The sequence below is a fragment of the Strix uralensis genome, chromosome 4 (assembly GCF_047716275.1).
Source record: "Strix uralensis isolate ZFMK-TIS-50842 chromosome 4, bStrUra1, whole genome shotgun sequence".
NCBI lineage: Eukaryota > Metazoa > Chordata > Aves > Strigiformes > Strigidae > Strix > Strix uralensis.
Genome location: NC_133975.1, coordinates 9,663,399 through 9,796,222, shown reverse-complemented (window position 1 = coordinate 9,796,222; position 132,824 = coordinate 9,663,399). Strand labels below are relative to the sequence as shown.

General features: G+C 42.3%; 4 protein-coding genes across 13 annotated transcripts; 2 read left to right on the top strand and 2 right to left on the bottom strand.

Annotated features, from left to right (window-relative positions):
* Positions 1–17,898: 17,898 nt before the first annotated feature.
* NICOL1 (NELL2 interacting cell ontogeny regulator 1) lies at positions 17,899–43,083 on the bottom strand. 2 transcript variants are annotated; one of them, XM_074865599.1, is made up of 4 exons: positions 42,484–43,083; positions 30,849–31,006; positions 24,064–24,152; positions 17,899–20,169 (listed from the first exon to the last, which is right to left on the bottom strand). In XM_074865599.1, exons 2-4 carry the CDS (start codon positions 30,979–30,981, stop codon positions 20,104–20,106), a joined length of 288 nt encoding a protein of 95 aa, XP_074721700.1. In that variant the 5' UTR covers positions 30,982–31,006; positions 42,484–43,083; the 3' UTR covers positions 17,899–20,103. The 2 variants fall into 2 exon arrangements, with proteins under 2 accessions (XP_074721700.1, XP_074721699.1); XM_074865598.1 differs by lacking the exon at positions 42,484–43,083 and adding an exon at positions 31,181–31,302.
* Positions 43,084–43,353: 270 nt separating this feature from the next.
* LOC141942426 (NELL2-interacting cell ontogeny regulator 1-like) lies at positions 43,354–80,407 on the bottom strand. 2 transcript variants are annotated; one of them, XM_074865596.1, is made up of 6 exons: positions 80,282–80,407; positions 72,419–72,595; positions 70,236–70,313; positions 50,686–50,828; positions 48,779–48,867; positions 43,354–43,879 (listed from the first exon to the last, which is right to left on the bottom strand). In XM_074865596.1, exons 3-6 carry the CDS (start codon positions 70,292–70,294, stop codon positions 43,808–43,810), a joined length of 363 nt encoding a protein of 120 aa, XP_074721697.1. In that variant the 5' UTR covers positions 70,295–70,313; positions 72,419–72,595; positions 80,282–80,407; the 3' UTR covers positions 43,354–43,807. The 2 variants fall into 2 exon arrangements, with proteins under 2 accessions (XP_074721697.1, XP_074721698.1); XM_074865597.1 differs by lacking the exons at positions 70,236–70,313; positions 72,419–72,595; positions 80,282–80,407 and adding an exon at positions 52,958–53,085.
* Positions 79,438–105,939, top strand: NELFA (negative elongation factor complex member A). Of its 2 annotated transcripts, none has more exons than XM_074865586.1 (12): positions 79,438–79,856; positions 80,640–80,904; positions 88,339–88,510; positions 89,671–89,832; positions 90,761–90,850; positions 92,679–92,809; positions 92,995–93,064; positions 93,941–94,029; positions 96,375–96,486; positions 98,735–98,991; positions 100,066–100,165; positions 101,678–105,939. In XM_074865586.1, the coding sequence occupies exons 2-12, from the start codon at positions 80,653–80,655 to the stop codon at positions 101,860–101,862; spliced, it is 1,620 nt and encodes a 539-aa protein (XP_074721687.1). In that variant the 5' UTR covers positions 79,438–79,856; positions 80,640–80,652; the 3' UTR covers positions 101,863–105,939. The 2 variants fall into 2 exon arrangements, with proteins under 2 accessions (XP_074721687.1, XP_074721688.1); XM_074865587.1 differs by lacking the exon at positions 79,438–79,856 and adding an exon at positions 80,489–80,525.
* A 76-nt stretch (positions 105,940–106,015) lies between these two features.
* Positions 106,016–131,446, top strand: LOC141942425 (uncharacterized). Of its 7 annotated transcripts, XM_074865590.1 has the most exons (12): positions 106,016–106,424; positions 107,264–107,353; positions 108,197–108,291; positions 114,081–114,141; positions 117,808–118,293; positions 119,581–119,716; positions 122,125–122,213; positions 124,706–124,769; positions 125,793–125,881; positions 127,004–127,116; positions 127,566–127,722; positions 129,925–131,446. In XM_074865590.1, the coding sequence occupies exons 2-12, from the start codon at positions 107,290–107,292 to the stop codon at positions 130,074–130,076; spliced, it is 1,506 nt and encodes a 501-aa protein (XP_074721691.1). In that variant the 5' UTR covers positions 106,016–106,424; positions 107,264–107,289; the 3' UTR covers positions 130,077–131,446. The 7 variants fall into 7 exon arrangements, with proteins under 7 accessions (XP_074721691.1, XP_074721690.1, XP_074721692.1 ...); XM_074865589.1 differs by having other exon boundaries at positions 106,016–107,353; XM_074865594.1 differs by lacking the exons at positions 106,016–106,424; positions 107,264–107,353 and adding an exon at positions 109,529–109,763 and having other exon boundaries at positions 108,208–108,433.
* The last annotated feature ends 1,378 nt before the right edge of the window (positions 131,447–132,824 follow it).

The following is a 132,824-nucleotide window of genomic DNA, read 5'->3' as shown; positions in this document are numbered from 1 at the left end:
ATGATTCTGGTGCCTCATTTATTTTGTAGCTGTCTGTCAGTGCCCTGACAAAGCTCTTGCTGCCACACAGGCATCAGACTCCTGTGCTGGACCTGTGTATTTGGCCTCAGACCTGAGCAAAGCTGCAGCATTTAGCACATCGTTGTGCTCCTACTTGCACTCTCCATAGTGAATGAGTATCCTCTGTCTCTGTTACCTTGGGCCCTGAGGTTACAGCCAGGATCCCGCAAGTGCTTACAAGCTCCCCTGTTGGCATTCTGGTTAAGATATTATGCTTTCAAGGTGGATGGCATGTAAGTAAACACAACACTCAGACTGCTCAAATATCATTTGTTACTATAGGAAAAACAAGGAGCCAAAGAGGCAGAACAGTAATCGCCTAAACATCCTTCCTTGATTCCCTGACAGACTGAATTGCTCCCTGGGCGGGGGTTGGATGACAACCTCCACTGTTCCTTTGTCAGAAAACCCACTAACAGGCCTATGAGCCAACAAGAACTCAGGACCAGGCAACACACTGTTTAGTTACCAACCTGCCTGCACTGACTACATTGCTTGGTCTGACCACTACCATACAAACAGAAGATTGCCAAGGTTCAATGACTACCAAATTCTGGAACTATGTCATGCCCTCTGGACATTATTTTGTCCGAAAAATAGATGTAAGGAGACCGAAGAGTAAGATCAGCTCTACGTTCAAGAGAGATATTGTAATTCAAGCAAGATACACGTACAGCAAGTTCTCAATATCAAACAGAACTTGTAAGTTGTACAGACAGATTTCCCAGATCAGTACCAAGGTGTTTTATTCATGTAACCCAGCTGACAATAATGATTTGCAGTTGCTGCTAAACAGCACAGATAGTATAGAGTTCCAGAATTGTGGGGCAGGAGGTTGCAAAAGCCAGTCCTCTGAGTCTTTTACACTGGCTTGGACAGTGTGTACAGTGCTGAGGAGAACCTGGGGTAAATAGACTTAGTTTTTCACCTCTTCCTGCCCTTACTTGGGCATGTATCTCCAAACATGACCTCCAGGGGCTCCTTATCTTTGCAGATGAGTAGCATGCTTTGCCTCTTACAGGGACTCCTGCCTGCTTCTGTGCTTGTACCCTATCCTAACCAATCACATAGACTCCTAATACTCAGGAGCTTGCTGTAGGCTTGCTTAGCCATATCTCTGCTGCCACACGCCTGTTGGAAAGCATTTCACAGCCTGTTCAGGTCCTGTTCCCAGACTCATCATAAATCTACCCTCCATCCAGAATCCTGAGACATGCTCCAGACCTACAGCCTGGGGTTATATTCCCTTAAATATTCTCAGTACTCCTTCAGACACCAGAGTGAACAGCCACATCTCCAGGAACTCAGACAAAATGTTGCTTGTTGTCATATTAGCAACCTCAGGATTTCAAGCACTCTGGAAAACCCATACCTTTTTTAGGGTCTTCCTGATCCAAAGCTGGTTTGATAAACTGGACATCTCTAACTGCAATATCATTCAAGATTATATATTTCAAGCAAATACCTGTTTTCCATTCAAAAAGGAATGCTAGTGACCCTGAAATCAGACTCTAAAATACTGTGATCTGGGATGTTTTTCAGAGCTCTCATATGTTTACAAGTGAGGATCATTTTACGGCTCTCTTGAACATAAAGGCTTGGCAAATATACATGGAAGTGGGCACTGCTTCTAGGTCATCATATGTGAAATAGCAGGGTGAAGTTTATCAAAATAAATACATATACAGCATTTGTATGCCGCAGATTTCTTTCTTAATGTCTGCTTTTATATTACATTATTATTAAGTAACTGTCTCTGCCAATTTTATCTAATTGCAATCATTTATGTCACTAAGGCAAATTGATTTTCAGGGTTGTTTTGAATACATGCAGGAAGGGGAAAAGGTTTTATACAATTTTGGGGAGTTTCTCCACATCAAAAATACAGTGATATTTTGTCTGCCTTCTTGGCTGAAATTATATGTTACGAACTGTATATTCACTTAAGTTTTAATTTTCAAATGAGCATTTTTTTAAAATTACATGAATTTAGATGTAACCTTGTCCTTACTGATGATCTGGTGTTCCAGACTTGAAAGGATTTTGAATTAATAGAACCAGCTGCTTATATAGTGAAATCTAGAATAGAAGAAAATAAATACACATGAAGATGTTTAGCATCTGATATTCTGAGTTTTCTAAAACTCTGAATTTTCCAAACTCCCACTGAATTCAATGGAAATTTAAAGTGTAAAAAATCAGATCATGAATGTCTAGGGGTGATTTTGTGGCTAATAAATACATTTGCTTGTGGCTGATGATAGAATTAATGTTGTTTGGATGTATTCATGAAGATATGAAAAACTTACTTGAAAAGATGTGTTTCTCTAAGTTTTCTAATGTTTTGACATTCCATTTACATCTTATTCCTAACATGTCTTTACCCTATGAGCACCACAAACAAGTAAATACAGTATAGTTATATTTACATTCCAGATGAATTTTAAAGGCGTACAAGGATGGATTTCATGATGAAGACAGAAAGTTGGGACTAGAATCACTTTTCAGTTCTTCTGTCAACCACCTTTGATGAATCTCCTCACATAAGTACCAGCTCTTCCACCACTGTCCATGTTTTAGGAGGAAAAACAGCAGGTGGCTCTGAAACCCATCACAGCTTAGGGAAATGTTTCAGACTGAATCCCAGCTTCACCAGGGGCAGTCATGGGAAAAGTCTCCAAATCCAGGTGAGTGCCAAGAGACTTAAGATACATCCCTGGCACTGGCACACTGGCTGGTTTAGGAGTCATAGTGAATCCTAGTCTTAGCACTCAGCTCTTCTGTAGTCTTGTACATCTGACTCATCCCACACATCTCTCACCTGGAGCTGGAAGTCACAGTGTACTTCACATTTCATCCCTCAATTCTCTGAGCAAGACAGCATATGATGGCACAGCTGCTCTGCCCTGTTTCTCTGGGATGCTGCAAGTTTTATGCTCAGAGAGCTGCTTAATGTTGGGGATGACAAGGGCCATGTTGGTGCTCAGATAAACAGCGAGAACCATCAGTTGATCAACTTAATCTACCTCCAAGAAGTTACTTTGTCCAAGTAGCACATGGGGGTGGAGTGGGTCACATTTACTGCTTCTCAGGGAAGCAGTGCTGCCCTTCCTTGTCCTGGCTGCGACCTCCTCACCTCTCACATGCATGGGGACAGTCACTCATTCTGGTGACAGTGCAGAGATGGGACAACCCAGTTCACCCTTGCGAGCTGTGGCTGTAGGCTGCTGGTTGCATGGGAAAGCTGCCTGACTGGACACCAACTTGCTTCAAGTAGTTTCACGGCTCCTCTCATCCACTGCACTTCTCCTGGGGGGCTGAGATGCTGGTCTGAGGAACCATGCAGAGAGTGGTATTGAATCAATTTGGATGATAATGAACCACTGAGCATATCTGACACTGTTAGGTAGTGAACAGTTAACACCCTGAGGTAGTACAATTTTACTTGTCTCTCCTAACATCAGCAGATCTGACATGAGCAGGGAGCAAAGCTACTGAATAAGAAAATGCCATCCTGACAGCCCTTTTTCAGGGTAAAATTGCCCTTTATCTCACCCAAACAAAAGTGTGTAATGTTTTTCACAGTCCCAGGATGAGCATAATAGTCGCTGGCAGCAGATCTACTTTCATCATTATCAAGGGCCTTGTGATTATGTGTGTTATTGGTTCCTGTTGAGATTGTTACAGTGAAAACCATTTGTGGAAAATTAAAATGAATAAAAGCTTAAAAACACAGTATCATGTTTCACTGTTGTCTCTTAAGGAGTGAAATTAAACTATCTGAGTAGGGGAGAAGGCTAAGAGCTCATGTAAACAGAAACATTTATTTGCATGGAGTGTTTACATGTAACAAATGTGCTTTATCCTTGATATTTTACACTGAGTCCAGGAGAGCTCAGTCATCATTTAAGCATGGAATGAGCTACAAGCCCTTCTAGCAAAGAAACTTGTGCTGGATTGGAGTGTGTGGACATGAGAAAAGCTTGCCTGTAGAGTGTACTGATCTTTGGCAGGCTTTGGCACAGAATAGAAAAGTACCAACTGAACTGGGAAAAAAAAAATCATAGAAGTGTCATTAGATGGGGATTGTCTGGACCAACTTTCCTGACTTTGGCCTTAAATAGTCAAAGGTAGTATGAGTTCACAGGGTTCCTGCAGGAAAGTCTCAGGACAGAAGTTATCAGTAGATAAAACAAAGCTTCTCTACCGATTTTTAAGTTAAGCAAGCATGGGTAAATTAGAATTTTGTAACATAAACCCAGTTAATATCTAGGAGAGATACCTCCAGCAGGAAACGGCAGAATAATATGTAGAATGGTGCTACATCCGCTTTACTCTACCAGAACTGCCAGCAGTGGCCAAAAGGAAGAAAAAGCAAGGAGAAAAGCAAAAAACAAAAGCATAACCAACAAGTGAGGCTAAAGAGAGATGGCTATACAGAACTGCAGATCACTAGAAGGCAGCATAAATACACACCATTAACATCTACTTTATAGAACAGGCAGGATGGCGCAGGGCTGTGCACGAAATACTGATGGTAACTGTGAGAGCTGCTGTTAAGCCCTTGTATTCTGGTCCTGACTGTGTGCTGAATGCTGCTGCAGGTGTTTAGATAGGGGGCAATTGATCTATACTGGGTTTTGCACTAGGGCTATTTTTGTATTATTAATGAAAAACAAAAGTCTTGACCACCAGCTGAAATCAGGCATCCTCATCCTCCTGCAGACCACTGCATATGATAGGCCAGCTGTTAAGCCAGATTGCTTCCAGTGAAACAGAGCAGGCATTAGAAAAAGGGAATGTGAGTTCCATTCAACTGATTGGGAAGTGGGGCACAAAGACATTACAGGGGTTCCCAAAACTGCTCTGGAAGCTCAGTTGGTTTCTGATGAGCCTTGAAGCTGTATCTGTGAGCCTTACCTTAGTGAAGAACATCATGTGGTATTCCCCAGTGAACTATGATGGTGATTCTAATGCAGAGAGAAACATTTTGTTTCCTAACAATTGCTAGAGAGAGAATTTTTGGGGGCCCTTTTTCTCTCTGTTACTCTTATGCAAGAACTTCAACTCTAATTTTTCCTTGAATAGATTTTGTGAGGCTGCAGGCTGACCCAAAAGCCCTCAGCAAGCAGAAGAAAAATGCTAGTGCCAACAGCTCTGTGATAGCCTGCAGCAGCTCAGCAGTGCACTGAGCAGCCAGAGCATCTGAATGCCAGTTTGGGAGCCCGTTGCTGCTCATCTCCACTGTCTAATTGGCAGAGAACTCTGTAATTGCTACAAGTCAACAACACCAAGAGTTCAACACAGAAATCAAACGGGGGCAAATTAAAGGACTGTATATGGCAGGTACATGCTTCTAGCAAGAGAGCTAAAGGCTATGCACCTCTCAGCAAGTGAACTATAAAGCAAGTTCCTAACACACGCGCATGCAAATGTACCGAGCTCAGTGAAAATACTGATGAACAGGGAGTTCGGCATGTATTTAACTCATGGCATGGAAAGAGAGCTTTAGGTTAGCAAGTGAGAAGCATTTGCCTTCTTGTGTAAAGAATTTATGAGATGAATTTATGAGGCCAGGCATAGCTCCTCACTGCTCAAAAGAAGAAAGCAGGTTTCCAGCTCTGCTGTATTCCCATTTGCAGGGACCAGAAGATTTCTAACCTCATCTAAACCTTGAGAAAAACCTCTCAGTGAAGTGCACAAGGAACATCCAAGATTTATTTTGATTCACGTAAGCCATCTAAATGGCCTTCTGCCTAGGTCCTCACACATTCCCTCTGCTGCTGCATCATCTTGTCTCCCACTTCTCTGCAGACTCACAGAAGAGCAGCCAAAACATGAGAGCAGAGTGATTTCAAAGCAGTAGTGCCAGCCTGCCCTATAAATAATGCATGGAGATCTTTTGTAGTGGTGAATTTTGCTTCTGAATTGTCAACAGTATTATCTTTCCCATTCCTGCCTTCTGCTGCAGCCTTCCTGTAGCCCTCCTAGAATTAAAGTTATGTAAACAGCAGAGTTGAAGTGCAGTTTTTTCTACGGGTTCAGCGACCCACCAAATGGCTTTTACTACTCACTGACTTCACAGATGAGCAGATCTCCTTTTCCAGGGAACAGGCAGCTGTGGAGCTGGTGCTCAAAGAGAGCAGTAGAGAAGAGGCCTTGAATTATCACAGTGTTGCAGTGCTCAGTGAGAAAGGACATTAAATACAGTTTTTGTAAGTAAACAGGACTGCATCCAAGAAAAGCCTGACCTTGAACATCCATTTTTCCACTTCAGGGGGGAAAAAGCCCAAAGGCTTCAAATACTGGCAAGTCAGAAGTAGAAATTCAAAGATCAAATCAGACATTTTCCTATAAGCCAAAATCTAATTACCTCCAATTGCTGACTTAGAGATAACACGCTATACCAGTACAGTGGGGTGTGAATAATTGGCTGAGATACATGTTTGTGCAGTTCTCTTCCTTAAAACAAACACAGAAGTGTAAGATTTGTAAATCTGAGAGCTATTGGCCCATTAATTTGTTTGCTTTGCTCACGGAGACAGAGAGCCTGCTGAAAGTGTCATTCCAGCTAGGAAAAAAAGTGATTACTTCAGGAGTTCAGATGTGGGGCTGAATATTGCACTTCCATGTCTGAAAGGTCCCCAGAGTGAAAGAAATAAACAGCTCATCATAGAATCTGAATTGTGGCTCAGCGCATTTATAATTGTATCAAGCGTGCTAATGGCCCTGAAGCAGAGACTAAGTGCAGGAAAAAGCACCCATGCCTTCTGCAGAAAAACATAAACAGATACTAAAAGCAAAAGGGATAATAGGTTTAAAAATATTGCCCTGCAAATCTCTACCAGCTGAATGATATTTATATAAAGATACTTGCCAAATCCAAAAGCACTCGGAGGGGTGCTTACTGTCACCTCCTCCTATCCACCTCCTAGCTATCCACCAGTTTAGTCTTGCTGGCTGGCTGAGGCTGAGCACAGAGGCATCCAATGCACCCGGCTTCTCAAAAGTCCACAGAGGTCACTGTTGACCAAAGGGATCCAATTTTTGCTCTTCCTACCCCCTTGTTCTGCCTTGAGAGGCTAAGCCTGATTGTTGGCCATCCTTGCCTCAGCAGATCTGAGACACCGAGGTCTGAACTGAGTCCTGCAGTTGTACCCTATGGGTCTGTAAAGCCCCATATTTTTGGATGCTAGTGTCATAAAAGTAGTTCAATTCTCACACAGCAATTCTTCACTGATGTGCATTTTCTGCAATGGTAATAAACAGTAGGGAAGCACTGTAACAACCCAACCTACTAACACAGGTTCCTTCTCTTTCTCAGGTAGCTACAAAGCAACAGCTCAGGGGTAAAAATGCTCTGGATTGCTGAACTCTTCCTTTTCCTTTCTTCTGCTTTTGTAAGGACAGTGTTGGCCATGGAAAGGGCAGGATGGAGAATCCAGAGTACCCTGGTGGTAGCCCCACAGCTCTTGGAGTGGCCCTCTGCTTCCCTGACCTTCCAGTGCTGGGAGCACTGGCAGCATGGGGACAATGCACTGGTGATCTCTGTATCCTTTTCTTTCCCACTTCCTTGCCCCTGGATTTTTATGTGTTCCAGGCTGGCACTGCCCCCTGGGCAGTGGGTATCCCACTTTAGCTGAAGCCTCTAAGATACCACAGTTACATATATAAACAATGTGGTTGATAAATCATGCCTGCTTAATGTCTCGAAGGACTAGACTTCACTAGCCCCATTGCTGCTGTTCTGTTCCCCAGCAACAGCATATGTTCTTAGTAATTTCTAGCATGTTCACTACCTCCTGGTATTTTGTCCCCTGAACTCCCCAACTATCCCAGGAAAAAGGTGGCACCTAGGTTACCTGGATGCAATTGCTTGCAACACATTCCTCCACTGACATTTCTATTCCCTCTCGACTACATAGGACCATTAATGAGTCTGTTACTTGGATCATTAACTATTATTTATGCAGAAACTCAATAGAACATTGTCAGCTTGAAAAATCATGTTCCTAGATGAAAACATAAATTGTTACTAAAGCCGAAAACATTTTCTTTTTCAAGTTCTTGATGCACCTGCCAGTAAGCTGAGCAGACCCATGACACTTCCTTGCTGCACTTCCCTCTGCTCTCCAACTCAGTCCTTACCACCATTAGACTCTTCCTAGGAAGAAACATCAAAACCTAATAAAACCTAATTATTAAAATTGTGGGAAAAAAGTATTTAAGATAAGCTTCCCTTTCTAATGACATAAACCTTCATTATCACATATAGCTGTGCTTTCCTCAGGCATTTTCTAGCAATGGCTCTTTCAGCCACAAAAGAATAAAGCTCCAAAGCACTGTGATTGAAAGTGTGCCAAGATTTATTGACAAGGAAGCACCAAGGCTTTGGAGGACTATGAAACAGAAGCCTATGGAGAAAGAGATACATTATGTATAAGAACATATTCTAGAAAATACCCAAAGGGAAAAACTAGCTAGCCTTGAACAACTGTGACAGGGGCTTCCAGCCTCAGTGCTTACATTTCTGTTGAAATCTGATGAGGAGAACCGATCAAGAAGCTGAAATCAATGAAAGACAACAATTCACAGGTTTCACACAGTGATGAGCCTCTGTAAATCAGTTAGATGGATGGGAAAGGGAAAGACAGGTAAAATATTTCATTGCTTGTTTTCTGTTAGAAGTTAGTAAGAACTGGGTTTTCAAGCTCCCTAAGAGAGAGGCGAATTCTAACTTTATTGTTGTAAAAACTCAATATGGAACTGCATAAAATTAACAGATGCATGGAAACAAAATAATTGTCAGCAAATGTGAAATTTCAGCGTGGTTGTCTACACATATGTGGTAGGCAAAGAGCCAGCAGGTACCGGAAAGACTTGGAGGTCCGGATGTACTCAAGACATTGACAAAACAAATCATTGCAAAACAAAAATAAACCAATCTATAACTGACAATGTAATTTATACATTCACAGCCTTGAACCCTTCTCACATAGTTCAAATTCTTGAGTGATCTTACATGTGCTTTAATTTGGGGCAGTCACATGCTTTGGCTAGAGGCTCCTACTATTTCAGGTATTAGTTCCACTAGGGAGCTTACTCCCTTACAATTATTTTAAAGGCAAGGTGAAGGTATTGATTCACAGTACAGTTTAATCCATCCCAGAAGACCACTCCCAGCACATCCCAAAACAGAGCCTAAAATGGTGATAACCTAGTCATGCTTTTCCAGACAATAAAGAAAATAAATGGTTTAAATTCTAGCAAAGCTACAAATGCCAGCATTTTAACTTGCAATAATATAAACAGCACTTGTTTTCCAAGAAAATGTATCAGCTTAACACAGCTTAAATCCCACTGTGATCTGCTTGGACCCTCTTTTCCTCATCCATGATCTTTTCAGTGCACTTTTAAGGACATCCTAAGGAATGCCCCTTCCATTTATGAAAGCTGCAGGCCAAGACAGCTATTGGTTTGTTCAGCTCCTCACCACAACTTTCCCAGCCTCAGTTTCCAGCACTGCATGCAGAGTTTGACGGGAATCAGCCTGAAGCCCTGCCCCTTCACACTTTCTCAGACAGTCCTGATGGATAAATCTGGGCTGTTGAGTATAGGTAGCATCTGCTTATCTTCTCACTTACTAAAATTCATCTTTAAATGCTTCACCCCCAAATTTCTCCAAGTTAGAGCTCCAATTCTGTTTTTCTAACTATTTTTTGAAAGAATTGTCCCCAAGAAATGGGCTGGAGTCTTTCTGGTTCCTTCAAACTTTCCTAGCCAAAGCATTACTATTTTCAGCAGGGCATGGAGAATAGCTACAGGGGCCTCCCAATACAAATCCCTCCGACTCACAAGTGGGGTTTCCTAAAACAGTCCTGCTGGGGTTCCCAGCTCACTGCACAGGAGGGCTGAGCTACCCTTTATGCTCTTCTGGCTCTTGTCCTGTGGGACACCCTGTGAAAGAGGACCTACTGGAGCTGTTCTCTGGCTTTAGCTGCCCTAACTCTGCAGCTCAGTGACAGTGTAAAATGAAGTGTCCCATGACACTGTCTTTAAGTGGGAAAAAGCTGCTGGAAGCCACATTCAAATCGCCTTTCCTGTTCTTGTTAGTGCCCATATTGTAAAGTCTCAAACAATTGTTCTTGAAATGCTGTTTGCAAAAATAGCATTTGGATAGTTTGCATGCTACATTTCCATCTGGAGCGGGTCTTTTTTTCAGCAGTTCCAAACACATGGATACATAATGGAAAAAACTGTCATGGCTTGAATAATGGTACCATCGAACAGAGAGCAAAACTCACTAAGCGATGAATCCCAAAGAGCACTGAGCCCTCGAGGTCCAATTTTGCAAAGCTGTTAAGCATGAATGTATGTTGTTTTAAGCAAGCTGCTATTGTAACACCTTGCAAGATTTATTGTTTATACTCTGAAGCCACATATTGATTCCTGGGAAGTGCAGAACTGAAACAGTTGTTACAGAAAGTATATCTAGAGATTTAGATCTGGAGTACTGTATCTTGGCTCACTGTTCCATCCAGTTCATCTATGCAATCTCTCTATCTTTGTTCATCAATATCCCATGCTCAGCTATCTTTTCTTGCTTTTCAAGCAAAATTTCTTAAAGCATCTCAAAATTGAATTGATTCTAAGATCACACCTAGGTCCCTTGAGCTCCACAGTCACTTGCTCAGGAAACATTTGAGAAGCCATCTGTGTGTGCAAACCCAGTATCTGCTTTTGCTTTATGAGGCACGACAAAAGGCAATTCAACAAACTGCGTTCAAGGCTACATCAAAATGTAATGAATGACATGATGTGGCAGCAGCCTTTGCCTGATTCACCAGACTAAATTCATCAGTAGCTGAACTCTGAGAAAGTTGGTGGAGTTCTTTGACTACAGGCTGCAGGGGTCCTTGCGGTAACATAAGACTTTTCATGCTCTATCTACTGTAACAACCAAAGGCAATGTATTAAAAATCTCAACTCTCTGGAGTTATCAGCTTTTCAGATTTAATACAATTTCTGCACTATTTCTTGCTGCAATTTCCAGCTGGCGTGACTTAAAGTTTGAAAACTGGCACAAAATTAAGAGAACCAAAATAGATGTATTAATTTAATCTTGTGCTTTTCATAAAAATCCCATGATTTCTCCTGCAGTGCTTGTGATTCTTGACTCCTGGATTTGGCAGTGCAAATATCCTGGCAGATTCTGTGACTAATAGGTTGTAACACTGTGGTTGCCATGTAATTTAATCCCAGTTATGCTACTGAGATAATACAGTAGCAAACTGCATTTTCCTTGCAAAAAAACAATATGCCAGCATTAGGCTGGAATCATCCCAAATTCTGCAATATGGCTGTCTCAAGATGAAGTGGCGGTTTTGAGCAATGGCTGTCAAATACTACAAGGCTGCTGGAAGCCAGCTCAGGCCAGGAGAATGCTCCTTAAGGGCCAAACCCAAGCACCTCAGGCAAAAAGCAACTGGGGGTGTCCATTCCCACAGAATATGAAGGCTGCATATGCTTTCCTCCTATTAACACACTGGTGTTGGCTCACACAGCCAACAGAGATAGGCACAGTTGTTAGTTTCTTTCTTTACTTTAAGGTATGTACAAATCCTTGCCCTTCTTCTTGGGCTTTGCATTTGCTTTAGGAAGGATGGGCCCAAGGGCAGTCCTAGTCCCCAGGCCCAGCCTGCTGAACACTTGGGAAAGTGACATGTCCAGGAAAACGGCTGGTGACAAACATCCGCCATTTTGCCCCCCAGTTCCCAAATGTCCCTTATAGGTCAGTGCTCTAAAGTGAGTGTTTTCATGCCCAGAGGAAGAAATAGAAGCTCTCACCAGTGCCAGCAATCTTATTCTCTGGGGTAGAAGGCCTGGTCCTCAGTGTGGTGACAGCAGGGCTGTCCTCTGCCCTGACACTCTGCCCACTGGTGGCCATTTTGTCCACCCCTCTCACAGGTGCCATTCTAAGGGTGTACAAAATGGCGCCTGGTCTAGGGCACACAAAATGGCGCTGTAAACTCTGGACATCCAAATACAGCATCCTGGAAGGCTGGTTCTCTTCACTGGGTATCCCTTTTCATCTTGTGCTTTAGAAAACTTCTGGGACATGCCACATCTCAGGCATGTTTATGTGTATCAAAGATGTTCAGAATACAGTCAGTATCAAACACAAAACTGAGATTTAGGTTTCTGAGTTTTTCTTAACTGATTCCTGTATACCTTGACATGCTTCTGCGCACTACCGTGGCTGCAGCACACATTGCAGTGTACAGCATTCTGCCATCCATGCTCAGTGCTCAGCCGAGCCATGTTGGTCAGCCTGCAAAACTTCTCCCTGGCAAGGATGGCAAGCATCCATGCCACTGGGTTCCTCAAGTGAGGTGCTGGTGGCTCATCCTCCCAGCCTTTGTGTGCAAGAGCACTTTGTCAGTGGGGCTGTTCTCCACAGAGCCACTCAGTCACTCCGGCAGAAGTGCCTGGGTGCTTTCTCCAGGCTGACAGTGACTGGGAGGAGTATATGGGCATCCAAATGGCCAACTGTTTCCCAGTCTCAGTCAGAAAACCTCACACTTGCTAATTCCAGACTATTAATTTGATGATAAAGTTCTTGGCCTGATGTACCTAAGGTATCTGGTGGCCTTCCATGAATAAACTGCAGATCTAAATGGCAACTAATCTTAAGGAGGCAATACAAAAAACTTGTTCACATGACACGTACAATGAAAGTTTTAAATGGACATGGTATAAATCAGACCTCATGTCAAATGGAAAGCAGCTAAACGCATTTTCCTGAAGTTTACTGAATTTATCTTCCCAGCCTCTATCTACTAGTTTGATTTTTTTTTTCTCAAGTGTTGCATTTTTGCACTTGTTCTTAGAGAGCTGGCCAAGGTCCACTACTCAATAAATCCATTGAGGGCCTTCTTTTACTTCCAGGTCCAGATCCTCTCAACAAATGTTTAAATGAGACTGACTCAAACTCCATCACAATGAAATTGTCTGTTTCTGTTACATAACTAAGTATGGGAAACAGCTAATTATTTGTAATTGAGTAGGTTTTAAATTTTGCAACTTCTTGGGGTTTTTTTGGTTTTGCACAACAATGAAGCATTCTGGAGTCCCTACAATCCATTCTTCAGAATTATTTCGCAAATTAAAAATCACAATTATTCAATGCATTATTTGGCACAGAGTAATTTGCAGGCAATATACAGCAGCTTATTTAGATATAGAAGGTCATGTTATTATGGGTCTTGCGAGTCACATATTAAATCTAGTCTCTGAACAGAAATTTATAACCTTCTCCTTAGTACTCTTTTATGAATCTTCATTGAATAACCTTGGTATTTCCTTGCTGTTGCCCATCTTCTTATTGAAACTTATTCATGTATTTGTTCAGGGAAAGGAAATATAAGAAGCATAGTTCGGGAAGATGCATTAGAAATGTGGACCAGAATTTGAAGTAAAGTTTTTTCACTGATTTCCAAGTAGGAAAATCAGTGTTTTTATAAAATTACTTAAATGTATAATACTCACCTCTTTATTTCCTGTATAAATTATCCAAATGTTAGCTAAGCAGGCAATAGTTAGACACTAATTATTTGTATTATCTTTGACACTAGAAGTCATACAGAGATATGATGTCTACAGATTCCACCTTAAAACAATTGTAAATGGAGGATTTTGTTATTTTCATATATAAATGACATGTTTGCTTTTAATACATCCACAAGTGAAACACAGTGGTCTCTATTCTTCTTATGAAAAGAGTATTCCTCAACTGATGAATCTGGAGGCCAGAGATGGCAAAGGAAAAATGGCCTGTACCCCAAAGCGCCTGCGTCTCAAAGTCGTATCACAGCTCAAGAATTCCTGGTTTCCAAATTCTTCTTCAGGCTTATACTATACTTAACTGCTACTGATGAGCTTTACATACTTTACAGTCTGCTATATATTCAACTCCCACGCACACCTAAGTAGTGAGGTACAGGCACATTTCTTAAGCAATTAAAAAGAAAAGGAATTAAACATCAGAGAAGATAGACTTGTTATAACATCATTATTGTGTCTTTGAAAAAAAATGTACAGATCCATAGTTTTACCTCACCTTTTCCATTTATTTATTTATATGGAATGGAATCTGATATAAAGAGAATCCATCCTCTTGAGATGTATCATTCTGTCCCCATCTATAACATACATACCAATAACAGCAGGTTGGTGTATCAACAGTTAGAAAAACCAGATATATTCAGCAGTCGGTGCTGCAGACACCATCTATCTTTAGTACCTTAATGCTTTTAAGATGATGAAATATCTTCTGCACCACTACAAACATGCTAGGTTTATGTTTGTTATTTCACATGGTCAGTACTTAAACTGTGGATAACATTTAATATTGAAGCCAACTCGTGATCAGCTTGAGAAACATAATTTATAGGATCAAATTTCTTTAGCCCTCAGTCCCCTGTTCTGCATTTCAAGGGATAGGGCACAGGGGCTTTGCTCTCCCCAGGAAAACATCTACAATACAGTAAGGGAACTGTAGGAATTCCAAAACGCAGTTATTTTAGACACACACAGAGTAAACAAAGCACTGTGTTAGTGTGAAACAGGCCTGAGTCACCTCTTGTGGTTTCCAGTTAGTTCATGAAGAATCCCATGTGGGCATATAAGGGTAGAATTTGGGCCACAGTGTTGAGAAAACAGCTCTGATGATTATTTCAGCATGAACAGAAACATATGGAGTTCAAAGAATGCATTCAAACAAGCCAGGCTGAACAAAAGGTCCATCATTTACTGGAGACTTTTCTGGAAAGAGCTATTGCACGAGAAACGTTATGATGGATGTAGTGAACTAAAGCTTTAATAATGGACATTAATGAACATCATCAATGTTAATTCTTTTTTATCTGCTAGGGACAGGGCTGTGTTTACACACAGACAGAGCAAGTGGATACTTGGGGTTCCTCACAGTATAAAGCTCCGTAATGGATGGATGCTCTGTGTTGCAACTGGTCCTTTTCTTTTTGCTTTTCCTCTCCATTATCTTTGAGTTCAATGGCCAACTGGAACTACATGTTTCAGGGATCCAGTTGTCTCCCCTTTGCCACCTAGCTCGGGGATGGAGCAGGTGAGACAGGTTTGAGGCATGTGAGCTCTGGTAAAGTTCACCATGTGCTTCAGTCTCCTCAAGAATGATGAGAATGATGAAGTGGTTTTCTAACAGCCTCCTTGTGTCTCTCATTCCTCCTCTCTGGAGTTCAGGGAAGGAAGTTAACTTCAACTTCTCTTCTAGCCATATACATAGAGAACATAATGTAAGCGCATAAGCTTGTCCACACTGGGTTAGACCAAAGACCCTTCTAGTGTGGGATCCTTCTCAGCAGTTAACAAATTATCATGAGTATATGGGGGAAAATTCTTTCCTTTCTTTGCCCATGTGGAGATGCAGAAACGCTGAGTGCATGTTCTGAACAAGCCCCAAGGCCTGATCAAGGCAGACCCAGAATCAGAAATTGGAATATCACAGTGTCTTTTCAGAAGTTTAACAGACAGACGCACCCTGCTTCATCCATTGCTGTCAGAAATTATTTATTTAAAATGTTTACTGGAGGAAAAATGAGGCTAAATATTTTATACCTATATACATATTATACTTACATATATATATTTGCAATTGATATTAGTCTTCTACCTCTATTTAACTTTTGCTGCCAAGAACACTCTAAGTGAGTGCTGCCTTTCTCCTTGGCTAGTAAGAGCACCTGCAAATTATTTTCCCCTTAATTTTCAAATCCACAAGTACCAGTTTGCAAAAGATGCTTCCCAGCTCTTCTGTATTTTCTTTGGGAACAAGCACAGCCCAAAGCCTCCATGAGGCTTTCCATGTTCTGCACAGCTCCAGCAGAGGAGCACAGGGATTATTCACAACCACCTCCTCCATGTGCATTTCACTGCACAGCTCTCAAAACCAGGTTCCAGAAAGCCTGGAAAATTCACATGCCATGCTTGATGAGAGTGGGGAAATAATCCCTTCCTTCGCATCAGTGCGCACATCGTCTCTGTGCTCCCCATTTCAAATCCTGTTCCTGATACCGCTGTGCTGTCTGTCTGCAGCACTGCCCTCATTCAAAATGATTGCAGCCTCCACTTACCATGCACAGCATATAAATGCTTAGGAGGTTGCAGTTCTGGTTTCTCAGTCAGGAGCACTTCTTTGCCAGGAACTCAGCCAGGCTGCAGAAAGCAGGTATCTCTTTTCTCCTCCACACTTGCTCCCCTTTTCTCTCACTCACTGAGTCCTGGCCAGGGAAGAACATTGTTTTAGGCAAGAAGGTCTCTTTCCTGTCTGCTGAGAGGCAAAGGCAAACTTTGTGCCAGTTCCAAAGAAAAAAACATCCTTTATGCTTCTTTGCCTCGGGAAAGGCACAACAGCCTCAGAGACTTTCTTCTTTTAAGTTATCTTTGAACTAAACTGGAATTCCTGTTAGCCTTCTTCAGCACAGCAAGTGCTTGCTCTCAGCAGGGTGAGATCTGTCTTCTGGTAGCAAACAAGCAGCCAGCATCAGGCCCCTCCACATGTCCCACTACAGGAGGAGGTGTTGTCTCTGGGTACCAGCCTGGGGCAGGTGAAGGAGGGAGCACAGAAACCACATACTCTTAAGGGAACTACCTACACACTAATTTTCTAAGCAATAACTATTGCTTAGAAAATTGGGAATGTATATCGGATGCTCAGATCACCCAGGAGTTACCTGCAGACTAGTTCTGGGTACAAAGAAATAACTGATTTCTAAATCTGAGATTTCCATCTGGAGAGGGTATTCCATGGGGCTTTTCCACACAAAAATATGGACAAGGAACACCAGCCCATACACTAGCCAGATTCAGCTAGCAATAATACTACTTAGCTTTGCTGTTACCTAGCAGAAATCTTCATTATGAACAAGATAAATTGTGTTCCCATTTTTCAGAATGAAATCCAGAGTCACGTCCTCAGAGAGTTGTCCTAAGACTCAGCTCAAAATGACTAAGTTAGAATACACACAGAATTACACCCAAAGAAGACATTAGCTCAGGTATGAGAAGCTCTGGAGATGTGGAGATCATTACCAGGATTTATCCATCACCTTGTCTACACAGATAGAGCAACACGCTGACATGATTATATAGTTTCTCTTACAGAGAGGACTCGGCTGCACATCTTTACAGCCTACCACTTGCACTCCACCTTGTGTACAAATGCCATATGCTCAGGGCTACCTGCAGTAGCACTGCACTGAAAGAAAAGAAGACACAGCTTTATTTCAAGAGGTCATGAGAACTGCTTTGGCTCTGCAGCAAAACAGTGCTGGAAGTGTTGTGTGGGAAAACTGACTTTCTGCTTTAAGGCCTCCTGCAATGAAATCCTTTTCTAAAATATACAGTTTCTTCTAGTAAGTGGAAACTCAAGGTGATTCTGAATTTAAATTAACTTCATGAGCAATAATAAATTAAAACTATCTATTTAGCTCAATTTTTTTCTTCATGATATCCAGCAATTATAAAGAGCTTTATCACAATCACCAAGTACAGAGTATGGAGTCCTTAAAAAAGCTCACAAAAATCATTGCAGTACTTTTAATTTCAAGTAAGAGTGAGTTCGATTTTATACTTCAGCAAATAAGAATACTGTCATAAATTTAGCCCCAATACAAGATTTCTTTATTTTTGTATTCAAAATAGCATTTTTTCTCTGTGGATTTTCCACCTAATTAAAGACCAGATATTTATTAATGCATAAGCACTACCATTTTTCAAATCAGTAACAAAGCACACCGAATATTATAATGCATCTTGCCCTTTTATTGTATTGTATTATAGACAAAGTACATACAGAATAACCACTGCCATCACAACCGTAAAGTTGCAGTGTCACTCTGATCCCTTTGGGAGTCAGAGAACATCCACTTGTCATTCATTCCACCTTTTTATCATAACAAGCTGCATATATCAAAACTCAACTGTGAACAACCATTTTTCTAAATAAAAACAGGCAAAAAACCAGTACTTGCTAACAGGACTTTGCAAGATTCTTTAAGGTACCAGCAGAATAAGCATGCACAATAGCAATACAAAACCATAGACATGCTGCCCCCTGAAAAGGTGAGCTGTGCTGGAAAATTCACAGGTTCAGTGCTGGAACTCCATCTCCTGCAAAAAGCCAACTCAAAATCTGTGCATTACTTTGGTTCAAATCTAAGTGGGAGTAAACTAACCTAAGCTTGGTATTTTGTAAAGAATTTGTGTTAAACCTATTGTTTTATCTGTAAAATAAAATATGATCTATCAGTCAGTTACCAGTGCTACAGTGGATTGTAACGCTACAAGAAGCAATGTGTTGCTGTGTCATGCTGCTTCTCTTTCATACAAACTAGGTCTTGATGACCTATAAAGGGTTATTCTAGAATACTACAAAGGAGAAAGCATATTTCCTACTTGAAATGCAGGTGCAAGGAAGCTTTCTCCTTTCTGAGAATCACATGCCTTTCAAACAACTTTGGCACTGAGTGTTACTGAGCGTGACTGCACACAAAATAATAAGTTGGCAGTGGGTCACAGTTCCCTATTTCCCTGTGCCTAATGTGGTAGATAAAATGGGAGAGAAGTTTGGAAATGTACAGATAGCTACCATCATAACTTACTGAGCAGCCTGACAGCAAAACATCAGCCACTTATTGGAAGACAGACGTATTAATAAGAATTGGTAAAATGACTTTGAAAACCACTGCTGTTGATACTGCTCCCATACTCTTTGTATAAAAGAGTTTGTATAAAAGTTTCTAGCCTGTACATAGATGCTCTAGCTGATATACAAATCTTTATTAATGATACTTTGGGGATGATATTTTAAGCCCTGTGAAAAATCTGTTATTATCCACAAGAACTTTCCACTGGGTCCATTTTCTGCTCTCCTCCCCAAAACAAAGGAAAAAAAGAAAACAATGAGAAAGGATTTGCTATTCTTTTCCAAAGAGTAACAAGACACAATCTTGTCTACTACTAGTACTACACTGCCTAAATTGTTTTGTTCTCTCTTGTCTCACACTGACTGCAGCAGGAATATTAATAGTATCAGCATTGTAACTCACTGCTATGGACTGTAAAGTCCATGCAAGAGATATGGCCCATTTTGGAAGAATTTAAATGTTTCTCAAAATACAGTATGCAGGGGACTCCTGGGCATGCAGGCATTTTGTAGGCTTTCTGCCAAAACTGTCTGTAGAGGCCAGTTTGAGTGGTTCAATCCAGTATGTGATTTGCTTAATGAAAGACACTTCTCCAGAAGATTTTGGCAGATGCAATCAGTTCAATTGCCAGGCAGTATTCATGTGATTACAAATGTTACTGATCACATTAGATACTTAATAAATCTCTCCAAAAAGATCACAGCTACTGTGTGGCTCTGAAGAAATTAAAATTGTGATACAGATTACAGTGTTTGCTGTGCACTGGACTATTGATACAACTGGGAACAAATACCTTCCTTGGACTGCCAAGCAGTCAGTGACAACTATTAATTTCTATATAAAGCTATGACTGCTTGTTTGTAAATGTTTAGCTATGCATCATTGCAAAGTGGCTTCCTTTCCATGTTAGGGATACATTCTACCATAAATATTTTAAAGAATGTGACTCCACTAATTTTCACAGATCTATGGCAATTCACATGTGCTGAGGGACTGGCCTGAAAGTCCAAAGACAATTTTTGACTAGAAATACCAGAAAAGGAAGATGCTATCCTTGCATAAACCCAATGAGCAAGACTTTGGCACTGTTTCTTCTGTTGACATTTCAGCAGATGCAGTATCACATACAGTAATGATAAAACACATCAAAGCAGAAGTGATCTAACTGATCTGTACCTGTTCGGATAAAAATTGTTTTCCTTGCGTTGTGGCACAACTTGCACTCTGTATATTCCTGTAATTTATTGAAGAGCATTTTAAAAATGAATAAACGTCCATTGGCCAAATCCTAGTGCTCATTTTAGTGTATTGCATGAAAACAATCACACAGGCCTCTTTTTTCTGCTCTCAGGAGGAGGGTTTCTGTCTGAAAAAAAAATAAAAGAAGTCAAAGAACTGAATATATCACTTCAAAAGAGTACATAATTGATTAGACCTAATCCCTCCACACAGCTGCAGCCAAGGTGCTTTGCTGAGTGAAAAATCATAGTTATTACTGCTGGTTTTCATCCAGAAAAAGTGATGAAATAAGTATATTCAGAACTGAGATGCATAGAAAGTATTTTTATAGTTTAAATGTTTCAGTTTCACAGTTAACTTCTGGGGAGTATTCTGTCAAAATTACTAAAGTGTCTTTTATAAATACTGAGAAAAATTCCACTTTCAACTGCACTGCTCTTAATTTCTTCACAGAGATTGATGGCTTCCTGTTGATGATGTCTTCAGTACTGTATAATTTAATTGCACCCGATAGCATGCGTTGAGGAGCCAGTTGTGCTCTCAGTTACACTGCTGTTTCTCAGGAATAACTCTGAGTTCAATCCAGCTGTCAGTTTAACCTTGTTGTCTGAAACTCATAATCTTTCAGGGCAGATCTAGACTTGAGTTTGTGGCTCCTATTTTAACCCGAATTAATTTACTGACAGTTGCCTTATTATCAACTCCATTTGGAGCCATGCCCCCAGAACTCCATCAGAAGCTTAAAAAATTATTTTCTATATACATAAATTAAAATTACTTGCTCTTGTTTTTGGAGCACCTTAGTGGAAAAACATTTCCAAGCTTTTTTTCTCTGTATCCAGGAAAAGAAAAATAACTTCAGATCCTCAAAGATATTTAAGTATCATTTATTTAATTGTGAACAAATAACTTAAATCTTTTGTGGGTTCTGGTCTCACTTTTTGAGAAACAAGGGCTGAATTTCTCAAATGGTACAGTCACTTCCAAAGCTGAGTCTCTTGCAAGACTCGAAATAAAATTGTTGGTGCAAGCAACTCACATTAACCAGTGCAATTGTGACTGAAGAGAAAATTCTTCCTGAGCCTATCTGGTGGTTTTTACCCTGTGGTCCCTTAAGCAGTTTGCAGACTGACTTTGAAGAGTTTCTTGAGGGAAAAAAAAAGTTACCAGAAACAAATTCACCATGAATGGATTTCCCATCTGCACTGGAAAAAAACATTAAAGGTTGAAAACCACTTGTTAACAGATTATCTCAAAGCATTGTGAAGCAACAAAGTCTTCAGTCTGATGGTGTTCCTCTGATATGATACCTCCTGACAAATTAGAAACAGCCAAGGGCTAATTAACAAAGACACACAGTTTCCAGAGGAGTAAGTGGGCACTTCTACCTGGGGACCTGCTCCACCAAGCTCTGGCTTGCTTGGACAGCAGCACCTCTGTCCCCCGGCAGTCCCACTCTCTACTAGTCATTTCTTGTTCTCAGACTTCAGGCTTTTGCAGGGAGAGGCTGTTTCAGAACTGCTCTTCCCTCCCCTCCACAGCCCTCTATCCTTTTCAACTCAAACTTTTGACATCCACCCTTGCATTAAAGAGGACTTGTTCTCTTTCCCTGTCTGCTTTCACTTATCGGCTTAGTGCAGTGGCAGGCGTTATTAAACACTGCTCCTTGCTTGTACAGTGAAATCTTGGATGAGTGAAAACTCTCATTGTTGGGAGCCCAGTAGAAATCAGAGAATCATCTTAACATCAAACAGGCTTATTGGATTTCACCGTAATGCCAACAAGCTGTCACTGTTACCACAAACCCTGCCTAGACGTCATCATGACTATTTACAGGCAGGAGGAGCCACTCTGGGATCACTCAATTGTAAACTGAAGGACTTTGAAAGAGAAGCATCAATTACAAAAATTAATTGCGACCCTGTTGTCATTGGCTTAGGAAGTCTCTGATAGGAACAATCCTGCATGGGGCTTGCCCTTGTAACAACAATTTTCAAAACTCAGGAGCTGTTGAATGAAGTTATGTGTGTGTTAAACTTGAGAAATTATAGTTGGTCAGCATGAGCGAAACACCAGCGGTTGAGTAAGGATATGGAGCTGTACTTTTCAGAGAGCAGAGGCCACAGTGTGCCATTTGTAGGGCATTTCACTTTAGTATCTCTGCTTCATTCAGTAATTTGTATTTAACTAAAGCCTCTCTTCCAGAAAGGCTTTTGGAATCTCAATCCAAAGGCTGGAAAAGATGGACAATAATATACCCTTTCTTTACTAATCGTATTCAACTCTTGACAGTTGTCAAAGGGTAGGTGATGTTCCAGATAACTGGTTACATTTGTTTTGGTGATGCACTGTTCCTATGCCCCTTGTTCTGTAATACTGAGAGCTGTCTGAATCAGTGCCTTGGCATCTCAGGCCTGTCCAGGTCCTCACAGAAACAGAAGCTTATCTTGTAGCACTCTGGAACCAGCTTCTCCTTTTATATTCTGCCTTACCTCTTACAAGAAAGCATTGGTCTCTGATGGGTTGTATTCTCCCTCCACTCTCCAAATAGAATAGCCAAAACAGATACGTCTGAATATCTCTGTAAGTGGGATTAAGGAATTGTGCTGCCTCTATTGCATTCAAAAAAGTCTTCCCAGTGCAGCTTAGACAGAAATTTAGTACCTCCTTTAACTTCCCATGGTACGGCCTGGTGACAGTATAAGAACCAACATAGCTGCAATTGCACATGGTCTTGCCATGTCATGTGTAGGTACAAAACATTTCAGTTGAACCTAATCCAAACAGGTGAAACCCTGCTATCCACTACAACAGTGCAGCACAGCTGCTGGAGGTAAAGCCCCTCTATTCACAGTCTGACACTTAACAGTTATTTAGTATTACACTAGTGCATGGGAAACTTTTGCAATGTAACCGTACTGCTCTCAGAGCTCTGCCCTAATCAGTTTGCTATTGATAGCTCAAGAAAGCTGAAGTCACTCCAACCTTATTGTGTAGGGCCCTACATGATTGCCCAAGGTCACAAGAAACCAAAGGCGAAGCAACATAATTGCCCTTTTGTGTTATAGTTTGAGACACATAATTGATTTACATCTCTTTGGTTGACTCTGCTGTGAATGACAATTTGAGTGGAGCGTGACTTTAGAGGAACAAGGAGCCCTTCTCACCTGCCAACAGAGATGGCACTGGCCACAGGCACTGAGCAGGCACCTAAAGAAACTGGGAGATGTGGCTGCAAACTGGTTTCACTCACCACAAGTTGCTTTACTGCCATGTTGCCAGTTAATGGGGCTGTTAGGGAAGGAGAGGTTGGACAAGACATATTTGGGGGGGCTTTATTAGAGGTGAGAGACCTCCTGCCTCTTGCAAACTTCAGACAGCATGGGAACCATTGTGGTAAATCCTATCCCAGCCAGTGTTTGTGCATATTTATGAGCCCACATATGTATGCATTGCTAAAATCAGGCATTTAGCACATCCTTTTTTGGTTCACTGGGACCTCTGCAGCACAAGACCAGCACGTGAAGTTGCAAAATGCCCTGTGTGCTGTGATAGCTACCCGAGAAAATGTGCTTCCCCCTTTTTCACAGAGCATCAATCCATAAGCAAGGAATACGCGTGCTTCCCTTTCCTCTGCCAGCCCTGCCTGTCACCTTCGTGCTCTCCAGTTCACTTTCTGCTCCTGCCCAGCAAATAGTCAGTCCACAGCTCAGAAGTAATGTTGTGAGATAAAGAGTACATCATCTTTCTTGTTTTTATCTTCCTTCATACATCTTCTTTCCTTCTCTATTTGATACAGGGACCGTCTGGGGTAATTCTTTAGCCTGTTATGCAAGAAGTCAGACTAGATTACCTTTAATGAACCTCTCCAGCCTGTGAAAAGTAATCTGTACTTGGTACAATCCTATTTGCTGAAATGGAAGTGAGTCAGCAGAGATGTCGTGTCTGCTGTACACAGACAGGCAGACCTGGCCGCTTGGAGATAAAGGCTAACTAAAAGCATTTCTATAGAAATACATACTCGTGTGTCTAGATTATACGCCGTCTTCTTTAAATCCTGCAACGCCCTCTGCATGAACTCAAACGCATGGCAGTCAACACAGGGACGACCTGAAAAAAGGTACAGAGACATCACTGTCACAGCATGAAACTTAGGGTGTAGCAGTACAGAGGGGGAATACTCAGAGACCATGTAACACCAGGAGAAACCCCATTTTACCAGGCACCCACACCCGCATGTGTACAAAGTTAGGGCTGCCTGTGGACAGGGCTGTATGTATCTTTGTGCAAATGTGTGAGGACCAGCAAAAAACACAAGAGCATTTTGCTGCTTTTTTTCTCAACATAGCCCAGGCTTCATTCTGACGGGTGCTGTGTGCCTTCAGTCCCCAGCCTCTTCCCTGAAAACTGAAATCCTCAACCCTTCTCAGACATGGGTTAATTCTCAGCTGATATGCTGAAAATAGCAGTTTGCAGTGGTTCAGAAATCAGACAGGCAGGTCTGTTTTTACAGGAGCTCTTACAGACTGGCTTGGCAAGGACAGTGCCAGATCTGTATTTGCTTCCTTTCACCTGCTGCTGTATTTTTTCTCTGCCAGGAATGCAAAGCATCCCACTGGTTCTGCAGCTGGTGCCAGTGTGTGTGCACAGAGGGGCAGGGCAGGGAAAAGGCAGAGAAGAGGAGGAGGAAGGGACTTGACAACAACTAAAATGGCTCACTTGTGGACGTGGGCATTTCTGCTCTGCCAGGATTCACCCTGCACTAAGGCCCTTTCATTCAGTCACAGACTTAATGAAGTGTGGGTTTTCAGAAGAAGAAATTGCAGATACTGGAGGAGATTCAGGGGGAATGGGGAGAGAGGACATTTTACACTGATCACAGAGCCCCCATGTTGGTGAGGATGCTGAAATCCTTTCCACAGGCAGCCACTTGTGCTGATCTGACAAAGCAAATCGGGTGCAAAGCTGCCGCTGAGATAGATAGTTGGGGAGCTGCCTGGAGCCAGAGAGCTGCCATGCAGCACGGCAGTACCCCATGCCTGGCACCCTGCTGCCAACATGGACTTCTGACTTGGGCCTGATGGAAGGGAGCAACCAGAGTGCTTCTTGGTCCCCAGCAAGCCTCTTAAGGGCTTTGACCTGTTCAGGAGGTGTTTCTCTCCCACCCATACTCCTCCATCTCCCCTCCATGCAGCTGACATCTCAGGGAGACCCAGGGATCCAGCCAGGGATTTAATTCCAGGGATGTGGGGAGATGCAAAGTCCCCACCTCTGTAAGAACAGCATCACTCACAAAGACTCTCTCTCCAGGCCTGAGAGGAGTGCTGACAGGATGGTTTTGAGCACATTTTAAAGACACTCAACCCCCTCCTGTTTTCAGTATTTACACAATGTAATTGTTTTCACTTCAGATCATGGAAGAGAGCCCTTAGAAATAACCTGCATCCTCAGTCTGCTGTCAGCAACTCCATCATTCACTTGGTGCCGTGGCCTGCTCCCTCCCCTTTCTGTGGTCTTCTCAGAAAGCACCCTGCCCTGCCTCCACCTCGGTGAAGTGCCGCATACCCTGAAGTGCTTGTCACTAAAGTGTTCTCAAAATCAGAACTTAATGGAGAAAAAACAGACTTTGGGTCATAAATGAACGTGTCCTGCTCCCACAGTGTGGAGAAAGCATCTCTGAGGAGAGCCATGAATTCTGTAGTCAGTCACTGCCTTCCATCCGGGAAGTCTTCCCAGGCCCTCATGAAGGCCGTGGCTGTGTGGGATCATTCACTGCTATTTATGGCAGCCAGGCGCTGCTATGTGGACAGGGAGGTACTAGTGAACGGCACAAGCATGCCAAGTGGTTATTTCACTTCTGCCACCCCTGTGAAAGCAGCTTCCCTAGCATCAAAGCAGCTTCTGCAAGAAAATGTTGGTGGCACTGAGGACACCTGCCTGTGCAGCTCTGTGTGTCCTGCATCAGCACATATGAAGCTCCTAACACGGCACTGCTCTTCAAAGCCACAGTGCAGATGCATGTGGTTTCACCACATAATGGGATATTTACTCTCTAACATAGTTTCCTGGGCTGTCCTCCTTGGTGGAGGGTCCTTCTCCAAGCACAGCTGTCTCTCGGTCAGGTTAGCACCCCTGCCTGCTGGGAGCCAGGAGCCCTGCAGTGCTGGCAGTGGGAGAGCTCCCGTGATTCCTCCAACCAGCTCTATCCCAGGATGGGACACATCATTTTGACTTACAGAAGAGGAGAGAGGACTCACTGAAGCAGCACCACTGGCAGATGAGAGGACAGCTGAACCTGGGAAGAGGTGGCAAGCAGCTGGGGAGGTGGCTGTCTATAAACTCTTCCACCCATGCAACTTGAATGCAGTTCCCCATAGGGAATAAATAGGGGCAATATGCCACTACCTGGAAAGCCTATAGCTACAGTTGGATTTTTACCAGCAGATCTGCCCAAGTCCTGGCTCTAGCCAGGCTTTTAATATATTATATTAGCCAGACTCCCTCAGGAGCCAATAGTAGATACTCTAAGGAAGATTTAGGAATAAGTCTCTAGCAGAGTTGTTCTAGCCTACCAAGAGGTTGGAGAATATCCTGAGTCTGGCTGGTGTTTCTACATCTTCTAAGCCCTCCATGGAAATATCTCACATTGATTTGCTATGTTGCTTCCTGAATCCATGTAAATTTTGGCATCTACAGCATCCTGTGGCAATGAGTTCCACAGCTCAGCTATTCACTGAGTGAAAAAAATACCATTCCTGTCTGCTCTGAAATTAACATCTGCTGCTTTTAATTTCCTGCCTCTAATTTTTGCACTGGAAGAGACAGTTATTAAATATTCACCATCTTTGTCCCACTTACGACTTTGCTGCTCTCTATCATTCCCTGCCTTGGTGTCTCCTTTCCAGACTGAAGAGCTGGGCTGGCAAACTGGCCTATCTAGCTGGACTTAATCCCTCTTCATGCTCATAAGATTTTCAGTAGGATGCCCATGGACATTTCCCCAAAGCAATGATGTCTAAGGGTCTGTCTTCACAAAGGTTTCAAACAAATCTAAATATGTGCTGCTGCCAATAGGAGCAAACCCACCCTGCTTTCTGTCCTTGGTTACGTGTTCCCACACCTTTCCTTGCTCACAGCAGGAGTGACCAAGCCACTGCATTTCTCCAGATCAGATCCTGAATGCCCAAGTTCTGAGGCCAGAACAAGAAATAGGGCAAGAACAGGAGGCCAGGTTGTAGGGAGGAGAAGGGCAGAGGCAGCATAGGCTTACATCAGCTTAAAGCAATTGTGAAACCAAACCCTAAGTCACATCATAGCAAAGTACAGCAGAGTGCTATTAGTTCCTTGCTGACAGCTGGGAACAGACTATCATTCATAGGGAGACTTAACAGGTTTGTGGATTAACATAATAAGAATTATCAGGAGTCAGCTATAATTCCTTAAATGGGTCCTGTCAGCACGAAGACTGTATGTGTCTTTGTGTGTTTGGGGAGAAGTGGGGGAGGAGAACTTAAAATATGCTTCTTGGCTTCTTCTTGGTAAAAAACGAACTGAAAGCACTGTGGAAGTCTAATTTACTTTCCCTTGCATGCACATGGCATTTACTCTTTGTATTTCATGCACCTTGGCTAATGAAAACAGACTGACCAGCTTCTGTTCTTCAAATTCCACATTTCAGCTTTCACAGTGGGTGATCCGGGCTATAAATGCAATGGGAGGTTGGGGAAATCAACTTAATTTTTTTTTTTAGTGGATTGCACTGAACTTTAAGGAAAATAATCTGCAAACACTAGTAACACCACTTCATACTTGAACAGTCTTTTGCATATTCAAAGTGCTGTGTAAAGTATAAGGACATGATTAATCACTGCTAATTAGCATTATTCATAAAAAGCTGGGCCTGGCTCTCTGGCTGGCACAAAGTATGCCAAGGGGAGAGCAGGTGATGGTACCCCAAGCCAGATATCAGTGCCACACACAGGGCAGGATCTCTCTGCAGTGCTAAGAACTCTGCCTCATGCTTCTCTCCTGTAACTCCTGCACCTCCCATACTTGCACGAGAACATTGCTGCCCCTCTCTGGCTTGTGGTGCTGCAGGAGGGCCACATTTCTCCCACCAAGTGGGAGACAGAGTCTGGTAGCGCTGTGTGGTCCATGAGGGATTGTTCCTGCAAAAGGCATGTTCCCAGTCCCATGTTGCTCACCTGGGAACAGAGAAAAGCATCGAGCACCACACTGGTCTGCCCTGCAGAAGGGCACTTAGTATGGTCTATGTATATCTTATATCCCTGTCAAGAACATGTACTAGAGCCCCCTTTTTCTCCCTGAGTCATTCAGGATCCCACAACCACCAGTTTACCTGGGCTGACAGTATGGACTTCCAGTGCCAGCAATAGGGAAGGTGTGTGTATATGCTCCAGTAGCACTGCCCCCAGAACAGGTCAGTGCCCAGGAGGATCGACTCCTTGATGAGAAATAGCCAGTGGAGCTGACAGCAAGCAGGAAAAGGTCCAGGAATGTCTGTACTAGATCACATCAAAGGTCTGCCTGGCCCAGTGTCCTGTCTGTCTCCCATGAGCTACATTTCTTGTAGTATATTAAATGTGTCTAGGAGCATTCCCAAGCTTTGAGAGAAGCTGGCATGGGACAGCTTATCTCTGGAAGAGTAAACTCTGTCTCCCAGATAGGCAACTGGCCTCCTGTCATGGACAAATGTGTGCCCAGGACCACTGTATCAGGTTACTAGAACAGTCATGTCCCCATGCTAGGGAACACCCATGGGGCCTGGTTATAGATGTGACTCTCATGGCCAACAGTGGATGCCCATGAAAGAGCATAAGAACAGGGCAGGCATGAAGGGATGTGTCCCCAAAGACAGTCCCAGACCTCAGGAATATGCTGAAGCAGCTCCTGAGCCAGAAGAATTGCTGCTGCATTTAACAGCCCTTTCTAAGATTATTTTTCCTTAAATTTATCCAATCAATTCTGCAATTGCATGCAAACTTTTATCATCCACAGTGTCCTAAGGGAGGAGTTCCACAGGTTAACTACCAGGAAAAGCTCAGATGGGCAAAGGAAAGTACCTGGAGTACTTAGCAGCTATGCAGCACTCCCTCAACAACTGGCTGATTAAGAGCATCCCGAATTCCTTGTGGCTTTAAAACTCTGTCCCTGCAGCAGCACAAAACAATTTACAATTCATGATCAGCTGAGAGTCTTCCTCCTGGCCTGGCCTCAGGCATAAATACAGTTATGCATTCGTAGCAATGCTACCAGCCTCCATTACTCAGGACAGAGCAGCATGTCTCTGCAGAAACACTGGCCACAGAAACACTCTGACCTGCCCTTCATTCCTCACTCTCACCTGCAGGAGTAAGACAAGACAAGGAATCATCCTCAAGGGCTCTTCAGGGGACTCAGTAACCTGGCCAGAGCATATCAAAAAGATAAGTCCATGAGACTGGGGTCAGAGACCCTGGCCAAGTGTTTTATTCTACAGATAAAATGGGAGTTTCCACTATACAAGCAGAACAAGGAACCACTATATACTTTTTCCCAAAAACAATTTGACTTGCCTCTGCTTAACATCGACACATAAAGGGCACATATATTTTATTTTTCAAGCCTGATTTTCTTCTTGAGGAGACAAAACTTGTCACAAAACTTATTAAGATTAATTAACGCCTAGAAAACAGACACACAAAATAGAGATGAGGTCTGTTTTAGAATAGACAAAAATTTAGCACTAATAAAAAAAGAATGGAAAAACAAGGGAATTCAGCATGTAAGTCCTTTAGACACAAATACACATAGGTGTATTTGAAAACTAGCAATGGAATTATAGGAGAATAAAATGCAGTCACTAAATCAGGTCTTGTATTAAATATTTTGGTAGTCATGTAAAAAGATAGCTGTGATACAATGAAAGCATGACTAAGAACTAGAGATTGATTTGTATACAATTACCTACCTTTTTTTTTTCCTCCCAGGGGATATTTTAAGCTTCTAATGACTGGCTACTTCCCACTTGCTGTCACCACAACACAGAACATTGACTCCTTTCCCTAATATTTTTGAACTATTGTCTCATTTTGGAGCTGGGAAAGTTTAACTACAGATTTTCTCTGAATGACAGAGGAAGCTACTATAGAGCTGTGATCCAGATTCAAGAGCTCCCAGCTCCATGGTGTGCTGAAGCCAGTCTGTCATATTTATTTATTTATTTATTTAGGTTTGCAGAATAGCAGCAGGATTTCAGAAATCTATATATGTTTTATGAATACACTGTTTGGGTAAACTTCCCCTGTGTCAATCTGTAGTAGTTACAAGAAAGTTGAACTTGACCTATTGTTCCAACCAAATACTAAACTAAGCAAAATGTAATGCCCTAGCAGAAATAAACACACATTTTCTTCTAACAATATCCAGACTGGCAAAGACGTCATCCGTATTGTGGCAAATCTGGAAACAAAACTCTCGAGAAGCAGATCTAAAAGACCTACAACCAAAGAGCTTTAAAACAAGCTCCAGTGAAAATTATAGTACGCAGTTAGTATTTTTTCCTAAATAGCTATTAATCCTTTGCTTGCTTGCTGTTTTTATAAGCATTGTTGCTTGCTGTTTTTATAAGCATTGGTTTTATGTGCTTTGCTGACATGTTACAAATTCATCATTTCTCCCTCGCTAATCAGGCAATGCAACGTTTCCCTGGAGCTTAAGGTCTGTGTGGCTGCTGTGGGTAAGTGGAGGGAAGCAAGCAGGACGCGGTGCAGCGGGAGGGTATGAGTGCGCTCAGCAGGTACGTACTTTCTGCAGGAATGACACTCCCAGAGTCCTGGCCAGCCCCCACAAGCCTCACGCTTAGCAGGCCAACCACCGAGATGAACGGGATCGCCACACGCATCACACTCCAGACAGATGGCAACGCCATTACTCTCATCAATAATTCAAGCTATCTTCCCTGCCTGAAACAAGGAGAAATAGTGAAAATCAGCAGTTTGCTCCCAGCACACTCCCCACAAAGTGGATGAGACATGATAAGCACAGACCCGCATGCACACGCAAACCCACATGCACACATCACTGCAGCTACATGCCATGGGCTTGCGATGCACCCCAAGGACCAGTTTGCCAAGTACCTGATCTTTCTCTTCGCCTGTGTGCCAGACCCTTGAAGCAGCTGTAGTGAGCAGGCGAGGCTCCAGCAGCCACTCTGAGCATGCGTCCCCTCTGCATCCCCCCTTCCCTGATTAGGGTCATTGCCATGGAGATTTGCTATAGCAACACTGAAAAATTGGAGCTGCCAAGTGCAGAAGAAGATTTAAAGGGACCACAATGTGGTGGATGGTCACTGCTGTACTCCTGCTCTGCCTCTGCTCCTCGAAGACCATGTCCTCTCCTTGGCAAACACTGGCTGCTGCCACCCACATAAGAGGGTGTTAGGCAATTTTTGCATTTGTTGCTTTTATTCCCAAAGGGACTCTGCTGAAATACACAGCTCCCATCCCTTGCTTTAGCTGTAACTCACTTAAAGTGAGATTTTATTCCGGAAGGTTTCAGATGAGATGAAAATTCAGAAGTTTGCTTGGAAAAATAACAATAATAAAGGGCCTGTTGATGGGACCCTGTGCTCTGAGGAAGACTCCATATGGGCTTCCTTTAACTACACTGAAGCCTTGGGGACAACAGCAACATTGGCACATGAACCAACCATGTTATGTGTCCTGACAAAGCTCAAGCATGAGCCCTCCTGGATAGGGGATCTCTGTAAGTACCGGGCTGAAATCAAGCATTCAGAAATTGGAGGCGATACCTTCTTGAAAAGAGAGAGAAATGCTTTCAATACCTGTTTGCCCCAGAGCGTGTTTAAAGACTCATCTTTCAAATGTTCAGTTCATGGCTTTGTCCTCCTCTCACCAGGGAGCAGGCTCCAGCCTTCCTGGTCTGTACAGAATAACTAACCTGCCAGGCTGTGGAGGTATCAGCTTTCCCAGACTAAAACACAATTTATTCCTGGCTTTCTTCAGCCCTAGGGACCGTCACCAGCAAAGTACTCTGCTTCTGTATTACTTGTTCCTGTGGCTTCCTCAGAATTACTTCTTACATTCCTAATTTCAATGCTTATGCTTTCGGGCCAGGTTAGTTTAAAAGACATCTCAAAGGACTCCATGTTCTTGACCACTTTCTGGCAAAGTGTAATTGCCTTGTGTATGCAAAAGAGACCTTTGCAGAGGCACAGCCCAGAGCTGTGGAAGCAATTCCTACAAGAATGACACATTAAGCAAACTCTTAGCCCAAAGTGCAACTGAAACTCAACTTCCCTGGTGTGGAAGGTCCAAATGAAGGTCTCAGTCAATGGGGTCTTCATAAGGTGAGTCAGGGCACATGTGTGCACTAAAATGGCACTTTATGAGAAGCTGAGACTCCTAATCCAAGCTCTGAAGTTGGGGATGCCTGAAGTGAGGTGGTGTGAGATGGCCCGGTTTAACATTGTCTCTTCACAAGACTCAGATGCCTGTTAAAGGAGCAACTCCGTAAGAGCCAGGATATGATGGAACAACATTCTACAGTTTGACTATACACTCATCTAGAGCTGGTCACATAGTCTAGCCCTGATCTGCAGTTTTAAATAACACCAAATGGAAATTCTGGCATAAAATCCAAACCTTACACTTCTATTCACCCTGGCATATGTGTTTCTTGCGCATACCCTCATTATGGTCCCATGGCCATATCATACTTTTCGTACATGATCTTCAAGAAAAGGAGAGAAAGGAATTGCCTGCAGATGCAATAACCTTTGATAAGGTGGAAAGCACCATTTGTTCTACTATTTTTTTCAAAGTATCAATATAGTCTTTTCTAAAATTGTAACTATTTTGTAAAATCTTTTTCATAATTGCTTGGTCTTTTCAGGTGGTAGGTAGAACAAGCAGTACAACCCACAGTGAGGGTTGACACCTCAGGGAGGAAGGGCAACCACGGAGGTAAGCAGAAGTGTTACCCATCTTAAAAAAATGGAGAAAGTATAAAAGGGGATCAGAGCAGAAAACTTGGAATAAAGAGAAGCTGAAGGTCCTGAAATATGTCATTCCCAGGATGACAAGATTCCAAGGATGCCTACACATGGTTGGGTGATGCTTTGTTATTAGGATCTATATATCACAGCAAAGTTTTGCATAGTTGTATAACCATCCCATAAAACTTCCCTGTGAGAGGATGGACTGTCTTTCTCTTGGTTTCTGACTGCTCAGCCACCCACTATCCAAACTTAACACTATGATAGCATCACAGAAGGAGGGCTTGCTGATTTGGACTACTGCCATCCAGACAGTAGAACACAATTGAACCTGCTCTCACTTGTGACAGTGGGGCAGGATCTGAAGTAGGGCACTCTCTAGCCACCATCTAATGGGGTGGAAGGTGTTATTTCTGTGCTGCAGCACGCTACTAAACTTAAAATAATGTCCTTTTTTTTAATTGCTTGGCATCAATGTAAAACAATCAGACATTGCACTTGCAGGTTCAGGCCAGCTTTTGTGTCAAATGCCATGGTCTTTAAGCAGCATGAAAATGGTTCCTAACTCCTCTTGCTAACAGAACCATGTGGTCCAAGATGCAGTTCTCAATTGACAGGGAACAGGAGTCAGGCTGCATGGAAAAGTTCCAGAAATCTGTGTTGTTCTATCACCTCCAGCAAAGCTCAAGAAGACAGAAGCATGAAAGCACTTGCATGACTTGCTTTGCTATTACATTCACTATTGCCTACCACTATGACTAAATTTACCTTGAAGAATGAGAAAATTCCAAGGGATTCATAGGAGTCCATTTGCTGTCTGAAGAATGTCATAGTGAATCCCAGAGTGCTGTCAGAAATATTTATACTTTGTTTTCGTTTTCTACAGAGAATCCATACCTAATTATCATTTGCTAACAAGAGAAGAGTTTCCTCCAAAATAATCAGAAACATCCAGACATTTATTGGAAAGATGAGTAGTGAGGATATACATTTGGTAGCTCCCTCATCTTATTGCTGCCTAAGTGTTACAGGTATTGAAAGTTACATCTTTGCAGTGGAGGAAGAAAATATATATACCTAGTTAAAATCACTAACATTAAAGGCCTGAGTTAAATATGTGTGCATAAAAGGAAGGTGCAGGCAAAGGGTCTAATTTTAGAACTCCATTATTATAGTTGTGGGTACACATGGCAAATAGGGTTGTTAATCCCAGTCTAATATGAAGTGCTAAATCATTGCCGGCTAACATGGCTATAAGCCGTGTGTTGAACTCAATCAGAAGAAGAAAGCACAGAGACAGAAGAATCTGTGTCTGGTTGCTATTACTTGAATAATAGAGTGGCAAGAGAATACAGGCATAACCCCAGAAAGGCCAAGAAGCAAAACCAGATGCAAATAGTGAGAAACGTGAAGAATAGCAAGAAACATGTCTTTAAATACATAGGGAGTAAGGAAGACAAAAACCAAGTAAAGAGTTGGTTCTCTGTTCAGCAGAAGGGGAAAGTTAATCAAGTTGATGCCTAGAAAGTGATACAGGATCAACATCTATTTAATCAACCAAGCAAAATAAGGTGAACTAGTGAGCAGGAGGCTAACACAACTAATAGCAGTGAACATGTTTTAGGTAAGAACATTTAGCAGAAATTTGCTTTGGTTACATATGCTTGTAGGTTTGTGCCAGGTCACTTTTCTGGGTTTCAATCTGCCTAGAGCTCTCTTTTAACTCAGGGCTATCACTAGATCTACCTCAGCATATTTAAAGAAGAAACTAAAGCAACCACCATCAGCAATTACTGCTGAGAGCTCAGGGAAAATGTGTGTTATGCCAGCCATGGAAAAGGGTAAATGCAGTGACTGTCTTTAAAAGGGGGAAGAGAAACTGGAAAATGACACACAAACCAGTTTACTGTCAAACCCTGAGAATGTTTTAGAAGCAATAATCCCACCACAGTTTGTAAGCATTCAGAAGACAAGAACTGGAGTTGCAAATAAGAGGTATTTGTCAAGAATCAAGTCAAACCAGCTTAGTTTCCTTCTGTGACATGGTAACAGGCCTTGCAGGTAGGGAAAGACAAATTTATCAACTTCAGGAAGATTTCTGATGCTGTGTCACACAGCATTGTCAGAAGCAAACTAAGAAAACTGCTCTGAGACCAGCAAAACTGGCTGGGTCACTGCTGAGAGTCTGCAATGGGTCACTGTTGCCATGGAAAGATATATCACGTCGGGTCTGCAGAGACTCACTTAGTTCAAGGGTTATTCTCCATTTCATTAGTCAGCTGGATAACAAATAAGCAAAGCGGCTATTCAAGATTTAACATCGGCCTGGAGGTTATAAGCAATGCTGGGGGAGAGGACTAGAATTCTAAATCATACAGACAAGTTGGAAAAAAAGGTCTAAAAACAAAATAAAATTTTATAAGGATGAGAACAAGGTGCTACACTTCATCAAGAATAATCAACAGCTCATATTTAGAATGGGGAACAGCAGGTTAAGTGGCACTTTACAGTGGAGCTAGGGAGTCACGAGCTGAAATCAGTCTACAATATTCTGTCTTTGCCAAAAAAAAATGCAATTATCCTGGTATATACCAACAAAAGTGCAAGAGCTTAGACTGCCTTCAGCAGAACTCTGAGCTGTAGTACTGCATCTGGTTTGGTCACTGCAATAATAGGAACTAGCAGAGACACCAACAGCAGCAGAAACAACCAGAGGTTCAAATTGCATCAAGGAGGCACCACCAAAGACCTTGGAAAACTTCTTAATAATAGGGATGGCACTGGGATGGATTGCCTGTGAAAGACAGGGTATATTTAAGCCTGTAGGTATAGACATCGTTTGGGAATGGTATAGTGATATCTGACCCTTCATAAAGACAAGGGATGGACTGGGTGATTTCTTATGAATACTTTTCCCTTCCTGTTTTTTTTGTGATTCTATGATTATGAGAATCATTTTGCTTCCCAGGCAGTTACTTCCCAGATCTCTGTGTTGTAATTACAGCATAAACACAGACACCCCTGGGAGAAATGCATTGCCCTTGTACAGCATCTGCAGTTCAGACTAACTATTTCTCCTTCCTCAGTTATCAGGGCAAAGGCAATGTTTCTCCGGTCTAAGCAAGTTTGATGGCTAGAGAATATTCCCATTTTGGGATGGGTCACTGATAAAGGAATTTGGAGACACTTGGCTGCAGGGCAGCTGCCAGGGCCCACAGCTTCTTAATCCTCCTTTAAATAATTATATCATAGTCTTGCAGATGAATTGAGAGGTTAGAGGCTGGTGCACTGTAGATGTTTCAGCCCATAAACAGAATAAATTTTATTGCCTTTTTTTCTGGCAGCCATCTCAGGTCCTGAGAAGGACTGAAAAGAAAGAACCCTATACTTAGCTTGTCCCTCATGACATGAGATAATGATTCACCTTTGCTTGATGGATGAGTATCTTTTTTAAACAGTAGGTCAGAGGTTTGGTGGGGAAAAAGTCTCCCTCATGGAATGACAAAGAGCATCATTGCTTGACAAGTTTTCCATCTTAGAGCTTCCTGGAAAACCCTCCAAAAATCCAACCACAAGCTGAACTTTGGTCAGCCTATGAGGCTTATGAGGCACTGCAGCTGTCCCAGTGAAGTCCACATGACACTGCAAATCAGGGATGTGGCTGCAAATAGGGAGTGTGATAGAAACTTAGCACCAAGATTCTTTAATGCAGGAACTAGTCAACTCTAAGAAGCCTCTTTCACCACAGTGTAAGATGTGGGAAAGTACCCAGGCTTGATCAGTTCTCCAAAAATCAACTGAAGCCAAGTGTGACAAGCATGTTTAAACACCTTCTAAATCATAGAATGCTTTCTGCCACACAGGAGGGGCTGCTGTCAAGCTATTGTGAAATGAAGGTCAGTTCAGACTTTTGGTTCCAAGAAAATGTAAGAACCACTGGCAAAATACCAGTTTTCCTAGTCTATATTTGAGGTTTGAATTGGATGGCTGGAAATCCAGCAACTGATTACTGTGCTGGACATGGGGTAGATTTACAGCCTAGGCAAGGATTGTGTACTGTTTGTGTACTCTCAGTCTGAATGACACTGACAGTAAAGCTGAGCTGTTTACCTTGCTACTGCCAGTCTTATCCCTGTCTAGGAAGATATAAGCATGTCATTTTTTACTTGCTAGAGAACAGTGTGTAAAAATCCCTTCTGAATTCATGTGTTCTGAGAGCAGTTGATGTTCAGGAAGAACCTGATGGTTGTTTTTTGAAGTGCTGGGATTTGGGCACATTATTCTGTGGCTACCAAAACCAGAGTAACAAAAGACACAGGCAGTTCTCTGCACAGCCTGTACATGCATACAGAAAAGGGAGGTGGGGAGAACTCATTTTATTTTAGAAAAGCTATTGACTTCTAGGACATGGTTCAACCTTCCATGGGTAAAATACAGTTTGATTTTACATTGTATTTAAGACAAACAATACTTTAAATGTGCAATATACCAGCTGTCAAAAGGCATTTAAACGCTGCTCAGTTCCCACTTCAATGCAAGACTGAATTGTGCATTAGTTATATTCAGTGCTGTTGGCTGAAACCAGATACTTTTCACAAGCTGGATGCTTTATTACAGTGTATATATAGTCCAGGATGAATGCAAGAGCTGCTTAGGCAAGAAACTGTATGTGTCTAATTTACTGCATGGATGAAGTTCTGCTTTTTAAATGGGGAAGAGAAATAACCCACAATGCCCAGAGCTTTGAAAGTAAACTTACAGCACTAAAGATGACCTCCAATGAAAGCCTTTACTATAAGCATTCACAAATGCTGGCAACTTTGATTTTGGTCCCAAAGTCTGTGTCTCTCCCCAGCCCCTATATTAAACTGAAAAGTTTCAGAGTGAAACCATGGTCATCTTTTTAGACTGTGGTCAAGAGCTGAATAGATATAACCTCACTAAACCTGGTATCACTGGGAACTTTAAAGTCCGTTGGGATTTATGCAAAGGAAAAGGCTAAGTTTCACCAGACTCAGGTGCAGAAACCACAAAAAATGACAGATTTTGTCAGTATTGTTTGTCTAAACGAACATTGCTCAAAAGTTAGTCCAGATTTGACATTAATATGTACTTTGCGTTAGCGGATCTTTCCATTAATTGGGACTAGACACAATTCTGTTGTGCAGAAAAGCCCCTTAGATAAATATCCCTATGGATATCAAAATGTCATGCAATAAATGTTCTTTGCACTTAAAGCTAAATAGCAGCTGCGTTTTGTGTCTATTTCCTCTAACAATTGACACAAGACCCTAACTGCTGTAATGCAACAACTGATACTTAGAGTAGAAAAATCCCAGTGATGCAATTCCTTCATTTCTCTGTCAGTGGTGGCTTTGCACAGCCAAATCTTTTATGGAGTTTAGGAATAAAATAAATGAATAGGGTAAAAATAAAGTTCTAAACATAAAAAAAAAAAAAAAAAAGAAAAAAGAAAATAGCCTCAATGCTTAGAAAACATCTAACAATTACATGTAGTTCAGGGCTGGGGCTGCCCTTAAGTGCAGCTATTAATGTGCGCACACAGAATATTCAGATCCTCCCACCCCAAAACAAGAACTTGAACAGTGGCCTCCCTTGAAACCTGTGTCCTGCTTACCCTGTGGAACAGTCTAACTTGCATCACCAGTCAGCAGTCTTTCCAGCTGATTTGGGCTCTCAAAGGAGAGTGAAGCTATATAAAGAATAATGAGAGAGTTGCCAGTCCTGTTCCATTTTCAGACTGTTGACAAAGAGAACAAGCTATAGTTTTGTCACTTAAATGACCAGAAAAGTATAGTATCATTTACTTTGATTTAAACAGCAAAAGGCACTCAAGGCTAATGAAGACAAGCGGATATGTTAGTAGGTTTTCAGCAGGTGCATGGTTCAGGGCAGAAATCAAATGATGACAGCCTTGACTACCAGGAAAGAAAAGTGTAGGCAGACCAATGTAAGACATAGAATATGAGCAGATATTTGCATTTCCTTTCTTGTGGCACCTGTGGCTGGAACTCTTATGTTTTAAGTCACTTTTTAAAATTCAGGAGATTAGAGGCCTTGAAAATACCATCTCTGCCACTCCCCATCTCTACAAAGTTACAGTTGGAACAGCAAGCTGGAATCAGAAGGTTAAGGAATATCCACATGGAGATTAAAACTGCAGACCTATGCATAAAAACAAATACTATGCTTGAAACTAGAGCAACAGGACAGCACATTTTACATTGTGATTTTTATTTAATAAGTTCACAACACCTGAAGGTGTGATGGCCACCTTCCAGTGCTATTGACATGACAACTTCTTTGCCCCAGACAGCTTTCAGTGCAGTCACAAAGCGAGAGACAACTACATAACGTAGTACAGGGAATAGAACAGGACAAGGTGTACAGCAAGAAGGATGCATGCATGTTCTGATGGCTCTATTAAATATATATGAAAAAACAGTTTGGATTTAACAGGGACCTTTGGATTTTGAGAAGAAAAAATGCACTTATTGTAGGAGGCACAGTGGCAGTTTTAAGTATGATGGGAAGAGAAAGTCTGTTTGTACTAATGCTTTCCATTTTTCATGTTTAAAATTTCAGGCTTTCAGAGGGCTGAGAAAATACTGTATGTGTAGATGAAGAGGGATAAGAGGCAGAACAGTGGCAGAGCCATCAAAGACATAGGACCGTAAGTCTGAAAAAGATTTCCCAGCTCAGCAGCATGACCACAGCAACATACGATCACTTTCAGACATTTTTCATGTGCACAGGTATTTGCTACTCATGAGTGCATTGCTGCAAGATTTCTTTATGGCACAGGAGAGATGCTCTGCATATCCAATGGTCAGCACAAAGGATAGCTAGGACAGCGGCTTGAGCAAAAAGCCAAGACAGAAGCAGAGGAATGGCCACAGGGCAAGGAGTGAAAGCTAGACAGGCCTGGGCTTGTACAATATGTAGGAGACCCTAATATCCAAGTAATTATATAGCTCCTTCCTGGCAGCAGGCAAATGTTTTGCAGTACCATTTCCTTCCCTTCAGAAGGAGCTTTACCCCTCCCTTTGGAGTAGTCTTTGCAATGTACTGGGCTGCAGAAGCAGGGCCAATGGCCTGCTTAATGGTGCCCTGTCCTCAGGCAATGGCGAAACCCAGAACTTTAAGACTTTCCAATAGTGTTTGTTTCTAAGGGATAAAAAGGAGTGGCTCTCTGGAGCACAGGGAGGTTTGCTTTATGAATTTGAGAAGAGGCTCATTTCTACACATAAGAACAACTGCACCAGATCACACCAAAGATCATTCTGAGGCCAGTATCTCATCCTTGCCACTGAACAGTAAGAAATGTGTAGGGAAAATATAAAACCAGGTCAACTACAATGTCTTTCTGCAACACTGTTAACTTGCAACAACTTGTGGTTTAGGGACTTTGGCATTTTTATATTTAACAGTTTGCAACAGGATTTTCAGCCATGAGTCTGGACACCTGCTTTTTAAACCTATGTAAATTTTTAGCATCAGAAACATCCTGCAGTGAGGAATGCCACAACTGAAACATGCAGCAGGTCAAGAGCTGTCATCCTCCTATTTGCTCTGACTCTGCCTCCAGCTGGTTTCGTTCAGTGCACCCCACTTCTTGCTTGTGAAGGGACAGCAAACAGTCACTCTCTGGTCATTCATGCTTTTATAAACTTCTATCATTTCCTTCTTCAGTCATCTCTTGTCCAGACTGAAGACTCCTAGTCTGTACATTGCTTCGGATTACCCTAGCTGCTTTTGTCAGCAGTTTATCTGGTTCTGCTGTATTCTTTTGCTCTATAAAAATCGTCTTGACTCTTGCCACTGTGTCATATTAAACCTGAGTTTACATATTCAAATCCTTCACAAGTTTCTGTTCGCTTGTCCAGAACAGATATTCTCGTTGCCGAGTGCAATTCCCAGACCTCCCTGCAATCCTTTTTAGAACTGGTATCATGTTTCCTGTCTTCTGCTCTCCTGCTATTTTGAAGGTGTTGAACAAGAGGTAATACAGAACAGTCATTCAACTAAAGGGAAATAGGGAAGGTGGGCTTTAAAGGAGCATACAGCAATTTCCACTAGGAAATTTCTAGTTCTAATGGATCTTCTGCAGACTGAAAGGAATCTTTAATTTTTCAGATTCTGAGGAAAAGAACAGAAAGTTATTTCCCTTTCCCTATCTATTCCCCTCCTGGCTGCTTTCTCTTGGGGCAACAGCTATTATGTCCTGTGTTTCGCTACCCCAGTTTTGATCATGTGAATCAGAAGGTAGAGGGTAGCAAAATGACTGAAGGAAAATATTTCCACATGGTCAGACTTCTTTTGTTCAAGCTGATGCCTGTGCAGGCACCAAGGGAAAAGTTCATCAAGATCTACAGGTGTTTCCAGTTGTGCCAGAACATTTTATTACTCAACACCTGGCAAAACCAGTGGCTGACCATGGCTGGGTTCCTGTCCACACCTATAACAAACTGGTGAGATTACAACATCCTGGTGGCAGTCCATAGATAACTCAGTTTTGGGAGCAGAGTTTCCAGCACCTGAACTCTTCTGGATTTCCTCCAAGTTCTCAATGGGAATGTTGGCTTCCCAGGTGAAAAGAGGCACTTCCTCACAATGTCTCCCCTGGACAGGGAATGGGATACCAGTGTTGCTCAGCACCATGTTCGCCCACTCCATGGTAATTTGGAGTGCCAGTCATTGCTCCTGCAGTGCTGATAGTTGGATCTAAAGGGACTGCTGACCTGAGAATTATCAGCCCCACTGCCCACACTTGCAGTGACTACATACAGAGTCATCAGGATGAGGGGCCAGGGGTTCACCGACAAACCCCTGGGCCTAGAGAGAGGGCAGTGCCAGACCAGAAGGGGGAATGGAGATTGCACTGGAGAGGAGAGCCGAGGCAGGTCCAGAGCAAAGCAGAGGAACAAAGCCAAGCTAGAACTATATGGGATGACCCATGTGCAGCCAAAGAGATGAAGCTCTGAGAAGCCATTTTGCTACAGTCAGGATCAGCTGAAGCTCTCCAAAGGAGGCTTTGCTCCAGGAAATCCAGAAAATGCTCTGCCATGCATGAGTAAGGACTACTGCCCCTTCCCACTCTGGGAGTGGAGCTGAGGTGAGGCTTGCAGTTGCTCTTATTTTGCCAAGCAGCCAGATATGAGCAGTGCCAGTGCTCCTATGCTGTGTGAACAGGTTTAGTGAAAAACACACAGCACAAGTGCTCCTTGAGGGAATTTGGAAAAATAACATCAGAATCCCCTCTGCAGGTCCTGGTACCACGCAGAAGGGCATGCTGCACTTCTTAGTGTGCAGGAATTGGTTTTCCAATCCCTGGACAGGTTTGGGAAGCCGCTGAGGCTGTCTATCATGTTCTCCTACTCCCCCAGATGTTTGTTATCATACCTGCAGCTGCACTGGCAGAGCAGTAGTTGTGTTTTCTCTCTTATCCACTTCCAGAAAAGTCCCACCAGTTTAGTTAGAGAAGTAAGGCCACAGGCAGGCACTTTCTTCCAAATTCAGCAGAGGAGATTTTGGTCTTCAGATGTCCACCTCCTATCCACTCCCCAAGCCATGTTAGCACCCCACAGTCCCACTGTTGAAGTGGTTTGAGACAGCTCTAAATCGCGTCAAACAAACAGAGCGTCCACTCAAACTGCTCCGCCTAATACAGACATGTGAGTGGACACAGTATCTTAGAATAAAGAATAAAGAGTTGAGGATAAAAACCATCTCAGCTTTCAGGTACACAAGTCTTTCTTCATGGCTGAAACAGAAAGAGCAGCTTTCAGAGTTCAGAGTTCAGTGCATCACAGAAAGGACTAAGTATGCGTGACCTAACCACTGTGTTTCACCTGAAGTAAAATAAGGAAAACTCTCATGAAAAAATCTCTTGGCACTGCATGGAGCTTTCCTCCAATGTCATGCTGAGCAGTTCCTGGTGGTAGCATTTGGTACAGCTGGAACTGGCAAGGCTGCCTAGTCATACCCTTATTCTCCTTTTTCTACTCTATCCATTTAACCTGCTAAGACAAAGCTATTCAGAGGTACAGTGGGCTAAGAATGGAGTGTCCAGGGAAGGAGGGGAAGAAACTAAAGGTTTTAATTAAAGAAGACAATACTCTCACGCAGGATACCAGAAAACTCAGCACTAAGATATAAACTGTTTTGGTCCAAGTACAGCACACATATAACTTCTCGTGACATATACCTCATTATAGCTGACAGAACTACAACACGCCTGAATGTGGTCACAGTGCAGACAACAAACAGAAAGGACTTCCATCATCTTTAATACACAGGCAAAGCCTACAGAGACCACAATTCCCTGTCTTAATATAACTGGGTAAGTTGCCACAGAGATATGTTCATATTGGAGACAAAAAAAAGCTGCAACTGTCTCTAGAGCACTGCTGGCCATATTTATCTTGTGGGTTACACTTGGCCAACTCTGATTTAAAAATCAAAGCAGGTAAATTTTTTCTCCACTCTAATACTAAGTAACAGATTTACTGAATTGAGCCCTTACTGGCAACCCAGTGGATGTGAAAATAGGGTATCTTTAAAAAAACTGAACAGAACAGACAAATACATAAGACACAGCCCCCGCAATTTCCTCCATACATTGGGGCATACATGCTTGCAACATGAACTCCATAAAGCTGTATTTTATACAGCTGCATTTTAAAAACCGCTGAACAGGTGACACTCCTTAGGTGGCCTCCAGGATTCAGTTCAGCAGATTTGCAGTTACACAGTCGCACAGATTTCTCTTTTCCACCTGAAGAAGCAGAGTTTCTGTCTATAAGAGGGGGAAACAAAAGCAACATTGAAAAACAAGTGTCAGCACTGTAAAACTAACTAGGTCCCAATGAAAAGTCCACTTCACTTTTGTTGCAAGATTTGGAATTGGTTGTATGAGATGAGGCTTGAGATAAAAATCAGAGTTATTGCTTACTGCTCTGCAATAAATTAGCCTTTGCGTGATTAATTGGCATTCCAACATGGCAATATTTCCTGTGACACAGAGAAATTCAGTCTGGTACACACTCATGTTTTTCACATTAGTACATTCAGTGTGTGTGTGTGGTGCTGTTATTTTTGTTTAAAGTTATTTATCTTTCTTACAGTCTTACTTCAACTGCACAAACTGGAGCATAAGCTTTCAAATTCATGAGAGGCTTAAAAACACCCCATAAACCTGTCAGAAATTTTCTTTTTACTTAACAACAAACTAAAAAAATTAAATTTGGAGTATTATAGCCTGGACTCACTGTTGAAAGTTATACAGAGAAAGCAAGGCATAATTTAATAGAATATCTCAAGTTGAAAGACACCCATAAGGATCATCAAGTCCAACTCCCTGCTCCTCGCAGGACTACCTAAAACTAAACCATGTGACTAAGAGCATTGTCCAGGCACTCCTTGAACTCTGACAGGCTTGGTGCCATGACCACTTCCCCGGGAAGCCTGTTCCAGTGACTGACCACCCTCTCAGTGATGAAATCTACTTCTGTTTTTTTCTCCTGCCTCACTGTTGCTATTGTTAATATGCTGTTGGAGCCTAAAATAGACATAGGTGCTGAGTTGGTATAGACATCACAGTTCAAACATGTGATGAGATTGCTGGCTTCTTTAATGAAAGGAATCCCAAACTGGTGGAAGCAGAAGTCCCCCAGGAGATCATTGCTGCCCACAGAGATTTTCTGGAGCAATGAGGGCAGATTGGGAAGTTCTCAGAGCTGGAGCTGGGTATGATCAGAAAGGCCTGCACCCTCTCAGCGAGAGGGTGAGAAGGGGCTGAGGACCAGGGAAGGGACAGCAGGACTGCATAAGGGAAATCTGGGAATCCTTCCTCTCTAGCACACACACTCTTTGGTTTTCCTGGCTGTCTGGAGCACTTGTGGCTTCAGTAGATGCATGATGGAGCACAGAGCTGTTTGACATCAACATCATATCTTCATCTCAGTTTGTCTATCATGAGCTGAAGCTGTATCTCAGAATCAGTCTACATGGGCTTCCTGGACTTCCTCCTTACTGTCATGAGACACACTAGCTGGGGAAGTCCACTCACCAAATTAATCCCCACTGGTGTGACCAGCTACACCAAAAAAAAGGCAATATGAAGACTACCAGCTCTAAATGTCAGTGAAATCCATCCTTAATCTGGCTGTTTTGTGATTGCTGTATGAGATGGAACTGCCATGTGATTAAAGGCTGTGTTTTAAAAGCTGTGTTATCCATTGACCCACATCAGCTAAAGGCACTTAGACCAGAGCTGGGCTGAAACACCCTGCTTACCACCTGCCTTCATAGTACAGGACAACCTATCTATTGGTCAGATTTTTTTCCCAGATGATAAATCACTAGACACAGCCCTGTATCAAATCAGGTTTTGCTTTTGATTGTTTTGGCTACCCTGCAAAACTGGAAAGATGTGATCAGACTTTGCTAATCACCTAAAAGACACTCAGTCACCATCTCCTTGACATCATCTGCAATGGCTTGAATAAGGGAGGTTGACAGCATGCCAGCAGCTTTGGAGCTAAGCCCCAATCTTACCATCTTACATATCTTTAATAACATTTTCAAGCCTGTGCTTTCACTTTCATGGGCACATCTAACTTAATGTGCTTTCCTGTGCTTTCACTTTCATGGGCACATCTAACTTAATGTGCTTTGAACTTTCCAAATAACCATTGACAGTTTAGAAAGGAATAAAGAACAGAATGAACGGTGCTATATACAGCTTTGCTGACTGCTTTGTAAACATGATCACAAAACCATTTGAACAGAGATTTATTATTATCCGCCGGTGGGTTAAAGCATATTTAAAAAAAACGAACAAACCCAAACCAAAAAAACAAACAGGGCAGGGTACAGATTCTGAACCTACAAAAAAGCTGATAAGTTCCAGTTAAAAATGCAATTTCTGAGCTCTTTAATGTTGTAATGCAATGTCCACTGGTTAACTGAAAAAATGGGCTGGAATTTTGAAAATAAGTATCTATAGTGTGGACTTACAGTGAACTGTGTAGCCCACAGACTGGATTTGTTTTACAGGATTTGTTTTATGGCCTGCTCCCTGCTGGCCTCTGTCTTGAGCAGCTTTTACATGCAGTAGGGAGCTGGCTGTGAACTGGCTGAATGGTTTTGATGATAGCAGCTCCCTCCCAGTAGTACAAGAACCCTCTCCCCAGTTCATGATCAGAGCTACACCTGCCACATACTGCACTTTGGCTGAGTGAATCACAGATACCCCCAGAAAGATTGCCCAGAGTTGGTTACTGCTGTTAAAACAACTAATCCAGCCTGCAGCCTGCTCCAAGGGGCCAGCAGCGACAAAAGGGTGGAAAACAGTATGCAGGAGGGCAAACAGATCTGGTACATGCATGGGTAGTAGCCAGCCTCTCAGAGGTGGTCTGTGACCCTTCTCTTACTGCATGAGTAAAATGCAGCCAGCTTGTCAATCAGTAAGTGATCAACACATCACTGTAGGTTACAAACATGTCTAGTCTTGTAAATGGAAGGAGATACAGCCTATGGCCCCCATAAAAGATTATGTGACCTACACTAGAGTCAGTTTGCTTTGTGAGACACTATGCAGATCAACACGGGGCTAAATTAAGTGTGAAAACTCTTGAGTTGTGCAATAAAACTATATGGTTTCCCCTGTACAGAACTGCAGGTGAGATTTTCGGGAAGAATTAAATGTGAATTTTCTCTATAAGCTTTTGTGAATCCCTCCCCCTCCAACACACTTCAGAGCTGCTTAGTCATAATCTAAATATCTTGACTGCAAACAAAAGAGTTTTTCACGGAAATTGTGTCTCCAGTGGGAATATTAACAAAGGGAATTGTATTTTTGGGGACAGAAACATTTGCCCTACTAAGCAACAAAACAGACTAAAATAGTCAAATGTAAAATATATAAGTGCATGAAAGTAATTGTCTTAAAACTCCCAGTTTGCTTCAAATTGGGCCACAGTTGAACAATAAAACTAAGAATTGAAACAGTGTAGAAGGCAGTTCCAAGAAGTCCTCAACTATTAAATATTTCCATGTCTTTTGAAGATGTAGGCAGAATTTCTAGCTTAATGACTGGAATAGGTCTGTCCTAGTCCAGAGGCACTGAAGGATCTCAACATGGATTCAATTATTTAGATTTTAAAGTGATAAGGAAGCAATAGGCTTGTTTTGGTGAGAATATATCATGGAGCCACATTTTCAGGCTTGCTGTCAAATCTATAACTGTAAAAGTCAATAATAGGACATTCCTCTCAACCAAACCTTTTTTGTGTCCTCATTTCCTCTCCTTGGTTGTCTTTTATTTTTATTCTGTAAAAAGTATTAAAATATAGTTGATATCTTTGAGGCTCTTATTGCTACTCCTGCTTTGGATATCTGTGTTTTATAAAGCTTCTCTCTTGGTCTGCAAGCTGCAGGTGTCATAAAGGTCACTGCCATCACCAGACAACCAGAGAAGATTTTAGTAGTTGAGATATTTTTGAATCAAGATTTAAAAATTCTGGTGAAAAGTTCAAAGGTTTGTAAAAGAAGGAAAAGGTGGGCTAGAACCACTTTACAGCACAATCTGAACATCTTGTTTGGGCTGTATACAGTGCTCAGCAGAGGTATTAATTAATGAGATTTCTTCATGAAAAAGCCCAAAATACATGTGACCTGTAATTATTGAACAGATTTTGTTTAACTGTAAATGTGCTACATACCAATCTGGTTCTGCTGGAATGTTTGTTTGGGTTTTTGTAGTATGTCACAATTCAAGGCATCTTCATTCCTGCACCTGCATTTTCACCTAAACATCATGGACCCTGCTTGAAGTTACCTCAAACCATTCTTCAAAGATGCCAGTTCACAGGCAACTGTGAACAACCTTGAGCATAGATTAGAAGAGCAAAAAAGTTTGAGTGCCTTCTGTTGAAAAATCTGTGCAAGAGTGTAGATATAGCACGTCAGCTAAAGGGTACACAGGAGGTGGGGAAAAAGCTACTCTCCTGAGGCACCACTATCTGACAGCAGCTGGGATACAGCTAGTCACAGATTGCAGGTTGCAGTAGCAAGAGACAGATTCAACGATCCTCACAGAAGGAAGATACCAACCTTGGCAAATTCTTCACACTGACTACAAGCCAAAAAGTTTCGTTCCCTATGCTGTTCTACTTTGTGGCATTCTTCATCATTATGGAATCAGAGCAATGTAAAAAGTATCAATGAGATGATGTTTCCTCCCTTAGCCTCTCCCCAGGGGTAAAAGCATGTGCAGGGGAGTATTTTATTTTAGTAGGCTTTTTGTTTGAGCTGGCTCTCTCCTTTTGGGTAATAAATATAAATGATGCTGTCACCTTACTCCCCCTAACATAAAAACAAAGGTGCGCTCAGCGTTTGGAATGAGAATAGCAATGCTAATGGCTGTAACTGGGCAAGAGAAGGATAGAGGGCTGAGGACTGTCACTTTACTCTTTCCTAAACTTCCTAGTGTCCCTGATACCCCAAGGCAGAAGAATTCCACAGATTATTGCATAGAGGGGTGGAATGTAATTACCCAGCCTTGACTTAGAAGATAGGACAGTACAGTTGGCAGTGTCTTGTGCAAAATCCATCCATCTTATCTACTTTTATCCCCAGCATTTTCTTCCGTGTTAAAAAAAAAAAAAAAAAAAAAGAAACAATGTTTCCTCACCCGTGTGTCTAGATTATATGCTGTCTTCTTTAAATCCTGCAGAGCCCTCTGCATGAACTCAAATGCATGGCAGTCAACACAGGGACGACCTAGGAGAGCATTTAGTAGAGCATTTAGTAGAGAATCGTGACTATATGGCATGAAGTGTTAAGTAGAAGGAATGAACAGGGATTTTGAGTATGAGGAAGAGCTACAGAAAAGAGTCCACAGAGTAAGTACTGATGTACGTACTCTTGAACAAGGCAGGCTATTTTAAGCAGTCCATCATGATGGTCCACCCAGTCTCTCAATGACAAAATAATTACTTCAACAAATCTGCATTAAAAATTTTCTTGCTCTTTTATTGCTGTTCCCCTCACCCTTCTCTTGTCAGAGTTCATAGTGTGGAAACACTAAACCCATAACTGGAGTCTTTCATTTTGCTCCACCAACCGGAGCACATTTTCAACCTCATCTTCAGATTTTTCAGATTTTTCAGAAATTACCTCTGAAATCATGAACCTGTACCCTGGAAAATCTTGTCTCCTTATCTCACAAACTTGAGCTCTAAATAGAAAGCTAATGGAATAAAATTTACTACAATATCACAAAGACAGATCACTTAGCCACTAACTTTGATCATGATACAGCTTTGTCCAAAGCTAGTGAAGCAAGCAGCAGATAAACACAATGTCCTGTCATTAGTGGGCATTGCTGATAAGCAGAACTGCCGTATTCTGGACTAATTGCAGCATTTAAGATAGTATTCCCCCATCTAGATATCCAGACTGAAGGTCACAAGGCTTGCTTTGCCTTGATCGTCATTTAACACAAAGCTGTGCCCTAACAGATAGCAGTACTGAGACAGAACAAATATAGACATGATGAAATGTCTTTGAATCATCAGGCTCTACATATGCTCTTATTTGCTTCTCAGTGCCTGTGCCTCTCTGACAACTTCATAGGAAATATTGCGCAAGTGAGAAATTCTGAGCACAGGTTTAGTTTGCTCTTTGAGGTCTGGTAAGGAAGAAAGGATGAAACCTAGAGTGATGTTGGAAAATCCTGCAGTGTCTGTCAGCCTATTTTGCAAACACTTGATATTTCACTGATTACTACATGCCTCTGATAAGCTGGAGTATGATCTTCCAGCTCATGATCTGTGTGCTAACCAGCAGACAGGAATCCTGCCTGCTGGAGAGGAGTCTGCCAAACTCTTTAACTGGCTAAGAAAAAAAAAGATATAAAAAATAAACATTGAGCAGTATTAAAGATCTCCTCTCTCATTGTTGTACTACCACCCAACCTTAGTGTTATTATATTTGCACCAGACAAAAGGAGAGGACAGCACATTCCACATCAACAACTTGCTGCAAGGTCCTGTCATTATGTTTATGACATGAAATAAACTCAACACAGATCAGCAAAGGAGAATTAGGTGGTTGAAGGCTGCAAGACTAGGGGTTGACAAAGTGTGCTTTCTTGGCATCTTCACTGTGAAATTTTTAATAAAAACTACTGACTCTAATACAGTAGACATTATCAAGAATGAAAGATGTAATGAACAGTCAATGTCAGTTGAAAAAAGCAAGTCTCAGTAATGTCTCTGAAAAGCAAACAGGGTGATTCCTGGCATAGAAGGGGCTAACAGAATGAAAGGGCTGTACAGAAGAAAAGGTGCAAAACAGTTGCAGATTTCAGGTACAAGTAAGACAGCAACAGGCAGGAGACAAGGGTAAGAGAGTGGAGAGCCTTGGATGCAGGAGAAAAACAGCACTGGTATGCTACCAAGTTGTGGTTTTAAAACAACATAAGCAAGACATGTCCAAAATAGTTTGAATTATTTGGACAAGCTTCAGTGATGTGAAGTCCTGCAACATTAAAAGTACAGTACAAGCTGTATGAGGGGACTGTAGGGTGGTACGTACTTTCAGCTGGTATGGCTGTTCCCGCTTCTTGATCAGATCTAACAGGCTCTGCAAGAAGCAGTGCAACCACAAAAACTAAAGGAACTGTAAGGACAGCTCTTCTCAGAAGGCAGGGTGCCAGCATCTTGGGAACTGGTGCTTCTCTGTTTATCAAGAGACATAAACAAGTTAGTGATGAACATTACAGGTACAAGGGTTTTTTTACAAAGAACTTAATGTTCCTGATGGCTAAAGCATTGGCAGTCTTCCACTGAAAGAAAAAAAATAAATCAGAAGATCTAGAGCATGGACAAAAGTTCTCTGTACTTTTCCAGCAGCGCACATAAAACCCAACTGGGAGAGAATGTCCCTAGACATGAAGGAGAAGATCAGAAGCCTCTAGACAGTTTTTGGTTTCATTTGCAAGCCAGGATACCAGCAACTTTGCCTGCTCTGTGACTCCAATCCTTTTTCTAACTACACAGTCCCAGACTAGCACATGAATCTGATAGCTGGTTCACTGTTAGACTCTGAGATCAAAACTGCAGGGATTATAGAGCTGGCTGAAATAGACCTGAACCTAGAAATGAGGTTTTTACCCTCTAGCTTGCTTTACTGATGCACCCCTTTCCACAAGTATAATAACTAAAGGTAAACATTATCATCAACTACACATCACACTGATCATAAAAACTTACTCCGTTACAAAAGTAGCTGAAGGAAAAGACTTTTGTTAAATCTCTACAAGTTCATAGGTAAATACATCAAAACTCTTTGATCTTCTGCTTCCCCTCCTAATTTGGGCTTCAGACCTTCATTTGCAACCATCCTTCTGTTCCTCATAGGAAGATAGGTACAGCCTGGTCCAGCAACAACTCCCCTTACACAGAGGTAAATTTTTTTATAAGTACACAGGTTTCAAATGAAGTATTTTCCTGATCCAACAGGTAAACTGTCCAGATCAAGAGGGAACACGGGAAACTTGGACCAGCTCAAGCTGCAACTGTCTATTAGAGATTTCAATCCAAGTCTCAAGAATCCTGGCAAACCCTTAGGGTGGTCCTTTGTTCAGCCAAGTTTACCTTCCATTCCTGTATGTTCAAATGGAAGAAGGAAAGAAAGAATCAAATAAGGTTAAGTTGTTGCAACACAATAAAATCCACTTGAAAAACCTCTTTAGCTAAACCCGGGAAAGTAGGACAATGTTCTGTCTCTTCCTGATTTTTAAGTTGGTGCATACTAAGTAAAAGATATTGCATAAGAACATCAAATATGCATGTACTGAATGCAAGAGTACAACACTCCCCAAAACAGCTTGTATTTCAGAGGGCATTAGAGGGAGGCAAGAAAGGCAAGGTTTTTCCCCATCTTGCCACAAACACAGAACAAAACAAGCTTGCTCTTCAATATATGCAATCCACCGTTTCAGACACAGCTAATCTGAGGCTGCAAATTCTGCATGAACACTTGCAGCACGTGCAAATCAGCAATTCATCCAGGAAAGGAGCAGCATTATACACATCCCCTTTCTGTGCACCTCACCTGAACATGAGAGTAGGGGATGGTTCAGAAGCAAGAGACATAAATGTACGCGTAGAGTCACAGATATATTTGGGCCCACACCAACAAAAAAGGTCTGGTAATGTAATTCCTATAACCTTAGAACTGGGTTTCCTATCTGTTCCGCTATTTAGAAGTGATCTGATGTGATCCTTTTTCTTATTTTTACAATCCTTAAAATAAAGGGATTAAAATCATAATAAGCAGCTTGGATTTTCTGTTTTAATTAATGGTGATCTGCAATCAAAGCAAGTACAATCAAAGACACCAGGCTTTGCAACAGGATGCAGCAGAGTGTCTCCAAGTAACAGTAAATTAGGATGATACCAGCCTCCTTTGAAAGTACCTAATGCAGAAGCCTCCTGGTCAGTAGGAGCAGAGGCTATTCTCATAGTTGACTATGAGTGCTACGAAGGTTCCACAAAACAGAGCAGATAAGCTGTTAAACTTTTTCAGGATACCTTACACATCACCCACCTCAGCATCAGCTCAGCTTCATATGTGAGCCCTGCTGCAAAACAATTGCTCCCTGAGTGCAGCAATCACCTTAGATCATATCTAACTACTGCCTCTTAGTTATTCTGTGGGAATTTGCTATATGCAAGGAATAATCATGACGGGCTTCAAGGGTGGTCTCTCTCTGCAGTGCAACTGGGAACGGAGACAGATCTGTGCATGGACTTCTGTGAAAGAGAAAAGTCACCCCCTCTAACAAAGGAAAAAAAATCAGTACCTGATCTCTCTCTCGTCTTTGTGATGGTCTCTTTGAAATGGCCGCTGCAAACTGCTAACAGAACAAGTGCAGCATTTCTGAGCATGTGCACTGTGTCTTTTTAACCTTCTCTGAAAGAGGTTATTACTATGGGGAGATTTCTGCCATGGCAACAATGCAGAGCACTGCAGCACACAGCACAGATTTAAAGAGGAACAGGCTGTGTCTCGAAGGTCTGGGGAAGGATGATTCTGCTTTGACATGTGAGTTCCAGCAGCGATTTACCTGCTCCAGGTAAGGTTTTTAAAGCCAGGCCATTTGATTCATCTCTCTGGAAGTCTGCCGAATGGTTTTCCCGAAGTCTGCTCAGCTGGATGCGGTACCTGATTGAAGCAATTTGCTTCCCTAGTGCCTGACAATGACCATGACAAATTACATCTGCTCTACGCGAAACCAGGAAAAAACATGGGATCACACTCAGGAACTGCAGGACACATCACAGGTGAGACTTCGGTGAAGGCCAGGAATTGCTCAGCCCACAGTCTGTCATTTGAATGGTTCTGTGTTACAGGGATCATAGCCACTCATGCCTGCTTTCCTGGGTGTTCCTGTGATCCCAATCTCAGGGCCACTTGAGTGGGACTTGAGTCCAAACTCAGAGTAAAGTTCACCCCCCTTGTCCAGCCTGCAGCTCTGCTCCCCTCTGTTTCAATGCCCCATGAGCTATAGTACAGAAGAACACTGATGGCGCTTGTGCTGAATGCAATACAGTAATGGAGCGCAGATGATAAAAGTGCTTTTCTCAAAGCAAAGCTAAGTTCAGGCGTCGCATCTGCCCCCCAAAACACACTTCCCATCACAAATTAGACATGAGCAATTCTTGTTCCAGAGAGAATGAGCACAGCTGAGGGCAGGCACAGCACTGAGAACCATGCACAGAACTTCAAAGGGATTGTGCTCTGTGTTTGCTTTAGCCAGTTCCATAGGGACTCAATCTTAAATGTTTTCATGGTGAAAGTTGGGGGCATTCAGTGTCCAGAAAGGTCAGGCACACAACCTTTTTTTTTTTTTTTTTCATGAGCAGAAAATCCTCCTCAGAATTATGACTAACTGGATAACATTTCTTTTCAACATGCTTTATAACTTGTCTCTCCTGTACAGCCCCAGGGGAATGCTTTGCTCCCATTAATTCAGCTTTTTAAGCAAGATACTAAAATTTCGGGTTTTTCAGTGTGTAACTGTGCTGCTATATGAAGTTACAGCATTCATGAGCAGCCAAGAGGGGATTATTTATAGTACTGTCATCCTTATACATCACAAAAACAGAAAGGGGAAAGTAATTTTTAGAGACTGTTCTTTTGGGCAAACAAGATTTAACGTTCTTGCAGAGGTAAGCATATGGGATTTGGTCTGATTAAGTATCTGCCTATATACAAATTACAAATGCAGAACTGTATTCATGATCATTCTCAGCCATCTAATCTCAAATCTTGGCATCTCTTCCTGATAAACAATATAGATATTCACATATACACACTCACATGCACACACACACGCACACGCCTTTTCTTAACCTGTGTTCTTGATCATTCCCAGTAAATCTTACCCTGTTCTCCCAAATCCTGTCCTTTCTGTAGAACAGTAACACCAAGCAGCCAGCACTGGTAGCTTGGGTGTTATCACTGATTCATTCTTCTAGACCTATGCAATGGGCTTCTGACTCCATTAAATACAATTTTAAAGCTCTATTTCTACCATTCTCAGGTGCCAAATTCCTTGCTCGAAGCATCTCATATCAGCAACTGTGACCTCTCTTCTTTAGCCTTGTCCTAAATCTACTTGTCCTGAAAAGAACAACTTCTTTGTTAGCATTTTAACCACATTTCCTCTTTATTCACTTCTCCCCACTCTATACTGTGTTAAGCACAAGCTTTTCTCTTCATTGAAGCTAATATTTTCTCAACTGGAAAATATCAGTTCACCAAGGAGATTTTCCACAGAGGATGCTTTGAAAAAAATTATTTTGACAATTTTCAAATTGATAATTTCTGGCTTTCTGCTTCAAAATTATTTCCTTTTAAACCTAAGCTTAACAGAGTAAAAATACATTTCATGCTTAGTTCATGGAATTGCAGAGTGGGAGCAGCACTCTTATGTTAAGGGCATTGGGGCATGTCCCCATCAGAACATTACAACCCCAATAAAATCCTTCCTTCTCTTATTTCTCTCATGCACAAAGCATGAGTGCTACAGATGCTAGCCCAAGGGCACCCCAAAACTTAAAGTACAGACCAGAACTTGGACTATATACACAGTACCTGCACAATAGCCCTCAGTGGCGATTTCACTGGTGTGCCCAAAGTCGCAGTGGTAGTCATATGGCACCTTGGGCTGAACGTGAAAAGTGACATTTGGGTGACAGCTGGAACACCCTGACTCTCCAGCTGCCCCAGGAGATCATTCATGAGGTAAGCAGAGAGAATGTATACTTTCTTTTTATAATGAAGTCGAACACAATGGATTTTTTTCTGAGATCCCCACCAGCTAAAAAGCATCAATGCACTGTTTCTGAGATTTCAATTTTTCATCTTGATAGCACGTATTTTGATACTATAAATATTTCTGTGGGATTGGGAGAAAAGCTCAAGCCTTTACCTCTAAGCCCCTTCACTGCTTGGTCTCTCCTTGGCTCTTAAATCTAATACTCTGTCACAGCAGAAAATTTTCTTCCTTCACTAAAGATAACAGATTCTGTCACTTCTCCTGCAGACACTTTTATGCCTTCTCACAGCCTGCCCTCTAAATCATGGTAAAAATCTCCCCACAAGGTACCATCTTGTCTTCCATCAAATCCTCTTTTAAGCTTTACCTCTGCCACGAATCCTACAAAGCACTGCTGCCTGGCAGAGCCTGGGGAGGAAGCTGGCTGTGACTGCTGATGGTATGTAAATGTACTTGTTATACCAATATCTCACTGCCTCACACCTCTCCCTGAGTCCCCCCCTTGTCATCCCGCCACAATCCCGGGCTGCAATAGCTCAAGGGCAGGGGCTGTGTTTGCACTTGTTGGCGCAGCACCACAAGGCTGGAGTGCTGATTGAGGCCTTCAGGCAGATGTGATGAATAATAATGTCAAACCACCTAAAGCTGATCGCATTGTCCCACACTCTGATATATGAGTTATTCATAGAGCAAGCCTCTTATTCTTTTCCCTCCAATTTAAAGCTCTTGGGAAGTGTCAGAGTGACCAGATTCAGAAATGAAGCCTTCCTTTGTTGCCTGAACAACTCTCATGTATCTTGGTAGCAGCAAATAACTGCAATTGTTCCTCCTTCTGTTTTCCCCACCAGTAATTTTAGGAATAGTTTCCTTGTAAGTAACTCCGATTCCTGCAGTCCCTATCTGTCAGAGTATGTCTCATCTGAAATCATTCTAGGCCCTAAAAGTCTTGAGTTTCATTGCAACACTAAGGCTGGGCTCATGTCCAAGTCTGACTTTTCCACACAGCTCTTAAGGGAGACCTGCACTGTCAGGAGTACTTACTGCTTTTTAGATGAGATGCTAAACTGAGGTCAAATCTTTCAGCATCTCTCTGGGAGTTGAGAAGCATTTAAAAATCCCATGGCAACATTCAGGAAGGGTTAGCATTAGCTGAGCTATCCTTGGCTTGCACTGTCCCTATCCACCCTCCTGTACACACATCTTTGGGGAAATAAGCCATGCTCCAAGCTGAGCTTGAGCTATTTCTAGATACATTATAGTTGCAACTTCAACTAGTTTGCTAAGTCCACAGGGATGTCTTCAGTACTTTGCAGCAACTACACAAATATGCATGCGTATGAATGGGCTTTGGGCTGGAGGGGAACAAACTGCTATCTTTCCAGGCTTCCCATTCTAGAACCAGACTTCAGAGTCCAGGGACCTCTTCTAACATGGGTGGCCTAGAAAAGAGAAGATCTCTTAGCTGTGAAGTAGTGCACCATTAGCCAGTTTCCTTGCAAAGGCTGCCTTGAAAACTAACAGCTGAGGAAACTAAAGGAAATGAGACTCCTAAAATTGAAAGCTTATCTTTTTTCCCCCAAAGATATTTATTATCCAAAGTTTGCATAAGGACTCTCAGACTTCAGAATCTGGAAGAGCCATAGTCAGGGGGCTCCAGATCCATTCCATGCTCTAGGAATCAACTGCTTTGCAGTCAGTTACCTGAGACTGATCCAGGATGACTTTTATGACAGCAATAGTTGGATCTCATTGGTAATAATTTTGACATTAATAGCTCTATGATTTAATAGCTTAAAGACGGATGTATCTTCATGCATCCATGTTTGAAAACAGTATCTTTCACCTGAGTCCGTGTTTACAAGATATTTGCAAGCTGACAGATGTGGCTTCTCCTTTTTACAATTTTTTTCTCCTTTCTACAGTGACAGTGCTACAAATTGCAAGCTGGTTTGTGCAGTACTATCCTGATGTTGCACTAGCTGTGACTGCACAATTTCCAGCTAAGAGCTTACCCATGTCTGCCTTCAAAATGCCCTGTGAATGAATTCCTCATCTGCGATCCAGGGATGTTCTTAGACACTAGCTAGTAACAAATGAGCAATTAATGTTCCTTAAGTATCATTACAGTGGTCACAATCTTGGCTGAGATGCTAGAAAACAGACCAGAACCCCTTCTGCTAAAAACATGGCTAGTTACAGCATAAGCAACTGAGTCAAGAATCAGTGATTATATCTGGGACAGACTCCCATCTTCAGGAGGTCTACAACTTGATCTAGGCAGGGATCAAGTTCTAACACACACTCATTAATAGATTACACTCCCCAAGTCCTCAAGCTCACCTGGTTATCATTCTAGAAGGGAGACACAGTGACCACCAGGGCAGAATGGGTTATTTGTTCCTTGGAGAACTTTCTCTAACTTGGCAAAAAAAATGTAGGTCTCCAACCCTCAAACCAACAGACTGCATTCTTCTTCTGAACAAAAAAGCATGAAGAATCCTACGTTGGTCTTCTCATTTACTAAGTTACAGTTAGCAGCAGCTACTAATGTCAACCTGTTTTAGCATCCTCAGTGCCAAACGTGCTGTCCAAATGCACTGCAGGGCACTTCCCACATTGGAGGTGATTGCCTTCATATGCTCTGACATCAGACATGGTTTCTAAGCAATGCATTCTTTCATTTCTATCATCCTAGGAAGTGTCTTTGCTTTATTCCACACTTGTCTTCCTGGTTATGCTATTGGCTTTTGCTGCACACTGTTGTAAATCACATGAATGTATGCAGAAAGACAGCATCTGGGCTCTAGCTAGTACTAGGTCCCCATCCAGTTTTAGGCAGCCAAATCCATGGCAGCTCTGCTTTAAGACTGTTCATTTGCTGTCTACTGTTAGAATACACAAGGCAGTAAGTATCTCATGCCCCAGCAATATCAAACTTGTCTTACAAAACACAACAGCAGTTCAGCAGCTCTGAGACTATGCAGAATGCACTTTAAGAGAGCTGAGAACAAATCAATCTTGTTGAGCGCATTTGTCTGCACAAGTAGCTTCAGAAGAAATATGGTGAATCCAGAGTCTGATCAGAATCAGAAAATGCTGCAAAATCTTCCTCTCAGTAAAAGCCTTTCAATAACCAGCAACTTCCCATGAGGCTGAAATACTGAAATGCTCTACCAAAATGCTTCTTTTTCTCCTGAACTCTTTCTAATCTTCACATCTACTCCCTTAAAAAGCAACAAAAATGCCTAGCATGGGCAAAAATGTGTATTCTAAGGGGATGAGGATGTAGAAGGGCAACAAATATGCCATAATCATAGGTGTATTAAAAAACTCTAAAACAAATGAATATATATTAAGGTCATGCTGGAACGCTCTTTGAGAGATGTCCCTGACCATGGCAGGGGGCTGGACTAGATGATCTTTAAAGGTCCCTTCCAACCCAAACCATCCCATGATTCTATGTTTAATAGATGGCAGAAAATCTTAGAAAACTGAAAAGCCAGGGAAAGAAATATTTTTCTCTTATGGACAAAAATTAAGAAGCTGCCCATCCATACAAAGAAAACTCTTTGTACTCCCAGCCCTCTCCACGGAAGGGCAAAGATTCATCTATAACTCATTTACTGACGCGAGAAGGAGGTAATAATAAATTTAATTTTGTCAGGTAGGCTGAAGGACATGTGAGGAGCAGCCTCACACACAGGTCAGATTGAAGTGAGATTTCTTTTTATGCAGAAAAAAGCAAGCACGGTCATGCAGGATGGAGACAAAAGGGGGGAGCTGAAGTTAACATAGCCACAAAGCAAAAGTGATATGAGGTAAGAAAGTAGGTTGAGTAGGGGAGAGAAAAAAAAAAGGGCTAGTTTAGCTGGAACAGCGGAGAAAAGATCCATTTTCTTAAACCTTTCAAGTCCTCAGAGGAGATTGGTATAATTGTGATGGACAAGAAAGCTTTACATTTGGAGGTGAACAACAAATAATTTTTTTCTAGACCCTCTCAAAAATGTCAATAGTAATATACAGCACTCTAAGAAACAGATATCCTGACTTTGAAGGTCTAGAACTGATGAATAAACTACAAAGTGTTGCTCAAGGGATGTAGACATCAGGGTGACACATGATAAGGAATGGGATGTCACCATGTAACTTTGTTGTATGGGTTACTCTCTAGATATGCCCCATTACCATGACTTATGTTGATTACTGTTTTTAGAAATTTAAACCTCAGCAAATCAAGAAAAACTGGATTTTCACTGTTATGCTGGAACCCAGAACTATCAGAAAGCCATAAACATGTCAGTCTAATAAGTGAATCTGCCTGCCAAACCAGCTGAACACTTCTTCCAAAACTCAGCACTGCCTGAGCAGGAGTTGGACAGGTACTTACACAATTTTAATAGCTTGAAACAGTGTTTATGTTTAAAAGCAGGAAGAGGTTATTTACAGTGCAGCCAAATTTTCAAGGTGAGGAGGAAGAGAAATCACAGAAGATATTTTACTGGGTGCTTAGAGATGCAAACAGGACAGTATGGCAGTTGAGAGAAAAGGAAAGAGGTGTCTGTCAGCTAAGCTCTTCCTTACTTTGCTTCTGCTCCTTTCATATATTCCTCTTGTCTCTTATACAACTTCTGCTGTAATTATTCATTATCTCTATCTCTGCCTCTTAGTTCTTTGTCCCCCATTTGACATTCTTTGTTCTCTCAGCCCCTGATATTCTCCTGCAACCTGATGCTCAGCTGCAGTGTGTGAACACTGACTCCTGGTTTGGGCCCTCAGCTGACTGAGTACACATTAGTGACCCTCCAAAGAAACAGTTGCTTGTGCACCTCTCCACTGCCTTATCCCTCTGACAAAATGCTATTGTTCTCTAGAAAGAAGAATGGAGCAAACACATTGGCTTCTCATCCCCCTGTAGTTGATAGTCTGGCATACTATGCCAGAACAGATCATAGAGTGCTTTGTAAAGGGCAACGTGGAGTGTCACTGAATGACTACACCCTTGTCCCATCTGCCAGAATTAGCATCAGCTCAGCTGGCTTTCTGCTCCTAACACGGCTAGCTCCAAGCAGTGCAGACTGTAAACAAAAATGTAGAGGAATGTAAAACAATGAGAGACTCCTGCTTTTAAAAGTCATGTAACCACCCTGAGAACTTCAAATATGCATGGAAGTCTCTCAAAATATTGTGGAAATAGTCAGTGGCATAGGTTCCCTGAGATCAGCCAATAAATCAATATGGGTACTGGGATTTGGCTGAATCACTGCATATCAGCTATTTGGGGACAGTAAGACACAAACATATATTTTTTAAAAAGGAATGTTATAGGCAGGAGGGGGTTGGGAGAAAAATCTGCCCAATCCATTCCCCCCAAAATAACAGCTGGCTCCAAGTTGAACCCTCAGCTATTAGCAGGAGGCCCTAAGGTGCTAAAAAGGCCCTCACTAGAGGTTCTCCACCTTTTCCACACTGAGGCACATTTTGCCTTTTCTAGGACTTTCTACTTAGTTTTAGGGATATGGGAAAGATGAGGCAGTAACCACCTGGTTATTCCTCTTCATTCCTTCTGGATGAGGAGTCTGCAACAGGAGGACTGGCCTGTCCCCAGGAATGTGGGCAGCCCACTGCACCATCCTGCATTATTTTAAGTGCTATGTTTGAATCTGTAATAATGCACAAACTACTTCTCATCTCCACGTCTCAAAGAAGGAAAGAAAAGAACAAGGCAGAGCTCTCAGTTGCATAAATAGTTTTCTCTTGCCAAGGAATCTTCTCTGGGCAAGCATCCTGCATTTTTATCCCAGAGAGCAGCATCCTTTCCTCAGAGAGCAGGTATTTTTAACTTAGTTTCCCACTACATTCTGGAAACTGCATCAGGAGGGAGAAAAAAAAGATTATGTGAGGGTTAAAAGATCCAATTTTTCAAAGCATAAATTCCTGCAATGTCTATGCTAATGATGCACTTGTGATATGTTAATTTTGCTAACATGAGCAGCCACCTCTCAAGAGTTCCTGTCTAATCTAATATGACCATGAATCACTATGGGGCAATGGGTTCTCATCTAGGGCATGTGGTTGTCATATGGGGAGATATTTTAATAAGCCATTTGAAATAAATATTTTTCAGGATTTAAAAAAAAAACATTCTAGTGGATTTATGTCAACTTTGCAATATAGTTGAGGCAAAGAAAGGTTTTCAAGTAATGTTAGATGACGCATCCTTTTGACAAAGCGGTATCAGGGCTCTACAGTGTTTGAAAAAGCATACACTATACATGGCAGATAAATGTGGCTACAGCGTACGGGGCTGTTAAAGCTGAATTACAACTTTTATTGTGATCCTCACTTAACCTCTCCGATTGCTAATTTTTTTCATACACTGTCCTGGAACAGAAGTTAATTTAGGGAAATCACTTTAAACAGAATTGATGCACTGGTGTGAAAACAAAACAAGCCTACCATTCCTCTTTGGTTCCAGTGGAGCCTGAAGCACTCCCACTTGGCTCAGCTGTTTTTGTATTTAAACTTGAATGGGTTTGAGTCAAAAACAAAGAACATCTGTTCAACAATTTTAAAGCTAGCAGTATTTAACATTTTTCCCTTGATGTGCACAATTTGATTCACTGCCCTGTTATACTGATGTTACTGGAGGGGCTTCACACATGATTTAGAAGACAGATCGGCAATGCAGGACACCCAAGATGACAAGTGGGCAGACAGCATGCTGTTGGGCTGGTGCAGGGCCAGGAGGCACAGCTTCTTCACAGAGGCATTTGTGAGAGGCAGTAGCTGTCAGCTCCTGGTTCAAATTGAGTTCTGAGCTTAGCAAGAGCTGTTGCCTTTCAAAGAGGCAAAGTACCTCCCATTAACCAACCAGCTGCAGGACCTCGTTTCCTTGAAAGGCAGATTGCCTGGTTCCAGCCAGGTTTCTGCAGGAATACATACCCTCCTTCTGCAGAGACAAAAATGAAGCACTTTGAGACCAGCACTGTAGCCCTCTTTATCCTGAACTTCAGGAATGCCTCTCCTCATTATTATCATTTAGACCTCCAAAGCTGCTTTTCTGCTTCAGGCATCCATAAAAAAAAAATAAATAAAAGCCTAATATTCTGAAATTTTAAAACTCTGAAAGAGAGGAAAATATTTGCAGTTTTACTATCAATTATTTTATTAGTGGAACTGTTTCTACTTACTCAACTATTTTATTTATTGGAGGAAGTGTCAGATGTATTTTTTTTTAAAGGCTGTAATTAAGCACAGTCAGGTGCCATTAGATTATTCCAAAAGCCTGCTGCTTCCCATTAACTAATAGCAACTACCAAAACAAGGTGGGTTTTTATGGACTAGGCCTAGCTCTAAGTGTAAAAGTATCTTGGAGGGCAAAGGCACACACTATAGTTAGAGATCCCATCTTCATGCTATAGAATGCTGTACATGGCAATTAGTTCCTTCCAAGCTGGAGTTGAAAATTGCCTCTTTCCAAATACCAAAATTAACAGAGGATTACACTGTCACATTTCACATAAAAATGGGCTTTGAAGATTGATTATGCCATGAGTCACCTTTTATCCTGAGATCAGCCATTTAAATCTGATGCAGGTTGCACTTTTTTTGCTAGTACTTTTTAACTAGGTGGAAAAGAGACTGGATATTGTGGTGAGGGATGTTTCTGAATCAGTGAATTCTGGATTTTCTATCTTCTAACCAGTGTTAAATTGTAAATGTCATTGGAGAAAAAGAGGGTATAACAGTAGCAGAAATGGTAACTCTCCAGAATAAAGAAAATACAGTCTTAAGACCCCATCTTCATCTGAGACAGACAAATGTTAAAAAATACCTTTGTTGCACCAGCAAAAAAAAGCCATAAGAAAATGTTTGGGCGCTGTTCATGTCACACCATACTATGTTGGCATTTCCATTTGACACGCAGACTTGTCAGTTTTGAGCGTAGCTGTGAACTACAGATGCTTTTAAAATAAGGGATAGAGGAAAATAGATTCCCATTCAAAATAGAACCTGTGCTGAATGTCTATTCCAGGTCTAAAAAGGTCTGAGATTTACTAGTCATACAGACAATTTTCCAGCTGCACTAACACTGAGGAAGGGAGAAAACATGCTGAGGTGCTCTCTGCCCTTTATCTTTCAAGCTGGTTTGAAATCTCTGAATAGAAATATTTCCTCTGTTTCTAGAGACCAGCTGTTCAATGAGAGGTGGGAAATGGAGGGAGCAACAGACAAGCAGCTTTGAAATCTGCTCATATTGGCATGGTTGGATTCTATTAACTCATCCCTTGGCTGACAGCGTGTAAAATATAAGACAATTCACAGAGGATTTTCCCACCTGTGCATTTGTAAGTACACAGAAGAAAATTATAGTCCCTTTTTGCTATCTCTGCAGTGATAGACATTAAAGCAAGTGTAACTGGTGAGGGGCATCCTTCATTCTGAGTAATGGATTTGCAGCGGCTGGGGCCCACCATGTGTGCCACTTTTTGTTGGTTATCATCTCCTTCAGAAGCCATTGTTGACACTGGGGAAAGGTGACTGAACTGAGGACAGATTAAATAGGAAGGCAAGTTGCAGGCACTGACAGGTCAGGAGCAGCCACTCACACAATGGAGAGCGACAGAAATACTGCACCTGGTGCTGTGCTGCTGAGGAGCATCTTGGTACAACCACCACATCAAAATCCTGAAGACTCATAATTTTCAAATTTTCATATAAGCATTCTTGTTCCTCTTCTACTCTTATGAAGGAGAATGTGATATTTGGAGAGCTTTTTTAGTTAAGTGTGTGATGTTTCTGTGTCAGAGACAGCAGACCAAAAACTTGCTCTTCCATTTGGAGGGATGAGTAATAATTTAAGATGATCCTTAAGTCTGTGAGCCAATCCCCAAAAATGCATCTACACTAGCAGTTATGACTGAAACTGCGACTGAGACATGCTCTCAGACACCTAAGCAACCTTCCCTGCATCTGTATCTTGCTTGTCAGCACCAGCTTCCATGCCATTCTCCCTAATCCTCCATCCAGTCCTGTCTACAAATTGTCTTTCCCCATTAAGTCTGACCTAGAGCTATGGACAGCAAAGACAGGAGGTATAGTGCCATGTGGGATTGCTGCTCAACCTTACCCATACTTGCAAGATGCAGCACTCAGATGAACTAAGTATACTCATATAATTTCAGAAAAGCTTCTGGACTTAGACTGGATGGCTGCTGAGGCTTGTACTTAGTGCATTTCTTTATAAGCATCTACCAAGTTGGGGCTTGAAAGTGATCCTAAAGTTTTCTGTAATTATCAGACATAGTCTTATCCTTTCGGTGCATCTATTCTCCAGATGGCAAATGGGGCTAACTGAAGTTCTCAGCTCTCTCAAGTTGAAAGGCTTTATTTACCCTTGTGGTAAAAAGCTTCATAGTGCCTCAGGAACAGTACTGTTAACCCCTGCCAACATCCCAGAGCAGTGTCATTTCCAGTTCCCAGGACAGGCCACGGAGCAGCTGGGAAATCATGACTGAGATCCTGAGTTTGAGTATGAGAAGCCAGTGCAGAGAGCAGGAATCAGTTTGATATGCGTGTGGGTGTTTTGAGTTGTTAAGGACACACGCTGCAGTGTTCTGTAGCACTCGTGTTTCCTGAGGACTTGTGTCATCATGCCAAGTATACAGTACTCCTGCAGATCTGAGAGCAGGTTATGTTTCAGAATGCTTTCCTCTGCCTCCAGATCTCTTTACCAGCCAAAATGGGAAACGGGTGTCTCTGGGCATCTTTCCAGAAGCCTCTGAAATGATGCAGTCATGCAGCAAAACTCAACTGGTACATTCATTTCCCTTTCACCTCGGTATTTGCACTGCATAAAGTATTTGCCCTACCTTTGCTTCTCCTTTGGATGTCCACTGGCTTTTTGTCTATTTACCAAAGCAGGAAGTACCTAAGTACGAACAAAACTGAGTAAAAGTCTGACAGATCAATAACGTCTGCCAGATACTATTGGCTCAGGCTTCTTAACAACCATTACTGTTAATAAAAGTGTTAAGCTCTATAGATAGGTGTCCCTTCTGAAGTTACACCACTGAGCTGAAATTTAACCCTTCTTCACATTTCCAAAAGTCAATCAGGCTGTCATTGAAACAACAGAATAAAATCACCAGTCCTTGATCTATTCCTGTTTCTATTTAAAGGTGATGAACAGTTGATTTCACATAAGAACTCATCAGTGTTCCTTAGTCAGCATGATTGTTCTGGACTTCCTGGCATTCCCACAAACTGAGCAAGTAAGGTTATTTAGGAGTTTAGAGCTAGGATGGGTGGAAAGGGAAAGTAGACAATATGCTGCCACCTTTTGGTTATAGAAATGAGAACAGGTATTATCTGGACAGCACTATCTAGGGGAAATTAAAAGACATCCATGCTTGTTTTCTGTAATAAAACAACATGAAAGTCCATATAGTGTGAGATGCATCCCTTCATGTTCTAAACTGTTTCTATGAGCTTAGCTTACACATTTCACATTTGTTCAGTCTTGTTTGGACTAATTAATAATTATCAATCAATAATTAATAATCTATCTCATTTAAAACACATAGGGTTGAGTTCACTCACCTAAAACTAATGCTTTGCATCACTAATCTGATCTGAGCAACATAGCTGCAGAAATAGAAGGTATGAGATCTCATGAATTAGTAGCTTGTAAAAGTAAGTTACTGCATGTCATAACTCCCATTTGGTTATTTGCATGGACACACATAGTTAAGGCAGCCTGACATTTTCATCACCAGGTTCATTACCAGTATGATCAGTATGTTACAACTTTTAACCTTACCTGTTCAAGACAGATTTTCTGTGCTGGCTTGACTGCTGAGGACCTGAATGGTATTTTGTTTGCCTGTTTATTGAAATGTTGGTTCAGCTGTGTATGAGAATAAAAGATGGAAGAATGCCCATCTTAATAAAAGAAATGCAAGATTGTTCTGTTAAAAAGTTTGTGCACCTTCTAGTTTGATGCAGAACCTCAAAATTTAACAGAGAAGCTATCTGTATCAGGAATGTGCTTCTCACTGCTCCTATGAGTCACTGCACAAATTTGGGCCAAGTGATAAGCCTTTGAAAATCTCAGTTCAAATATGTTCTTCAAAGACTTAAGGGAGCTTGTGAGTTCAAGTCCATGAGTGTTGTTACTCTCAGCTTCCATGTGCCAGAGGCTCTTTACATTTACTGTGCATACAGATTCACTGAGCGTGCCCCATCGTGGGGCACAAAAATCCATCACTTGATTTTGTGTTTCTCAATGCTGACACTGAATTCTCAATCTCTTCTCCTGGCATATGGATAACGTAAAGGGGAATCCTGTCTGCCTGTGCTGCAGAAGAGACAGGAATTCTCCAACCACCATCCAGGCAGTGTTGTTAGGCCTGCAATGCCCTATACCAGTGACACATTGGTCCTTGAGATCTGAAGCCCTTGATAGTCTGCAAGGTCTAGCTCTGGAAGTACTTGACCAGGTGGAACACCAGGACGATATGCCCTAAGGGTGTCTGGCTGTGAGATCACCTTACAGAACACTGCCCATGCAACCTGTGCAGACTGCACTCTGGTGCACCTCCCACCTGGAGTAGCCCCAGTCACTCAGCCATGAGCAAAGCTGTGCAGCAGACCTGAACTAGGTCCTTACACCACATCATGCCGTTGTTACACTTCACACATGGGTGCTTATGCAAAATGTCCCTGTCTCAGGAAAGACTTGCAGACTTTTAATATACTAATGGTGCCACCCTACACTGCTGCACCACACTCCAAAACCTGGGAGTTAGAGCACACCCTTGTACCTTGAGGAGTTCTAGGCTCTCCTGCCATTTGAAAGAGTATCCAGAGGACCACAGACATGAGAAAAACACTAGGAATTATCTTGTTTATGCACTGATCTCTCACTGACAGTCCCATCAGAGGCACTCAACAGCTTCACAGACACTGTCATAAAAAGATCAAGAAGCAGAAGGAGACCTACAAGAAGGCTGTTGGTAGGAATTTTGAAGCAAAATAACCCCCACTTATGTGTTATCACTTCTTTGGGGGGTTTAGCTCCATCATCCATCAGGAAAAGGAAGGGAGGGGTTGATTTTATCTAGCTCTTTTTAAGGAGGGAAGTGGTGCACTGATTTGTGGTGCAGTGCCATGCTTAACCTCTCAGGGTGCCAGGCATCCTGTTATCTTTCACAGGTCAGGATCATGTCATTTGCAGTCTGGGTCAGTGGTGGGAAGCAGCCAGACACATCCTTCCAGAGGTAAATGAGACTTCCTTTTCCTACCAGTGAATTCCCCTAAGCCTCTTGGCAGCCAGAATTCCTTCTTCCCATCTCAGCACTCATCTTCCACACAGCTCATAAACTGTTTTTCACCCATCTTCCAAGGGTGGGATTTTTATCCATTCATCTACAAGCTCAGCACCAGCACAGACACGCCATTGGCCAAAGCAGTCACTAAAGCCACATCAGGTTAGAGAGGCAGGGAAATACCTAAACCATCAGGCCTCGTAGAAATACTCGCAGGGATGGGCTTTTTTTTTTTTTTCTTTTCTCCCCTCTCCCTCTGCAACTTTTCCATCATTTTTAGGGAAGCATATCTAGCTTGTTGGTATAGAGCTGTAAATAGCTACTCAGTGCACAGAATGGACCAGAGTATGGAGATGAGTCAGGATTGTGTAATGAATCAGATCTTGTCCAGAGGATCCTGGCTCTTTTGTTGCAGAAAGTGAACACAATGACTGCAGGAAGAAAAAAAAGTGGTTGCTGGCTAAGGTGTTTGTATGCTGCTCAGGAGGACTGGATTCTATTTTTGTCTTTCACACATACTACTAAATTAGCCACTTAAAAACTCATTTTTCATAGGTGGCCATGAACTGGGTGCAGGGTTTTCCTGAAAGCCAAAATTCTAAGCTTGTGCTTTTATGGCTAAAACTGTAGCTGCAATGTAATGTAATTAGGTGTAATGCTATCTTCTCCTTACTTTATGAAGATGTTATCAAAATACATTGAACACTGTTTGTGAAACTCTCAGCTCCTACACCATTGAACAGCACTGAAAAGTCTGTAACAGAGCAGGATTTGAACAGTAAGTAGTAAGGCATGGAGTCCCACATCAAGCATCAAAGAGAGAACAAAATATTGAATAGTTGCTCATTAAATGACTACCATCCTTTCCATGTGCTGAATGGGCTCATGTCATTAATGACTTTGCAATCAAATGCAAGGGGAGGCAAATCAAAGTTCTGCAAACAATATAAATTCTGGCTTCTATTCATTCTTCTTCATTTTCTGACTTCAGAATGCTTGAATTTGCAGCCTTTAAAGGTTTTATATGATTTTTGTGTGGAATTTAAAGATACATTATGTAAAACAAAGCATTAAGGACGCCCTGTAGATTAAAAGTGCATTAAGACTGACATTTTTGAGACTTTAACCCTGATTATTGTGGATTAGTTTAAACCTATACATTTATCAGAGCAAGCTTTATCATAATATTAGAATTGCAAAAAGGTCCACAGAGTTTTGAACTAGTTGAACCAAGCAAACAGTAATGAGGCAGTGCAACTCTGTGTATAAACAGAGTTAAGATAATAATACGAGAGACATTTAAAGAGATAGGGAAAGTGCAAATTAATATAGAGTATTTTCATATTTTAGCTAATTATTCCCTTTGAAACACTACACTGATGAAATTATGCCTGTAGCTAACATGTTTGAGCATGTGTCCCGTGCTTCGGTGCATAAAGTTGGCTCTGGGTCTGTGGCACTGCAATAGGTTGTCTTAAAGCTCCTTCTCTTGTATTCATCAGGATATGTTGTTTGAGCTGTTAATAACAGATCCTGCCTCTTAAATTCAAGCTGTAGGAGGTATAACACAATCCCAATACATCAGCCAAGAAGATAGGACCCCACTTGTAAATCAGCTATTAGAACGCTAAGGATTTTCATGTTTATGGCTTTACACAGAAGACCTCTCTCTAGGGCCATGTTCATCTGTCCTCATACCTCACATAGCTGCCAGAAATATGTTTTCTAAAGACCTTTATCTGAATTTGCTCAAAGATGCAACAATCCTGTCATTTCTGCACATGTGACTGAATTGCCCTCCTCTGAGCTTCCTCCCTGGATTCCTGCAAGCTCTTCTGAAAAGCTGGTTCTGGAATCAATTTTGTAAAGGTTTGTATGTGAATCATCAGGACTTTTAGCATTTCATCTGTGAACATTTTAACAGTGAAAAGGCAAATAGCGAATGACAGTAAAACAAAAAAACCTTAAATCCACCATTGTTTTCATGTTCATCACCACCCCATGCTTGGCTTGGGATCAGCTTTCCCTTTGCTTGCTCATTCCCTGTTCTGCTTTTTCCTGCCATGTTGTCAAATGTGCAAAGAACTGATTTATCCCTGCCCCACCAACATCAGCATTTTACCACGTTATGCCCCCAATTACTGTGGAAAGGTTCTGTGTAGCCTGCAAGTTAGGACTGTGATATTTCTATTTCAGTTTCAAGGCTTGCATTATAAGGGCTAGGATTAAACAGAGAGCTTTACAACATATCTGGCAGCTTTGCATTTGGCAGTTTGCAAAGAAGCTGGGTACCTATTTCAATGGTGTAGTTACTTTCCTTGTTCTGTATCACTTGATACGTAATTAAGATACAATTGCACTACCGGGCTTTCCGCGTGCCAGTGTACAATCTGTTCCATTTAGTCACAGTAAATTACACACTCATCATTGTCCTGTGAAACAGCATAGTACCAGTGAGTCAATTATACCTGACGGTCAGATGGCTCTGTGTCCAGTGTCTTCCTATTATGCCTGATTGTCTTGCCATTAAACTCAATGCTGGTTACCTAGTGAGTTAAAAAAAAGTAGGATTTGAAGAGATTTGAAGAATAATGTGAAAATTGCTATCACTATTTTTTTCCAAAACATTTAGTGAAATAATAAATATTTTTTGCAATTATTGTTTTTTTTTAATTTCCTCCTTGTTTTTCTCTTCCCTCTTCTGCTCTTCTCACTCCCTTCCTCCATCAGTTTGAAAACCTAAGTCCATAATGTCACCTTTGAAAAGGGCTTTGAGAGCTGTAGATAAAAAAACTCTTCTATGTAAGTGTCAATACAATACATTTCAAAACATCTTTCTTCAAGGTAATTTACATCACCTAACAGTAAAAAAGGGATTAACTGATTAATCTGGATTTAAACATCCCCCTGAACAACTGAAAATTGGGGAAGAGTGCAACATTATTTTTAACTCCAGCTTTCTCCTCCTTGGTTTAGCTCAGTTAAATTTTGGAAGAGGAAAAATGTGAAATAAAAATCACTAATCAGATGCTGGAGAACTGAGCTAAAGACCTGCCCCATCTAGTTTTCTTACCTGGCTCTAAGCATATAATTTCATCTATCCTAGTCCTTAGCTGTCTCTTTGTTAAACAGGATAACACGTGTACAAATCTCACAAAATTCTGAGAAAACTTTTTATCAGGGAATGAGTCAGTAAAGTCCAATGGCAATTAGAACCATACCAACAGATATAAATAGTACATGTAAAACAAATTCATGCCTTCTGAAGCTCTCTGTAAATGTGTCCATTAGGACATCAACTCAGTTACTAGAATACAACAAAAGTCTTGCTAAAGTTACAATAATAATTTTTTAAAAAGCAAGAAAATTCTCATCACATCAGAGTGAAACAAATAATACTAATCCAAAATCCATGGAAAAGTAAAATTGTTTTAAAGGTTAATTTACTGGGTCTGCAATGGACATGCAATATCAGTTTGTACTGAGAGTAGCAACATCTCAATAATTCATAAACAATCACATGCTAAGTACTGTAAATTTGTCTGCAAAAACTGCAATCTTGTAAGTTATTATTGCAGTTCTGGAGGAAATCCAGCCATGCTGAAAAAATCTGTGCTGAAAAAAAGTTTCTAAGGAGACATAATATGTTTTATTAGACAAATATAAGGACCATAAGCCTCAAAGCTTGTTTATTTTTCCAGTTACGTTTGATAAAATATATTTTCCTACAAGCCTAACCTTTCTTATAGGTTACAGAAGCATTACTTTAAAAGTAAAGCATAGCAAAGAAACACTTTACTGTGGCTGATAAATATTAACAAACAAATGGACATATGAAATGACATAATAAAACATGTCCATTTGGAACACTTCCTTTGCCAGTAAAGCCTAAGATAACTTATAACTGAAAAAGATTAGAAGATTTATAATAATTTTCACTGTTCTCTACACAGCTCTAGAACTGTGTAAAGCTATTAATTTTTCCCTGCTTATTTGGATTTTTCTCATAGCAATGAAAAGAACAAAAATTAAAAACTTTGAAGAGTCATTGTAAAAACATAAAAATGGGTGGAGAAAGTTCACTGGCATGAAAAAACTTTAAAAGCTTTTAGTTCATTTTATCTTTAAATGACTATAGTTCAAGTTCACAGTGTTCCTTAAACTATGAGAGATGTTTTGACTGCAGCCAGACTCGTCAGTTATGCATATCTTGTCATGCTCTTTGGAGGTCTCCGTATTTTTTTTTCCACTATAATCTGTGGTTTTCAAAAAGACTCCAGTTCTAAAAGCAGTATCTGAACTAACGCTAGAGATCTTAATTGCCAGACACTAACTGACATTTACCGTTTATTCAGACAAGCTGGAAACTGTGTACACATTTGAAATTTACTGTGGGTAAATTTGTATAATTTTATGATTAATGATTTGCATCAAATTATATGTGTGTGTGTGTGTGTGAATTCTCTGGCTTTATATGATCTACTATTAGAACTCCTTTGGAAAAAGTATTACTCAAATAATGCCCATTAGCCCAAGCATGTCCTACTGAAACGCTATCCTGAAGCCATCGTTCTGCAATAGCTAAGTGGTTCCACTGATAAAAAACATTGATTTTGCTGGCTACCCGGATTGTCCTTTCTATCGCACTTACCGATTGCCTCTACAGCCTGAACTACTGGTATTCCAGCTTCTGACACATTCCCGTACCAGCAGACCTGTGTCTGTACAGCCAAGCCTGAAGCGTCAGTGTAGTCTGGTACTTAGCTCCTGATTTCATTGTCCTCAGAAAAGCAGTACATGCCGTCCCACTGGAATTCTGCCCAGCAAGCTGCACAAATACAGAAGCAAATATCAACAAATTAAGGAAACAATCAGAACATAAGCAAATACTGCTATAAGGAATCTCTCTTTTAGTTATGAAAGTAAGAAATACATCAGCGGTAACTCTGGAAAGCTCACTGGGTCAGGAGCTACCATTAAAAGCAGGAAATTTCATCTGTGGGAGTTATCAACTTCTAAATTCAAGTACTTCTATTTTGTGTTGCCACCAATGTGATACTGACCAGGATCCAGAGCAAGCAAAGATGGGCTATGAAATCCAGGTTTTCCATTGACTCATAAATATGGAAGGAGTTTCAGACCCAGATAGCTAAATCTCCTAAATCACACCTAGAACATCCAGCTGTATCACACATGGAGTCTCTCAAAGAGTGGAATAAGGTACATACTATACAATACAATTTTATGGTGAGACTTACATACCGTAATTCCTGTCTGGATATTTTAGTGTGTCCTTTCTATGCCTCCTGGGCTTTTAAATCTTCCCCAAGTGTTCAGTTTGGGATCTATGCCAAAAAATTTACAAATTTTCAGTTCTCTTCTACTTTAATTTATACAGTGACACAAAAATGGTCTTTTTTGAGAAAGCACTGGCTAGGCCACCAGTCTGTCAGATGGTTTAAAAACTGGCTGGACCACCAGGCTCAACTGGTTGACATGTAGCTAGTGAAGAACAGTGTTCAGCATCTTGATCAGAGGCCCAGATGATGACACAGAATGCACATCAAGCAAATTTATGAACACCAAATTAAGGAGTGTTGGACATGAGGACTGGCAGAACCTAATCCAGAGAGATCTTGATAAATTTGAGGATAAGGTCAACAGATACCTCAAGCTCAACAGAGAATAACCCCAAGCATCAGGACAGGCGGTAAACTGGCTGAGCATCAGCCCAGGAAAAGGACCAGGGGATCATGGTGATGTCTGGCTGAGCATGAGCCCATTTAAGCCAACAGTGCACTCACCCTGCAAATAAAGCAAACTGCACCCTGGACTCCATCGAGAGAAGTGTGGCAGGGAAGGTATTATCCCACACTCATTAAAACAGAGAAATTAGGAGAAAAATTTTCACAGAGCCTGACAAATTCTGCTTTAACTAAATGTTTATCCAGTATGCATAGAAAGAAAAAGACCACCTTTTCATAAAAATGGGCATAATCTAGCTGGGAAATTAGAAAGTAGCAATCCTTGCCAGAGCAGTGGGTTCCTGGCATAGTTTTCTGCCTTCAGTAGCAAGGTAAACCAATCAAGATAGTTGTAAAATGGAGGTAGCTTACAAAAAGAACGATGTAATAATGTTGCACGTGACAGCAAGTGGTGATGTAGGAGGTCTCATCCAGTCCCACATTCCTGAATGCTGCATATAAAGGGTGATAAAAACTGAAAGAAGATAAAGAATAGTTTCTGAAACATAATAAAGAGAGAGAGAAAGAGGAGAGAAACGTGTGTGTTGGCAAAGTCCCTGGAGGTAACGAAGAGGGAAGCAATCTTCCTTGAAACCTTGGTGACTTTCTTGTCATAGATGACAACATTGTCTCAAGACAGCCTGATGCCACTGCCTTTAATACCCCTCATTTTGCAGCACAGTTTCATTGAGATGGCTGCTAGAAGCATTACTGCTCCTAGCAAAACAGCAATACAATATTTTATACGGAGTATGCCACAGGTCATCATGTAACAGACAATCCTGAACGATTCCCTTGAATCCCTTATCTAAAAAGCAAGGTCTTTTTACCATTTAGTCATATCATCATAGCAGAGATGATTTGAGGCACCACGCATGCACAAATATATGACTTCGAAAGAACAAGTTTATTTGTGTGTAGCACTTTGCATTTTAGGTCCTAGTGGTTTTTTAAAACCCTTAATGGTTTTTAATTTTGCACATTGTTATGCTGATTAATGATATTTGTACTGCTCACAGCAATTGTGTTCTTGTTCATTAAAAATTGAGAAGGTAATTGAGCTCTGCATTCATAGTTTTACGTTTTAAGTAAGTATTTAAATGCCTCCTTTTGTTACAATAATACATTAAAAAAATTAGTAAAATCAAGAGCTGAAGAAAGGCAGTGTAAGAGGTGGCAAAGGCAAGTGTTGCTATGTCAGTGGAAGCAGCAGCAATGGCTGTAGGCAGAGATGTCCAAAAAAAGCTAAAGGAATACACTTCAGTCAGGCCCACAGCCCTGACAACAAACACCCTTTTCATGACCTCTGAGGTCAAACATGGGAAGCAAATAAAACTCTAGTGAAATTTGGAAGTCCTATTAATCACCCCATATGCCCCACTAGCTAGGAGGGCAGCACCTTCTTCAAAGCAGTGCCTACTCATGAAGCCAGGGCAACCCTAAGGATGACGCACTACCACTAACCTGATTAGCTGCTGCTGAGTGACACATGGAGATGGGGGAAAGTAGAAAAGGAGCTTCCAAACAGATGGCCGCTTCCACAAGGATGGGACCTGTCACATAGGTATGCCACTCCAGAGGGACTTCAAGGAAATTGTTTCATCACTGCTGATAACCTTCAGTTTTCAGGCCCCATTAGCCACTGCTAGATGTCAGAGCCCAAGAGTGGCAGTGTATCAAATGAAACTGCTCTAGACCAAGATAGAAAGGAAAGGGCTGTTTTCAGTTCTACCTCTCACTCTTCATGGGATTTATCATCTTAGGTCTGAAGTCACTACACTATTTCGAAGTTTATTGGGGGGAAAAAATAATCACAGAATCGTGTCGCTGAAGTTGTAAGAGGGTATGATGGCAATGTAAGCATAGTCCTGCACACAGATAGCCAGATGGAGCACCACTGCAATAATTACTGCCCATCATGCCATGCCAGTTCACAAGAGGAGATACATCCAGGGCACTTCTCATAACTTTTATCTTTACTTCTGCCAGAATAGAGTTATATCAGTTTCAAGAAACTTTGCTTGCCAGGGAAGGTAGCAGGCTGTCACAGCTGACACAGAGGTTACTACGAGCAAGCTTCCCATTTGACTTGAGGAAGTTAGATAATCTGGGTTTTTTGGAGTAAATTCTCAGACTCTTTCCTTCAGATCCCATCGCTACAGCAAAGTTTTAAGATGGGTCAAATGAACTCCCACACAAAATGAAAATGCATAAACTCATAATAAGCAGCATTTTATTAACTGAATCAGTATAAAAATGTATTGACAAGTATTAAAACTGACAGTAAATACCATTTTATAAAATCAATTACTGTTTAATGATAATTTAATTGTGTATGTAAAGGTAGTGAAATGGATTTTCCTTAAAATTACATGCACCTTAGACCCACTGACAAACCTCTGTTGCCAGTTAACACAGAGAATATTAGCCTGTTACTACTACCAGTTACTCCATTAGTGCCCCTGACAGCTCTAAAGATTTAACCTCGCAGACAATTTATGTGTCTACCTGATAACACAGGATTAAATTTGTTGCTTCGAAAACCTAGGAAACCACACTTTTTAAAAACATACTGAAATATTGAATGTACTAAAAAGTTGTAGTGTTTAGAACTCCAGTTACAAACATGAAAGTAAAATTAAAACTTCAGTAAATCTCAGTTATTCAACCTTAATGGAAATGTTGGGGGGGCAGGAGGGTATATTATATGGTAATACACAATCTACTGCTTTGTCTACCTTCTTGGGCTGGTCCCTGTCATCATGGCATGAATCACAGCCTAAAGCCTTGTTGGCTCAGAAACTGCCATACTTGCCATTGCAGGATGAGATGCCAGTGGGAATTTAGTGCCACTGCTAATGCTAATGTTGTGTTTATTGCACATGCCTCAGTGCTTCCTAAAAACACAGTAAAAGCAGCTTCTTGTTCACTGAGAGCTCAATGCCAACCCAGTCTGAAATCTCTGCCTGTCAGTGCAGACTCCCTGACCAGCTGACATGCAGTGCTGCTTTCCTCTGAACCAGGGAAACTCCAGGCTCTACCCCTGTAACGTCTTTCTGAGTATATACAATTATTCTGAGTCTGACAGGTAACACAGCACTCTGCCTTCAGTAGTGCAGGACTAATTCACCCCAGCATATATATATATTTCAACAGGTAATGAGACAAACTGCAGGTTGGGAAATTCCTGGAGCATGGGTTTTGGTGTGCGATAAAGCTGTATCTCTCTTAAAACAATTCTAAAGCGGATTCAAAAAGATGAATCCTTGCCAGTGTCTGGCTTTTATTTGAATACTGCCACAACCAGGCAAGTGAATCTAGGGTGCCTTCCCCTAGTGTATCTTGTAGAATACTCCAACTCTTCTCAACAATTTGGTATTCAAATCACCAACTTTGAAAAAGGGACTTTCAACTTAGAGGAGAAAACTTTTGCAGACAGTTAACTGTGTAATGCAACATCATGTGGGATATAAAGCATTTCAGAGAAATCAAGTACACCCTTTCTAGCTCCAGGAATCCCTGAGGAATGAGCACTTTTATATTTGCCATATTACTCTGAAAATCACTACTCAAGCTAAACAAAATTTAGGTAAAAAAATAAATTTAAAACGAGAAAGTTAACGTATCAGTAACTAGACAAGACAAAAGCATGCTCTTAGAGCTAGCTGGCACTTTGTCTTAATCTCCACAGGGTCTGGATGCCCATTCAGTTAACAGCTGATAGGGACAAATTTGCAGGTGATAGGACTGGAGCCAAACTGACTATACAAAACCTTATATTCCAGTTACATATCGCAGAATAGGCTCCCTTTTCAAGCCACACTTCAGATAAGAACATAGAAGTGATTACAGTACCTCGGATTAGAAGGCCACGCAGCTCAGTGCTTTAACACTTGACAGCGTCTAAAAATAGATGCCTTGAGGAAAGCATAGGAACAAAGAATAATACTCCCTTAGCTTCCACCAGTGTGCACTTTAGCATTGCCTGAGAAAGCCTAATCCCACACAAAGTTTAACCAGAACAAAGTTACCCTTTCAAAAAATGTTCAGTCCATGTGAACTGGTAGAGCAAGGCTGTACACTGCACCCTTTGCACTATGGAGTTGTAGAGCATTTATCAGGTCTGATGCTTAAAAACCATTTGTGCCATATCATGGAACCAGCTTAACTCTCTGCGTTAGCTACTGCTTGAAGACAACCAGCTGCACAACACATTGCATGTTCGCTGATTTACTTCCTCCAACTGACCTTTAAAAGGAGTTGGTTACTTTTCTCCTCACATTTGAAGATGAGAACACTGCTAGCTTTCCTTGCTTAACTAGATTTTTTGGTAGTGTTTTGTAATCTCATGGATTATACATTTTCAAAAGTAGCTGACAGTAGAAAGCAGAGTTAGGGTGAAATATTAAGCTATGCATCACCAACAAGTTTGGGAAATTTTGTCACAACTGTGCCACTTTGCATTTTTTTATTTTCAGAATGCTTTCTCATAGCAGAGTCCATACTCTTAAGGAAAATCAGACCTAAATCTATCAGGGGAAACTTAAGGTACAGGAACACATGCTCTCTACCCCAGGCAATCCAAAGCTTGCTCTCTTGCCATGAAACAAATCGTTCCAGTGAACTTGATTGGATCTTGCACTACAGTGTCGTGGTTTAACCCCAGACAGCAACTAAGCACCATGCAGCTGCTCACTCACTCTTCCCCCCTCCCAGTGGGATGGGGAGAAGGATCAAAAAAACCCCCAAAAACCTAACTGGTTGAGATAAGAATGGTTTAATAACTAAAATAAAATATAATAACAACAACAATAATAAGCATTTAATAATAATAATTGTAATGAAAATGAATAAAAAAAGAGAGAAATGAAACCCAGGACAAGTGACGCACAATGTAATTGCTCACCACTCGCTGACCAACACCCCAGCAGTGATCCACCCCCCAGCCAACCCCCCCCAATATCCCTTTGGCTAGTTCGGGTCAGCTGTCCTGGCTGTGCTCCCTCCAAGCTTCTTGCATACCTGCTTGCTAGCAGAGCATGGGAAACTGAAAAAACCTGAACTTAGGATAAGCACTACTGAGCAACAACTAAAACATCAGTGTGTTATCAACACCATTCTTGCATTAAATTCAAAACACAGCACTGTACCAGCTACTAGGAAGATTAACTTTATCCCAACTGAAACCAGGACATACAGTTAAGCATCTACCTAAGTCTTAACAATATTGATGTTAATTATATGTCTAAACTAATACCATTCCTTTACAGCTGTTTTTTAAACCTGTTACTTTAATCCATTTCCTATTCTGTTTTCAATTTAATCATTTATCACAGTCTCTTATTTACATTTTTTTTTCTGTACAAACTAACAGATAGTTACTTGTGGATAAATAATTCTCCCACAGCTATGTACTGAACTAGCATACTGAGATAGAGATCAACTGAAATTCTGGACAGAACAATTTATGTGCTAGATAAACTGTCTCAACTCTGCTTTTGCTGTTCTAAAATGTCAGCTGACTGTATACACAAGTTTTCTCTTAAATCACATTAGAGTATACATTGATAGTACGAACAAAATGCATGTGCATCTGTACACACATTTTAAATGAATAGCTGTGGAAAAAAAAATCCCAATGTACTAATATATAATTTATTCACATAGAAACTCTTTCCTCTAAAACATTTCCACACTGATAAAAGCCAGTGTTTCATAGAGCCTAACAGCTGCAGACACTCACCATTTTGGGTATTAGTAAAAGTTGGGAACAAGAATAAAATGTAACGCTCCACAATACCATATTAAGAAAATATAAAGCACTTCAGCAAGAATCACTCTGCTCTCTTAGAGAAATCAAGTTGTAAACAACCTCCTTTAAAGGAAGAATGCTGTAAAAAAAAAATTTAATTAAAAACCTTGAGAGAAGGTGAATTTGCTATGCACTCCTGCAACTCCTGTACTTTAATTTCGATTAGAAAGCCACTAAAATGAACCGTTTATGCCGCACTTTAAAAACTCTTGAGTCTTCTGGGATTTAGACAATTGATTAATTTTTCATATTTAAATAACAATGAGCTGAATCACAAGGGAATATGAATGTATGCATACCAACCCCCAATTTCTGAGCGCCTACCGCTAGTGTTACAGACACTGATGTAGCCTCCCACACCTCTTGAAGCACCCAGCACAAAAATCTCCAGGGAATATTATGAAAAACACACTCGTGTCAAATCGTAGCACCACCGGGGGGGTTCACCACCTAGCACCGCGTCGGCAAGCTGCCCTAGCTGGTTTGGGCGAGAAGAAAACCAAGGGCTGACAGGACCTGAGGAAACTGCGGAGGTGGGTGCACTTTAAGGCGATATTAACTCTAACAAGCTCCCCACGATGGTAGGTGGGGAAAATGGACTGCCTCTACAACGCAGGCCGACCAGAGAGAGCGCAAAAGGGCTGCTGCCAGGGGTCTGGTGTGCCCAAGCGGGCGCCGCTGAGGGGGCGGGTTACCCGCCCCTTCGCGGATACGGGGGCTTAAGGGAAGGAGACGTGGTGCTCTGCCAAACGCTGTATCTGGAGGCCCGGCGGCCGGCCCAGCTCCCGGGAAGGAAGGGCGGGCGGGCAGTGGGGGCCTCAGCCATTCTCCCGCCTTCAGCGGCAGCGGCTCAACGCGCCGAACCAGTGAGGCGGCTCCCGGGCAGCGAGGGGAGGCGGGAGCCGCCGGCTGGGGGAAGGCCAGCGTTCTCCGAGGGGAGGGGCGGGCTCCGGCCTACCTCCGAGCTGTGCCGCTCGGCACCCCACTTCTGGTTGCGGCCCTTTTCTGCCTGGGAGAGTCCCGGAGAAGTTAGGGCGAACTGTGAGGAACAAACGAGACGGGGGTGACAGAGAAGCGTCTCTGCAGTGAGGCGGCGCCATCTTGCAATACGGAAAAAAAACTGTGGCGAGCGCCATTTTGCATCTGAACGAGAGAGGGGAAGAGCCTCCCTATTTTTCGCCGCTTGGGCGCCGCCATTTTAGGTTACGGCAGAATCTCCGCCTATTCCTAGTGCATCCGCATAGGGCGCCGCCATTTTGGCTTACGAACAAGACGGCGACCCGCAGGGGTCCTCACCCCTCCCTTCCTCCCTTTAGGTGTCTTCATAAAATGCCCGTGGAGAATCCTCTCTTTTTTCGCCCCGCTCCCAAGATGGCGTCGATGCGGGAGAGCGACACTGGCCTGTGGCTGCATAACAAACTGGGCTCCACGGACGAGCTGTGGGCGCCGCCGAGCATTGCCTCGCTGCTCACGGCTTCGGTGATCGACAACATCCGCCTCTGTTTCCACGGCCTCTCCTCGGCCGTCAAGCTCAAGCTGCTCCTGGGGATGCTGCACCTGCCCCGCCGGGCGGTGGATGAGGTGAGAGTTGGGTAGGAGCTTGCGCGGGAAGCTCAACCGAAGCGGGGAGCGTGTGTGTGAGGAGGAGAGGTCGGTCGGAGATGGCGTGAGGGGAGAAGGGAGGGCAGCGCCAGTACCACCTCCCCCCCCTTCACAGGGAGCCTGTGGTGAGGGCAGACCCCGGGCCGCGGCGCGGTGCCGCCTCAGGCGGCCTCGCGCTGCCCCTTCCCGCGCGGCGGGCGGTTGGAGCGGGCAGCTGCCCGCGGCAGCCCTGAGGGGGGGAAGCCGAGCAGCGGCAGCTCCTCAAGGGCAGGTGCCCGCCCGCACTCGGCGGCGGGGGGTGGCGTGTATGGGAAGGCTGGTCCCCACAGACCTCCCCGCTTCTTTCTCGTAGTCTGTCTTGGGCGGGGAGGGGGAGGAAGAAGGTCTCGGCTAGCAGAGCGGTCCGTTGAGGCCCAGCTCGGAGGACTCGGTCCTTGTTGTGAGGAAAAGCGCCCAGATTCTCTGTGATAAGGAGTGGAGTGGAAGCTTTGCTGCTGCTCCTCCTCCTGCTCTTCGTGGAGTCTTTGGTTGACACTGGTCTTTTGAAAGCAGTTTTGACGTGAAACCCATCTTACACCTCCACATGGACTTGTAGGGCTGTGTTTTGATACAGTTTGGGTGCCTCTGGGGAGGAGGGCTTTTCTGAGGCAGTGGTTCTAGGATTAGGACAGAGAGCCAGGATCATTTAGGAACAGTCGTGTGTGTTAGGCTTCCGTCACTCTCCTTCCTTAGTACTGACAGCTGTGTAGGTGTCCCAAGTCAAACATCTCAGCTTTAGGAAGGACAGCAGCAAGTGCTGAAACTTTGGGAGGGGAAGATCTGGGGTCTGCACTCAACAGTGTTTTTCCCCACCTTTTTGCAGTCAGGTCGTGCTTGAGGAAAATTGCCATGCCTATTTTTGCTTCTCTTTACCTTTCTGGGAACAGCTGGTTCTTTCCTTTACTGTTCTACCCCAGCTAATAAGCTGGCTGGGTCGAGTCTGAGCTGGCTCTGCAAGCTTATTCACTTGGCCCTGGACCATACCTCATCTGTAGCTGGCTTATTCTTACCAGTAGGCAGCTACTGATGTTTGGGGCAATAGTTGGAGAATAATTGGGAAACATTTAAGTTTCTTCAGCCAGGTTTGAGGAATTCCTTTCCTACTTCCACCATGTATGGTATTGGTTCCTGGTAACAATCATGGAGGTGGTGCGTAGTTAATCCTCACTTTCTTGTGAAGAGTATCGTCAGCAGTGCTTGCACCAATCTCTTTCTTGGCTAGGATGCAGCTGCTGCTTAGGCTTAATAGACATATATACTAGGCAGGGCGTGGGGAGACAGTATGTAACTTGGTTTGTTGGGTGCTCAGCTCTTGTATACTTCTAAGCTGACAATGCACAAGGATCACGTTTAAGCAGTAGTTTAGTGTGTGATGGTGTCTGTCTTGCCACATGCATCTGTATGATCGTTCACTATTACACATAATTGGTGTCACTTTAAAAAAAGTAAGATCTTGTTCAGCGTGTTTAATTTTTAAACTATTATATTCATGTTTAGTGCCTGTCCGTTGCACAAGTGGTCTTCATTGTGTGTGACAAATGCAGTTGTTTTGGACAAACAAATAACCAAGGCCAGATGGGGAGCTGTGCATAAGCTCACATGAACTCTTGAGTATGCAGAATTCTTCTGAAGTAGTGTGAAAATCCAGGTAGCCTGGAAGAAATGAGTATTGCAATGTTTAGGAAAAGCTAACACATTAGTGGTGGTTTTAGATTGAAAAGAGCTCGAAAAAGCTTAGGGATCTTCATAAATAACACTCACGCCAGCTCTTTGAGGGAGCAGAATTCAAGCCAGCTGAAGTAATTTGTTGAAATGCTGCAAGAGTGTGCACTGGGCGGGTAAAAACTTTTTTTACTGATTCTGAGGAAATTGGTAGCCAGCAACTTTACTTGATCTGTGCTTTTGTTAGTCATGGAGATAAAGTGTGTGTAAAAAAGAGCAAGTCAGTTGCTGTGCCTTTTAGTGTATTGTTAAACTGATCGGTTGTGTTCCAAATATAAAGACCTTGTTACTGCTGTAACAAAAAATATTGTGGGGCTTTTAACTTCTTTGGCAGAGTTTGTGAATTCAATCATAATCTTCCATTGTAAATAGCACACTTGATAGAGATCTAGGGATCAAGCATATTTTCAGTCCTTTGCACAGTACCTGTAACATCATAATTATTTCAGGGACATGTGATTAATTTTTTTTAACTGAGAGGAAGGGCTTAAAATTGTTAAAAATTAAAAACTCATAAGGCAGAAACTCTTAGCATTGCTAGTTGGTCTGCTATTATCACTATAGACTTCCTTCTATAAGTGATAAAAATAGCTGGTGTAACCAAACTCTTGACAGAAAGGGATGTTGTCTTATCAGATGCTCATAATTTGTGGTGAATTTGCTAAAATAGGTTGTATTTGTGAAGGTTTGTTACATAACTTGCTGTCAAGATTTTTGATATTTTAACTGGCATCGGGTATCTTATACCCAGAACACATATATATGTATGTTTGTGTTCAGTATACGTGCTGTGCTGTGTACTTCTCTGCAGTATTCACTGCTCAGTGTACTGTGGAGCGCTGAGCATGGTGTCTTTTTGCTAGCAGAAATACACCAGTACAGGATACCTGTAGCTGCCTGGAAGTGAAATTTGTCATTTGGAAATCACTCCTGTATTTGAAAATAATTGAACTTAACTGTGAAAGTACTTCATTAGTCTCTTTGGAAAGTCATATGTGTGTTGACCGTGCCATGTGCTAGTGTGGATCGATCGTGTGTGAGAAGCAGTGAGCTGGCATTTGGAAACTTAATAGTATTGGAAAATACATTGCATCAGCTTTGTAAAGCTTTGGGGATCTCTATAGTGGATGCAGGATGTGCTACTGGTTTGTTATATAATGTGTTAAATGTTATTCCCTGCTCAGATCAGATAACAGATTGGATTTAGCTATTTTCTCTTCAAAATCTTATTTTTTTCCTGCTTTCTATATTGTAGCATTTTCACTGAGGCACAGAATAACATGGAAACCATTTGGGAGCAGGCATCTAAGTAAAAAGTTATGTGGGAATCAAGGAAAGTGGTGGTATTTGGTTTAGAAGGGGTTTAATTAGCTGCTGGTCCTTTCTAAATCTCTCTGAAAGCTTAAGTCTAGACAAGTAACTCTTGAATGAGCTCTCTTGAAAACTGAGTCCTTAAGTGTGTTGGTTTTTTTCTTTCTCAAATGTAATATCCTTCAATTTTCATAATGTTTTCATTCAACACTCCAAATATTGTATAGATATAAGTAACTTAATACTCATAATGCTCCTGTGGGATAGGTAATAAACCTAATTTTTTATCATGCTGTGAACCTCATTACTGCTTGTTTGTTCCCGCTGACTAATAAGAATAATTGGCTCCCATTTTCATTTTAAGTTAATTGTGTTTTGTAGGCAGTTATCAAAAATATCCTTTCCCGCTGTAATTCTCTAGGCAGACCTTGCTAACTCTTGAATCTCCCTGCCCCCCAGCTTTTCATCTGCTAAATTTTTTCTAGATAATCGCACTTATTTGAAATGATGCCTAAAGCTCATTGTAGTGCTGACCAGAGTTTCAATTGTGAATTTGGCAGAACAGTTACTTCTGTTTATTTTGTATATTATATTCTTGTTAACCTGATTCACAATGGCAAGTGCAAGTTTTCTTTTTGTGCCAATGTTTAATTTATTTCTTCGGGGTTAGACTGTGATGCTACAGCCAAGTCTGGAATGAGGACTGTGCTGCTGTGCTCTCTGAATTATCTTGAGAGGGAGACGCAGCCTATCCTGGCAGTGGTCTGCCCTTTTATTACAGCAGCTGCAAGAGAGCAGAAGTTAATACTGTTTCTTCTTGCTTACTTGCATGAATAGAGGACTCCTGATCCATGTAAGTGGGAATTGTGGAGTACTAGTGCAAAGGAGTAAGAGGGCATATGGCACTTGCCTTTTCCTCTGGGTTCAGAACAGGCAGGCTGCTCTGCATCCTTCTGTCCTGCATTTAGTGTTCCTATTTTTTCTGTGATGTAATATGGTATACTTTAATCTGACTCTTGGCCATTTCTGCTCTTTTTCATGATTAAAATACAAAACACATGCGGTAGTGATATTTGATCCATCCTAGTTTTGAATCATGTAAATATTAATACTGTACTTTCAATCCAGTGCTTTTAGCTTAATGAAAATGCTCTATAATAATACAGGTACCTATTAAATATCACCTTGTCTATGGCCCCCAAAAGATTAAAACTTGATTGGGTTTATTAGCCAACTGTTGATGCAATTGTCTGAAGGTATAGTCATATATATTTAGGCATAATATAAAGCAAATGAATGGGAATCTTTTGTGAGAAGTCATCTTGGAGCTATCATTTCGTGTGTTTCTAGTAACGTTTCCGTTTTTTACACCTTCCCACGATGCTGTTTGTGTATTCTTCCTGCACAGCCGTTATTAATCTCCCTTTGTCTCTGTTCCCAGACTTTTTCCATCCTGCCTGATCCTTTCTTGTTAGACTTTTCTAGTCGTACCCCATGCTTTTTTTTTTGTGCCAGCAGGCTGAGAAAAATACTTTAGATCCTTAAGTTTTATATGAGAGAAATGCCAGAACATGTTGCATCAGATCTTGACATTCATGCTCCAACCAGCATCTTGTTAAGCTGATGGAACTCTTACTGACCTGGTGTTGCAATCTTCTACAATTAAGAGTTTGGGATTATGGCTCTGGTCTGTAAAGTAACAGAAAAACTGTACATAGGATTTTATCTTATTTTGAGTTGCATTTCATGCATTCTCAAACCACAAATGAAAACTTTTTTCAGCTGCCAGTTCAAAAGTGAACAGGGAACGTATATTTAAATTGCTATTTGAAGACAAACATGAGTCAAAACTCAAATCCAGGCTTGTTAAATGCAAACCGGTATTCAGGCAAGGTCTCTGTTTAGCTCACAGTACATGTTAGCATGCTTCGCTTCCCTGTGTGTGATAGTGACTCTTCTTTCATCGTGCTCTTTCTGCCATGAGGCATTGTGATAATGCTATTTGCCCAGTACTAGGCAAACAAGTTGTTTTGTGGGCTTCTTTCTTGTAGGAACCAAAGTCGTGTGAAGTGGTGGGTCGTGGAATAAGTAGCCTTGGACTTTAGCTGCCCTGAGAGCAGCGTGGGTGTAATGTGCCCAGAAAAGAGCTCGGTAGGAGCATGCATAGTATAGACATGTAGCTGTGTGAATTTTTGGTACCAATAGCAGTTCTGTGGAGCAGATATGAAGGGTAAATTGGGAGGATACAGGAGGCATCTTTGCTCCCAACTATTGCCTGAGTTTGCTTTGATGGAGGCAATTACTTCCTATGCACTTACCTGCATTAGTGATATCCAGTTTAAAAGCTTGTAAAAGCTATAAATAAACCATAGCTTTATCAGCTCTCATGGCATGTTTTAAATTTTCAGGTATTTTGCATAAATCAGTACTGTAATTCCTATAGGATAGGAGAATAAAAGACTTTGTTCCAATAGTATTCATGCTCATCCTCATCCATTGTAGTGGAAGTGACTTCTGATGAGTTTAGGGTTAGAATAGAGAGATTGACAAATCTGTGTGGAGTCGAGGTGGGTTTTTATGTTTACTGAGAAAGAAATGAGCAATGGAGGACAACAAAGACTAGAACCTTAGAAATTGATTCTCTCCATTGGTGAACGTTGGTTAAATTTGACAACATGTTTAAACTGTGTGATGTGTGATCATGGTTGTATGGGCAGTCTAATTCAAAGCACATCAGTAGTGCTGCTGAAGTTGGTAACTGACTGTCGTGGTGTCTCCTTTCTGCTCCACTCTTCATGGTTCTAGTGTTTGTGTGACTGTAGTCAGCCACACCAAGGGGCTGATCAAGCTTAAAGCTATAGAGAGATGCTAGTTTTTGGTCAGATGAACTGGTCTGGTTCATTTCACAGGTAAAATGTTATGAGTGCTAAAACATGCAAGGGGTAAAGGACAAACTGCCCCTATAGTGCACACGTAAACCTTTCTAAAGTGAGAGGGCAATAACACTGGGTGAAAGGAATTGAGAAATGTCAATGTTTGCCTCTGAGCTTTTAAAGTGCTTGGGGGAAAAAATGGAGAGCAGAAATTTAACTTATTTCTTAGAGTTGCATGAGTTCTATTAAACTTTTTCATATAAGAAAAGGCTGGTTCTAAATAAAGGGGAAGAAATACAGCATAAAGGTGAAGATGAATCTCTTGCTTGCCTCCCTGTGTTCAGAAACATGTAGACTGTAACTAAGCTATATATGCCACAGTGGGCTGTAAAAAATCACAATTCAAGTATTTCCTTATACTTGCTTGTAAATTCTTCAATGTTAATGCCATACATATAGAGTATGTCTAAATATGTAATTTTACTGTTATGTTTTGTGGCTTGATAGACGCACAGTACATCTCGAACATCTTAGTTCTGTGAAGCTAATGTTTTAATGCTTACGTGAAAGTTTACTTAGGAAAAAAAGTGTTCAGTCTTTATTTGGGGAGGTTTAAGCTTACCTGTGAATGAAGTACACCAACTCTTTAAGAGATTCATTGTGTAACCCCTGACTGTAGTCGCCTTGATTTTTATTTCATTTCATAGTGCCAACAGACATGTTGATCAGTAATTAAAAAAAAAATACTGTGACAATGACATTTTTATAATCTTAAGCATTATTTCCCCTTTTTAAAGATAGGTTCTTAAAGAAAAATAACTTTTTTCTTACTCTAGAAACTGGTAGATGGAAAATCTTGTTACTTGCGGCATATTAGAGGGCTTGGTCTACTTCTGTAATATGTTGGTTTTGTCAAACAGTACAGTTTTGATTAGCGTGAAACACATTATTTTGGCTTAAGCTTAAGTAAAATTTTGAGGACTTACTATGTTCATATGATGCAGATATGGTCGGTCTGCTTAATTATTCTGTAGCCTAGAAAGGGACACATCTTAATTTAGATGCCTGTTCTAAATAACTTGTTGTATTCTAGTTGCATATGCTTATCACTGAATATAAGTTGTGGGTACACTGGGAGTGTAAGTGTGGAACGTAAGGACACAGTAATGTAAGAATCTGGCCTGTTGCTTTTAGTAAAAATGTTCAGTGCTAAACAAAGCTTTGAGCTGCCAAAAGCTCAAAACAAACTTGGGTTAGATTGACCGAAAGTGATATAAAAAAATTACCTTGGTTCATTCTTTATTTAGTTCTGGAGTTAATGTATAACTGTGCTGAAGCAGTTTCCCTCTTCCCTTCCCCAGTAGTAAAACATTGTGCATGCTAGTGTCTTTTTAAAATAAAAAAATCCAACGATAACCTGTTTAAAACTGTTTCCAATTGGCTGATTTTCTTTTTCTTTTTTTGTTAGATGAAAGGGGCACTGACTGAAATTATCCAGCTCGCTACCTTGGATTCAGACCCCTGGGTCTTAATGGTAGCTGATATTTTAAAATCCTTTCCAGATACTGGCTCCCTTAACCTTGATCTTGAAGAACAGAATCCCAATGTTCAAGATATTTTAGGAGAGCTTAGAGAAAAAGGTAAGCCTTTTCTGTTGGTGAAAATTACAGAAATGTGATGCCTTTTTTTCAGAAATAACCTGTCATTTCACAGGCAGTCTTGCTATCTTAACAGTATTGGTATCAGGACAAGCAGTATGTCTTGTCTCCTAACTGCCACAGTTCATGACCTGGCATGTTACTGGATTGAGAACTGTGATATTTAAGGAATGGTAACTTCTTAAATTATCTTTTCACACATCATCAGAACTTGCATGTCAGGTTACCCAGAGTGTTTGTGAAGGGCAACACACAAGTTAATGTGGATTCATTAGGATTGTAGACAGGCCGTATGTGATAGGTAATAACTAACTTACTGCAGCTTGGTAAATTGAGGTTTTTCATATATTGCTCTGTCTCATATGTTTTGGTACCAAAGAAGACAGTAAGGCTCTGTTTCTGCAGTGGAAGCACCACCACTGTGTTGGGCAGGTGGGGTGCGTCTCCGCTGGAAGGCCTCCTCTAGGCAACAAACGACAGGGGCTGTGGGGGAGACTGGTCACAAGAAGAGTTGTGCTGCTGCTGTCTGAGTAGCTACGGATTGCCTAGCAGCTGAAAATATTGGCTCAGGCACTTGCACAGTTGCTGCTTCAAACAGTGTAGTAAATGGTGATGCAAAGCTACTGCTACTTCAGTGGGTTTATTTAGCACACTGCCTAGAAAAAGCCCTGCGGCATCAACGGACAGACATGGTCTCTTGGAGTTAGGATTGCAGCAGACCAATAATCAAATTACTTGGAGGTGGAAAGGTGGAAGCATTTTATTTTCTTACTATAAACAAATGGTCTGTTCACACTTTTTGTTTGGACTTTTGTTTACTAGTTTTCTTTCTATGCGAAATTTTTAAGGAATCTGAGAATTCAGTCATTTTTATCTTTCACTCTGACAATAGTAGCATATTTAAGATTCCTATAATTTGACTGGGTATAATTAACATGGAAGCTCTTACGAAGCTAATGTAAAAAACAAACATCCTAATGACTGGTTATATACTGTGTAATCATTAGAACTGAATTACTCTTGGTGTTTAAATAAGTAATCTAAAATTTAAAAACACCTGTACAGTCTAATTGTGAAATGTTTTGTAATTAACTATCGAAGAGGTGCTAATACCATGTGTACTGTGTTAACTCTTTATGCAGTAAGTGAATGTGAAACTTCAGCTATGTTGCCGTTGGAATGCCAATATTTAAACAAAAATGCCTTGACAACACTAGCTGGGCCACTTACCCCCCCAGTGAAACATTTCCAGCTGAAAAGGAAACCTAAAAGTGCCACACTCAGAGCTGAACTCTTGCAGAAGTGTAAGTAGTATTACACCTAGTTGATAAGCTTGAGTAATGAATTAAATGGTGAAGGGAAAATTTATATTCAGTCTTATTCTCCAGTATGGGGATATACATTAAATTTTTCTGTTATAAGAGCTTTGCTGGCTGTTATTCTTTGACAGACCAATATGTGTGGAAGAGCAGGTGCAAGTCATTCTGGCCATGATTACATTAAAATGCTAATCTTGATTTAAATGCTGTTCAGATTTCAAGGCATACAACAAGCTGTAGCTTTTTAAAGCATAGATATATTCTCTCATGGGGTATATTTAACAGTCAATTTTGAAGACTTGTGAGGGACAGTTTTGGTTAAAGCTCCTGAAACAAAACTGAAATGAGAACCTAGTTGTATTTTACCATATGTTTTTGCAAGAGGGAGCAAGAACTGCTAATTAATGCTTTCTTTTGCTCAGTATGGCTATCTATATAGGGTGTGAAAACCAAGAGGGTTTTTGCTAACAAAAGGCAACATGTATATATATATGTGTTGGTAGCCGCTTAACTAAGTGATTATAAAATAGTTTACTGTACCTGCTGTTCTGTTGCAGCAGATTGCTTCTTTCTTGTGTGTGACTTGAGTAGTTGGTCTTGTTAAATACAAGATTTGTAACTTTTTGTGATGTTATGTAGAACTTTCTTTAATTACTTCAATCTCTATAGAGTAAATTGTCTACTCTGATAATTTCTTTTCGCTTAGACCAGTTGCATAATCGTACTGATTTTGCATTTTCTTCAAATACCGTGTTTACCTCACATAAACCTGGGTTTTAATTAAAATATAAATCTTCCTTTGTTGCTATTCCCATCTTTTTATGTATTAGTTAATAACACTTTATATAAGAAGCAATATATTGTATTTTTTCAGCACAAATTCTTTAATAACTGAAGCCCTTTTTCTTTGTAGCAACAGAAACTGCACAACAGCTCAAGAAGACTGCAGGAGTGCCTTTCCATGCCAAAGGCAGGGGACTGGTCAAAAAGATAGATACAACAAGTATGGCTGACTTTCATCACTTCCCAGAAAGGAAATCTGATAAAATAGCCTTGATGAAGAATAAAATTACCGTCTAGTTTTCACAAAAACTTAATTACTTTTGAAGCAAAGTATTTCTCCCTTTCTGCCTCCCTCTGTCCTGATATTTAAATGTTTCTCACATGTCTTGTCAGAAAGAACAAGAGTGTGGGGTTTTTCTTAAATGGCAAACATATCTGCCATGCTTCTAAAATGTAACAGCTAGATCATGCCTATAGACTTTGGTAAGAATTTAATTTACATCACTCCAGGAATAACTCCTGACTAAGCCATGTTGCTCCAGAAGGGAGCAGAGTAGATCACAGTAATCTGCTGTGCTCTTTGAAATACTATGAAGTAGACTGAAAGTATCTTGTATTTGTGGAGAAAGAAAAGGGGACAGTGTGCTTTCTGCAGCCAAAGCTGTACAGTGGCTTCTATTTAGTGGACATGACACAGATGTTATAATCATTCTTCAACTTTGCATTAATAGATTTCAGCTGTTGCTGAAGTTCCTGAACTGCTTGAATTTTTCAAATAAGTTTTTGACTAGGAGCAAGAGGAGGGTTCAAAATTAGTTGCGTACTTTAAATCACTGCACAGGTATAACTTTTTTCTGACCACCAATATGATGCTGAGCTGTAAAACTTGAGTGATTTCTTGGTGTGGTGGCTCGAAGCTGTGAAGTACTTTGTCGATGTTATCTAAGATGTGGTTTTGAACACCAAAGTTTGGCCGTGTGTTCATGCAGTAAATGCAAAAATTGTTGTTGTAATTTGAACTAAAAATTGTCCCAGTATTGAAATTGACCATTAGTTCTTGTAATTCTTTTTAGCTGTTGAACTAATAAACCTATTTTTTTAGACTTTGCCTTTAGAGCCAGGTGGTCTCTAGAAATGAGTTATGGGATCAATTTACTCTGCTGAAACTTACACTGGTCAGAGGATTGTCCTCTGGTGAAAAGGTTTTCAGTACAACGTATAGAGGGATACGGTGTATCTAACCTCAAACTAAAATTCTGTGTTTATCATCAAATTGTAGGGTATGATGAGATTGTCAGCAGGCTCAAAGACCTAATAGATATCTATACGTATCCCAAATTTTCTATCAGTTGGTGAAAGGATGCTGTTTTCAGCGCTTACATTAAGCGTGAGGTAGAAGGGTAACAGTATAAAGTTTGGGGAAAACAGCTTCTTATAGGTGTAGCAGTTTCTGCTGAATATTGAGATGGCAGGTTTTCTGTTTGCAGTATAGACCCAAATTGGGTTGTCCTTCTTGTGCAAACAGCAGCTCCAGAATTTCAGACCCCTGTGTGAAACAGTAATTTACCTTTCCAGTAGATTGCAAGCCCTTAGCCCTGGAGAAGCATGGCTAAGGATCTTTGATTAAATACATTTTTACCAAGTAACTAGATCTTAAAGTTCAAAGAGTGACTCTGGCAATAATTGGATTCAGAACATTCATTCCCAATACCTTTTTATGTGTTCAGAGTTTATTTATTATAAGTAAGGAAAGCATCAATGTATGCAGGAAAAGTATATTTTAATAACAGTGCACCTGTTTGACTAATTCACATAGAATGGGGTTGCAAGCATTAGCCTAGAGATTGGCTCTTGCCCCTTGTTTGAAGGGTAAAACCTAATCTGACCTTTGAGAGACGTGTGGTGTATTATAGATAGTTCCACACTATAAACATTTGAAGGGGAGGGTGTGTGTGTTAAGAAGGAGAGAAGCCAATGAACTCTTTATTATTGTTTTTCATGACTAATTAAACCTATTACAATTGTTGCCTTTTTTGATCTTCCCTAAGCACCACTCAAAGGAATACCAAAACAAGCTCCATTCCGGAGTACTTCAGCACCTAGTGTATTTAGTCCTTCTGGAAACAGAACTCCCATTCCTCCTTCAAGAACACCTTTGCGCAAAGAAAGAGGAGTAAAGGTAGGTGCACTCTTTCTTAGTCTCTTGCTTTCCTGCTCAGTTCTCCTCCCTGATCTACAGTGAATTTCTGATGCTGTTTCGAATCAAGTTTCAATATATTAAAGAAAAAATTAAATACAATATTTAGAGATAAACTACATAAATTTAGCAATAGTTACTAAGTTTTATATTGCCTTTCTTTTTAGCTTCTAGATATTTCTGAGCTGGATATGGTAGGTGCTGGCCGTGAAGCAAAGAGAAGAAGAAAGACATTAGGTTGGTATAACATGCTACTTATGAAGGCTGTTAATATACCTGCAAATAGGACACAGATTTGTAGTACCATTTGTTCTTCATTTGTTGAAACTATCTTCAGCTAAACTTTAAAAAAGGGGAGGAAGAACCCCCCCAAAAAACAACCAACCAAAAAAATGCGTTAAAGGAGGATTTTATTTTTTGTCCAACCACGTTCCCCCCCACCATGCTTGTAATCATATTGCCGTGTGCCAACTTGACTCAGTTGCATGAAAGGGTTGAACTAGTTATACTTTGGGCAGCACATAGGTCTGTGAGTGGCTTCAGTACTAGAATTGTTCTGAGATATTTTGGTATGCTTATTTCTACTGGCTGTGTAGCCAAGTAAATTAATTGAAAGTAATGTTGAAAAAACAGCACTGCAAAATTCTGGCTGAGAGGTCTTAACAAGTGAATAATATCTGTTATACTGCTTTTAAGTGACAGAGCAGTGCTCTACTTAACCATATCAGGAAGGTACACTAGGCAGCATATTTGTCCCAAAACAAACTTTTTGTATTTGTCACCAAAAATGTGAGTACTGTCTCAGAACAAAATCATAATTGCAGTTAAATTTTTGCTTGGGTTTTGATGCTTTCTAATATCTTAAAGTTAGCCAGTTCTGCCTAATTACACAGATGCTGTATCTTGATGGATATACATTGTGGTTCAGTTCATAATTGGGTTGATTATAAAATTGTGTATGAAGATTACTGTATCTACCAACCTTTCAGCATATACCTCTTTAAGCATATTTTAGCAGACTTTGAAGAATTCATTTTTATGTCTTTGTTTAAAAAAGTATAATTCAGTATTTCAGAAAACTTCCTTGAACTGACTTCTATTTTTATGCAATAGATACAGAAGTTGTAGAAAAGCAAGCCAAAGAAGAAACAGTAGTAGAAAATGCTACCCCAGACTATGCTGCTGGCCTTGTGTCTACACAGGTAAAACTAAACTAAACCAAACCAAACAGAAACCAAACAGAAAAAAAGATGAGAAAGGCATGATGCAAGTTATTCTAAAATGCTTAAACACTGTAATAATATTTTACTAACTTGTTGAAACGTGCCTCTTAGTCATCTGGACTAGATGATCTTCAAGGTCCTTTCCAACCTAGATGAATGTGAAAATCTTTATATAATTATTTCAAAATTCCATTGTATTTTCACCAAACTAGATAAAAAATTCAAAGCAGGATGAAGGTGAAGTTTTTGATTGTTTTCATGTTGCTATTCTAAGTTTGTGATGGGGCATCACATTTCTGTAACCAAGGATTGTAGTCTTCTGTCAGAGATGAAGGGAATAGGAGGACCCCTCTGACTGTGGAGAGGTAGAATCATTTTCAGGAGTTCCTACAGGTTTCACTCAGTGCCTGTGCATCCTTTGTGACCCTAGTGGAACAATGTCCACAGAAGTCTGTGAGGAGCACTTGTCATTGGCCTATGCCCAGGAGGGAGATATAAGCAGCCAAGTAAGAAAGAAGTCTTTGCAGCTCCTCTGTCTTCTGGCTTGAGAAAAGAACCTACTCACCAGTATCTTCCTGTGGTTCTTTTCTCCATTTTTAGCTTGTAATCTTTGAGAATTGATGCTTAATCCAGAAGGCATCTTTTTCTGAGGTCTCCAAACCTGTCTGTAACTAGGCTTAGCCAGTCCCATTACTTCTGAAAGGGAAGGATAAACTGAAATTGATCTGTCCAAATTACCTACGGCTTATAAATTTGTGCTTCTTAAAACCCATAAAGTTCAGAGGTGGCCATTCCTCTTCACAGTCTTTTTCTTTTTTCCTAATCCAAACGTTGTTTAGGATCTACTGAAAAAGCTAACCTGTTGTTAGAGGTAGTTCAATCGAAGGGTGAGAGGTGGAGGGAGGAGTTCTGTGTAGGATTTTTTCTTACTCTTTCAGATATGGTGCGTTGGAAAAACTGTGATGCAGCTTTATGCTTTCTCAGTCATGACCTAACTCTTACAAGAACGTTAGGTCCTCCCCCTGTTCTGAGTTAGAAACTGTCTGTTCTATTCCAGCAAGCCTTGGCCTGGAATTAATTTGTAGAACTGCGTTCTTTAGATACTAATAGATAATTTGAGGCAGCTGCACCCAGTGTTTGCAAGCATCTTGGGATGATAGAAATCCATCTCAAATCTTAAGTGTCTTTTCGTTCCAAATTTAAAGTGGTCATGATTACCTCTGCCTCTTTAAATCCATGTGTTGACGTGCAGTGCTTGCCTTCAGAGAGCTCTCTATTTAAAAATAAAGACCTGTGGTTTGGTTGGTGAGCCAGGCGTTTCTTCCTCTAGGGCCTAATGGTAAGCACATGCAGCATTGGTCTCATGGTTATAGGGGTAGCAATCAATAGCACACATGCCAAAAACAACATATAGGCAGATACTGGTAGGCCTGTGTCAGGAGTGAAGTTTATAGCAGTCTGCAGAAAGACAGGCAAAGAGTGTCTTTTTGGCAAGCTCTACATTTTACAGAATATCCATCTTTTGTCTAGTAAGGCTACCTTGAATGATTTGTCTGCTAGACTTACTCCCCCAAAACTTCGTTCTTCTGTCAACCCCTTATGTTTGTAAGGCAGGATTGGACTGAAGTGAGGATCTTCATAGATACCATGCTGTTGTCTTTGTGCTGTGTGTGCAGTATCATTTATAGTTAAGTGCAAAATGTGGTATTTTCTTTGGCTTGATCCTAGATGACATCCATCATGTTGGTGTTTGCATGTTTCAGTGGAAAGATGGTTTTACCTGTGCTTTTACTGCTGCCTTCTGCTTATGTCCCAGAGGCCTTTACATTCTCCTGAGTGATATTTTAGTTGGCATTTTGCTCATGGATGAACACAGGTTTCTGCTTGCTAGTAGTGAAGAGTATGTTTGCTCAGGCAGAAGATCACATTTCTATAGTGTCATTCTTCTGAGAGTACCATCTGCACAAATTTCATCATCTGGTCTCCACACTACCAGCTGAGGAATGGGACAAAAGAACAGCATCCTGACTCTCTTTGCAGAAGTACAGTCTCCACAGTAGTATTTTTTTCCTGGCTCAGACTGTGCCTTCAGAAGCAACTTTGATCTGAATTAGGGGAAATAACAGCTGCTTTTTCTCTCCTAGGGTAATTCTGATGTCTCAAGTTAGGGTTGAAATGGCAAACTTGCCCTAACAGAGGAGTCCATAATTAACTTCCCAAAAGGAATATCATAGCAGAACTAATGTTGAAATTGTATTTAAAGTGCAGAAACAGCGCATGCATACATGGAGTATGGTTATAACACTTCCTTTTCTGTTTTACAGAAACTTGGCTCATTGAACAATGAGCCTGCACTACCTTCTACGAGTTACTTACCTGCTACCCCCAGCGTGGTGCCGTCCTCCTCATATATCCCAAGCTCTGAAACACAGCCAGGTAAAAGACACTTTTTTTGCTTCTGGGGCCTAATACCTCCAACTCTATACAGTTTTACTGTCCAGCTCTTCTTTTATTTACAAACCTACTATCCCTCAACTCTAGTGAAACTTAACCTTAGCAGCATAAAAATCCATTGCAGGAACCCAGCCTTTGGGTTTGGGGTAACCAGACGTGTCATTTAACCTAAATAAAGAAAATGCTTGTTGAAGTCTTAAAATGACTCCTAAGTAAGTCAAGCAAGCAAAGCAATTTGCTGGTTGGGTTTTTTTTTCTTACTGGCTAATAGAAAATCTAGCACTTTCTAAATCCCTAAAGAGACACCAGTAATACACAAGCGTATATACTCCATACACGCATCCATATGCATGTATGTAGAAAACAGTTGCTTTCTAGAGGCAGGTACATATTAGCTTTCACCCAGGCTGGGATCAAGCCATCCATTTTCCTTTTACCTTTTTTATAACAGTCTGATAGATAATAGCTGGGCTCCTGCATGTTTTGAAAAGTGCTACATTATTTTCAATTCTAGAAAATCGCCTACAGTAAAAAATAGTGTTCGTACAAATCCTTTATTTCTACACCTTTTATTTTAACACACTTGGTTTTACTTTTCCTTCCCTGCTGCATGTAAAGTCTTAAAGGAATGCACCAGTTTGCGCTAACAGATGTGCATGGCTGGGATTCATTACCAGACCTTACAGTTAACAGAACCAACATTTCACTTTAAGGCATTATTCTTCCTCTTGCTTGTTGTGATTTGGTAATGTTTGTCTTCGTGAGCTGTGGCATGTTGGTCACTATAGAAAAATGCATATGCAAAACCTGATCACTTGGCCCTGAAACAGTTCAGAATCTCTCTGAAGGTCCATGCAAATCTTTCTCTGGCAGAAAATTGGCATCTCCAGAAGGAATGCAGCCAAGAGCACATCAGTGTTGTCAGCAGCTAGTATTATTTTCCAGAGCCTTGGCATTGTATTCAACAGCAGGACAAGCCTAGTTTGAAATTCTCTATTGTCTTTGTTCTCTGTTTTTTCTAACTTATTTCTTCCTTTTGGAGGATGGGGTATCTAGCTTTTCTTATAGACAAGGAATATAAAACTATTTCCTTGATATAAGGTGCACACGGAAGATCCACAGATTTGGTCTCATATACTCTGAGGTTGCATAATTGATAGATGGTACTTTATGCAAGTCAGTTATTCTGACATGAGAGGAAACCAGTAATAAAACTTAAGAGATTTGTACAAAATTAAGGGCTAATTATTACAAATGTTTGTCCTCTCAAGTGTTCACTGTCCTGTTCCACATCTTACTAGATAATAGTCGTATTGTTAACCAGTGCTGTGTCTGTGTCTAGATGAAGAGTGGTAGGCATCTCGTTCTCTAAAATCCAATTTGAAAGGCATCAGTGTAGCTCTGGTCTGTATCTGCCTTTTAGTCTGTTGTGAACAACATGAATAGGTTAGCTTAAACCTCCTGAGATTCGTGAAAGGTGCTTAAGCAGCTGTGCCTGTGTCTAAGAGCTGGCTGGAGTTATGTTCTGGGTAATTACTGTTTGCTGGACAGGTAGTAACTTAGGAAATCACAGTAACTTGACTGTATGAATCACCTCCACCTGCAGCCAGGTTCGGAATAGTAACTTCCTTAAGTGCAGGTAAATGGATCAACTTTGAGAAGCAACACTGCGAGGTTTTAACCGTCTTAGCAGTTAGTCTTCACAAATCATTCATTATTTAAACACTACATTTGATTCTGTCATCTGTTAGAGTATTTGTGTATTTTCAATATTTGTTACTGGCTGAGACTTAATTGTCATTTCCTTTGGAAGCTGTTGCTACATTAGGTAAAAACTGATGAAATATTTTTATGGTTTTGGCTTCTACGTAACAGTACAGCAATAATCTCGGTAGGGTCAGAGTACAGTTGTTACAGCAATATAAGCTAAAAAGTAAGTAAAGCAGTTTCAGTATAATAAATCTGATAGCATCAAATTTTATGTTTAATGGATAAATACAGTGTAATCAATATTGGACAGCTAGTCACTCAGTTGTCTAATTATCGCTAAAGATAATTGAGTGGAAAGAGCATTAGCTCTTCAATTTTTCATATAGATATTAGATGGCATGTTGAATTATGGTGTTAAAATGGAATAATCAGAATTTTTAGTTTCTTTAAAGGCTATTGGTGATGCTAATCCCTGTTTGTGGATTATAATGTTTTTAATTAACCTGATTGTTTTTTGCAGCTGGCTCTGCACGAGAGGCCTTGCAGACTAACAGACAGACTGAAGAGCCTGCCGCTCCAAATGCTACTACAACTCTTCCTGCGCAATTCAAACAAAGAACACCCATGTACAATAGTAACTCTAATCCACCTGCAGCTACACCTACCTCACCCCTAACACCTACCACACCTCCTGCCATTTCCCCTGCAGCACAAGCACCACAAGTGGCCCCCCAAACTCAGCAACAGCCACCACCGAAAAAAAGCCTCTCTCTTACAGTAAGTAAAACCAGGTTCTTTTTGACTGCTGCTTTGGATGTCAATTGGAAAATGCAAATTTTTATTATTGATCTCATTTAGTATGTTGGCAGTTCCTGGCCTTTGGATCATGGAGTGGTTGGGGCTGCTTTTTTATAACCAAAGATAATGAAAATATTTTGTGGCTTTGTTACCATTTCTGTCTTAATGTTAATCACAACATTTTTAGTTGTGCGCTGTTAAGGTCACGGTAAGATGTGTTTATTTACTGCTATTTGTTACGTAGAACAATGCTGTATTACTCATTATAAAGAATTTTGGAAGAAAGGTATATTTCCAGCAGAGCTGTTGCCTAGCCAATTGCATATAATGTAAGCTGCTAAAAAGCATTCTGTTATTGCCATGGTAGGAGAAAAGATATCCATAGATTATTCTAAGATGAAGGCCTTTATTTCTTGATGCCCTCAGTCCCTCATTATGCAGCTTTTAAAGCCTGAGAGTGAGGAGGAAACTAAACTCAACAGCAATTATAATTTTTTTTGTCCTGAAACTTCTTATTGCTGGTATGTTAGTATTTATTATGTGCATGCTTGAAATTAAGCAGGTAACTAATTGAAGATGCAACTGATTTGAAGACTTTGATAAACGCATCTGTAAGCCTGGCTTGCAAGATCTGAACTTTAGGAAGCTGGGTGACTTTCTTTGCAGTACCTCTATTTGCTTATTAGAGAAAAAAACCCAATTCCTCTGAAATTATTGCAAGCCTGGGTTTGTTGGACTATAGAGGAAGTATTGGGTTTTTCCTTTTTTTCTTAATGTCATAACACAGAATTGATAATGTAAACATTAAGTCTTAGCACATGTTTCCATAACTATTTAAAGGTGGGTTTTTTCCAGTTTCAGAATTCAGTTGTCCCTGCTGCGTTAGGTATAAGCATTAAAGAGGGAAAGCCTTGAAGTTAAGGCTTTTTTTTTTTTAATTTTTGTAGGTCTACGAACTTCCTGTACTCTTTTACGCTTGTCTGTGCATATTAATACGGTATCTGTTGGCAGTGTTTTCTCCACTGGAATTCATACTTGTTGTATCTGTTGCAGAGGGAGCAAATGTATGCTGCACAGGAAATGTTCAAGACTGCAAACAAAGTTACAAGGCCAGAAAAGGCTCTTATACTTGGATTCATGGCAGGATCCAGAGGCATGTATTGAGGCTAACTTAGCTTGTTTTTGAATACCTAAATCTGAAATATGGCCTAGCATTTCTAAATGTGCATATGTGAGTGCAAGACTCTTGCTTTAGCTTTGCTCTGTGAGTACTGGACTGTGCATTACTTTGGACTGTATATAGTTTTATGGATTGTAGTTCTGACTACCTGGAAATGGGTCTTTAGGATCTATTTCCAGTAAGTCAAACAGTGTGTCAGAGCAGTTGCTAAACACTACATACATAACTGAACACATGTAATATCATGGCTTAGGGGTTGAAGAGAAATGAGGCAGTCGGTCAGAACAGTGACCAGTCTGGTTGGGTCCTAGTAGTCTGTCTAGAAGACCAGTGAATGTAAGTTCTTTCGTGGCAAGTTGAGGTACAAGTTGGGCAGTACAGAGCCTCCTTGCTGATTCCTTAACGTTAGAAATGTAGCAACTGTTTTCTTGGAGACTTTGGGTAACCACAAGTGCTGTGAATCCCAGGGAGATAAGCTGTCTCATAGCTAGATCCTGTCATATATTGGCCTTGGTAGACCAAGGCTGTTTTACCCAGAAGACTAACAGATGTAAGATGAGAAGGGGCTTAAGAGTCCTTAAGTGAACTCTACATTAGCTCTGGTTTCTTATTTGGTATTTGAGGGCTCTTATCACTGGAGTGCTGGAGCCTAAATGTGGCTCATGCATTTGGATTAATGCAGTACACTGATGAAGATGATCAGGGTAGAGTTACTGTGATGGTCCTTGGGCTTTAAGAGAGTTTTGTGTATTTACATTAATGATGGTACTCTTAGTACTAGGTGCTACTTCAGATTGCAGTAGGAGGGTGTGTTTCAATATCTATGTGGACCATTTTTGTAATACAAGGTAAAATACTATTTTGGAAGTGTGCACATGTGTGTGTTGTATATATTCACATATACATATATAGAGAAGTATATAACAATATGAATTCCTTCAGTAATAACGTCAGCATCTTCTGAAGGCTGGGTAAATAACTGCCAACTAACATATTCTTGAGCTTCTTGAGTGCCAATTCCATACCTTGAAATGTAATATTTAATACTTCTACTGGCGTTTTAGTGAAGCTGTTTGGGCTTCCAGAACAGCTGAAAATTGTTGAGGCTTTTGGCTACAAAATGTGTCCCAAATAAAGCAACTCTGTTAGAGTTTACGAACTCACATTTAAATACAAGCTTCTCTTACGACTCTTGAGGCAGTCAGAAATGACACTGGCCTGCTTTACTCCCCCTTTTGTTGTTACTTCAGTTACTTTAGCCTTGGGGTTCATGTTCTGGCATCTGGTTTTGTTCCTTAAAACTCCATCTGTGATGTATGGAGGGAGGATGAACATTGTGTATTAGGGACATTACTTGCTTGGTTTGGGGTGGGTTTGTTGGGTTTGGGTTTTTTCAGCATAAGATAGGAAGCCCCATCAAGTGCTCTTTACCTTTTCTAATACAGTGTTGAAATGTATAATTTGTTCCTGTTCTTGTGTTCACAGAGAATCCTTGCCAAGAGCAAGGTGACATCATCCAAATTAAACTTAGTGAGCATACAGAAGATTTACCAAAGGCAGATGGCACTGGCAGCACCACTATGTTGGTTGATACGGTCTTTGAAATGAACTATGCTACTGGTGAATGGACCAGATTCAAGAAGTACAAACCTATAACTAATGTTTCCTAAGAGACGCAGCAACAGCAGACTGGACCAAATCAAGCTTAGAGTCAACCAACTCATAGAGTATGTCAACTGTACAAAATGGCATTTGTGTGTACATTTATTATTACCCTCCAGAGCAGAAGTTGTGGCTCTTCAATCTAACTGGACTCAGTGAACACAGAAGAAGATGGTGTCAAACTCACTTTTTTTTTTTTTTTAATCTTGGGAGAGGGAAAGGTGTTTCTGGGAGGGGAAAGTTGTTGGTGTGTTTTTGTTTTGCTACAGTTCAAGAGATCACAACTGAAAGATTACAGATGGGAGCAGTTTACTTCTGAGTACCAGAAGAGAAGACTACTGCACAGTCATTCACGGTTTACCTTTAAACGAGGGCACAGATCTTTATTGTAAGAATATTTTCTTTGGCTACATGGGTTCTATTGTAAGAATGGACATTCAAAGCACCACAGGTCAGTGCTTGATTATTTTGTAATTCAGCTGCAGTATCACTAAATATTGCAGGTGGTAGATGTCCAGTGTCTAATGGTACCCACTCTGTTTAGCTTATTTATGCTTGGGTCCTAGGATGAGATCGAGCTGCTTTAACTCGCTATATTGTCAGTTTCCATGCCCAGCATGAGTTAATCTGTATTTGGCATTATTTGAGATTGAGAGAAACTGAGTATTGTAACTTTCTGAATTAAAAAAACATTGAAATTAAGGAAAAAGTAATGGTGGCTTGTCACTGCCTGGAGGTGATAGCTCTTTGCCATGGAAGTCTTAGCGTAGAAGTTGATCTATGGCTCTTGCGTAGCACGCCCTTTGAACAGCATAACTTACCTGGGAGGCAGTGAAACTATTACATCTCAAGACCAACTGCAGATTAATTTTTAAATGGCCCTAGAGATGGTTGAGTGACACACATCTGAATATAGATAGTTGAGAATATTTGTTGTCTTGAAGCAGTGTTGATTTTATGTTTGGTTGAGCGGTCATAACGTGTTTAATTGCCAAGCCCTGATCCAAAAAGTTTTGAATGACTGTAGCTGTGGTTCTTACCAGTGTAGTTATATCAGTATGATCATTAATGTGGCCACAATTATACTGTTATATAAATGTGCCTTATACTTGTCCTCTTCTAGTAGAAGCACGTTTTTATCTTTATAAATGTGTTCACACCACTGGTATAATCTGGCTTTAATAGTACAAATAAGCTTGCATTTATTGAGAGGGCTTATGTACATAGTTCAGAATTCATCCTTTGGAGACTCGGTTTCATCACTTGAAAGAGGCTTGAATTAAACATCTGCTTTCTGCTAGTACTTGTATGTGGAGCTGTACTTGGTAGGGAATGGTGCTTAGAAGGAAGAAATACAAAGATGAGTAGCACAGGGGTGGCTTGGTGCTGAGGAGGTAGCTTGGACTGACTGGAGAGGTTCATGTTAAAGTGGAGCTCTTAGGACAAAATGAGGCGCTTTTAATTTTTTTCCTGAAAAGAAAGCAGACCAAATCCCATAAGTACACTTATATACTAACAAAGACGTTTAGATGGTTGATTAGAGTCTTTTTGTATTGGGGCATTTTTATTGCATTTTATTTTTAGTTTTTAAAAAAAAATTATCCAACATGACAGAGCAGGTATAAATAATAAGAAAATCTGTATTCTACAGTGTTTTAAGATGTGACCAAAAGTACAGATTTCTTAACCTTAAGCAAATATACAGAATGTTCTAGTTCCTTTAGTGGGCAAGTTATTTGGTGGTACCTAGTACCATTATGGAGTGTTGTGCATGTATTAGTGTGAAAGTTACTTGCATATAACTGTCACACTGGGGGCTCTCCTCCACCTAACCCCATCTCAGAAGCAATGTAGGTTGTGATTCTGATTGCAATTTTTCTTTAAACAGCTAGAAGCCAGCCTGACAAATGAGGATGAGTAGTGGGTTTTAGTTTTTAGGAGTTCAGTAGAATGTGTTTTCATGGTTATAACTTATTTGATTATAGTAGGTTACACAGTAAGGGCTAACAATAGAATATGAAAGTATTCATCTTTTAAAAGAAAGGTTTAAAGAAAAGTGACATTCCTTTTCTTGTCTGCATTCAGATTTTTAAAGTTTTTCTTGTGATGACCAGTTTTCTGTAAACATGTATGATACTTCTGTCTTAACTGTTCCTGCTTGCTAGATAAGCTGCAAGTACCAAATAAAATTTTAAAGAAAGAACTTCTAGAAAATCAGCTGACTTGAGCGGCATGTACTGTAACTGTAAATTGTTGATGCAAGATTCTTTGCTATTCAGTAGTGATCAGGAGCTGCTGTGTGATGGCTCTTTTGGCTTACTTGAGATTAATGGGGGTCCCTCGCTAAACTTTCATAGTCCACAGTCTGCATTTTAGACCTGTGCTGTTGTGGTGGGACAGCTGTCCCTCTCCTCTTCAAGAAGCCCTTCTAGAATGCAGTGGAGTAATTTGAGTGCAGTAGTGTGCAGGAAGCTTAACCATGCTGCTACCTATTTGTATTTGCTGCGTAACAAAGTTGGTCTCCAGGCCTGTTTGTCTAAAGTCAGTCATATGCAATAAAGTGAAATTTTAAATAGAAGCATAGTATATTTTTAATTCCGTTAAGTCATTACGATGAGACAATTTAACACTGCAAAAATAATTTATTTTTAAAGTGACTTTATGACCCTCAATACCAGAGCATTACTTCAACTTGATCTGTGAATCTAGAAAGTTTTTTTTAAATGCCTAAAGAAAGGGAAGTTTTTGCAATGTTGTTAAAATGATACAGTAAGAAGTTAGACTGCATGGAGTTCTGTGGTCCAGAGAATGAAATCCTTGAACCGGTGGCCTGAAAGTAGGGATAATGCCAGACAATTCAGAAATCAACACTTAAATTCCAATATAATGGAATTGTTGCATACAGAATAAAATCTGGCCCTGGAACTTAATATTTTTTGTCTTGAATCTTCAGTCACTTGGATGTTAGCTGGATTCCACTCAGGCTCAATGTGTGCTGCAAGATTAAACAAAAACATTTGTTGACTCTAGAATAACTTGCAGATGTACTGACAGATTGACCACAGGATAGAGGGTTTTTTTAAAGCTTTGTTTGTGTCCTTTCCTCTTTCCCTTTATCCAAGCATGAAGTTTTAGGAAATGGCAGGCCCAAACTTCAGAAATGCATTACTGCACCTCAGCAAGGCAGGATGTCTCAGCTTCTCTTGCCCTTGCTGTAAAGAAGCACCCGTCTGTGCAAGCCTAGGCATGATATGAATTAGCTTGTTGGATTTTAGTGTGGAATACTGGAGACAGAAGTAATTAAAGTAGCTTGTGTTTTACCCTGTCCTGTCCCAACTTTTATTCTTTGGGGAGAAGGAGCACATACATGCATACCCAGGGTTCTTTAACAACTTGTCCTGCAGCAAAGTGCTGGGTTTCTTTAGGCTCCATTTTCTTTCATGAGTGCCATCAGGACCAGGAAGAGTGAATTTAGTGTAATGAGGAGGGTGCTGAGTAAGAGTTCTGATCATAGATTCCATCTTCCTTTTCGACAGACCATTTTTTTCATACTCTCACACTCTGTAGTTATCTCCACACAAAACAGTCTAGGCTTAATGGTTAACACTCTTGTATTGGGCCAGTATTTTGTGGGTTAACTTGATTTTCACTGGTAGCTTTGCCATTAAATCTTTGGGTTAAATACCATAGGATGCTGGATGTGATGGGGAGGAGCCTTTCGTAGTTGCTTGACATCTCCGTGTGAAGTTGTTAACTTCTCTCACTAAGTTGTGTCAAAGTGCAGACCACTTGTCTAGGTGAAAGAAGCTTGAGACTTTGACATTATACAGTTTAAGAGTGAATCGCATTTTCATAGTAAGATCTGACTGGAAAAAAAAAGACTAAAAAATGTTAAGCCAGAGCCCTCTGGGAATCTGGTGCCTTTAACAAGAACTGTCATTTTGTAAAATGTTACATCTATAGCATAGCCCGTATGTTTTCTATTGTTTTTTTGTACAGTTGTAAATTCAAAATATTCTGTCTTTGGGTACGTATTTTCAGTGTAATACAGTATGTATAATAAAAATTTAGATTTTCTAAGGAAATGGACTGATACTTTTTTTAATAATCAAGTTGCGTATTGTACTAACAGTTGAACTGGTGATGAGTACCACAACAGTACCACTAGCCTGAGACCAAACAGCCAAATTGCATGATAATGTGTATCCATTTTAGATTTATGTCACATTGCTTCTGTAGATGCATTTCAAAGTTGACATATGCTAATTTTGCTGGTTAGGGTATTTGTGAGTAGGAGGTTTACCAAAATACCTGCTCTTGCTTTCTGGGCGGATTCACTGAAAGCTGAATAACCCTGGGTGATGTGTCTCCACAGTGTGCGGGTGTGCATGTACTGAAGCACTTAAGCCCCGGACTAGACCTGATGGTAGGAGGAAGGTATGCCATGCACAGGTTCTGTGGATGGCCCACGTCGTATGAAAGTGTGGAATAAACCCTTTTCCTTTTTAATACGTTCTTTAGCTGAATTACAGCAACAGTGGCTTCTCTCAATTTTAGAGTGCTGCAGAAGGTGGGTGTTCTTTGATTTGGGTTTGGTGGTTTGGTTGGGTTTTTTGCCTTGTTTTTTTGCCTTTTTTTTTTTTTTAGAAACTGTTTTCATGCTCAGAGATACTGTTTCTATGGCCTAGTTTATCCTGTGATAAACATGAAGGCTGAGTTATATGGCTGTGTGGCTGGCCTCAGTCCAATTTTCTTATGTACAGCCATGTGACATGGCTCTGTTACTTGCCTGTGCTGGTGCAGTGCCAGACATAGTCTGAGGTTTTTCTTTTCTGCTTTGGATCGACCTTATCAAATAGCAGGGAAGGGAATTCAGTTCCAGGTCATCTGCTCTGGTAGAACACTGGGGACAAAGCTTTGAGAACTGGTTGAGATGCACGTTTTGTTTGTTATTTCATAGGGCACTTGCTCTGTAAAAGAGGCTTCCTGGTGCCCAAATGAGTGACTCACTGATACATGTTATGTGCCACTTAGCCTTCTGAGAATGGCCTCTGCAGAATCAGACTCCTATTTTTAGTGATCTCTGTGTCACTAGACATTTCGGACAAGCTTAGCTGGTACAAGCATGTAGGGTTTTTTCATGTTTAGCTTTAGTACTAACTCTTGTGACTGATGATTGACCAAACATTGACCTCTTTAAGACCTGGCCAGACTAGTGTAGGATACTGTCCTAAAGCTGTCCTGTATTCCTAATGCCTTTAGACAGAACCTAAAATGTCTCAGACTTCACTCTGCTCCCTGCCCCTGTGCACGCAGGTGTGCACGTACAGGCTCTCCTGAGAACAGGAAGGGAAAAATAAGGCAAGAAGCAAAAAAGTGGTGTTTTCATCATCAAAACTTTGTTTTCAGAACTTGCTGTGTTTCAGGACACTTGCATGGTACTAGACCTTCTCCTGAGGAACTTGAGGAGATTCCTTCATCTGGCTCTCAGAACATTTGGTAAGTAGCATTTGGTATTAAAATGTACTTACTCCTTCCTGGTAGAAATTTCACAGACAACAAAAACAATCTGTTTCTCTAAGAGTGGTTGATTCAAACCCTCAGTAGCATGTAAGTTTGGTTCTAGTGTCTGATCCATCATTTTGTGTTATTAAAGTCCATAGTCTCTCTCTTTTTTCCTCTTTCAATAAAAATTATTTTCTTCATGCAGGAGAGTTGGAGACGCAAGCTCTCATAACTGATCTTGCTTGTGCTAAAATTCTGGGGTCATTGCATTGATCCAGAGCTGTTGGATGGGACCCAAGCTGTACCTAAATGGAAGATAACCTTGTTTCCTTCTTCCCTCCCCCAAATGCTACAGGCACTGACAGCAGAGGCAACACTACCTGGCACTGGGTATTAAATGTTTTGCCTCTCTTTTGGGTGCAACATAACTCTTGGAAAACATTTCGGTCTCTTCTGCAAAGACCTTGGTGATGTCCGTTAAAAGCTGTCCCACTGAGTTAAACAGATTCTGTTTTCTGTGTCTTCTATGATTCAGTGCCTGTGAAATCCCCCCCTTGATTTACTGTCACCAACCACCAGCTGTCCTGTCAGCATTCCTAAAGTTTGAGGCCTGGCGAGCTCACAGTTGGAGCTGTAGACCTGTTAAACGTAAGAAGCATTACCAGAGCACTTCATGCTGCCCACAGTATGAACGTATTGTTGGGTACTTTTTGATGGCTGAAAGCTGCCCGCAGTATGAATGTGTGTATATGAGCACTGACTTGAAGGAAAAGGCAAGACACTTTACCTTGAGATTCTTTGAGCTATGTATTGACAAATGCATCTCCCTTTCCACAGAGTCCGTTTTTCTGGGTCGTGGTTTGAATCCTGCAGAGCTGGAGCACTGTTGGGAGGCCCCATCCTTTTATATGTGCTGTTTTTTCAGGAAGGAGGTGGGTTGTTGGCCAGCCCTGGGACTGAAAACACAACATCTTTGGTTTGGATGTTCAGGGGTTTAAATCCCCACAGGACAACAAGAATATGGGCAATGTGCTAGAGAGTCTCCAGCTGCTGCTGAGTGGCCTTCCTGACTTGGTAATGCTCTTGGTGTCTCAGCTGTCTCTGATCCTAGAGAGTTGCATTTCAGATAACCACACTTACTCCCTTTTACCTTCATTTCATTAAATCATACTTCTACTCTGTGTATTCAGAGAACTGGGGATGAGTCTCTTTAACCAAGTAACAAGCGACAGGACAAGGGGGAATGGCCTCAAATTGCGCCAGGGAAGGTTTAGACCAGATATTAGGAAGTATTTCTTTCCAGAAGGGGTTGTTAGGCGTTGGAATGGGCTGCCCAGGGAGTGGTGGAGTCCCCATCCCTGGAGGTGTTTAAGAGTAGAGTCAACATAGCGCTGAGGGGTATGGTGTAGTTGGGAACTGTTAATGTTGGTTGATGGTTGGACTGGATGATCTTCAAGGTCTTTTCCAACCTAGACGATTCTGTGGTTCTGTATTCTGCTCTAAAGGCAGCTGACCAATTTGTATAATTTTTCTGCCTAGAGCACTAGATGGGTTTGACCTGCATCCTTAACGCTGACTACACCCAAGACACGCTGGTCCCTTTTGGAATTCTTCACGTGTTAAGGCCTTTTCTTTAACTGATGGGGACTAATTAAGAATTAAATGTTCAGTCCTGCTTGTGAGACAACAAATTTCTGTACTTAGTTTATATATTATCATGGTTGGATAAACCATCAGATCTCTGCTGCAGCACCTTTCCTTTGGCTATCTCTTAATTTTTTTTTAATTCTGCCTTCTAAATCCAAGCATGGAAGAAACACATTTATAAAAAAAGGTTTGCGTTATTTGTTTCAAAGTGACTATAACTCTTTTTATTACTTAAATTCCCTCAGCTCCCTTTCATGAGTTTTGTTATTCCATCTACACAACACCGATGATGGAGGTTTCTACTGGTGCAGTCTGAGAAGAGCAGCAACTACCTTTTTTTGGTTAGGAGGGTTTTAGTCTTGACTCTGAAGTGTAGTGATTGTCCTCGCTCCCCAAAGCTGTGGTGCCATCATGTGGCCGTTTGGTCAGGTGCAAGTTTTAATGTCTGTTCAGAGCACCACAATGTGTGCGTTTCTTCAGGAGCGCTGATGGATTTGCCTTGCTTTTTTCTTACCTGTGTAGGAGTATCTTGGCCCTCCTCTTGGACACAAAGCTGGTTTCAGTATCGTTCTGGAGCAGCACAGTATGGCAGAACTTATCTCCTTCCCTGAAATGAAGGAAGCTCCCGGTGCCTCCTTCCTGATCATTAAGTTCAAGATCTGCCTAGAACTGTTGAGAAGTCTGGCCATAATTCTGTAGCCGAGGTCCTCCTGCCTGGGAGGTGCACCCACTGCATGTGCTCATCACGCTTTTGCAGGTGAGCTACTGAAGAGCCTTCAGAGGATAAGCTGCACTTACACTGCTGACTTCAGACTGTTGGGTGGCCGTTGGACCTGTGTTCCTGAAGTCTGAGCTCATGTGCTGTTTAATGACCCAATTTACATACCAGGGACTTGGAAGAACCTCGCATCTGAAAGGGGGTTCTGGATTCCCAGTTGCTTCCCAACCCAGCCCATGGAGTAGTGCACCCCATGGCTGTCAGGAACTCTTCTGTGCCTTTTTTTTTTTTAACATGCGCTGGCTGGTACCTCTTCTATATGCAGCCAGGTTTTGGTATGACTTGCAAGCTGCATTGGTGGAAGAAAAGTTGTTTTCCAAGAAAACTATCTGTCGGAGCCAGCTCAGTTTGTCTGAGTATCTTCCTCTTTCCAGCCTTGCTGCAGCCCAGCCCCCCAGGTACTACCTCAGCAATAGGGTGCAAACACTGCCAAAGGGCCATAGTCTTGTCAAATAGCGGGATGCACAGTACACCGAGGACCATCACTTCCCCTGGCATAATGGGAACAAGACAGTTTTGCAGTAGCTTGCTCAGCTTGGTGATGACAGTCACTTGGCACTAGAACAAGTGTCCGTTACACCCAGGACCCTAGCAGTGACAGTGGAGTTGTGGATAATCATGGGAAGAGCATGGGAAGGATACAAGAATGAAGTGATCTTTCTGCTCTCATCTGCTGGCAGTTAATAGGGACTTTCTGACCTTAGAGGCTCACCCCGTGACTGTTACCCTTTTCCAGCTGATGGGTATGTCCATCGACTCTCAACTCATACATTCCTTTCCTTTTCACCATCCTCACTGCAGGTGGGACCTCACCTGGGGATTTTCACCCCCACAGCACTTACTGTTGCATCCCAGTTAACAAAAGCTGAGGTGATGGCAGCTTGTACTTGACATTGCAAAGAGGGCTGGTGTTTAAGACTCTTCCTGCTCAGTGTTTCTTATAAAATAAGTAGCTCTCCTTGTAAACAGACAGGTCACTTGGATATCTACCACCCAGATGACTTGCAGCGAATTGATGCAGGGTCCTGTGGTGGCCCTCAGGTTTGTAATGCCTGGGTAGCTCAGAAATCCAAGTCTGCCCTCAGTAGATGAAACCTCTAATGGGACTTCCTTGCCCAGTTTGTGTGGAGGTGTGGTTCTGGGCAGCCTTGGACAACAGCTGTCCTCTCCAGGCTAGACAACGCATGAGAGCTCAAACTGCTAGCGTGGTTGAGCAGGATGCCATGTTCTTGGGAATAACGTCACCACTGCTGCCTCTGCCCTGTAAGGAGCCAGCCACGTTTTGTGGGTGCAGGGCAGTGTCTGGTTTATTTGTGGACACAGGGTTCACCGCCTGTGGAAGAGAAACTGAACTGACAAGAAGAGGGCCCTGTGCCAGCCTAGGACATCGTTTTTGATCAGCCATGACACTGGTTTTTATTCTCTGTGAACCAACTAGCAAAAGCATTTAATCTCAACAGAGACAAGCCAGGGCAGGTTAGGAGTTTATAAGTGAACTGATGTGCACTTCTCTGCCCTGAAGTGGCATCAGACTTTTCCTGTCAGAAGAGTATTTCCAACTTGCCCTGTTGCTAAAACAATTGAGAGGAAAGGAGCCCACCTCAGCTCCCAGCTGTGCTCTGGTAGCTTATCCTAAAAGGGGGCTTCGAGGCATGGGAAGGCGATTAAGATGCAATTTCCCTTTCTCTTCCGTGTGTTAGGCTGAAACTTGCAAGTGAAAGTACTGTCACAGTGGTGAGTGTCAACATCCAGTTCTTAAGTGCTTTTCCAGTTTGTGTGTGTATGTGTGTGCTCTAGCTGCTCAGGAAATGTGTGACTTGCTCCTGGGACTTGAGGGGTGTAGGGAAGGCCCTCCACAAACGAGGGTGCAGTTTGTGGTATAGAGTGGACTGATCTGCCATCAGCTCCTCTAACAATAAATCTCACTGGAGAGTTGCTGTCAGTGTTTTATCAGTGCACAGGGCTGCTTCATCCTGCAACAATGCTTATGCAGAAGTTGTCCACCACCACAGATCCTGAGCCCACTAGCTGGGCTGCCGTGTGGAGTGCTGGGCCTGGGCCTGTGTCCTTAAGTCTGATATTTTGCTTCCTAGCAGTAAGCAATTCAGGTTAAGTTTATATTTGACAGTGGAAGCCAGCTGGTCAGTGACTGACCTATACCCACCCAAACTGGTGACACTGGGGTTGAGGCTGCCCTGTCTCCCTGCAGCTACCATGACAGTGTTGCTGCTGGAGACAGGAGGACAAGAGTGTCCCTGACAGAGCTGTGGGTACCAGAGAAGGTCCCTGAGCAGGGCTGGTGGGTGCTTGTATCTCCCATAGCAGGGGCTGTGTCTCTCTGCAGCTCGTGCAGGAAGCGCCGCTGGGCTGCGCAGGCAGGGATTGTGTGAGAAACTTCCCTTGTGCAAGCTCCTGGCCCATGCAGCAGCTGTGCAATGTAGGGGAGAAACCACAGAAAGTGGGGGAGCAACCACAGGTGCAGCATGATGCTGTCAGGGCATCATGTGTGATGCCAAACTGACCCCACCTGGGCCACGACGAGGAAAGCCTGCGGGCTTGGGTTGGAGCACACGAACTGTTGACTCACCATGTTGAGCCCTATGGAGGATCTTGGAGCACAAAAGACAGGGGCAGCATGTGACAGTGCCTGATCTGCTCACCAAGCATGTGGCTGTGGGGGGCTCTGCATGCTAAGCATCCTCAGTCCTATGTGAGTAGCCAGGTGTTCCCTGAATTTGGGGGGGGGGATGTGATGTGTGTGAGATGGGACATTCAGAATCACAGAATCATCTAGGTTGGAAAAGACATTGAAGATCATCTAGTCCCACCATTAACCTAACACTGACAGTTCCCAACTACACCATATCCCTAAGTGCTATATCGACCCGACTCTTAAACACCTCCAGGGATGGGGACTCCACCACCTCCCTGGGCAGCCCATTCCAACGCCTGGCAACCCGTTCTGTAAAGAAATGCTTCCTAATATCCAGTCTAAACCTTCCCTGGTGCAATTTGAGGCCATTACCTCTTGTCCTATCGCTTGTTACTTGGTTCAAGAGGCTCATCCCCAGCTCTCTGCAACCTCCTTTCAGGTAGTTGTAGAGGGCGATGAGGTCTCCCCTCAGCCTCCTCCAGACTAAACAACCCCAGTTCCCTCAGCCGCTCCTCGTACGACATGTGCTCCAGACCCTGCACCAGCTTCGTTGCCCTTCTCTGGACACACTCGAGTAATTCAATGTCCTTTTTGTAGTGAGGGGCCCAAAACTGAACACAGTAATCGAGGTGCGGCCTCACCAGTGCCGAGTACAGGGGTAAGATCCCTTCCCTGTCCCTGCTGGCCATGCTATTCCTGATACAAGCCAGGATACCATTGGCATTCTTGGCCACCTGGACACACTGCTGGCTCATGTTCAGCCAGCAATTCAGCTGTATGCAGAAGGAAATCCTCTATTGCTGTGGAGGCCCAGCAGTGCTGATTGCTAACAGATGGGGCAACAGGGGATCTTTCAAAGCAGGGCTGTAAGGTGAGGAAACCACGGGGATGTTGTCCTTGGGCAGCACAGGCAGGAGGACCCAGCCTCAGGGTGTGAAGAGCAAGCAGGATAGTCACCAGATAACACATGGAAAATGGGATGGGGCCTCACTGCACTTAATGCCCTCCCTTCAGAATCATTATCATCAAGGTCGTTGAATTTGAGCCCGACCACAACAACTTGATGCATCAAGTTTGACACCTTGGGGGCAACAAGGGGGGAATTAAACACTGATTGGGAAAGTTCTACACTCACAGAGGGTGAGTTTTGGTTACGGCATGATTGGTCTCAGTTAAAATGGGAGCTGCTTTGACGCTTCTGGGGTTATTTTTCTTCTTGTTTTTCTTCTTGCAGGAAATCCTGGGTGTCGAAAAAATGAAATCCTTTCACTTGACAAGGTCACGGGGGGCTGGCCAGCAGCCAGGCACAGGGCTCCTGCATGGCTCTGCCTGTTCCTCTCTACAAGCCCATCACTTCCTCCAGGACGCTTCTCTTGCATGTACTTCTGCACACTGCAAGAAGAGGCTTAGATTTGCTCTTCTGCTCAGTATTTAGTTTGCTCTACGCTTTGAGAGGGCTAGTAATGTCTTAAGACCTGTTGCAGTCTCTGAATATAAAACCCTCTTTGTTGGGGGAGGTTGACTTGACTGAGCCGCATGATCAGAGTCAGGTGACAATTTTGGGCACAAAACTGGAGAATAAACAGTTGGGTGTAGGAGATTAGCTGCTGATTTGCCTTTTGACAAGCTGTGTTACTCCTCAGGGAAAAATGAGTGCCTGGCCTTCTCCTCTGCTTTGGAGCTTAACCACAGCGTGTTTAACAGGTAAGTCCTCCTGAAGCAGCATTTCTCTTTGCTGGCTGAGTACAAAGGTGGGTAAAACCATAATGGGCTTTTGAAAGCACTGGGCTTCAGCGTCTTGGGGTGCTGCAGAAGGGCAGGGCAAGAGGAGAGGGAAGGCAGGAAAGGAAATGTGTTGAAAGATAGGCAGTGTTGGAAGTGGGCTGAATACGGTAAATATAAAAACTTGCTTTTACATGAAAAAAAAAAAAAGAGGAAAAATAGAGCCCTATTACTTTGCATATTGAGGATTTGCAGTGGCCTCTTCATGGCTTTATCTTAAACCCCAAGGAACAGGATGCCCCAGTATGTGCACTTCCTTGGGGTGTTTTGGTAAGTGGGTCTTTATAAGAGAAAGAGCACATATAAAAATGCCTGAATATTTTTGTAATCATGACTCCTCTCCTTGTTCTTCTCTGCCCTTTGTACTGTTTACCTATCAAAAAAAAAAAAATCTATGTTCTTATAGCTAATATTTTTGCTATGTGGGATCTGCAAAACTTGTTGCACTTCAGATTATGGACCTTCTAGGGCAAGGCTGGCCCCATGCAACTGAAGCTCCTCAAGGTGAGGTGCTGTCCTGCTCCCTTCTCACTGCAGACCACCTGCATTCAGGGGGTCAGAGGCTGCTGGGGGCCCTGCAGTCATCTCCCTTTTTGGAGTATGAACCCATCAGCTCTGCTAGAACAATTTGCATTTTACAGAGTTCCTAGGCAAGGAGCAAAACTGCTCAGAGCAATTACCTGCTGAGCCTAATCTTAACTGCGTGCATCCAGGGCAGCCTGGGCACCCAACAGGGTACTAGCTGTAGTCTGCCACTCTCATGAAATTAAACACTTTGGGGAAACTCTCCATTTCAGGAGCCAGTTATTCACCTGTTGAATTCACCGAAGATGATGATTATCTTCACGTAGATCTGTAACTGTTGACTTTGTTGTATTTTATTTGACTTGAGTGATTAGTTTTTCAGAATGGCAGGCTGTGCAGTTGTGCAAGACAGAAGAAAAAAAAATAAAGGAGCGTCCCACCCTATTTCTGCATTTTGTGAGTTCTCGGCTGGTGTCCGTGTGCCTCGCAAGTCTGCAGGGCTGCCTGCCTTCTAAGTCAGGAAGGGTTAGCTTTGTAGTTAAGAGTTCAGAAACTTTTCCTGACATCCTCAAGGCTATTGGAGTGAAACATTGTGCCAAGGTGTCACGCAAAATGACCCCTCCTTGAAGTGTCCCTGGAGATACTTTTATTGACTCATAGTGCCCCTAAAAGAAAAAAAGTCTCCAGAAAGCAAAGTCACTACTTCCTGGTGTAGGTTGTGTAAGTGCAGGAGAGAAAATGGTCTGATGCAACTAAGGTTGTTTGAATATTGTTTTTTCACACCTGTGATACTATAACTGGTAAAGAAAACATCACCCATTTTTACTAGTTGCTCAAAACTGTTTTTTCCAACTTCGCTTTTTTCTCTAGAAGTCGTTTAAATCAATTTACAAAGTACTGGCAGCTGAAAGCTACTGATGGCTACTGAACTTTTGCAAGCAACTTTTTAATGGCTATTTTAATAAAATGTTATGAAAAGGTATTTTCAATTTTTTTTAAAAAAATCCATCTTAACAGTACCGCCACTTAACACCAGAACCAGCCAACCAAGGAACGCTTATGAAAAGGCAATATTCCACTAAAAAGCCAGCAAAACAACAAAATTAGTCCAAGGTGACTAAATCCACTGTGGTGTCTCTGGCTGGCAGAGCTGAGCAAACATGGGGGTGAGGCTGCTGTGTGGGAGATCAGACTTTGATCCCAGTGGTCCTTCTGAGAGCTTTTCCCAGGAGAACTTGAAGGTGCTCTTGACTTACTGCTAGTGTTTACTTTGAGATTAGTTTAATAAAAACCGGGACTGACTTGGCTCATTGCCAGACACAAGGAAAGAGCAGACTGACTTCAGCCCTTCAGGCAAGTGAGGCAGATGAGGGAAATTGGGCATCTCTGTGCTGGGTCGAGGCACAAGCTGAGGCACTGGTGTCTTCTGTGGGTGCTGCAGAGCTGCTCTTCCTGCTTAGGACCGGTGCTGGCGTCTCTAGGTCACTTGGATTTGGGCTTGGGAAAAACAAGCACGCCACAAAATGATCACTGTTAAATTCAGCGTCTCTGTTTTGGGGGCCACAGCAAGAAAACGTGGGCAGTGGCCCAGACAGCTGGGTGCTCATCTGCTGCTTTACTCAATAGTTACAGAAAGATGTGTTTTTCACTCCCAGCAGAGTACAAAGCAGGCAGTATGCAACAGGAGGGAGCACTCTCAACCAGCTCTCTCCATGTGATCGCAACTTTGTAAGGACTCTTTTATTCAGTGTCCTGATCTTGTTGTAGAGAGTTACTAGTCAGCTTGGTCTGCACGCTGTTGTTGTTCATACCATGGTGGTGCTAAGCACTGGTACCCGTGGTGCCCAGCTTCTCATGGTGTAGCCAAAACTGGGAGACGAGTCAAAGGGGGAGAAGTGGGCTTGGGAAGAAGCCTGCAGAGATCAGTGGCTCTGCAACCACTTGATGGTGCTGCCCCTCTGTGTCCCCAGCTTTTCATCCTGCTCGTGTCCTTCCTCATCCGCATCCCACTCTCGGGTGTCAGCTGTGCTCTTTGGGCTCCTTAAAACCCATAAAGCAATTTCTTAAAATAGTCCTTTTACTTTCCATGCCAATGGCCACTTGATTTCAGCAGGCTCTCTTGCTATGGTGGCTTAGCAGATGTGTGCTGGTTGGAAGAGCATGTAAATGCCATGTTATCAGCCACAGTTGTATACTGATGCTGTATGAAGTTGGATGTTTTCAGAAGCTGCAGTTATTTTAGAGTAAATCCCTTCCCTGCATTTCTCACCCAAGCTGCTGTGGCAGGAGCTGGCTGCTTTGGTTTTGCTTTGCTTCTTTTGCTTAGTACCACACTGCTAAATTAAAACCAACTTGCTACTTTCCATGTTTAGTTTTACAGGTCTCTCCTGTGTTCAGAGAGTGGGAGAACTCTCCCCTGCTTCTGTGCTGAGAGATGGCTTTCATCAGCAGACAATGTTTCAGGCCACTATGTATTATGGCAAAACAACCTGAACTGCAGTAATACCCTTTTTCTCTGAAGATTACAGCTGTCCCTGCTCCGATGGGGGATTTCAGAATCCAAGCAAGTCTTGGCCTGCGGGTTCCTTTCTGCTTATTGGATGTATCTCCAGAATGGCTTAAAACAAAATCCTAAACCCATGACTTTTCTTTGCTGATTCCTTTAACGGAGATGGGATAAAACAGCCAGCTACTTGACAAGCATCTTAAATGATATTGTCATGGGATCTTGGGGTAAACTGTCTTCAGGAGCTGTCACTGACAATTCTCACACCCTTTTATCTAGGAGTCAGACCTCTTGGACATTGGCATCTACTGAGTTGTGGCCTCATGGACCCGCTAATTTAATTGCTTGACAAGTCTGCCATGTGCCAGGGATGCTCAGATGCTGCCAATGTTTGCCTCCTTGCTTCTGTATTTTTTTGTAATGGAACATAGCAGAAGGGAGTTTCTGGACATCAAACAAGGACACAGGGGTTAAGCAGTTGATAAAGATCTAATGGGAAACCTCCATTGAAGAGAGAACAATAATTTGGCCACTAATGATGTTTTTCCCTCTCTTAGGTATTGCTTTAGGCCAGACAACCACCACCCAGGTCCCTACTGCATCAACCCCAGCACCTGCCAGTGAAACCACCACCCAGGTCCCCATTGCATCAAGCCTGGTACCTCCCAGTGCAACCGCCACCACGGCCTCTGCTCCCCCAACTGCCACTGCAGCATTGTCGGCTGGCGTGGCGTCAACCCCTGCAAACCTTGTTGTGTCCCCAGCAGTGCCGTCTGCTGATCCAAGCACAAAAAAGCCTGCTCAGACTCTGCCCGCCACCATGGGTGTGACTGTCCTCATCTCTGGCAGCACGGCCACCTCTCAAGCATCTGCAGGACCGATGGCTGCATCCACCAGCACCCCAGCGTCCCCTCCAGGTGTGACAACATCTCCTGGGGTCCCGTCAGCAGCTTCGTTCCTCACCACTGCCAAGCCCTCAAACTGCAGCGGTGTGAATGTGACAGCCTGTGCCCGCTGCTCCCCAGGGACGTTTCCCAGCGAAGGTAAGAGTCTCTGCTCACCCTGGCGCTCGCGTTAGGTAGCAAAGTGACTGGCCAAGGGAGGTGAAACCAGCACATGTTCTTGTGTTGGAGGCTTGGACAGGCAGCAGGAGTGGGAGTTAATTCATTGCACCTTTCTGAAGTTGAAGACTTGGCCTTTGCTGGCCTTGTGCTCTGTATTGGTCTCCCGGTAAGATGAAGAAGCAGTTGGGTTGTGGCACAAAGTGTAACACAAGCGCAGCCTGGTTTATTGGCTAGAGGGCATCATTTTAAGGTACAGTGCCAAATATAAGGATAACCTCTAACTGTCTGTCTCGAATCTTTGAAAGAGGATCTCTGCTATAGAAATAACCTTTTTACTTTGGCTCGAGAAACTACCCCATCAAACTCTGTTGTGCTCAGGAGTGCATAATATTGCTTTTTTCCAGAAGTTATTTATGTTGTAATATGGTTGGTTTTTTGTGTTGTCTTTTTTTTTTTTTTTTTTTTAAACACCCCCACCCCCCAAAAAAATCCCAAATAGAAAAAATCCCTAAAATATGAGCCATATACTTTTTGCTTACTTCCCCCACTGCAGGGCACTTAGAGGAATAAGCAGCTCTGATCTTTAGGGTAGATCTTCAGAGGACAGGAGGTAATTCCCACCTCCCTCATGTGCAGGATGTTCATCCACAGGGTCTTTTCCTCCTACCCATCCTTGGTCGCTGCAGCACCAAGGACTGGATCCTGCAAGAGTGGGATGGCAGGTCTGTTGTGTGCAGCTACAGCAAATCCCACATGATCACTCTGTGTAGCTTGGATTTGTTTTGTGGAGCAGAGCGGGCTAAAAGCTTGTGGCTGGTGGGAATGCCATGGTACCTGTGCTCAAAGAAAAGCTGTTCCTGCTTAAGGCAGATCCTCTGCTCTTCAGTCCTGCTTCCTGCAAGCCTAAAATATCAGTAATCCAAAGGAGTATGTTGGGGTTTTTTTCTCCTTTGTTTGTATGTTGGAGAGGAAACAAGGAAAACCCTCCTGGCCCCTCAAAAGAGAATAAAGTAGTCATCTTAATTACCAGAAATCCACATTGACAGACTTGAGACCTTAGATCATTTTATGGCTGTTCTTCAGCTTGCTAACAATGCACAGCAGCATAATTAGCATTAATATTACACTTTCTACCCTGTAGGACTGTCTTGCTGAAGGGGTTGCAGCCCAGCACGTCGGCATTCCTGGCAGTGACCTGTCCTGACGAGCACAGGGATTTAAGTCAAGTCTCGCAATCCTGATCCTGACTTTTTTGTTCCAATTTAGGCACCTTGAGCTGCTCGTGCTGCACAGGGGGCTCATGCATAGACCCCAGTGCCTGCACCTCCTGCCCGCTGGGCCACTACCAGCCTGAAAGTGGGCAACTGTCGTGCCTGCCTTGTCCGCAGGGCCATTACACCAAGTAAGTGACTGAGCTGCTGGACATGGAGTGGTGGATGCTCTTTCTCAAAACACTTCATGCCTGGCAAAATCTCCTCTTCTGGTCTATAAGAAAAGTGCTGCTAGGGTTGTTTCTCAGGGGGAAGCACAGGGTTTTGCACCCCTGAGAGAAAGATCAGCTCAGGGCTTACTGCCCCAGCACCCACCCATGGTGCAAAGCACTTGGTGGCAGCAGTGAGAGGCTGTGTGCTCCTTAGCTGCTTGCAGGGCTTTGTGGCAAACTGGGTCAGGGAGCTAATTCACTGCAAAGTTGAAATAGTTACGTGCCTGTTAAACTAACCTACAGACTGTCCAGCCTCTGGAGAAAGCCCCAGTCTGCTTTTGGTCTGTGCTTCAAATATGCTCCCCGTGGGGCAGGTGGAGGTGGGAAGGTGTGTGTCTCTTCAGCACTGCTGAATTCTCCTCACCAGGAAACCCTGGTGTGGATATCCTTGTGCCGAGGGCTTCACAGTGGCAGCTCCAGCTCTCTACACGTTGCCCTTTCCCCCCCCCCCCCCCCCCCCATAGCATTTTGAATGTATTAGGAGGGAATGTGTTTGGGTTTTTTTTATGATGGGGAGACACTTGGGAGTGATGTGTGGGTTCATCTCCTCAGCTTTTCTCTAGGATACCTCTGGCCAACTGGCTTCATCTCTGTGCTTTGCTCAATTACTTTCCCAATCCTTATTTTGTTGCTCCAAGGGATCTTGTTACATTTAAGTCACTGGCATCTAAAGCAATGTGTTTAGCTGATACAGTGTGGAAGAGCTAAGAAGACATCCCAGCCAGAGCCCAGCCTTGCAATTTCAGCAGGCTGCCTTGTCCCAGGGCCGCTGTACAAGTGTCCTCCGGCTGCGGGGGCACACGCTTTGCTGCTCTCACCACTTCCTATCGGGTTTTCCCTTGCTGTATCCGATGTCCATTTCAAGAAAATGGTGGACTTTGTCCCTTGGGTGGCTGCAAGGACAGGAGGGGTGGTGAGCACTTCCCAGGACTGTGTCCCTCATGGAACGGCCGTTCAGATCAGCCCTGGGGAGAGGGAACAAAACCTGGCCGTGGGGAAGGGTGACCTGACCATGCGGTGTGTTTGCAGCACCCCCTGGGTTTGAGGGGCTGCCAGCTTCCTCCTTCATCCTCCCCTCCATGCTCCCCCCTTGCTCTTTGTGCTGTGAGGTCCTGCCTTAATTTATTTACCTCCCAAGTGCTTTAAAAAAAAAAATCGGGAGCAGTCCCCAGGCCACCACATAAATGCTGCTGTTGGGATGTTGGAGAGGGCAACGCTGAGCCGGGAACCAGAAAGGGTCAGCAAACAGCTTACGCCCACTGGAGGGGGGACCAGCAGAAGGAGGGATGAGGGGACGTGGAGGGGAGGGCGCCCGACGGGCCCATGGCCATTTCCATGGCAGCTGCTCGGGCCTCAGGGCTCTGATGGGATCGTTTAACATTTTTGTGGTATTTGGAGAATCCAGCATCCCCTGAGCTTTGAGCGGCTCTGGCTGGCACAGGCCCTGTATTGCTTTGTTTTAAGCAAAGCATTTGCTACTTTTCCAATTGATTTTTATTTTTTTCCACAAATCTCGCTCAGCCCTGGGGTTTCTGAAGGAATTAGAGAGTGTCCTTGTTTTCCTCCAAAGCATCCCTGAGTGTGTTAACAAATTCTTATACCCACATGCTTGTTGTTGGGGATTTGGCTCTGTTGGCGATGAATGCAATTGCTTTTCTTTCTCTGCCTTTCCCTCTTTTCCTCCCCCTCTCCCAGAGGTCTAACATATTACATCCCCTTTCCCACAGTCCCTGTTATTTAAGGTCAGGACTCTCACACATCACTGCCTATGGTTTAGCTCTTTTTTTCGACTCCTAAGTGACCTGACTTTCAACAATGGAGCAGCTTCTTTGAAAATCGCTGATGGATGCTGAACATCAAGCACCTTTCCAATTCAATTGCCAAGTGTGGATTTAAGAGCCTGACTTTAAACCAAGGTTTTTAAGCCTGGCTACAACACATTTTTCAAGACCCAGATTTCAGACTCTGTCCATTTCCATATAGCCTGCAGGGAGAGGATCTCTTTAGTGTTAATCACAGAATCATTTAGGTTGGAAAAGACCTTTAAGATCATGGAGTCCCACCATAAACCTAACACTGCCAAGCCCACCAGACTTCTCTAATAATACAGAAATTCTGTAATAATACAGAAAACTTTGTTTTCACCAAACCTTTAACATTCAGGCGAGTTCAAGTTGTTGTTTTTCTGCCTGAACTCCTTCATTATAATTACCCTATTTCTAGACTTGTTAGTGAAACAAAGAGCTGTGCTCTGCTCTCTCCTCTTAAAGTGGGTAGAGGCTCGGGTGAGCTAAAATAGCACTCACCTCTGCTCCCTTCTCTCCTAGCTTCACAAGGAGCACCGCATGCCTTCCCTGCCCGCCTGGCCATTACGCTAATGAGTCTGGGGCTGCAGCCTGCAGAGCATGTGAGAAAGGTACGCTTTGATTTGTATTCAACCCAAATGCATTTTCATCAGGCTATGCAATGCTTTTTCCCGTGGCCAGATGCAATTACCAGGTAACTTGAAAGCACTGAAGAGTAAATAGGTTATTTTGTTCAGGCTAAAAATAGAATAGCAGTTCTCTTCCCATTCTGTTATTGACATTTTTATTAAAATGAAAAGAACAGATCTCAAGAGTCAGGCTTTTGTTTGCAACAAGCTAATACTAACACTGCAATGAAAGCCTTTTCCGGCAAGTCAGGAAAGAAGATTATGAAATTCGGTTATAGCACAAGGGGGAGGAGGGTGACAGGAAAACAAAGTATTCCCCTAGTTTTCATGGCAAAACTTAGTCTAAACTTGCTTTGTTTTCAGTTAGGCAATCTTCTGCAGTCTGAATATTAAGTGTAATACTCTCCTCGTTCCCCAGACATTAAAAACAGGGTTTTCAGCGACCTACTTTGTACCTGCAATCTGAGCCTGGTACAATGTGTTCACAGACAGTGTAACAACATGTTCAAAACAGACTAGCATTTACTTATGTAAAAGCCTAATTAACGCGTGCAATGCAGCAGCTATTCTGTACACAAATTAAGTGCTCCTCATACATGCACAACTGTTCTTTTGAAAATCTGCCCATCAAACTGTTTAGCTGGTACCTAAACCTTGGCTATCATTTGCTAAGTTTGAGAGGAAAAAAGTCTAACTGGTGACAGTGCTGCAGTATGTCACTCCCTTTACGCAGCAAATTTGAACGCTGTGTTAGACCACAGAGGAGTCCGTGGGGGTGGCCCATAAATCATGCAATTATAAATTTAAAAAGCTCCTTTTTTCTTGCAGGGAGAGGGAGGTTGTTTTGTTTTCATCGTGCTCTGCCGCAGCCTCTGCTGCTTGTTGCAAATCTGGGCGGGTTTGAAGGGTGTAAGGCAGATCTGTGTTCCTCTCTGAACACAGGCACCTTAATTCTGTCCCCATGGCAGTGACCAGCGTTGTGCATCATCAGGCACCTTCCCAAAACCACCTGAACTCCCAAGTGTTGTTCTCCTGCTGTTCTCCTGCCTTTAGAGGTTCCTGTCGGTGTGGCAGGGACTCACAGATGTGCCCAGGCCATGGGCATTTCACTCCTTCTTGTGCTCTGGGGAAGGGTCTGCACAGAATCAGAATCACAGAATCATTCAGGTTGGAAAAGACCCTTGGGATCATTGAGTCCAACCATCAGCCCTACTCTACAAAGTTCTCCCCTACACCATATCCCCCAACATCTCATCTAAACGACCCTTAAACACATCCAGGGATGGTGACTCCACCCCCTCCCTGGGCAGCCTATTTCATTGTCTGACCACTCTTTCTGGGAAAAATTTTTTCCTAACGTCCAGTCTGAACCTCCCCTGTTGCAGTTTAAAGCCGTTCCCTCTTGTTCTGTCACTAATCACCTGTGAGAAGAGACCAGCACCAACCTCTCTACAATGTCCTTTCAGGGAGCTGTAGAGAGTGATGAGGTCTCCCCTCAGCCTTCTCTTCCTCAAACTGAACAGTCCCAGCTCCTTCTATCGCTCCTGAAAAAATCAAGGATCTGTTCTCCAGGCCCTTCCCCAGCTTCGTTGCCCTCCTCTGCACTCACTCCAGCACCTCGATATCTCTCTTGTATTGAGGTGCCCAAAACTGGACACAATACTCCAGGTGTGGCCTCACCAGTGCAGAGTACGGGGGGACTATCACCTCCCTACTTCTGCTGGTCACACTATTTCTAATACAAGCCAGGATGCCGTTGGCTTTCTTGGCCCATGTTCAGCTGCTTGTCAAATAGAACCCCCAGATCCTTTTCTTCCACAGAGCTCTCCAGCCACAGCTCCCCAAGCCTGTAGCACTGCATGGGGTTGTTGTGGCCCAAGTGCAGGACGTGTCCTCCTGCCCTTGGTGGTCCTGGTGGTGCAGGGAAGGAGAGCAAACAGCAGATTGCTGTGCTGAGCATCTGTGCTCCCCATCCTGGTCGGTGGGTCTTGTGTCCTTCCCTTCGGGGGGAAGGAGATGCACACCCAGCCTTCCCAGGGTGGGAGAACCCCTGGAGGGGCTGGGGAGACCAGAGGGGTTTCCCATGGCCAAAGACCTGCTCCAGCTGAATAACCCAGGCGTCAGGACTGGGATCACCTATTTCACCTTCATTCCAGTTCAACCTGTTGTGCTGGGAAGGTTGAAGGGTGTCTCTGACAGGGTTTCGGATGCAAGAGTAACACCATGGAAATCTGCCTGAACCCCCCACGCTTCCTTCAGCATGGCAGAGGTCATTAGGAAACTTTTATCACTCTTTCAGGGCTTTTGACAAATAGAACACCAAACATCCTGAATTAGCCCATGAAATGCCACCTGAAGTGTGTTGTGGGGAGTTGATTTGGTTGCTTGTAAAATGGAGATGAGCAAAGGTACAACACTGTTGGGGCAGTGATGGGGGAGGGAAGATCCTAAAGCCTTACTCTTCTCTCTTTCAGGGTATTTTAGCTCCAAGGAAAATGCAGCTTTTTGTCTGCCTTGTCTCCCTGGATCATTTTGCAAGTAAGAAGTCTGCTTGTGATGCTGGCTGTTGGGTGGACAGGGAGGGGTGGTTTTCTTTTAGCTACTGGGCTAGAAGACCCAATGTAGTGGCTGAAGACAAGTCACCTGCCACTTCAGCTGTAGGGACATTGGTGCTGAGCCCTGGTGAGAGAGGGATGGTACAGTGGAGGTGAGGATCCCAGCTGGGTGTGGAGGTACCCTGGGATGAGGTGGTAGAGCATCAGCTTGCAGCCCACCTCTGCCATCCCCTTTTCCCAACACCACTGCATTGCATGGGCATTGCACACCACTGATAAACAAACACATGCTGGCACAGGGATCGAGCTGAACATCGCTCTGAATTTTGCAGATTTAAGCTGATCTGATGGTTTGTTTATCCTGAGTTGAGATGTGCAGAAGGCAGTAACTGAACTACCCTGGCTGAGCTGTTACCTCCAGGGTGGGAGAGAGGGCTGGGGAGAGGTGCTGGTGGGGTACCTTGTGATGGGCTCTGCACCCTGCCGTGTAGGGATGCCTGCATGGAGGTTGGGGGGTTTATATCCAAAGTGGGTGAATTGGCACATGAATACTTCCCTTCCTTCTGACCTCACCTTGAACTCGCTTGTCCCGTGTTATGCAGCAGATCTCTGCTGAACCTTTGATTAAACTGCCACAAGACTGGACCCAGGGCTTACCTGGCTGTATCTCAGGTCCGTCTCCCAATGCCCTTTGGTACCCATTGACCAGTTCTAGACAAGTTTGCTAAGGAATAGCAACCTTCTGGGATAGCAACTTCCTGCAAATTTCATGTAAATAAGCAATGAAAGAGAGGACAGAAGTGCCATCATGTGCACAGCCGTAATTAAGACATGTGAGAAACCACACTGGAGAGAGACACCACGAGTACTCACAGAATGACAAAAGCTTAGTTCCTGGTAGACCCCGGAGACTTGAGTCTGGGCATAAGTAAGAGAGCTGGCTTTGGTGGTTTGGTCTTGGAAGTGCTTGTCCTACAGCAGTGTCTGCCTCCTCTCCCCTTCCCAGCACCACCAGCTGCACGGTGTGTCCGCCTTGTCCTGGTGGGCAAGAGGCTCTTCAGGCTGCGGCGGGGGACTGCACGCCTTGCTCGCCAGGTAACTTCTGCAGCGGAGGGTGGGGGGCTGCGCTAGCCCAGCTGGGAACACACGGTGTCAGCACCAGGAGCGATTCATTCCTGAGACTCATCTCATCTGACCCAGAGGGCACGGCCCCTGCCATCACGAACGCCCCAGCTGACCAAACCGTTGCCCTCACAGGGAGGGGAAGGTGCTGGGGGTTTTTGGCCCTTCCTAGTTTGCCTAGAACCTGCTGTTGGAGGCTGTGCCTATGCCACACCTCCCCACCAGCATGGCTAATGGCTCAGAGGAAGGCTGGTCACCTGCGTGCCAGGGCTGCCGAAAGCAGCAGCTAGATACAGTTCTAGCAAAGAAGTGTCTTCATCAGTGGTGGTTGCTTTGCTGAGGAAACCACAGACTTGCTAGCAGCGGGGAGGGGGTGGGGGGGTGATGCTCTGCACCCAGCAAGAATTAGCCCGAGGCAAAGGGGAGAGTCGATGAGGGGAAGTGAGGCGATGACTCTGCTCCTTGCATCACCGTCTTAACATCAAACCGCAGCGGGTGAGGCGGGTGAGCGGGCGGGAGGGCTGAGCGGTCCAGCTGCCTCTGCAACCACCGACGGCAAGCCTCTGCTCTGGAGACAGCACCAGGGATTTCTCGTAGTAAAGTTGCATTTTAAACACACAGAAGAGCATTTAGCACTTTGAGATCCAGGACTTCTGTGACCCATCATTCCTACAAAGCCTAAGAAACTGAGCCATGCTTTAAACTTTGCTCAGCAAGTTTCAAACAGCTGGAAAGGGTGTTTGAATTCAGAATTAGAGAGGATGAAACACTGCTGACCTCCAGTTTCAACCTTCCTTTGCTTTAAAGCCAGAGCTCACTACTGAACCCATCTCCCACCGTACTCTGACTCACACTTACTCTTTGCCAAGATCTGACCCTAGATATCCTTTAGTTCCTCTGTCCCAGTGTTTTTTCTCTGTCCTGGCCCTTTGCCACCGAGCAAGTACCAAAGTCCAGGCTCAGCTTTTGTTATGCACATGAAGTATTTAATGGTCTTTCTCCTTATGGCTTTGAAAGCTGAATCATCCATATGTAATTGCAAAGGCCCCGGGGTCTAGTCTCAGATCTTAATTTTGTGCTTATTTGCTATTTTAGGTACGTTCAAAGGTCCCAGCGACAACAAATGCAAGCTCTGCAGGACAGGAGAATACCAGTTACAGTGGGGCAAGGAGAGCTGTGACCTGTGCCCAGAAAATCACTACTGCCCTGTGAGTCTCCATCAGCTGGTTTTGAGAGCCTGGATTAACAAATACTGTCCTGTGACAAGCTAAATACACTTCAATTAATGCCATTTTTATCTGAGCATCTTTCCTTTTTTTAAACATAGAGCCCTGATGGAGGGAGATGGTTAAAGTTACAACACCAGGAGTCTGGCTTTGTGCCGCCTTTGGTGCTGCCCAGTCTCACAGGGGAACCTCAGAGGATAGTGTGTCCATTAACAAGGGGGGCTGACGTATGGACATGCTGTATAATGACACCTTCAGCTCTTTACCCTACTCTGAGTACCACCACAGGGGCATTTAATGATAGCAGGTTCATTTCTTGGTTATTTGTCTTCTGGTTTTTTTCAACGCTTAAGTGTCACCTCCCTTCACATTAGTTACCTTCTGCAGTCTTCCCTTTTTGCTGGTGCTGAGTTACTTTTTCTCTTGGGCAGAGCCCAGATGTGAACCCAGTCAAGTGCCCTCCTGACGCCTTCTGCCCCGCAGGCAGCGCTGAGCCAGCGTACTGCATGGAGCTCTTCCTTTACAAGGCAGGGGACTCCTGCCAGCTGACTCCACTGATGGTCGTTCTCCTGGCCATCTTCTCAGCAGGTAAGCGTTGGTCTTCTCTGTCCTCTGGTAAAACTAGACACTCCACTGCAGCTGGGCGCCTTCATGTTATATCAACAGTGTTCTCTGGATGGTGTATTTTTACATTTCTGGAAACCTGGATTTCTAATAAAGGTCTTTCTGGCTGCTTTCAATGCAAATGATAATCCTTTCCCCATTTGTAAGTAGGGATATTGCTGTTATTTGCTCTGAAGGAAGGCTAGCATAATGCTGTTCGTTGTTTGTCCTTGGGAAGCAGGTGTGTATGGACTCCAAAACAGGAATTTCTCGGGTGCCCCAAAAGTAGGAAAAAGGACAATTTCCTTTTGGTATGAGACTTCAAGTTTCCTACAAGCATTCCCTGCCCCCATAACTCTTGCTGCAGCAGCTGGCAGGACAGGGTTCTGTCACCTGCTGCAGTGGTGGTTGTATCAGTGCTGTTGTGTGCCTTGTAACCAACAGAATGAAAGACAACCAGCACCTACCGAGTATGTGGAGCACCCCTCATGCCACTTGCTGTACTTAGCTCATTAGGGCAAGCCAACAGGTGGATGAGCTTTTTCACCCTGAAGCTACACTATGAATACTCATTCCAAAACAATGAATAGTAGTAGTAGTTGTAGTAGTTGTAGTCTTAGCAAAGGGGAAAAATAAGAGTTCTGTAGTGTTTAATCAAAAGTTTTGGGAGAGGTTTAATCAGATACAACAGTTATGATGCAAATGAGCAACTGTTACTGCTATAGATTGAAAAAAGGGCAGACGAGCAAGCTGGAAAGAGGGACTTGTCTCCTGTGCACAGGTAGATGAACAGAAACCCCACTGTAAGTGCCACTAATGCTACCAGCTCTCTTGACACAAGATTTTCATCTCAGATCATAGAGATGACTAAGCCATCAGTGGATAAAGAATTATAGCCTCATATCCATGGGGTTTTGTGTTTTCAGCACAACAGTTATGTGTCTCCTGAAGACCCATTCTCCACTCCAGCTCACTGTTGCTAAAAGGCGGGGGGGGGAGATAAAATAGAAGTGTTACTACTCACAATGAACAACAGAGAGCAAATCTGTTTCTTCAACGACAAAGCAGTACTAGTTGTTCTCATCAAACTCCTCTCTTGGTACCTGAGGAGAGGACTGCCTGGATGCACAGGAGAAAGGTACAGCAGGGTCTGGAGAAAGCCGTAGCTCTAGCAGCACTGGTTGACTGCTCATCTCCAGAGGGCTGCAGTGTCCTGGTGGGAGCTGACGAGGGTTGTTCTCACAAGCTGTGGCTTGGAACTGCGTGAAAGCTCCTCCACTGGCCCATATCCCCTGGTGCCAGGCTGTAGTCCAAAAATCTGCCAAAACAGATGCCATCTGAAGTATTAATTAGAAAAAGTAGATTAAATTGAAGTTTATGAAAAGCCTGCCCACATAGGGACAACGGCCCATTAACTAGCTTTTCTGATAAACAAGTCTGAGGGTCACCAAACAGCTTTCCTCAGTGAAGTCCTGTCACAGAGCTTGCTATGAAGAGGGATAAAGGAAACAGCCCACACAGGAACCTGCGAGGATTTTACGGCCGGTCTAACAGATCAATTGTTTACCATGAGACTGTCTGCTCACACAACCTAAATTTGGACATATTTGTCTGGCCATATTGCATCACAGCAACAGATTTGTGCTCTTCTGTTAAGATCAATTTTCCTTGATTATGCTTCTGCCAGAAACAAACAAACAGAATGTCACAGTACTTGATATTTGCCAATTATTTCCATGTCTATGCCCAATTGACAAGTAATTTTTCCTGACAGTCCTGATCTCAGTCTAGACTCAAAGTTAACTAGGTCAGTTCCTTCTTGTGCTTTAGTGTAAGCGTTGCATAGAGCAAACTTATTTCTCAATAAGATCCTTTGGTGGGATCAGCAATGGGTAAGATGTCAAGTGGAAAACAATAGAGCCACAGAGCAGAGAGCAAATGGGAGTAGGAAAGAAAGTTACTGAATTATTTCATTAAAACCTGCTGTTATTCTCTGCAGCTTCCAGAGTAAATCTGAAATGCCATGGTTGAGTATTTATTATTACAGCTAGCCAAATCTTTTTTTTGTGCAGAGTATGTAGGAGAAAAACCCCCTCAATTTACCAGAAGAGAATACCTGAGAAGCCCTAGAGCAAATGTCACCTGATACTTTCCATCTGAAAATAACTGCCATTCCTTACCTTCCAGGTGGAATCCTTGCTGTCTTTCTAATAATTCTGAGAAGAAGGCAAGAATATAGCAAGAAATCATTAAAGTCTCTATTGCTACCCCAGGGCTCAGGACAACACACAACTTACGGGGGGACTGAGCACACAGAACCAGTCTACGCTGGCTGGTAGCCTAGGACACGCTATCAGCAAGGAACCTCTTTTTTCCATGGGGCAATACATATGGGGAAAATGTTTAACTATGAGCAACCTATTTCTGTAGAGCTAAAATAAGTGCAGAGAAATTAAAACTCAATTTTGGAGTTGTGGCTACTTGTGCTAATCAACCCAGCTGTGCTGCTGAACTGAAATGGATTGAGGGGAAAAGTCTACCCCTGCAATTCCCAGCTTCATTCAGAAGTAAATACTTTTCTGCTTTCCTCAGTGAAAAAAAACCAAAAAACAATTATGTGTGTGTCTCTCCAGCTAGCTGAACAAACTGAGTGGGCATCAACTGTTCCAGTTATTAAGGTTCCTGTGATACAACAATCACTTCCACCTGAGCAGGAACTAACATGAATATGCTTCAAGAATATGCAATTATTTTTTTCATTCTCAAAACTTTACCATTAGTCTGAGCAAGGGCAAGTCAAGGAAAGGGAGCCCAAAGCCTTCCTCTTCCTCTCAGCTGTGGGAAAACAGGTGTAACTAAAATAATGGTTGATTCCTGGACAAGTATGTCCCTTTTGTTTCCTGCTGTAAGATGTCCTTCATACTAGAGCTATAAAAGCAACTCAGAGCTTCCACCACACCTCACAGGAATTGTTTCTTTCTCTACCAAGCCACACTGGTAAGGCATGAAACTGTGCCAGTGAAACTTTGGAGCCAGACAGAGCAGCATGCTGCAGCCACAGAAGACAGCTTGCACAGTTTTGCACGCCTAGATGTGCCAGTACTAGACCCACTGCTTAAATGCCTGTGCAGAGCTCTTGCCCTGATCCCTGACCCTTCATTCGTCCCCCACCCACGAGAGCAGCATGTGTGATTTGTACCTGTTCTCCCTGCACGGAGCTGTGGCACTCCGAGCTTTCTTCTGTGCAGTTGGCCCAGTTCAACAATCTGGTTAACTGATGCAATTCATGTTTTACAGGGCTGATTTCAAATTGTGTAGGTGTTTGTGTGGCTGGTCAACTCTTTTTAAAATCGTTGTTTGCTACATTTGCCCTATCAGGTTTTTTTCTCAGTGATGTTTAGCTTTCTGCACCTGGTCCTCATGGCCATTTGAGGTCTCACCAGCATAGCAGGCACTCAGAAATGCCCATCGACTGTAATGGACCCAGCTTCAACTGCTACATGAGATCAGTACCTGAGGTCTTTTAACCTTCCCACCTTGTTGTCTCCAGTCTCCTAACAGCAAAATTCATACACGTAGTAGGTGTGCTGCATAACCCCAGACAGATGAGCCAGCCCTCACCCTTTGTCACAGCACTTGTGCTTTACCAGCTCTACAAGCATTAGTAAAACCAGTATCTACTATTAAAAGATCTGTGCTTTTAAATGAATGTGCATTGAGGTGGAAGCAGATGTTACATTTCACATTCAGCTCTTCACTGGGCTAGTGCAGCAGCAGACTCAGCTGAAGTAACCCAGCTGGTGGGGGGTTAAGTGGTTACTGCCCTCAGCTGCTCATTCTCTTCTCCCCAGGGGAGGTGTTACTGTTCCTAAAAATTCTCTGATCTCTCTCAACTATCACAGATGAAAAAATGGATGGGAAGAGGTACATCATCCTTCATGGTCAGACAAGTTGCCCAGAGAGCTTGTGGCTGCCCCCTCCCTGGCAGTGTTCAAGGCCAGGTTGGACGGGGCTTTGAGCAACCTGGTCTAGTGGAAGGTGTCCCTGCCCATGGCAGGGGGGCTGGAACTAGATGAACTTTAAAGTCACTTCTAACCCAAACCAACCTGTGATTCTAACCAGGATCAGTAGCAACATGGGGATAACACCTATAACCATACCCCACAGCACGGGCAGAGCTCCCCACATCCTCCCCAACAGTGTCTCTCACGCTGTTGATTTAGTAGACAGGCGTTAAGTTTCTCAACAGGCAAAAAACTGGCTTTTCACAGGAGCAGCAAAAGGACACAATCCTGATGCACAACACCAGAGGATCTCGGTAGAACAGTAATTCATTAGTATCAAAACAATTTTCTGAAACGCTCCTAAAAAAAAAAAAAAAAAATGTAGCTGCTGTCAGACATGGGAGATTCCACCTATGAAGTCAAACCAGACCCAAAGAAAAACCCGGCTGGAAAAGCAAATCACAGTCAAATTCAGACCTGACTAAGCAGGAACAGCACCAGTGACAGCTAAACGAACCCAAGGGAACAGAACTGGTAGGACTGCATGACTCCAGCTCAAAGTCATTAAAGTCTGTAAAATTATAAGCAACAGAAACAGCACTGTAACAGGAAAATGCGCGCTGAAAAAAAAGGTCAATATTTTTGTGATAAGCAACACTGTGAAAACAAGCCAAAGCACAATCATATCACCTCCATATAAGCTTAAAACACATTATTACCAAGGAGTCTCTTAGAAAGTCCTGGAGTGTAAGGTTTCACTATGAAAGAAGAACATCCACTTCCCTCACTGTGAAAACCACGCTTGCTTAGTATGTATCATTTCACTTTTTTTCTTTAAAGAAAAAACAATTGGTGCAGAAATAACTATACAGAGCTGTTTTACCAAAAAAAAAAAAAAATTAGCAACTTCTTAAATAACTAGGAATAGATTTTAATATTTAATAAGACACTGAAGTTTCTCAAGCAGTCAGACATGGAATAATGTGACTCAACAATGTGGAAAAAATCCCATTAATACGTCTTTCAAGATATTTTGCTTTTCCAAGTAATTAAAATAAAAAAAACCCTAAAAACTGACCATGA

What these genes read in the sequence shown, in the direction of transcription:
- NICOL1 (XM_074865599.1), bottom strand. Translation starts at nt 30,981, where the DNA reads ATGAGAGTAATGGCGTTGCCATCTGTCTGGAGTGTGATGCGTGTGGCG. An exon ending in GAGTGTCATTCCTGCAGAAA is followed by an intron (nt 24,153 to 30,848) that starts GTACGTACCTGC and finishes ACCTTTTTTCAG; the next exon opens with GTCGTCCCTGTGTTGACTGC. An exon ending in CGTATAATCTAGACACACGA is followed by an intron (nt 20,170 to 24,063) that starts GTATGTATTTCT and finishes TTTTTTTTTCAG; the next exon opens with ACAGAAACCCTCCTCCTGAG.
- LOC141942426 (XM_074865596.1), bottom strand. Translation starts at nt 70,294, where the DNA reads ATGGCAAGACAATCAGGCATAATAGGAAGACACTGGACACAGAGCCAT. An exon ending in AACAGCCATACCAGCTGAAA is followed by an intron (nt 48,868 to 50,685) that starts GTACGTACCACC and finishes ATGCTCTCCTAG; the next exon opens with GTCGTCCCTGTGTTGACTGC. An exon ending in CATATAATCTAGACACACGG is followed by an intron (nt 43,880 to 48,778) that starts GTGAGGAAACAT and finishes CCCCTCTTATAG; the next exon opens with ACAGAAACTCTGCTTCTTCA.
- NELFA (XM_074865586.1), top strand. Translation starts at nt 80,653, where the DNA reads ATGCCCGTGGAGAATCCTCTCTTTTTTCGCCCCGCTCCCAAGATGGCG. An exon ending in AAGCTCTGAAACACAGCCAG is followed by an intron (nt 96,487 to 98,734) that starts GTAAAAGACACT and finishes TGTTTTTTGCAG; the next exon opens with CTGGCTCTGCACGAGAGGCC. An exon ending in ATTCATGGCAGGATCCAGAG is followed by an intron (nt 100,166 to 101,677) that starts GCATGTATTGAG and finishes TTGTGTTCACAG; the next exon opens with AGAATCCTTGCCAAGAGCAA.
- LOC141942425 (XM_074865588.1), top strand. Translation starts at nt 108,073, where the DNA reads ATGGCTGAAAGCTGCCCGCAGTATGAATGTGTGTATATGAGCACTGAC. An exon ending in AGGGACGTTTCCCAGCGAAG is followed by an intron (nt 118,294 to 119,580) that starts GTAAGAGTCTCT and finishes GTTCCAATTTAG; the next exon opens with GCACCTTGAGCTGCTCGTGC. An exon ending in CCTGGCCATCTTCTCAGCAG is followed by an intron (nt 127,723 to 129,924) that starts GTAAGCGTTGGT and finishes CTTACCTTCCAG; the next exon opens with GTGGAATCCTTGCTGTCTTT.